This window comes from Peromyscus leucopus, chromosome 15 (genome assembly GCF_004664715.2).
Source record: "Peromyscus leucopus breed LL Stock chromosome 15, UCI_PerLeu_2.1, whole genome shotgun sequence".
Taxonomy (NCBI): Eukaryota; Metazoa; Chordata; class Mammalia; order Rodentia; family Cricetidae; genus Peromyscus; species Peromyscus leucopus.
Genome location: NC_051076.1, coordinates 32,618,718 through 32,762,896, shown reverse-complemented (window position 1 = coordinate 32,762,896; position 144,179 = coordinate 32,618,718). Strand labels below are relative to the sequence as shown.

At 43.1% G+C, this 144,179-nt stretch overlaps 2 protein-coding genes across 2 annotated transcripts; one reads left to right on the top strand and one right to left on the bottom strand.

Annotated features, from left to right (window-relative positions):
- Positions 1 to 23,532: 23,532 nt before the first annotated feature.
- On the bottom strand, positions 23,533 to 54,572 carry Mael (maelstrom spermatogenic transposon silencer). Its single transcript, XM_028864495.2, has 12 exons — positions 54,238 to 54,572; positions 53,941 to 54,033; positions 52,479 to 52,578; positions 50,680 to 50,835; positions 49,205 to 49,246; positions 41,817 to 41,941; positions 41,125 to 41,179; positions 40,874 to 41,015; positions 27,580 to 27,642; positions 26,452 to 26,584; positions 24,414 to 24,489; positions 23,533 to 23,890 (listed from the first exon to the last, which is right to left on the bottom strand). The coding sequence occupies exons 1-12, from the start codon at positions 54,367 to 54,369 to the stop codon at positions 23,703 to 23,705; spliced, it is 1,305 nt and encodes a 434-aa protein (XP_028720328.1). The 5' UTR covers positions 54,370 to 54,572; the 3' UTR covers positions 23,533 to 23,702.
- Positions 54,573 to 71,295: 16,723 nt separating this feature from the next.
- On the top strand, positions 71,296 to 130,910 carry Ildr2 (immunoglobulin like domain containing receptor 2). The gene is made up of 12 exons (XM_028864481.2): positions 71,296 to 71,444; positions 72,595 to 72,696; positions 72,755 to 73,158; positions 89,192 to 89,524; positions 90,304 to 90,423; positions 107,954 to 108,010; positions 110,930 to 111,076; positions 112,087 to 112,263; positions 120,666 to 120,779; positions 124,943 to 125,156; positions 126,050 to 126,731; positions 128,054 to 130,910. Exons 1-12 carry the CDS (start codon positions 71,296 to 71,298, stop codon positions 128,087 to 128,089), a joined length of 2,535 nt encoding a protein of 844 aa, XP_028720314.1. The 3' UTR covers positions 128,090 to 130,910.
- The last annotated feature ends 13,269 nt before the right edge of the window (positions 130,911 to 144,179 follow it).

Sequence of the window (144,179 nt, the reverse complement as noted above, 5' to 3'; positions counted from 1 at the left end):
TAGATAAACTGAGGCTCAGAATATTGAAGTGACTTCTCAGGAGCCACGAAGGGGTTATGACAGGTCTAACTAAGTTCTGGGGTTCACTACTGAACCCTTCTTTCTGGGGGTGGTGGTGGGGGAGCAGAAGCCTTAAATGTCTGTTGCTTACATATACTTTTCATATCACAAGCCTTAGCTTTCCCTTAGTACGGAACAATTGACATCATTTATCAGCTCATAGCAGCCTTCCTGCCCCTCCCCAGCACGCGACTTTCATCTCCGTTCTCCCACTTTTCTCTGAGTGGCTTTCATTGTCTCGTTTTCACGGTCACACTGAAAACATCCTGTAGTCCCTTTGAACCCATTCCATGACCCTGCAGAGTTCTGTGACTTGGCCCAGGAACAGTCAAACGGAAACAATGCCACCAAACACGGCTTGTGCAGCGTTGGTCAGGCTGGACTGGGGGTCCAGCTGAGGGCCAGGGTCGCAGCTACAAGACTTCACTCTCAAAGGCTGACCCTGTAGAAACAGCTCAGGAACACCCGAAAACTAGATGCCATGAGCCATGGAGTGGCAAGATCTCTGGAATTTTCCCCCTTTATTGATAAGGAGAAAAAATGAGGCTGAATGAAACCAGGACTATTACGGCATCTTTTGACTCTCTCATGCCGATTGTCCAGTAATGGATAACTAACCCTACTAAAGAAAACAGAAACAGAGGGGATGGAATGTGAGTATATTCTTTTAGGATTTATGTTTCAGCTCATATTAGAAGTATTGCTCCTTGAGAAAAGACAGTACATTTATTGTTGTATTTCTAGTGTCCCCAACAGTGCTTGGACATCATAGGCGCACAGTAATTATGACATGAATGAATTAATGAATGAAATGAACCTGAATACCCAAGATATCTAACCTCTGCTGTTACTGTCTTGAGATAGGATCTCACTATGTAGCTCAGCCTGGCCTTGAACTTTTGATTCTCTTGTAAATTTGTCTGCCAGTGTTGAGAGGACATGCATACACCATCATGCCTCAGTTCCAGTATTTCTTGTCTTATAATTTAAAACTATAATAAATGAAAACTACTTTAGCTCTTGTGTGTGCTTTAGAGTCCTGTGATACTCCATGATTCCCTATAACTCTCTCAACCCAATTTTAATAGGTCCTGAGGTCTTTTTGACATATCCTATACTTGCTATAATTTGAGCCTGTCTTAATTTATACAAAAATAATTTGAAGCATAAAGAAAAGCCTCATATGAGATGTGAACTGACAATTCACAAGGAAAATGTGAAAATTAGCCTTACTCCTGGGAAATAACACTAACATTCATTTATCTTACTGCAAAAGGAATTTAAATTGAACCATTTCTCACCAATGAGGCTAGAAAAACTACAAAATCTGACCACATACTTACTGGTGCTGCTATGATACAAGAAGAACTTGCCCCCGATTATTGGCAGAAATAAAAAATACACAATTTAGAGAAGTTTTTGCAAAATTTAGAGATATTCTATAAGCATTTACCATCTGATCCAGAAATCACACCAGATGTTTGTCGTTAAGGGATCTAGATTCAGAGACATATCTGAGAAAATAAGGTCAAGACAAATGCACAAAGTACTATTGTGGCATTATGTGTAGCAGCAAAGGACTAACAAAGCCTGAGTCAACAGAATCCGACTTCCAAAAGCAGTAGCCTAAAAGAGTCAGCCAGTTACCCAAATGACAAGTTATTTTAACAATGAAATGAAGTCTAGAGTACAGTGACAGAATTCAAAAACTGGCTGCTCTCCCAGTTACAGTTCACGCAACAAAGTCAAGTCAGCAGTAGAAAATGACAAACAGAAGGGAACCCAAGAGCCAGATCCACATTTCCAGATATCCTCTCCGAGCACGGTCACTGGATTTTCCAGACAATGATGGGTGGCAACATGCATGAAGAATTGTTACCACAGAAGGTTTGGTGTCAGCTTTTTCTTTTGTTTCTTATTGGTCACATAGGCATGACCTTGGCTCTATAGGTCAACCAACACCGTGTACTCTAGACTCCTACCATAGATCCTATTGTTAGCATAGACTACCAGAATGGTCCAAGATTCCACATAAAGGACTTTCTTCCTGGTAAGGACATTCTAAGACTTAGAGGTATCTCCAAAGAGTTGGTCAAGGGTCAGAATTTTCTTTGAAATGTGCAGGGTTTGGAAACCCAGGCCATTTGGATTATCCCTTTACTACAAACTGACCTAGAAGCAATGTGGTTCACTAGTATGCATTCATATACTTTTTAAAAAATGTATATTTATGATCATACAAAAAATAACCATAGCAATTCATTGGAGTCTTTTGAAAGGATGCTACAACAACCCACATGATTAACTTAAAAACTGGTAAATTAAGTGTTCATCCTCTTTTTCCTAAATGACTAAAGAAATGAGATGATGATGTAGGGTGGAGGCAGAGGGACTTCTCTTTGTAAAAGTACCTTAGCTTGGAAAAAGAAAGAAAATGGAAAATACAGGCTATTAGTTTTTTTGAAGTACTACTACAGTAATGCCTGTGGCCAAGGATCACCATTCTTTAGGAAGAGAAGCAACAGAACATTCACCTCATTACATACACAAATGCCACATGATGAAACAAGGTTGAAAAAAAAATATGATCCAGCATTTGGGTATAACTCTCAGTTTATGGGCACCACAGTGAATAATTATGTTAAATGATCCATGAAGGCAGTCAGCAAAATCAATATTATGCTGAACTACAAGACCTTGTTTTTCAACTAAAACCTTAAATTTAGATAGTAAATTGGCAACCTACAGACTAAAAAAGACATCAACGAATTAGTGTCTGACATTTAGTTATGTCCCAATTTGGACTACCAAGTTATAAAACAAAAAGCAAGACAACTAAGTATAAAGTACATTATACGATAACTTGTCATGTGCTGCTTAAGCTTATTACAAGTGGGCTGTGGGTGGAGGAGGCCCTCCCTTGTTTCCTCCAAAACCCTCTGTCTTGGGACAGCCTGTCCCCTAACTCTAACAAACAACAGAAAATAGCAAGTAGTTAAGGACATTAAAACATTATGTGAGCTGGGCTGATGTATTGTGTCCTCCAATATACTGTGTCCCCTAATAAAATTTATCTGAGGATCAGAGGAAAAGGCCAGCCACTATAGTAAACACAGAAGTCAGCCAATGGTAGCACACCTTTAATCTCAGTACTGGGAAGCACTTACGCCTTTAATCCAAGGAAGAGATGTCTGGGCAGAGAAAGGTATATAAGACATAAGGAAACAGGAAATCACTCTTGAGGCTGAGAATTTCGTAGAGGTAAGAACGTGACTGGCTTGTTATGCTTCTCTGATCTTTCAGCTTTCACTCCAATATCTGGCTCTGTTTTTTTTTTTTTTTTTTTTTTTAATAAGACCATTTAGCAATTCATGTTACAAAACTCTTTGAGTTTAAGGCCAACCTGGTCTACATAGTGGGCTATAGATCAGCCAAGGCTACACAGTGAGACCCCGTCTCAAAAATACAAAACAAAAAATAAAATAAAAAACCCAAGGTGCTTAGCAGAGTGTATCCTGCTTGCAATGGAGTGCACGGAGAGATGTGCTATGGATAATGAAGATGAGTATATGAATAAGACTGTGGACAGGGGAAGTGGGGTGATGACAGGTTCGCTGAGAGGAGTCACCAGGATTGGAGAAGATCGTCTCCATGGAGACTGAGGCCACCACAGTAGAGGTAGCATTAAAGAGAGCAACTGTGAGCTGAGTCACAGTCTGAATGAGTGGGAAAGATGGGCGGCAACAGGGACAGCTTGTTTTAAGGGCAAAAGTTAATGGAGGGGAGGATTATTCATGAGTTAAGGAGAGGAGCCGTTGGAATGAACTGAGACCTTCTTTGGAACAGAGTTTACACTCCTTTTCTATTTTTATGTGAGGTTTTCAAATGTGGCAAAAATATCAGATGCCTGAGAGAAACAAGGCTAATAGGATAGAGGTGATATTTTAATGAAGCAAAAGGCAGTTAGTAGTAGCCTGGGTTGGCCATGTTGATCCCTGTCAGCTTCACATAGTCGTACTGTGATACAGCCCTGTGATGGCATTGGTCTCTAGCCACCATGCAACATCCCCATGCCTATCTAGTCTACCCTTCATGTAGGCATTAAAAAGAACGAGAGTATGAATGTCATGGAGCGAGGTCCCAGGTCCATCATGCAAAACCAGCCGAACTGGCTCAAAGCAGTATAACATGGTATGGGCAGAGATGGGGCTGAGCACACACTCCTTCAGATATGGCACTTCCACACACTGGCTATTCTCAGCTGAGGGAGATGTGGAAAGCAGCAGAAATTGGAAGGCTTCTCTGATCTTCCCCAAAAGAGGTCATGACACTATCCTGTGAGAACTGAGTTCTTGTTTCCTGGAGGAAAGGAACATCCTCATCTCCAAAGCCTGAAAGACCGGAGGACTCTGAGTAACAGTTCTTGCTAAGTTCCCCAGGTCACCACCACTTGATCGTACCCAGTTCGTCATGTCACAGTCCCTGGAACTGTTCATTCCTCGCCAAGCTAAAACAACACAGCACATGCCATTGTTCCTTTGGAAGTTTCCCAAACTATGCAGAATTTACCATTTGTAAACTTCTCACCTGTTAATCTGTTTATTGTCCCAGGACCTTAGCCCTGAATTCCAAGGGCATTAGGAAATGCTCTTCTGTGTTTGAAAGGGGAAATCAAATGTATGACTGTGCATAATGGCAGATACACAAGAAGCTGAGCACCCTGACTGCCTGGGGTAAAGAACCACATATATAGGACAATGGTGACAATGGCCTAGGGATCGGGTAGCTTTTGAATCCCAACTACACTACGTGCAGTGTGTACTCCAAACAGCAGCGACGGGGATGCTACAGGGAGAGAGAGGGAAAGAAGAGTCCTCTGCAGCCTTTGCTTCTCAGACAGGCAACGTGTGAGGCACGTGACTATGTCAGTTTCTCCTGAGACAAGTGACAGGTGGATCAGTGGTCAGGAACATTCTGCCAATTCACCCGGAGAGCCGAGGTAGGATCACAAGCTCATATGAGTCACTGAGCGAGACCTACTAAAAAAATCAAACCAGGCCTGTTGGGAATGAACAAAATTAAAGAAGAGGTGTATTTCAAATGTATATCTAAAGCTATAAGCTGCTTGAGACTCACTTTTCAAGTGCTGGCCTTCTGCAGGTCAATAAACAGCCAGCACTGATCTTTCCGTAGTGAAGACCCAGAAAGTGCTTATAACTAACTGCAAGGCTCAAGATGAACCCATGGTAGGGTTTTACATTAATCACAATGCTAAAGGGTAAACCGAGAACAGCAAATACAACTAGCTATTCCTTCCTTGCCTCCAGCTAAAAAACTAAAAGGTAAATTGATGGCAATAAATACAGTTGTTATTCCTAACTTAAACACTTCTTGAATTTTAGACCACACAAAGTAACACTTGGCTGACCACAAGCTTAAACCAAGGAATATCAAGATTAAATGTCTGCTCTGTTTTGGTCTAAGGGGTGGAGTACTGCTTTCATGCTCAGGGCACACACCACCCAGGGGTGTGTGACCTCATCCATAGACTAAAAAGAGCAAAGGTCTAGGTGCCCGGGGCTTTCCTTCCCATCATGGCCCATTCGTTCTCCCGGGTGTCATCGTTTTATTTCAACTCTCTTAAGACTGTGTAGATGTAACCAACCGTCTTATTAAATAAGAAACACAGAACCAATGCAAAGAAGAAAGCCAAGAGGTCAGAGCTAAGAGCTAAAACCTTACCCTTCCTCCTGCGGTGGTCCTACCTCTCTGAACCAGAGCTAATTCCTGTGTGTCTGTCTTTTTATAGTGTTTCTGTTCTGCCTTCTCATTGGTTGTAAACCCAACCACATGACTGCCTCATCACGACCTGTCTGTATAGACCTCCAGGTTCTCTATTGATTGGTATTGAGATTAAAGGCAGGTGTCTCCAATACTGGCTGTATCCCTGAACACACAGAGACTTACCTAGCTCTGCCTACCAAGTGCTGGGATTACAAGTGTAAGCCACCACTGGCCTGCTTTCCTATGGCTTGCTAATAGCTCTGACCCCCAGGCAACTCTATTTATTAACATACAAATAACATTTGAATATAAATAAAGTATCACCATAACTGTGCCTTTCTACATCTTCCTCTTCTGTTTCCTTCCCCTGACACTCGGGGCCCTGTCCCCACCTCCCTAACCCTAATGGACCCTTCAGTCCCTTTCTGAGCCTGTTATTTTGTTGTTGTTGTTTTCCAGAGCTGAGGACCAGACCCAGGGCCCAGCGTTTGCTAGGCAAGCACTCTACCACTGAGCTAAATCCCCAGCCCCTGAGCCTGTATTTGAACTCTATCAATGAGAGCAGGAATCAGCAAAGGGGACTCTACTCCTCCCCCCCCCCGCCCCCACCCCCGTGACCGTTGTTGTGATACTAAATTTAGAGACAAAATAAACTACTTTACTACAGGGCGAGACGTGTTCCATGACACTGGCCAGGCAGAGATGAACTGTGTTCTGGCTAGGCTTGAGGGTGAATGTGTAGGTGCCATCTCAGTGGAACCAGACCGAGCACTCTCATCTCCAAGTTAGGTATGTACAGCAGTGCTTTGGTTTCTGACAAGGCTTTTGGTTAAAAGCAGTACTCAGAAAATTTGAAGAATTCAAAAATGGCATTGATTGCACCTGGTAGAAGTCAAGGGTCTAATGTTACTAGTTAAAGGCTTTTAAAGTGCTCATCGGTCTCCTTTATGACCAGCTCCATCATTAAAGCAGTTGTGACTAACAGCATGGGTGCTGGCAGGAGAGAGAAAATGCGTATTATTTTTAGCAACTTCTAGTACAAATGGTAGATGCTCCTTGGACTCTGCTGGCAGATTTGCCTTCCAGCTCCCCGGAAGCCCAATTTATTTAAATTGTCACCCCTGTCAATTTAAATGGTGAAATGGACATTTTAGTATCGTCTAGCAGTGATGTGGTGGGTGAATAAAATCCCAAGGTGGCATACAACTTGGGCCAAACTCAAAGTTTCAGGGTATTTTTTTTCCAAAAATTATTAAGTAAGGACAAAGTTCCAGCTCAGCAACCGAGGACACCTCATTTCCTGAGAAAGCACACGAAGTGCTCCCCTACATCTGCTTCTTAAGGCTCCGGTAACTCATTAACTGTAGCCTTTAGCATGTCAAGTAGGAGAAACTGTGTTTAGGAAAGCATAATTTCCACCGGTTGTGGTGAGCATGCCTATAATTGTAATTCTCATATTCTCTCCAGTTAGAAAACTTTAACTGAATGCAATTTCTTAACTCTATATAGCTATATATAGATAGCAGTAGTTTCTTTGGTAGGGAACTCTTGAGATATTATGTATTTTAAAAATCCTCATAGCCTGAGAATTAGAAGGTGTCATTTTCTTTTAAAGGTTGTAATTTTTTTTTTTTTTTTGCATACAAAGTCCCTAAACAAAGTGGGACTGTTCTCGAATAGCATGGAGAAGTGATATCAGGCTTTTCCTGCCTGCACTCATCCTGCAGGCATCCTGCATGCACTCATCCTGCAGACACTCATCCTGCAGGCACTCACCCTGCCTGCACTATTCCTGCCTGCACTCATCCTGCCTGCACTCATCCTGCAGGCACTCATCCTGCAGGCAATCATCCTGCCTGCACTAATCCTGCAGGCACTCATCCTGCAGACACTCATCCTGCAGGCACTCACCCTGCCTGCACTCATCCTGCCTGCACTCATCCTGCCTGTACTCATCCTGCAGACACTCATCCTGCCTGCACTCATCCTGCATGCACTCATCCTGCAGACACTCATCCTGCAGGCACTCATCCTACCTGCACTCATCCTGCCTGCACTCATCCTGCATGCACTCATCCTCCTGCACTCATCCTGCCTGCACTCATCCTGCATGCACTCATCCTCCTGCACTCATCCTGCATGCACTCATCCTGCATGCACTCATCCTGCATGCACTCATCCTGCAGGCACTCATCCTGCCTGCACTCATCCTGCCTGTACTCATCCTGCAGGCACTCATCCTGCAGACACTCATCCTGCATGCACTCATCCTGCCTGCACTCATCCTGCATGCACTCATCCTGCAGGCACTCATCCTGCAGGCACTCAACCTGCCTGCACTCATACTGCATGCACTCATCCTGCATGCACTCATCCTGCAGGCACTCATCCTGCATGCACTCATCCTGCAGGCACTCATCCTGCAGGCACTCAACCTGCCTGCACTCATACTGCATGCACTCATCCTGCATGCACTCATCCTGCCTGCACTCATCCTGCATGCACTCATCCTCCTGCACTCATCCTGCATGCACTCATCCTGCATGCACTCATCCTGCAGGCACTCATCCTGCAGACACTCATTCTGCATGTACTCATCCTGCATGCACTCATCCTACATGCACTCATTGATTGCTCCTGACAATCACCTGAATAGTCACATTGTTCTGTTCCATAAGTGGGTGGGGACTTTTGATTCTCTTTCGGTTGTTAATTTGTCTCTCTTCAGTAATTCAGAATCTTTTTTTTTTGTGTGTGGTCTGATTGTTCTTTATTTTATATCTAGAATCCACTTATGAGTGAGTACATACCATGACTGTCTTTCTGGGTTTGGGTTACCTCACTCAGGATGATTTTTTCTAGTTCCATCCATTTGCCTGCAAATTTCATGCTTTCATTGTTTTTCTCTGCTGAGTAGTACTCCATTGTGTATATGTACCACATTTTTTCCATCCATTCTTCCGTTGATGGGCATCTAGGTTGTTTCCAGGTTCTGGCTATTACAAATAGTGCTGCTATGAACATAGCTGAGCATGTATCTTTATGGTATGAATCAGCATTCCTTGGGTATATGCCCAAGAGTGGGATGGCTGGGTCTTGAGGTAGTTCGACTCCTAATTTTCTGAGAAACCACCATACTGATTTCCACAGTGGTTGTACAAGTTTGCATTCCCACCAACAGTGGAGGAGTGTTCCCTTTGCTCCACATCCTCTCCAGCATTGGCTGTCATTGGTGTTTTTGATCATAGCCATTCTGACAGGTGTAAGGTGGTATCTCAGAGTCGTTTTGATTTGCATTTCTCTGATGATTAAGGATGTTGAGCATTTCTTTAAATGTCTTTCAGCCATTTGTAGTTCTTGTTTTGTGAATTCTTTGTTTAGCTCTTTAGTCCATTTTTTAATTGGACTGTCCAGTATTTTGATGTCCAGTTTCTTGAGTTCTTTATATACTGTGGAGATCAATCCTCTGTCAGATGTGGGGTTGGTGAAGATCTTTTCCCATTCTGTTGGCTGTCTTTTTGTCTTATTGACTGTGTCTTTTGCCCTGCAAAAGCTTCTCAATTTCGAGAGGTCCCATTTATTAATTGTTGTGCTCAGGGTCTGTGCTGTTGGTGTTTTATTTAGGAAATGTCTCCGGTGCCAATGCGTTCAAGAGTGCTTCCTACTTTCTTTTCTATTAAGTTTAGTGTAACTGGATTTATGTTCAGGTCTTTGATCCACTTGGACTTGAGTTTTGTGCATGGTGACAGATATGGATCTATTTGTAATCTTTTACATATTGACATCCAGTTATGCCAGCACCATTTGTTGAAGATACTTTCTTTTTTCCATTGTATAGTTTTGGCTCCTTTGTCAAAAACCAGGTGTTCATATATGCATGGATTAATGTCAGGGTCTTCAATTCGATTCTATTGGTCCGTATGTCGGTTTTTATACCAGTACCAAGCTGTTTTTATTACTATAGCTCTATAGTAGAGCTTGAGGTCAGGGATGGTGATGCCTCCAAAGGTTGCTTTATCATATAGGATTCTTTTAGCTATCTTGGGTCTTTTGTTTTTCCATATGAAGTTGAGTATTTTTCTTTCCAAGTCTGTGAAGAATTGCGTTGGGATTTTGATGGGGATTGCATTGAATCTGTAGATTGCTTTTGGTAAGATTGCCATTTTTACTATGTTAATCCTACCTATCCATGAGCAAGGGAGATCCTTCCATTTTCTGATATCTTCTTCAATTTCTTTCTTTAGAAATTTAAAGTTCTTATCAAAAAGGTCCTTCACTTGTTTAGTTACTGTTATCCCAAGGTATTTTATATTATTTGTGGCTATTGTAATGGGTGATGTTTCTCTGACTTCTTTCTTAGCGCTTTTATCATTTCTGTATAGGAGGGCTATTGATTTTTTTGAGTTGATCTTGTATCCTGCCACTTTACTGAAGGAGTTTATCAGCTGTAGGAGTTCCCTGGTAGAGTTTTTGGGATCACTTATGTATACTATCATATCATCTGCAAATAGTGAAAGTTTGACTTCTTCCTTGCCAATTTGTATCCCTTTGATCTCCTTTTGTTGTCTTATTGCCCTAGCTAGAACTTCTAGTACTATATTGAATAAATATGGGGAGAGTGGACAGCCTTGTCTTGTTCCTGCAGTAATTCAAAATCTTAATATCATCATACATTTTCTAACACATCAATGAAGATCTGGTGAGCTGAGCCCCTCCATTCACTGTATTTCTTCCCTATGGGGGCTCTTCTAGCTTTTCTTCACCTTTAGTCTTCGTGGAATTGATGTATGTCTCATGAGAATAAAACTGGCATTTCGATTGGCATTGCACTAAATTAATCAGCTAAGGGAAAACTAAAACCTTTATAATAGTATGTCTATTATAAATATGAGAATTTCCAATTATGTCCTTATATTTTTCCATTAAAATTTTACTATTTTCTGCATGACCAGATTTAGTATTAGGTAGCTCACAGATTTTCTATTACAAATGCTGCAGGGTTTTTGTAATGTTTCCTAAATGTTTAGAAGGAAATATATTTGAATTTTGGTGCTGATCTTACAGTTGATTGCATCTTGTTTTACAGACACATAAATTCTTTTGACTATTTATGTAGACAATTGTATGCGTACAATATAATCTTACTCGATATTTTCTAAATGCGGTGGGATTGTTTTTTATTCATTTTATGTCTGTGTGTGTTCTTGAGTGTCTATATGTGTGTCACGTGCATGAGGTGCCCACGGAGGTCAAAAGAGGGTGTTGGATCCTCTGGAGCTAGAGTTACAGGTTGTTGTGAGCTATTGATGTAGGGAATTGCACGCAAGTCTTCTGGAAGAGAAGCAAGTTCTTTTAATTGCTGAGTCATCTCTCCAACTAAACACTCTTTTCATTTTCTTTCTTGTCATATTTTACTCAGTGCAAACTTCAGTACAATGTTGAGAAGCAGCACTAAAAGGTTTACTAATCTCGTTCTTGATTTTAAAGGAAATGCTTTTAATGTTTCCCTGTCATGAATAATACTTGCCAGGGCTGAGGAATGACTCAGTAGATAAAGCATATGCTATGTAAGCATGAAGACCCATGTTTGGAACCCTAGCACCCACACAGAAGTTGGGTGTGGTGTCTCACCTGTAACCCCACCCCTGGGAGCAGGGGATGGTGTACCAGGCTTACTACCTTTCTTACTTCTATATATCTTACTTAAACTGCTTCCCTATGGCTGACTGGTGGCTGCCCGTCTTCTGGCCCTGGGCACCTCCGCTGTTCCCCTCTCTTCTCTCATTCCTTCTTCAAGCCCAGATTTCTCCTCCTATTTATTTTCTCTGCCTGCCAGCCATGCCTATCTTTTCTCTGCCTAGCTATTGACCATTCAGTTCTTTATTAGACCAATCAGGTGCCTTAGGTAGGCAAGGTGAAATAGTAACACATCTTTATATAATTCAAAAAAAATTATGTAAAGCAAAACAAATGTAATATACCTCTATGCAGTTAAAGTAATATTCATGGTATAAACAAATGTAACACATCTTTACATAGTTAAAATAATATTCCACAACAGGATGGAGGCTGGATTATCCTGGGTTCTTGCTGGCCAGGTGACCAGCCAGTCTAGCTGAAATTTCACTGGAATCTGTTTTAACATCCTTTACATCTCCCATTTTACTAATCTGTGTTTTCTCTTTTTTTCCTTTCATTAGTTTGGATAGGAGTTCATCAGTATGTTTTAAAATAACCTTTTGTTTGATTCCATTTATGACTTATTCTCTATTTCTTAAATTTCTGCTCTGATCTTTCTCACCAGCTTCTGCTTTTGGGTTTGGATTGTCCTTATTTTTCTAAGATCTTCAGGTGCATCATTAGGTTATTGGAGATTTGAATTTTTTTTAAAGTCAGTAGCAATAAACTTTCCATTTAGAACTGCTTAGCTACATCCCAAAGGTTCTGATAAATTGTACTATCATTTTCATTTGATTATATGACCCTTTAAATTTCCTCTGGTGTCACCAATGACTGCCAGTTCAACAGTGTACTGTCCAGTCTCCCAGATATTTGTAGCCTCTGTGGTCTATACTGAGAATTTTTCATTTATTTTTAGTTTATTCCATCAAGGTATGGTAAGATACAAAGAATGAGTTTCTTTTGTGCTTATTATGGCTTTGTTGACCAACAATGTGATTCACTAGAGAAAGTTCATGGGTTGCTGAGAAGAATATGTGTTCTGTATCCTGTGAACAGAATATTCCACAGGTATCTATGAAGTCTACTGATCCCTGGTGTAGTTTTTCTCTGAATTGTCTTTGCTGACTTAGTTTGGATGACCTATATGTCAAGATGAGATATACTGGCCACTATTACCAGAACAGAACCATCTGCCTGCCCATGTCATTTGGTGTTTTATGAAATTAGGACCCCTAACATTTAGTGCATATACATTTACAATTGTCCAATCTTTATGATGAATTTCACTGTTATTAATATGAAGCGTCCTTGTTTCTGTTTAAAAATCGACTTATTTTGGGATATCTATGTCAGACTGTTTCCAGCTTCCATTTGATAGGCTGACTTTTGTCCTTTGACTCCATGGGCATCTTTGACCATGAGGTACATTTCTTGTAGACAACAGATAGTTGAATTCTTAAAATCCAGACATCCAGTTAGCATCTTTTAAATAGTGGATTGAAGCAATTTACATTTCTGGATATTATTGAGCGTTTTCTAATTTGTATGTTCTGCATTTCTTTTGTTGGGTAGATTTATTGGTTTACTCTGTAGGACATGTTGTATTCCTCTCATGTAATATATCTTTTACTGTGCCCTCATGGTTGAGACTGCCATTGTTCCTCCTTTGTGTAGAGTATTACTTTGAACATCTTCTGTGGCACTGGCTTGGTTGTTATGAATTGTCTTAGTTTGCGCTTGTGTTAAAATGTTAATTTTTTTTTCAATTTTAGAAGACAGTTTTTCTGGATAAAAATTGTGATTAGGCAGTTTACTTTTAGAGACTGATACACATCATGCCATGATTTCATGGCTGCAGATGAAAGACCCAACATTCTCAAGTCTTTGTCTTTGTGAGTTGACATCTTCCTCTTACACTTTTTATAAGGTTTCTCTCTGTGTTTTTCACATCTTTGATATATCACGGAAATGTTCTTTTCTGGTCTATTTAGGGTTTTAAATGCCTCTTTCATTTTGTTCATGTTGTTTTTTAGATTTGGGGAATTTCCTGCTATAATTTCAGTGAACAGACTGTCTGTCCAAATGCTTAGATTTTATCTTCTTCTATCTCATGGATCCTTATGTTTGGTCCTTTGGCTTCATCTTGGTGTTCTTGAAGTTTGCGTTACACTCTTTTTTCTTTATATATTCCAGTGTACATTCCCTTGTCTTTGTCCTCTATTCCTAATAGACTTTCTTCTGCTTGTTCTTGTCTTCTTCGTGATTTCTGCTGTGTTTATAGTTGAATGATTAATTTCTACTCTATTTGTTCCCCCCCCAACCTCATTTTCCTCACTAGTTTGTTCTCCACACTGCTGACCTCCCCCCCACCCCCGACGTTGTTAACTTTTTATCTAGGTGCCAAATTAATTGTCTTACTCCACTCACACACTTGAGTCCAGCAGGTAGTCCTTGATCCTTTAAACAGCAGGAACCTAATATAATTTTTCTGGTATCTTCTTATTAATGATCTTTGCCTTCCCAGTGCTGAAGAATGTCACAGTGGCTTGCTTTTCATTTTTTGTTTCCATTTTATGCCTCTGTTCAGAGGAATGGTGTACTAGATTACTTTCTGTTGCTGTGGGAAACACCAGGAGCACCTTGAGAGTGAAGGCTCATTACAGCTTACAGTACATTATGAAAGGAAGCCAGGGCAAGAACTCCTGGCAGGAACCTAGTGAAGGAGAAATCACAGAGGATTACTGCTTACTGGCTTTCTCAGCCTGCTTTCTCATGCAGCTCCGGACAGCCTGCACAGTGGTGGCACCACCCACAGTGGGCTGGCCTCTCCCACATCAATCATAGATCAAGAAAAGGACCCACAGACTAGCCTACAGGCCAAGCTGATGAAGGCATTTTCTCTTGAGTGGCCTTTTTCAAGATGACTAGTTTCGTCAAGTTGATGGACCGCCACAAATGTGGAGTTCCCCCCCACTTTGCAGCTCTTTTTTTTTTTTTTTTTTTTTGTGAGTCTTCCTGGTGGGTTGTCTTTTCTTGAGGTCCTGTGTACTATTGTTATTTAAAAGACCCTGACTTTGCAGCTGTTTTTCTTTTCCTACCCAGATCCTGAACTTTTCATCAAGCCACAGTTCTTGAGAATGTTTGTGTCTACAGGTGAGACTGTGACAAGTTCAGCACTTTTCATGCTCCTGTGTTGTTGATCACCTAAGCAGTGCCAGGGTGGTGCCTCCCATACAATCTTTAGGTTCCTGTGCCATACGTCTACGATAGTCTTTATAGCTAGCATTGTATCTCTTCTCATGGAGTGTCTAGCATCTAGTTATGTCTCTCTAGCCTTCTCAATACTTTTAATTATAGTTTTCTAGAATCTTCATCTTTAGTAAAATAAAACCAGAGAGTACATTTCTTTGGTATAGTTTCCTCTATGACATTTGTCCTTCAGGGTTTTTCTATCAGCACTTCCTTGATTTCCAATTTTTAAAAATAGGATGGACCATATTGTTTTTATTCCCTGTTATTTTAAGGGAGGGAAGGGGAGGTAGACAGTGCTCTAACATGTGTCAGGGACAAGGACAGAATCTCTAGTTAGTGGAAAAATACAGACCCCCAATAAGACAGGGAACTAGATCAGCTTACAGTCAGGTTACCTAGCAACAGGACATTGAGTCAGAGCCCTTGACCCTCTCACCCTGTAAACATCCTATACAAACATCCTGTTAACTTGCCCCACCTTATGCAGATGACAGCTTCCTGCTCCCCCCACCCCACCCTGCGGAACTATATAAACCTTTCTGGAAGAAAAATAAAGTGGCACCTTGATCAGAATCTAGACTTGGTGTGTTTTCCTTTGTATCTCCTGTCCCTACATTCCCTCCTTAGGGTGGTCGAGAACCCGTTGAAACCCTGCAGTCGGGGTGGTCGAGAACCCGTTGAAGCCCTGCAGTAGGGGCAAACATGAATCATAGTTCCTAACTTTTCATGACCAAAGCAAATTACTTAGCATGGCATACCACATTCTTTTTTACCTTTCTTCAAAATGATCCCTACATCCTATACCAGCTTAGACCTCCATCCACCGGACTCTATCCACTGGAAACCAATGCCATATCTATTCCCCCAGCCTAGAACAGCCCACACTATGCTCTGGACCAATCTGGTGAGTCCTCACCTCACTCTTAACCCCAACACATACTCAGATGGAGCTTGGATACCATACCTAGTGATCCAGTGCAATGCGAGGAGGCCCATGTACACCAATCCAACCTCCAAACTTAGGCCAGGATATACAGCCCAGCCGTCTGTATCCATATCAGCCACATAACCAGCAAGTAAGTCCATATGCCCAGATCTCACAGCAAAAACAAACAATATGAAAGGCCAGAGAGTGTATCTCTCCCCACTCCAAATCTGCCAGACCTATGTTTTCTAATGAGAATTACCTATTGAACCCCAGGACACAAATCTTTTTTCTTTTTTTTTTTTTTTTTTGGTTTTTCGAGACAGGGTTTCTCTGTGTAGCTTTGTGCCTTTCCTGGGACTCACTTGGTAGCCCAGGCTGGCCTCGAACTCACAGAGATCCGCCTGGCTCTGCCTCCCGAGTGCTGGGATTAAAGGCGTGTGCTTCCACCGCCCGGCTACAGGACACAAATCTTAAAAGAACAATCATAAACTTCATCAAAGAATTCAAGGAATTTTTAAGAAAGCACAAAGAAACAGCTCAATGAGAATAAACATATGGGTGATGGCTAAGAAAACACAACCATAAGGTTGATTGAAATGATTAAGGCAATCCAGAATTTGAAAATAAAATTCAATAAAGGGATAGAAATACTGACAAGAACTCAAGCCAAAATGAAGTTGGAATTGAAAACTTAATAACCCAATTAGAATATTCAGGGAAAGCCTCACAGGTAGAATGGATTAAAGAAAAGATAGAGTATCAGGTCTCAGAAATAAAATAGAGGAATTAGACCATTCAGCAAAGAATATTAAAATATTCTAAAAATTCTAAAGGAAATGGGCAATTTTCTAAATTCATCCAAACCACTAAAATTAAACCAAGATCAACAACTTAAACAGTCTCATAACAAACAAGCATATCAAAACAGTAACATAAAATCTTTTAGCCAAAGAAAGGCTCAGGCCCAAATGGAGTCAGCAGAATTCTGCCAGACTTTCAAAGATTCTCTCCAATTGATACTTAAATTACTCCAAAAAAAGAAAGAAAGAAAGAAAAAAGAAACAGAAGGAACTCTTCCAAACCTCTTCCATGAAGCCAGTACCACTCTAATACCAAAACCCAGTAAGTAACAACAATAAAACCCCAAAACTACAGTCCAACTGGCCTGCTGAATATAGATACAAAAATCCCAATACAGGAATATATAAAAAGATCTGCCATGATCAAGTTGTCTTTATCTCAGAGATGCAATGATGGTTCAACATAAGTTAATAAATGTAGTGTGTCATATAAATGGGCTTTAGGGCAAAAATCACATGATCATCAATAGCTGCAGGGAAAGCCTTTGACAAAATCCAATATGATTTTATAATAAAAAATCCTAGAGAGAATAAGACTAGAGAGAACATACCTCAGCACAATAAAGGTCAGATGTGACAAAACCACAGCTAACATTATCCTAAATGGAGGGAAACTCAAAGCAATCCTATTAAAATCACAAATGAGACAATGGTGTCCACTATCCCCACCCTTTTTCAATATAGTGCTTGAAGCACTAACTAGAGCAATAAGGTAAGAAAAGAAAACTAAAGGGCTACAAGTAAGAAAATGAGAAGTAAAATAATCCCTCTTTTCAGATGTATGATATTATACACAAGAGATCTCAAAAATTCCACCAGACTTCTGAAAACAACAATTTCAGCAGAGTGGCAGGACACAAAATCAATTTACAAAGCTAGCAGACTTTCTATATACTAACAACCAACACTCCAAGAAAAAGATCATGGACACATGTCCATTTACAACAGCTTCTAAGAAATAAAACATCTAAAAATAAACCTAACTCGGGAGGTGAAAAACCTCTATAATCTGAAGAAAGAGAAACACACTAGAAAATCTAAAGACTGGATTGGTAGAATTAATATGAAAATGATCATTCTACCAAAAGCAATTACAGATTCACTGCAATACAAATCAAATCCCCACAGCAAAAATAAGCTGAAAACTCCTATGAAACCACAAAAAACCTGATAGCCAAAGCAACTCTGAGCAAAAATAAAACACTGGAGAGATTACTATTCCAGACCTCAAGATGTAGTACAGTGCCAGACAAATATAAACAGTATCGAATCCATACAAAATTACATGTAGACCAATGGAACAAAATAGAAGACCCAAACATGAAGAACCACAGTCATTTAAGATTTGGAAAACATGCCAAAAACATACAGAGGAAAGACAACATCTTCAACATATGGTACTGGGAAAACTGGATGCTCACATGCAGAAGAATGAAAATAGATCAGTATCTATAACCCTGAACAAAAATTAACTTCCACTGTATCAAAGACCTAAATATGAAACCTGAAACTGCTAGAAGAAAACCTAGGCAGTACCCTATAGGATATAGGTGTAAGAAGGGATTTTCTGAATAGAACTCCATTTGCTCAGGAATCAAAACCACTAATTTAAAAATTGGCTGTGGATTTGAACAGAGGGTTTTCAAAAGAAATAAATATGTCTAAGAAGTATCTTTAAACATGGTCATTATTCTCAGTATTGGAAAAATGCAAATTAAGACAACTTCAAAACTTCATCTCACCCCAGTCAGAATGACTTAGATCAAGAAAGCCAACAACAAATGCTGATGGGAATGAGGGCAAGCAGAGCCTTCATTCATCATCAGGATATTGCAAACTGCTGCAGCCACTCTGGAAATCACTATGGAGACTTCTCAAAAAGCTAAAACTATCATATGATACAGTCATACCACTCCTTAGCATGTGCCCAAAGGACTCTATAGCCTACTCCAAAATACTTGCTTTGCTATGTTCATGGCCAGCATGGCACACTATCCCTAAAGGTGCAAAAGTAGCACATACATCTTTGCAGTAACAAAGAGCTATCTAATTGGATTTAAGACCCCCTTAGGAGGGAAATCATGTCTGTAGTGCAAAAAAGCATGTCTGTACTTGTCTGTGGGAGTCTGCCAGAGTTCAGCTCTGACCTGTCCCCACCTATCAAAGGGTTCTTAGGTGGAGGAGAAAGGAATGAGAAAATAAATATTAGGTAGAAAGATAGAGACGATAAAGACAGAACACAAGATAGCTTTGGGAGGGCCTTGGTGTAGCAGGGTCCTGTGCTGTTGTTCCCTTTGGGGGAGGGGACCAAGTAGGAATAGAGTCAATGACACAGACTCTGGGAGAATGTTGAAACAACAAGCTCAGTTTATTCAGGAAGAGGCAAGCCTTATATACCCTCCATACCACCCTGGGGGAAGGTCTTATGAATATGCATCTGCTAGTGTGACATGGCTGCCTCTCATTGGTCCAGGTCATCTCCAGATCACGTCTCAGCTGCTGTTGCTAAGGCCCTTAGGCAGACCCAGGTTGGCTCTCGGAAAGTATCTTTTTGGGCCTCCTGGCACTCAAGCCTGTTAGGGATGAGTCATCCCATACCCTGGGTCAATACCCAGTCACCCAGAGCTTTATTCAAAAGGACTTTTTATAATATGCCAAGGGGAGAGGCAAAAGACCTCCCCCTTGCAAGATCAAAGCACACCACACAGACAAGTGCAGACCCTTCCAAACACTTGGTAAACACACCCCTGGCCAAATCATCCCATTATGCAGCCTTTCTGGGTAAGGCAAGCTCAGATTCTGACCTTGAGTAAGGTCTCACTAGAAAGCTCTGTGGACCACCACACTTGTCTAAACTACCTGTGGCTAGTGAGGTCATGAATATTAGAGGAAAATGTATTACTGCCACTTTACTAGACTAGTATAACTTCTCAGTGTATTCTAAATACTTATCCTTATATTCACAAAGAAATGTAGACATCATTCCTTATCAAAGAAGCTTCCTTTTGAAGTAGGAGACCATTATGAAGGTCATGACTAGTCAATGCATGCAGAGGACAAATGAACAAAAGGTGCCCATCCTAATGAATATATCTACAATACAATCCCTGTGACCAAGGTTTGGGAACATCATGGAAGAGGGTTCAGAAAGATTTTAAGAACCAGAGGAGCAGGAAGTTTGCTGGGAGATTATTCCTTATGGCTATGACAAGAAAGCTACACCCATTAAATTCCACCAACATGTCTGCCTAAACAAGGCCTGAATAATTCCAACACCAGTTGATAGCCTAACATAGATGGGATAAATCTCACAGGGCTCTATCTCTAGATGGGGAGCTAAAAGCAATTAACACCTGCTAAGAGAGGGAGAACTAGTCTTGGTGACGAGTTCCAATTGGTTAGCCAATACTGAGTGGTTAGCCCTAGAAACATACACGCAGGCATCACTGAAAGTACCCAGCAGGTTGTATTTGTTTATTCATTTATATGTAGTACATATGACAACAATGGTAAAGAGGAGGCCCTGAATTTAGGGGAGGGAGTATGGACATGAGAAGAATAAAAGGAAGGAAGAATGATATATTTTGTATGCTTTTTTTTTTTTTGGTTTTTTCGAGACAGGGTTTCTCTGTGTAGCTTTGCGCCTTTCCTGGAACTCACTTGGTAGCCCAGGCTGGCCTCGAACTCACAGAGATCCGCCTGGCTCTGCCTCCCAAGTGCTGGGATTAAAGGCGTGCGCCACCACCGCCCGGCCAAGAATGATATATTTTGATTAAATAAAAAAGACGAAGTAATCCTGGTTTCAATCACACACACACACACACACACACACACACACACACACACACACACACAAAGTAATTGTTTCAAATATACCAGTTCATTTCAAACACCTATACTTTAACAAATACTATTTACATTTCTTTCCCTACTTTGTCTTAGTTTTTTTTTCCCACACTCTTTATGCCTGCAATCTCTTTTTAAGTTTCAGACTTCCCTTTATGTTGTTATTTTCCTCAAAAGATGAATCATCCCTTTGCCTACAGCACCTTTTTTTGGGGAAAAAGTTCACGCACTATAAAATATGCCTTTTAGTAGTATGTACCACTAAGTGCACAATTTAGTGTTTTGTTTTGTTTTGTTTTTTAATACAAGGCCTTAAAAACCATCACTATTAATGAAGAATGTTTCTATCATAATCAAAAGAAATCTGTATCTAGTGACCCATTACATTTAGAACCCAGGTAACCACTAATCTACTATCTTTACAAAAGTCTTTTCTGGGGGGCTGGAGAGATGTCTCAGTGGTTAAGAGCACTGACTGCTCTTCCAAAAGTCCTGAGTTCAATTCCCAGCAACCACAAGGTGGCTCACAATCACCTGTAATGAGATCTGGTGCCCTCTTCTGGCCAGCAGGGACACATGCAGGCAGAATACTGTATACATAATAAATAAATCTATTTAAAAAAAAAGTCTTTTCTGGAATTCTCTGTGTAAGTTGAATCATACAACACATGGCTTTTATGTTGCAGTGTACATCAGCATTATATTCAATATATATATACATATATACAGATTGCATTGTATGAATACGCATTTTATCTGAGTTGATGGACATCTGCTTTCTATTTTGCTGAGTAATATAGACACATATTCAAGTGTCTATGGGGAATTGATGGTTGATCCTCTTAATTAGCCACAAGAATGGACTTGTTGAATTATATGGTAGTTGTGTAAGCTTTTAAGAAACTGTCAAATAGGTTTCCACGGCAGCTGCATTACCAACAATGTATATGAGTCATGATTTTTCCTACACTGTTTCCCCTTTTTTGGGTAACAACCATCTTCTAAGTGTTTTTGTTTATCTTTGTAGTTTTCACTTGCATTTGCTAATAGCTAATGGTGCTGAATGTCTTTTCATGTGCTTTGGCCATTTGCAATTTTTTTCTGAAGAAAAGTCTAACCCTGGCTTCCTTTTAATTTCTTTTTATTGCTGAGTTTTGAGAGTTCTGCACATATTCTGAATGTTACTCTTATCAGATAAATGATTTGTGAGTATTTTCTCATATTCTATGGGTTTTCAGTCTTTTAATGCACAAATGAGGATTTTCTTTGGATTTAACTGGGATGAATTGCCATTCACCAGTATTTTCCTTTGTCGTGTTTTTGGTGTCCATTAAGGCTGTTGCCTCATCTCAGGGCATGAATACTTACAATTACATTTCTTTTAAGTATTGCATAGCTTTAGCATTTACATTTATGTCTTTGATCCATTTTGTATTGTTTGTATAAGATGTGAGGAGGGGTCTTGACTTAGTGCATTTATGATGTTAACACAATACCCAGGACCCAGTGGTTTAAAAACAGAAATGTATTTCTCATGGCTCTGGAGGCTGTGAAGCACAGTTTAGGATGCCAGAAGGACGGATACTTCTTTGTAAGGGATGCTGTCTTCTGGAATGGCTGTAGTGATTTCAAATGATGAAACGGACAGAAGGGTACAGAGACCTGCCGGTTCAAACTGTCAGAGAAGAGTGCTAGTCAGTCCCCCATTGAGGAAGGCAGAGAGCCCTGTTGACTGGATTGCCTTCCCTTACCCATAACTCTCTGTAACTACTAGGATTAAGTTTTAGAATGAATTTGAAGGAGACATCAAGAGTTTTCCTTTTTATGTCCATGTCCGGCTGTCCTAGAACTGTTTGTTGAAGAGACAATTTTTTTTTTTCCTACTCGGTGATTTGGACGTTCTTGTGAAAAACCACTCCAAAGATGCATTTCTAGATTCCCTCTGGTGTGTGTCCATCTCCTTTCATGCTGAAGAGCATTTTTACTAATTCATACAACTGTTTATTACCTCCACAGTGAACTCTTCAACATCAGGAGCTGTCTTCCTTCATTTTAGTATTCTAAATCCAACATTAGGCAGACTCTTAAGACCATGATCACCACACAAATGAAATTACCCAGGATAAGAATGGAATCTACAAGAATGGTGATTGGTCCTTTTATCTACAGAGTACTTTACCTTCTGAGGTGACTCTGAAATTCTGCCTGCCTTCTCTACTGGCAAGAGTAGCGATTGATTCTGACACATACTGATCATAGGAAGTGGTAGGTAAGTCATGAACCCAAACAGTCACAACCAAAAGCATTAAGTATACCTAGATGTACATGCTTCAAAGTTCAGTGCTCAGGAGACAAAGCAGGAATGTGAGCTTGAGGCTGGCATGGGTCATGTAAGTTCCAGAACACTTGTCACACAACAACAACAGTAACTGTTGTGTGACCTTACAGCAGTTACTGTCCTTGGCCATGGCCATTATGAGTCAGAGGAGATCCCTGGCAACCAGATGCCCAATGGAACTATCAGCTGATACTTAGTTTTCTAAAAGAATATTAATATTTTTCAGTTCAGTGCCCAAAGATTCTTTTTGAAGAGGAAAAAGGGCTTGAATTATATTAATAATATAGTTTGGGTTTTTTATTATTTGCTCTGAAAGACCAACTATTCTATGAAATAAATCTACAGGACCTACGATTATTTATGTGTACATGTGACTGGGAGTAAATGATAGCTCTCTCTCATCTTTCATTTTGTCTTTTCATTCTGTAACTGGTTTCTTTTGACAGAGACAAATTACTTCAAAGACTATTTAAAATAACATCATTATTTTTGTTAAAGGCTAATTTTCTTAGTTATGTTTAATTCAAATAGCCTTTGGTCTCTAAGGTTTACATTTCATAATGGGAAGAACTAAGTTAATATCATAAAGCGTCTTTTGTAACAGATACTTAATACCTTTACTTCAAGGGAAAGAACTGTTTAACTTTCAAATGCTCTGAAATTGCCAGTTTTGTTTTAGAACTCCAAACTTTAAGGACATACCCATCATACCCCCAGAAGTATAAGTCTTAAAAGAAAATAAAGAAAAACCACACACAAACAAACAAGCAAGAATGCCAAAATCTTTTCCAACCACAATTATTTTTAATCTATGAAATAGTTTCCTTACAAATTATGTAGTTTTTAGAGGAATGACATTTACTGTTGATGTGATCTGTTTGTTTAATATTGACTGTAGTCAGAAAGGAAGTTGGGCTTGTTATTTTTCCAGACATTGCAAAAAGTACCATCGTTAAGAAAAGGAAGAGAAAGATTTGTACCCATCTTTTGGGGGCATGTAAGGTGAGAGTGATGTCTCACAGTTAGAGAATCTGTGGATGTTGTTGGAGGAGCCGGAGATGCTCTCTAGTAAGCGGGTAATCCCTCTTCCTCGAACACTGCTGTTGGGGCCAGAAATTTTCACCCCAGATGGGTAATAACCTAGGGTGTTGGAAAGATAATTAAACAGGCAGAAACTTTACATCTGATTTATAAAGAGGCGTGTCAGTTAACTTCATCTTACTGTAGGACTCTTACTAAGTCATAATTAAAAAATCATGAGCAGAAGACAAGTGGGTGAAGAAAAATGTTTCCTTTTGTTTTTAAGGCAAGAAACCCCAACTGAAGTTCTTTAGGTATCACTTGAAATTCCATCTAACTAGCTTTTGAAATTTCTCATCTCCCAAAAACACATCATGTATCTATCACATCAAAACTATGAAACTATAGTTGAATAAGAAAAAGTGTTTCTTAGAAATGTCCTGGACAGAAGTTTGAGGAATGTTACATTCCACTAGTGACAAAAATACATAAATTCAAATTGTTTTAACTGCTAATTCCAAACAAAATGCTCAATTAAATTACAAGCTCCTCACATCCTTATGGTCAACCAGAAACACCACAAGATCTTTCTAAGGTTTAACCTTAGGTGTAACCCCAATCTTATAAAACTGAAGGTGCTCACCAGTGGATGTGTTTGATCTTTGTTCCTGATTGTAAGAGTTGAAATGACAGAATCCTGGACTCTCAACTCTTAGCTTCTGTAAAGGAACAGGAAAATGCCAGGAAAAATGTTTACTCCTTATCAATTATTAAATGGCCTACTTTAATTCCCGATTAAAAATGCAAACGAATGTGTATTTTCCCAATGTTTAGTCATGTTTTCTGTAAAGGACAAGACAGGGTGACTCTGGAGAGACTCAGGGTCACAGGCTTAGAAGTTGGTTTGTTGTTTTTAAAAAGATTAGATTATGACATATTTATTTTGGTGAGAGTGACTACAGAACAGGGCTAGCCAAATGGGCAAATGTGCTTGTGCCAAGCTTGATGGCCTGAGTTTGATCCCTGGAGCCCACATGGTAGGAGAGAACCAACTGCTCTAAGTTCTCTGACATCCAAATGCACACTATGGCATATGTGGGCAGGAATGCCTACATACAGACTTACACACAGACACAGAAAGAGACAGAGATAGAGACAAAGAGGGAGGAGGGAGGGAGGGAGGAGGGGGGGCAAAAAAGAATGACCCAGAATAGAGGGAGCCCTAAAGATTCATAAAAGTAAAATCACTGCAGCCATGTCTTTGGTTAGTGAAAGAACAAGATCTAATACATCAATTTTAGATGGGAACAGAGAATACTTATAGATAATAGAGCAAAAGCAGAGAATAAAGAAGCAGATAGGTGAGGTGGCAGGACTATGTAGAGAACCTGTGATTACTTCTGCTTTCCTGGAGAAGCAGCATCATCAGTACTGGCTACAGCAAAGGTAGGGGAAAAGGTGATAGAAGTTGAAAGATAATACATGAGAAATAATTAAGACTAGAGAAACGATAACTACAGGCAATGCCAATGAGTTGCTGAAACTGATCATAAAAGACATCTAGTTAAGATTAGTCATTATGGTGGGTGGTATGGAAGTTTCTTCTGTGTGTGTGTGTGTGTGTGTGTGTGTGTGTGTGTGTGTGTGTGTGTGTGTGTGTACTCAGGGACTTGTACATATCAGGCAATTACACCCCTCCATTATTTAAGTTTGAGAGCAAATAGTCTCACTCAGCTGTCTAGGCTGTCCTCAAACGTGCTATGCAGCCCAGGCTGACCCTGAACTTGTGAACTTCTTTCCCTAGCCTCTAGAGTGGCTGGGACTATAGTTATTTGCTGCCAGAAACTTTCATTCTAGATTGATTTCAGTTTACAAACATAAGGAGTGGAGGTGAAGAGTTAGATTTAATCAGGATTAGTCTGTCAACCAAGCATGAAGACAGGAGGACCAATGGAGTTTAGATAAGGTAGTAGAAAAGACAGACTAAAAGTTGGGATGGAAGGCAGTAAAGGGGGGCAAGGAGGTGGGAAAAAGAAAATACAAACAAGAGGACACAACTTTATACACACAAATAGTGTCCTTTGGTTGTTCAATGCAGTAGCTCTGTAAAGGAACATGAGAAAGTGGAGCTATAAGTGAACTACAGGTCATAGCAGAAGTCAAGGAATTGCTGGTACTGGCTTGCTAGGGAAGATGGAGGGAATCAGAGAAGAGGTTATTTGAAGTTGAGATCAGAAGCAACAGCACTGGGTGAGGACTTACGCAGTACGAGAGAAGGGAGGAGAGAGGGTGAAGAAACAGAGACCTGGGAACTGGAAGGATTACTCAGTGAAAAAATGAGAATAAAATATTGAAAACTGTTTGCTCCCTTGGGTCAGTGTCACTCGAATGAGGAGTCCCAACTAAAGTGCCTATTGATTCCCCAGTCAGGATAGGTTCTGCAGCACAAATAGCATGAGTTTCAAAATTTAGGAATTTTAGGAAGACGGTCTGAAGGAAGTCTAGAAGCTAAAAAATCAAAGACACTACTTTCAAATGAGTGAGGAAATATATATCTTCATTTGAAAATGCCAACAGAGAAACTGTGCTTAGAATCAAACTAGAGACAAGAAAGGAAACAGATTTTCCCTCAAAGAGGTTACATATATCCAAGATTCTGCTGACAACAGAGGTTTCCTTACCTGGTAGCGCCCTGCATCCAATACAACCATTTTGGGTGTCACACTATTGCTGGCCTCATAGTCTTGTAGTGGTACATGAGCTCCAGTGAGCTGGATTCCAAAGAGAGTGGCTAGAGAATTACTGATGCAGTACCTTTAAAAGAGAAGACAGATCTCACTAGAGCAACTTCATCCAGTTCATTCTGAAAGTATCCAGGTTAAGTTTACCAACAAAGAAAGAATCTCAGAGGTAATATTCTAATTTGGAGAAAAAAATCTAAAGATTCAGAGAGAAGAGATGGTAACAGGCAGCATGCAAACCATGAACATTTATCACTGGCAAGCCATCTCACAGTCAGTAGATAAAATTTCAGGTTTGTTACAGGGATGAGTGCAAGGATCAGCAGGATTCTCCAATGTTGAAGGAAAGAAGGCAGAAGCAGAAATAAAACTACAACCATGAACAGTCAATCCTCAGAGCTAAGAAGCATTTCCATGGAAAGGTATTACCAGAGCACCCAGAGACTTGGGGCTTGTCTTAGTTGGTTTCAACTGTCAACTTGACATAGCCTGGAGTCACCTGAGAAGAAAGCCTCGACTGAGGAATTGCCTGGTTCAGACAGGTCTGTGGGCATTGTCTTTGTTGTTAATCAACCAGAGGGCCAGCCTATCATTGGCAGCACCAACCCTAGGCTGCATAAGAAACCTAGTTAAACATGAGCCTAGGGTGAGCTAGCAAGGAGCATTCCTCCACAGTTCCTGTTTCCTGCTTGAGTTCCTACCCTGACATCCCTCAATGATGGGCTTTCCTCCCTTAAGTTGCTTTTGGTCATGGTGCTTGTTGCACCACCAGAAAGCAAACTAGAACAAAACTATAGGTGCCTCACTACAAAATGAGAGGAACAAGTTTACAATTTTAGGGCACCATTACAAGAAAGTGATGTCCTTAATGCTAGCAGGAAATGGTCTCTCTCCTAAGGGGCCTAGGAAGGAAAAACCTCAATAAATGCTTCTGAAGATTCACATAAACTGTTCAGTAAGAAAGTTGAGCAGACAGCCATTCCATCAGCTGACAAACAAGAGCAAGCACAACGGGCACAAGGGACTCCCCGCAGAGCACAGCACTGGGGGGCTCCTCCCCACACTTACGCGATTTTCTTGCAAACAGCTAATGCACAGAAGAGAATATCATTTTCTTCATGCCACTTGCACCTGTACAAGAAAAAGGAGTTTAATGTACAAACAAATGGTTGAGGGTGGAGCTTATGGTTAAGTCTCTGGTGCCATGCCCACTATGAGGAGAAACACAGCACTAACTGAAGCAGCTGAACTAACTAAACCATGTAGGGATTTTTATAAGCCAGATTTCCAATTCACCTAGCTGATACCATTATTCAAAATTTCTTACACTTCTTACACTTACTGCTTGTGTGTGCGCTTATGTGGCAGCCATAGGGAAACTTGAAGAGTTGGTTCTTTCCCTCTGCCATGTGGGTTTTCGGGATCAAACTCTGATAGGCAAGCACCTATACTCACTCAGCTATCTCACTGGCCCTCAAAGATGAATTTAATACAGATTTTAAAAGAGTTTATATTAAATTCTTAATATGCAAACTACACATAACCACAAAGTTAAATTTTACCTTAACATGAGGGTTCTGGAGGTGCAGCAGTAACTAATGTTAACATATACTCAGCCACTAAACATGAATTGCATACACTCTGCCAGGCATTGATGTAGGTATGAAGGACACATTACTGAATGAAATCATCTTACACTTACTTTCTAGTGGGAAGGCAGATCAAAAGGACAGACATGCATGCTTAATGAAAAATTCTAAAAAAAGATGACAACACTGTGAAGCAGAAGCCAAGAGTTTAGATGGGGTGACCAGCAAGGCACCACTGAGAAAGTGATGTTTGAAGAGACAAGAGGAAAAGTTGGAAAGGAAATGACCAAAGTCAAGTGATTCAACCCAGAGTTACAAACACAGAAACACCACACTTTTATGAGAGCCTTTCCAGTAAGTGCATCTACTAAGACTTAGAACAGTATTGTGAACAATAAAGCTTAGCTAAACTTAACAAGAATCATTTAAAACCACAAAAATGCTATACAGTAACTAAAAAGTTATTTGTGCCAAGTGATAGTTAACTGATCTAACATAAATCTAAAAACTCCCTCTGTATTCCAAAGACTAGTGATCCAATAAATGTGATTCATAAAGCTCTAAATTGAGGACTGAAGAACCAAACTTAACTTTGTAGACAATCATATAGAATTAGTAAGTTTTAGTTTTGGTTATTAGTTTTGTTCTTTGTCTAGAGGACCTACCCAGATACATGCTTTCCATTATAGGTCAGTTTTAAGATGCACTCAAGGAGTGTGAGAAATGCCTCAGTGGATAAGAGTGCAAACTGCACTTCCAGAGAACACACTTTCAGTTTCTAGCTCCTATCAGTTTACAACTGCCTGCAACTCCATCTCCAGGGGGTTTCAATGCCCTTTTCTGGACTCTCAATTCATGAGCACTCGTGTGCACAAACTCACACGCAGACACTTAATTAAAAAAATAACACAAATCAATCAAATAATATACTCAAGTGTTAGAACAAAAACTTAACAAAATTCTGAACCCCCCCAAACAAAAATGCTTCTAAATCTAGGGTTACCCTATTTAAAGTGGAACTATTTTGCTGTGGGATCTCTTTCTGCTTACTTGGGACTGAGCAGTGGCAGGAGGGACACATGAATCCTTCCAGCTACATCTGGCACCCAATGTGAGGCGTTGATCCACATAGACCTGAAAAACCTTACAAAAAGATTCTGAATGCACAGAAATGTAGCCAAGGGCAGCTTCCTAGTTCATGTTTCTCATGCAGGCCATGGTACAGAGATGATGTGGCATTTGAGCTAAGCTTGAGCACAGTATGGAGGATTCCTGCTGCAGTATAGAGGCATCCCTAAGCTGCACAGAGCAATGCATGGTGGATTTAGCTTTTGCTAGTACAGACAAGGGGGAAAAAAAAGGTTTCTGGACTACATGCTGCTTGATGGAAGCATAGACCCATTGCTTCCCAGAATTGGCAGTAAGCATGGCTCCCAGAGCTGGCCGTAAATGTATCTCCACCATGTTGAAAAGCTGAGTGGGGCAAAGCCAGCAGTCAGGGCTGCCACTTCTGTCCTAGCCACACTACAGTTTAAAGCAATGCTCAGAAAATGATTACAGATACACAATAAAACCAGATTCAAATGGGAAAATAACTCCATTTAAATGGATTACAGTGTGTTTAAATTATACATAAGCTTGGGAGAGTAAAGAGACGGTATAGACAGTTTTTAAAAAATATAGTTTTAAAATACTAAAAGTCCTTAGAAAGGGGAGTAAAGTGAGCCACATTGAGGATGGAAAATGCACAGACAGTCTGGATTATGGATACTATTGAGTTGTCTTTAACATTTTTGACTTCTATGAGACATTTGATTATAAAAGCTGCTGGATTCAACAGATTGGGAAAAGATCTTCACCAACCCCACATCTGACAGAGGATTGATCTCCACAATATATAAAGAACTCAAGAAACTAGACATCAAAACACTGAACAGTCCAATTAAAAAATGGGCTAAAGAGCTAAACAGAGAATTCACAAAACAAGAACTACAAATGGCTGAAAGACATTTAAAGAAATGCTCAACATCCTTAATCATCAGAGAAATGCAAATCAAAACGACTCTGAGATACCACCTTACACCTGTTAGAATGGCTACGATCAAAAACACCAATGACAACCAATGTTGGAGAGGATGTGGAGCAAAGGGAACACTCCTCCACTGTTGGTGGGAATGTAAACTTGTACAACCACTGTGGAAATCAGTATGGCGGTTTCTCAGAAAATTAGGAATCGAACTACCTCAAGACCCAGCCATCCCACTCTTGGGCATCTACCCAAGGAATGCTGATTTATACCATAAAGATACATGCTCAGCTATGTTCATAGCAGCACTATTTGTAATAGCCAGAACCTGGAAACAACCTAGATGCCCATCAACGGAAGAATGGATGGAAAAAATGTGGTACATATACACAATGGAGTACTACTCAGCAGAGAAAAACAATGAAAGCATGAAATTTGCAGGCAAATGGATGGAACTAGAAAAAATCATCCTGAGTGAGGTAACCCAAACCCAGAAAGACAGTTATGGTATGTACTCACTCATTGGTGGATTCTAGATATAAAATAAAGAACAATCAGACCACAACCCATAGAACCATAGAGGCTATATATATAGCATGAAGGTCCCTAGGACGACTGTGGCATATAATAAATTTCAGTTTTACTCAATTATTGAAAAAAAATAGCCAAATGAATGGAAACACATGAACTATGAACCAAAGGCTGAGGGCTCCCAGCTGGATCAGGCCCTCTGAATAGGTGAGACAGTTGATTGGCTTGATCAGTTTGGGAGGCACCTAGGCAGTGGGACCAAGTCCTGTGCTCATTGCATGAGTTGGCTGTCTGAAACCTAGAACTTATGCAGGGACACTTGGCTTAGTCTGGGAGGAAGGGACTGGACCTCCCTGGACTGAGTCTACCAAGTTGATCACAGTCCTCGGGGGAGGACTTGTCCTGGAGGAGGTGGGAATGGAGGGTGGGCTGGGGGTAAGGGGAGGGCGTGGGAGGGGGAGAATAGGGGAACCCATGGCTGATATGTAGAACTGAATGATATTGTAAAATAAAAAAATATATATCAAAAATAAAAAATAAAAAAAAAATAAAATAAAAAAAGCTGCTGGATTAAACCAACCTATATATTTTAAAAATATCTTGACTCCAAAATTTAAGTCAAAAAGGTATGCCACTTTGGGGGAGAGGTTATGTTTTTTTTTTTCCACAGGAAATGAGAGACTATGGATTCATTCAAAATTAAAGATGATCGATTTAATTGAGGAAGACCTCTGGAAATCCTGACTACAGATATAGAAACATAAACCTGAGAGAACTGCAAGACATGTGGTGTGTATTTCACCTGCTGAAACACATAACAAGAAATCTTTAGCTGACTTGTGTACAATGCACAGTTTGTACTTGTATTAATGCAGATATGTATGTTACCTTTAAAAGTTTATGCATTTTCAGGACAAGGGGACCAGATACCAATGAAAATGAATGGCCCAGATGATCCATCAAAATGCCTCTGTTGCAGTTCCCTCTGAGTTCTGCATCCAGAACAGGGTCAAGGCTGCTGGCTGCAATGATCCAGCCTCACAGACTACTCCAGTCATGACTTGACCTTAACTCTAAATTTTCTCAGGGTCCCCCAAAGATTACCAGCACCCAATCAGCAGGAAGTAGCCTAAAAAACTATACCCACATTTCCAAAAAATAGATTATGGATGTTTGTTTTTCTTTAGGATTAGGAGTTTGATTACAAAGTATTACTGGTTATAGTCAATCTCGTTCTAAAAGAAAAAAGGGAGATATGATAAGAAATGATAGAATAAAAGGGTAGATTATTGAATCTACTTTAATAAAAACTATTAAATCTTACATACTTTACATTGGTATGGATTTTGGTTTATTGATACAAATTTAAAGTTAATTTCGTTATACTGTATATGTATTTCTATTCTTGTTTAAGGTATGTTTATGCAACTCATTTAAAATTGTAATATATAATTAAGAAATGCATATTAATAGTCATCTATGATAATCAAACTTATAGTCATATTAGTTAAGTTTTCTAGATATACAAAGATATATTTCAGTTGGGTAGGTAATTGTCAAACACTTCAAACACCTACAATATGGCATTTAAAATGTTTTAAGGACTTAGACTTTTCTAGACATTGAGACATGTCTATTCCTGGCAGCACCAATTACTTCAAAGATGATGATGGGCATCAAAGAAACTCATTATGGAGTTTGCTCTTTGTGGCAAAAGCCACCGGGCAAAAAAGTGCCTTAGCCTTGACTGATTGACAGGGTGCTGTATAAACTGTACACACAGGACCCATAGGAAGGCCACCACTGAACTTTGCCAAAACAAGGTGAGATGGTCCTTCAGATTCCTGCTTCACAGAGAAGACTGCCAGACATTCTGTAGGACACAGGGAAAAGCAACTGATTAACTTTGCCATTAGGCGAGACAAATTTCCTGCTTCACAAAAAAAGTCTGCCAGAGAATCCAGGCCTGTTGGCTGAAGATGGATGTCCCAATGTTGCAGAGAAACTCTGGGTGACTGCCCAAGCAGCCAGATATCTTTGTCATTTCTAGAATTTTGGAAGTTGCTTACAATGCACTTCCTGTTCACTTAAGTAATACGAAGATTAGATAGTTTTCCTTGGTTATGATAAAAGGTAAATTAGGAAACTTTTGACTCAAATATAAATGATAGAGTATTTCCTTTAATTTTGCTAAATACAAATAGAATAGATATTGTAACTATAATTCTTGCTTGATAACTGTTTTGTTATATGTAATTTTACTATATTAAAATGAAAACCTTTTTAATTAGACAAAAAAAGGGGAAGTGCTGTGGAATGTCTTTCTGTCCGCTGTGAATATGTGTTGTTCTCACCGGTTGATAACTAAAGCTGTTTGGCCAATGGTGAATTAGAATAAAGTTAGGCGGTACATTCAAACTGAAGACGGAGATGAAGGAGTGGGGTCAGAGGAGATGCTGCTAGCCATCACCAGGAGAAGCAAGATGTGAGAGAACAGGTCATGCCACAAAACCACATGGCAAAACATAGATGAGTAGAAATGAATTAAGTTATAAGAGCTAGTTAATAATGAGCCTGAGCCATAGACCACACAGGTTTTAATTAATATAAGTCTCTGTGTGTTTACTTGGTACCGAGCCACTATGCGACCAGGTGGGACACAGGAAAACTTCCTGATACATTGTTTAATCTGTTTTTACTCACTTATTGATCTTGTTCCTCTAAAGCACACCAATACTCCTAAAAATATGAGTCTTTTTCTAGTTAAAGTACCTGTCTAAACCTGTCAAAAAATCAGATCTGGTTTGTGCATTTTAAAAAAATGTTTAAGTAAGTAAGTAAGTGTGTGTGTGTGTGTGTGTGTGTGTGTGTGTGTGTGTGTGTGTGTGTGTGTGAGAAAGAAGGTGCCTATGGAGCCCAGAAGGGTCATATTCTCTTGAGTAATAGTTACTGGCAGGCATAAGTCACCCAATATGGGTTCTTGGAACTGAACTCTGGTGTAGTGGACAGCTGTTTTCAGGTAACTGCTCTACCTGCCTATGATCTTGAAGTACATGCCCCTGGGGTGTGGCCTTTTGGTGACTCTTAAGACCTGAGATGCATGTGCCTTGTAGTTTTAGATACGGGCCTGACTCAGGTGGCTGGAACAGCATTCCAGAACCCACTACCATTCTGTTCTGTACAGTGAGTTTTTCCCCTTAGTAAATTCCTTTGCCCTTTAAACAGACTCTGGATTTCTCACTATATCCTGGTCCTATGGAAGAGTAGTATGTACCATCTCTCTAACTCCTCTGTATATTGAAGTCAATTTACCTACCATCTAGTCCCCAAGGCCCTGATGTTGCTTCATTCACATATATGCAGCATAAAGGCTATTTACCTTCTTTTTATTAAAAAAAAAAAAGTCCTGGTGATTGCTTCTGCCCCTATTTCAGGTTAGGATTCCTTCTTCCAAGGAAAACTCTACCCTTAGAATGCCCATCATCCTACAGCTGTATTTCTAGTCAGACTCACTCACTGGCTTTTGTTATAGTCTGTGTATTCCCTCCTCATTCCTGAACCACTACTGAGGCTGTTTTCTATTGGCAATGTCCACTCTTCAGTCCACATCTCTGCCCACAGAAATTCCATCTTTCCAAAAGAACAGATAAAATATTCACCCCATAAAGTATATCCTAGTTTTAAAACCCTTACACTGAGGTAATATGAAGTGACTTGTCTCTAATCTGACTAGACATTACTCTCAGAAACTTTTTGTTTGTTTGTTTGTTTTTGAGACAGGGTTTCTCTGTGTACAGTCCTGTCACTCCCTTTGTAGACCAGGTTGGCCTCCAACTCACTGAGATCCACCTGCCTCTGCCTCCCAAGTGTTGGGATTAAAGGTGAGTGCAACCACCACCTTGGCTCTCTGAAACTTTTTAAATGCTTCTTAGAAGTCATCTTAGTATGTTCACATGTTTTACTGCTATTATTGGACAGGAGACTAAGGGTAAGGACCATCATGTCAGTCTTTCCCACGTTTCTTACAGAACCTATTCTAGTGCCTCATGTATTATACAAGATTTTCTCAATTTTTTGTTAAACATAAAAAGCTCATTTAATTGAACAAAGGAATTCTAAAGAGATATCACAACATAAAACCTCACTTCTTAATACTACTATTGCCAAGATTTCAGTTCAGATGGTGAATTAAATACATGAATATATTTATTTCTTGTCCCCAAGTCTTTTTTGAAAAAAAAAATCACAGTCAACTAGATGCACACAATAAAGGAGAAAATACAAACAGGCTTCTCTATAAAAGACAATAAAATTGTAGAACTAAATGAAAGAACAGTGACTTAAGTCACTGTCTTTGTGGTTCACAGAATAGGCATGAAAGAAAAGATCTCCCAGCAGATCTGCCTATCAGAACTTTAGCAAGGTGCTGGACTCAAGGACATGTCCATACCAAAAGCAGACATGAGATGAAACATTTACCATGTACACTTGACGACCTGAGCTCAATCCCTGGATCCCATGGTGGAAGGAAGGAAGTTATTCCCACTGTCCTCTCATCTCCATACACAGGCACATCCACACCCACACCAAATATGTACACATACAAATAGTAAACTAAAGAAGGGCCAATGCAGGTTATGAAGCTGGATTTCTCTTCAAAGAGTTGTCAATTCACATAAGGGAATACACTGACTGCTCTTGAATTTAGGATTCGGATTTCAACTCACTAAGCTCTTTTGTCAGTTTCCTCTGCAGGAAACCCAATTAGCTGATAGTTCCCACTACACAAGATAGACCAGTTATTTGGTTTTGAAGCCTCATTTCTAAATATAAACATAACCAAGGAGAATCAAACATTCAAAGAAAATCTGCAATGTGAAAAAGGCCATAGAAAGACAATTTACATTCCCAAAGAATGAGATAAACTAAGAAACAAAAGTGAATAACAGCCCTAACCCAGGAAGTAAGTAGCTCAAGGTGGTCTGTGAAGTTACTGCACCCAGCATGGCTTCACATTTCACCTTACAGTCTTCATCATGAACACTGACAATGACTATATTTTGTGTCATACAGCAACTGTAGGCTGGGAGTGCTGACAGCCTCTGCCCAAGCTTTATGATAATGGCAAAGTCTTCTACTAAGGGTTCTGGTTCTGTGTTGAGTCCTTCTTGCTTAGCCTCTGTAATGATCTCATCTACACATGGTGTGTTCATCAGACACTTCACCAGTCTCTTGGAATATGCTAAACCCCGTGTAGCCAATCCTGAGTTGTTATTCTGTTTCCATTCTCTCCCCCTAGTTCTAATCTTTAAGCAAGGCCTACTGCTTTTTACCAATCTAAAACCCATTCCTCTCTGTCACCACCCTAGTCCCAGCTCATTTATTACCAGCTCATTTAATAATCATAGGATCCATACCTCCTTTCCTATCTCCTTTCAATACATCTGTAATAGAAACCTCAGAGACCTTTAAGAAATTCAATCTATTTTCTTTCCTACTTAGTAAAATCCTGTTTCTAACAAGGCTCTCTTCATTTTTTATCCTTTTTCTGCTTCAATTCTTAGCTTTCATATTACAATTTAAATAGTCTCCTTGACCATTCATTTTGTGTGTCACTATGCCTGGGTCAGTATTTGTTGATTAAAGGCTGTATTGCTTTAGTCAGCATGTCACAGACTGTAAGTCAACCTAAAGACAACTTGATACTAAACATTAGAAGAACAGGAAGTTATTAAAATTCAAATGTTTTAGCCTCCACAATAGTATGATAGCTACTACCTTATTACTTAAGTACTAAACTGCATCAATATAAAACTTAACCATTTCTCTTAGACCTTAAGATAATGTGTTAGTCAAGCAGTGGTGGCGCATGCCTTTAATCCCAGCACTTGGCGGATCTCTGTGAGTTCGGGGTCAGCCAGGGGTCAGCCTGGTCTACAGAGCTATCCTAGTCTTGCTGAGCCTGTATCTACTGAACTTAACACTGTAACAAACAAAAATGGAAAGTCAGCCACCTTCCATCCAAGTCACTGCAAATGTTAGTGTGAACCTGTATGCTGGTTGCTACACTGACAGAAGAGGGAGCTCTTGAACTGAACTCACAAATCTGTCAAAAACTGCCATCCAAGAGACAAAGGAAACAGAAGGCCTCATCCACAGAAAGCTATTGGAACATGGAAACTAAGAAAGCACCTGTAACTTCCAAAAACACATGGGGCATTCTAATATAACATTCAACATGGAATTAAATGTTCTCACACAAGTGTGTAAGAATATGGAAACATACTCTGAATAAGAAAAATTCAGAACCAAATGATTTCTTGAATGAGAGTTGACTAGACCCAGAAATCAAAAACAGAAAAAAAATCTAAATAGATTATGAAGTGCCCAAAGAAATATAGTCATCTTGAAAAAGAAACTAAAAAAAAAAACAACCCAGAAAACTGTCAAATAATTAAAGAGTAAAAAGAGAATATAAAGTGAAAGATAATATGGTAGCATATATTATAGATTTCCTTAACAGAAATTAAAGAGTGGAAGAAAAATTACAATCCGTGAAAAGGCTCTAGAAACAGAAGGCAATTTCTGCATACTGAAATGGTTTATCAGACACCTCAGAAGGTGGACTTTAAATAACAAACTGAGAGGAGCTACCAACATAAAGGATGGCAAAGTAGGGAAGTCTCTAGGCTAAAAAAACCCTATCGTTAGAGCTAAGGAAATGATAAGCTTTGCAAAAGGAATACACAACTCAATGGAGTTGTATTTTCCAGAAATTCATGGACACAAGTTGATTGGAAATCTTAACCATGCAAAAAACCAGGAAATACTTTTTAAGTCTCCCTTCAACCTATTATACACCAAGAATCACCAAACTTTTTAATGTACAGACACCAAATAAAAGAGCAACCATCTTAAAATTACACTATGTATAAGGAGGTATGGAAACAGTAAAACTCTACTCTCAATAGATGAGATGATATATCAAGAGGACAAAGAGTGTACTGAAGAATAAGAAAATCTGCAGACATGGTAACGTCTACTCTCAGCACTCAGGAGTGTGAGGCAGAATGATCATGCTTAGTTATTGGGAGGTGACAGAAATTTATGTAATACACAGGGTGTAGGGTGTGGTGGTGCAATCCTTTGATTCCAGCACTCAGGAGGCAGAGGCAGGCAGATCTCTTAAGTTTGAGTCCAGCCTGATGGACATAGTGAGTTCCAGGACAGCCTGGTTTACTCAGTGAGACCTTATCTTAAAAAGGAGTGGGGTGTGAGTGGGAGGCTCTAGGTAGATGAGGTTAGTGTGTGTGTGTCCATGAAGGCAACTGTAGAATACCAGTCCCCTCCCTCCTTTTTCCCCTCCCTGTAATGAGGTGAGGCAGTTTGCTTTACCACGAACACTCCCCACTGCAAGGCACTGTCTGAACACAGTCACAAAAGCAAAGGGGCCAACTGATCAGGGACCTGAGCCTCTAAAATCAAAATCAGCCCTTTTATAGCTGATTATCTCGTGTGTTTACTATAGTAACAGAAGAACGACTAGTCGATAATCAATGTAGATCCTGTGGACAGAGTCAAATCCTACAACTGAAAACAAAGGGTACACAATATTCTCATATGCTCACAGGACAATTCATAAAATTGATATGAGTTATCAAAAATACCCTAAACATAAATAACTTCTATAGTTTTTGATACAGTAATCAACATTGTTTGGTCTTAATGCAAACACCCATAATTTACTAAAAGAAACAAAATCCAGGAAGGCCTTTCCATCTGCTCATTTAAAAGCATTTTAATATGTTAGAGAATGAATTAAACAGTACTTATTCAAAATGACATTTTAGAATCTATAGGATGTAACAAAACAATGAAACTCTAGAAACAAAATTTTTTGAGGCCACCTTCCTTGCAGACATCTAAAAACATTTAAAAATCAATTTTACCATATGTAGTTTTCCAGAAAAATACCAATCACTAAATTTACTCCATTAGAATTATGAAGCTTCATTAAACCAGTTTCTTTCCTAAGGAACTGCCCCTCAACAATACACCAATAATAGACCTATAAACCTGTGCGGAAAGCAAAGATATCACAAAGACAGTGTTCATCTAAACAACAGAAAAACAACTTTTGTCCTTGGACACAACTCAACATTATTAAGATTCAGTTCTTCCCAAGTTAATTTTTAAGCTTTTATAGGGTTTCAATGAAGTGAATATACACTGTTGAACAATGCTAGTACTTTTTACATCTAAAGGCGAATTAAACCAACAAAGTGGAAGCGGGGGACCAACATGGAATAGAAGCAGCAATTTAACTATTGTGAAGGGGTGAAAAAGAAATAATCCAAGTAACTTTTGAGAAAATTACTGTGACTCTGTCCTCAGATTACAGTCAACTAGAAATGAGTCCTGAACTGTCATGGTTCCACAAACACTGAAATTTCATTCAGTGCATCCAAAAACTCAAACAGTAAGACACATTCTGACCAGGTTCTTACTCAGCACCACTCGCCTTGGAAAAGAACAAGGGTCTATTGGAGAAACTGCTAACCCAAGGGTGGAATGGAGAAATACAAGATGAAACTAGAATGTACCAGAAAGCAAAAAGCACTCAAGCCTGGTGCTAATAGAGTATATATAATTCATTAGATAAAACAAGAACTCCTAAGTCTATATTCACATAGAAATTATGAAGAAAAGCACTTTATTACAGAATTATAACTAGTAAATACTGAAGGAATAATTAAGAAAAATCACTACCTTCACAAGCTTGGCAGGAACCATTCCAACAAAATCATCACTGAATAACAGAACTAGTATTTGGTAATTTAAGGAATTCTATTTCTCTGCAAAAATACTCTACTCTTTTGGAGATTGAACCCAGGGCCTTCTATCTGCTGAGCACATATCAGCCCATTATGAGGTAGGTGCGCAGTAGTAACTGCTCAAAGGTGACTCTAACCAATCTCAGACAAATGACCAAGTTCTCAATATCAGGAATGGGACACAGTGACAAAATATACTCCAAGTATGACACACTGAGAAGACGTATCACTTTTTATTTTTGGTATTCCTCCTAAAAAGTGTAACCTTAACCTAGTCATAGGAAATATAAACCAACTCAAACTGAGAAACATTTTATAAACTAATTGGACTTCACGCTTCAAAAAAAATTAAGATTGGAGGAGACTAAGGCCTCCAGGAGCGGGGAATGCCTGGAATACCAGCATTGGGAGTCATGAATTCCAGGTAAGCCCAAGTAACACACATGCACACATGACCAGCAACATGTGATCCAGGACTGGACTCTGGATACTGTTTGATATAAAAGACACCACAAAAGAACTGGCAGCCTATGAACTTCAGCTTAGATAATAGCACTGTGTCAATGGCAATATTCTGACTTTGGTATCTGTACTCTGTAAGAGAGTATTATTCCAAGGAAATATTGGTGTACCTAGACACAAAGAAGCAGGGCAGCTTCTTTTACTCTCAAGTGGCTTAGAAAAAGTGTGTATGTATTTAGAGACAAATTATAGTGAAAATGTGTAAGGAAGCCAAGAGAGTATTATGCTTATTTTTATTAACCTTTTAATTTTTCAGTAAATCTAGGATTATTTCAAGAAAACATTTTGCCAATTTAATTCACTTATGTATCACTTTGTATAAATTATATACATATGATAAAAACAATTTAATAAAAATTAAAAATAAAGTCTAAATAAATTGAAAAGCATTCTTTCATCAGTAGAGAAATTCTAACTGGTAAAGAATTATCAGTTTATTTGGCAAGTTTTTTGCTGTTGTTCTTAGTATAAAGGTGCAATGTATCTTTCCATCAATTATTGTATGCTAAAAACCATAATATTAAAAACAATATCTAAAAATAAGTTTCCCTAGGCCAGAGAGCTAGCTTAGTGGTAAAGAGCATCTGCAGAGGCCCTGGGTTTGGTTCCCAGCAACAGAGGATCTGACACCCTCATCTGGTCTCCAGATCACCAGGAACTCATGTGGTGAATATAAAGGTAAACACTCATACATGTAAAAACCATTTTTACATGTTTACAAGGTTTAACTGAAAAGTGATTCACAAAAGGCAAAACAAAACAATTCAAAAGTCACAAACCTAAAACCTAGTCCTAGTATATTTTCTCAGGATATAGTTCAGAAAGAAACCAACATCAGTGAATTACAAAATTATCAATACCTTGTGTTGCTAGAATAGTCCCACATGGCCACATCTAGGAGACTTCTAACCCAGGTCTTAGAGGGCTCCTTGAGGAATTTTTGCTGGTAGATTCCCACTACAAGGTCCTCTACAGTAAGAAGTTCTAGATCTTGCCTGATTTCTTCCATTAGTAAATAGAAAAATACAATTAGTGAATTTGGGCACACAGAACACACATGTCAAAATGAAAGCATAGACTACACTTTCTGCATGACCTAGATTCTGCTCACCTGATGCCCGCTCCATACGCTTCAAACACCAGTTGACTCTGGCTCTATCATCAGACTGCAGAGGGAAAAATCATTACTTGCATTTTCTCCTTTTTTGAATTATTTTAATTAACACTGTCCTTTCAAATTTGGGTGTGTGTAGGAAAGACACACACTAATTGAAAATTATATAAAAATAGCACACATTAAAAAAATTACTGCTATGACTAACTGGATATATATATTTTAATAGTTTATGAAAAGCAAGTGAGATTTGGGGTAGACCAATGATAAAGTCAATGTTCAGAGCATGTGATCTGGTCACGGTAGTATTTATAATATGCAACAAGTTTAGGACCGAATTCTTCACTACTATTCTGGAGAATTTAGATAAAGCAAAAAGTCTTTTCAAAACACCAAAAAAAAAAAAAGAAAAGAAAAGAAAAGAAAAAGAAAAAAGAGGGTTAAGTGAATGAACATCCATTCGTTGGGCTAAAAAGATACTGCAGGTATTTTGGGAGGAATTTGAAGAAAATACTATTGTTCAGCTTTTTTTGCCTCCAAAATTAGTAATTTAAAGGTCATACTACTTGCACAGAAATCAATTCAGAATGAACATGTTTTAAAACATATAACTAACACAAAACTGAAATTCTTTTTAACTCTTCTGGTGTCTAATTGGCTACCTTAAAAAACTTCTTACTAGATATTACCTTGCAGTAAATAGGTGGCCAGTTCCCTGGGTTTGGATGGATAAATTTGTAAAGGCTTTGTAACACAGTTGCTTGGTCATGCCCAAATTCAAAGTTTGAAATAGGAATCTTGTGACTAGAATCACCTGAGGGAAATAAAGAGGTAGAAGTTCAACCACTGAGCAAGGCAAGTATTATCAGCTTGGGAACAGGAATAAAAAGGAGAGCAGTGAGTAATTTACAATATGTGCTTGTACCAAGCCTGGTTCTCATTCGGTACTTTACATACTTAAACCCAGAACCTTACGGAGGTGAGAAATACATATATAAATTAAGAAGAGACTACAGAGACTCCCCAGAAATTAACAGTTAATGAACAATGAAGTCATTATTGAACCCATGTTTCTTTTTTTTTTTTTTTTTTTTTTTTGGTTTTTCGAGACAGGGTTTCTCTCTTGTGTAGCTTTGCGCCTTTCCTGGAACTCACTTGGTAGCCCAGGCTGGCCTCGAACTCACAGAGATCCGTCTGCCTCTGCCTCCCGAGTGCTGGGATTAAAGGCATGAGCCACCACCGTCCAGCCTTGAACCCATGTTTCTTAATGACCAAGTCTACAGTGTTTGCATTGTTCCTGTGATGCCTTTCAAAAATGTTTTGTTAAATAAGGCTGGAGGGCCTCATAGTAGCAATGATTTTTTTTTTGTGTGTGTGTGTGTGTGTGTGTGTGTGTGTGTGTGTGTGTGTGTGTGCGTGTGCATGTGCGCGCGCATGCATGTTTGCCTGAATGGGGGGTGCAAAAGCACGTGTATATATGTGCATGTGGAGTCCTGAGTGCTATCAGGAATCTTCCTTGATCTCTTTCATCTTATTCATTGTGGCAGGGTCTTCAATCAAACTCAGAGCTTGCTGGTATGACTAGCCTCTGGGGATCTGTTGTCTCTGCCTGAGGCTGGAACCACAGGCACTAGGCATTTCGGTAGGTTCTGGATATCTGAACTCTGGCCTCATACTTGTTCAGCAAGCACTTTAACCAGTGAGTAAATTGCTCTGGCCTCCATTTTTATTAAAAGAAATATTACATGCACATGTGCATGTAGAGTTCAGAGGACAACCTCCAGGAGTTGATTCCTCACTATGTGGGTTCCAGGATTAAACTCAAGTATTCTGGCTTAGCAGCAAGTACCACTATCCCCCCTACCCCCAAACCATAGTGCGGGCCCACGACTGATTTCTAAAAATGAGAATGGGGCTAGAGAGATGATTCAGTAGTTAGAAGCACTGGCTGCTTTTCCAGAGGACCCAGGCTCTAATCTCATCATCCATACAGTGCCTAGTAACCATTTGTAACTCCAGTTCCAGGGGACCCAGCCCCTACTTCGGGCCTCAATGGATACCCATATACATTAAAAATAATAATCCTTTTTTTTTAAAAGACAATATGAAGAACTCCATACTTCCAGGAAATAAAAAGGACCAAGCAATTCAGATGAACCCTCCCACAACAAAATAAGTGACCTTGAAGATATTGGCAGCACAAATATGTCCAGCAGCTAAGACTTACTGATACAAGAGCAGGAAGTTAGGAAAATTTAAAGGCTAGTTTTAAATCACTTGTCAATTCTAGAAACAGCTAAATGGTTGAGCAAAGTGCTTTTAGAACCTATGATGACAATTTCTAAGTCTACTAAGTGCCTCAAAAAAGCAAATATACCTCTGTGACTAAGTTACTCTGAAATTCCTTCTTTTCAAATACTCTGAAAAAGCAGGTACAGAGACAGAAGGAGAACCAAAATGAAATTCACAGAAAGGTATCCAAAAGTTTCTTTGGTGTGGAAGTTACTAGGCACAGATTTAAAAAGAAAAAAAAAAACTATGTTCACATTTGAACAAAATTCACATCAAATTATGAATTTTGGCATAAAATTGCAAACTATAAAAAAGATGAAGAAGTTCAGCTTTGCATAATGATAGAGGAAAGCTCACTAAGTAGAATGTCTACTTCAAAGTGCTACAGAGAACAATGCAGTGAGGACTTAGGAGTCTGGAATCTTGGAAAAAAATAAATACCGGAAAGCTGAGGAAGGAAAGATTTAAAGGCTCAGACACTAGACAGAATTCTTAGCAGACTCATTAAAAATTTTAAATATTTTCTGTTACTACTACATAAATAAAATGTTAAGCATAGTGGTGCATACTGTTAGTCTCAGCACTTGGGAAGTTGAGGCAGAAGAACAGAAACTCAAGGGCATCTCTACACAGAGAGTCTGAGGTCAGACTGGGTTACAAGAGACCCTATATAAAAATATTAATCAAATCTATTTTCTGACTTCCACCACTTAATGCTACAAATTCTATGTATAATCATTTGGCGGTAATCTGTCTATCTCTCTTTTCATTAAAGTAAAGTTCAAAGCATAATTTAAATTACCTCAACCCCTGACCATGTGTTAAGGTAATCTTAGATGCCTCATGACTCCAGTTTCCACCAGACACAACCATGAACATTCTCTGGATAAGAATAATATGATAACTCACACACACACAATGCATGGGATGTGTGTATCTAATAAACATGATAACCAAGAAACTATGAAAACAGAGCAACAAAGATAATTGTAATAGGATTCCTGACACAAGACTGTAAAATAACTAGGCCTCTTCTGTTCAAAGAAATACTTATTTATACTTTCTGCACATCCAGAAACCAAATTTAAAAGTAATGAAAACATATCACCCAACCTATTTTCCCTCATCTTTCATTATAGCAAATAACCTTGACAACCAAATCAGACAATGTCAACAGCAACATAAATGCACAGACCCTAAGACAATCATGAGCAAGCCAAACTCAACAATTAGGAGACTTATGGTTACCATGCTGAGTTTGTTCTAGAGTGCAAAAATAGTTTAACATTGATAAATCACCATACAAATAAAATATTGGAGATTTCAAAAGAGCATCTTTATTAAAACATTCAACTGTCATCCATAATCAAGTTGGAAACAGAAGAAATTTCTTCACTCTGATAAAGTGTGCAGGGCAAAAATAAGGGCAGTCAGGGAAGAGGAAATTACAGCAAATAACCTGTTGGTGAAAAACCGGAAACTAGAGATCCAAGTCTGTAAGACGAATTGCTAAACGGTCTTATTAATAAAAAACCCGAAGCCAGATATTGGGGTGAAAACTGAGAGATCAGAGGAACAGGACAAACCACAGCCAACCTCGCCTTACCAATTCCTCAGCCTCCAGAGAAAGCTACTTCCTGTATACTCATGCCTATATCCTTTCTGTGCCCTGCCATCTCACTTCCTCTCTCCACCTAGCTACATCACTTCCTCTTTCTGTCCAGCTCTGTCACTTCCTGTCTGTCTGTACAGACCTCCAGACCTCTATGATTAACTAATGCTGGGATTAGAGGCCTGTGCCACCACACCTGGCTCTGTTCCCAGTGTGGCCTTGAATTCGCAGAGATCTGGATGAATCTCTGCCTCCTGAATGCCAGAATTAAAAGCATGTGGTACCATTGCCTAACTTCTTTGTTTAATATAGTAGCTGACTTTTTCCTCTGATCTCCATGCAAGCTTTATTTAGTAGAGCACAAATATCACCACACAAGCCTTCATACAACACAAACCAAGTAAACAACCAGGAGACACAATTCAAAACATAGCACTTACAAGACAACAAAAAGGTAGCATGGTGATGTAGGCACTCAGGAGGCAGAGGCACGAGGACTGCCCCAAATATGATGAAAGCCTGTTCTAAATGAGAAATTCCAGGCCAGCCAAGGTGATACCCCCATCTCAAAAAATAAAATGAACAAAAGCTATTAAGATCAACGATAACTTTATTAAAGAAAGTATAGACCTGAAGAAACAAGTTGTTCCATGTTCACAGATGGAAAGGCAGCATTATGAAGGTTATCTATTTTCTCCAAAACAACCTAAATATTTACAGGTGGTCCCAAATCTATCAACAAGGATTTTTGGTAAAGTATGAAAAACTGATTCCAAATTGTGGATGAAACCTGGGGTCAAAAATAGCCATGATATTAAAGAACAGGGGAGCTTTCTAAAGATTTTCAAACTATTATGCTTAATTAAGAATATGAGCCGGGCGTGGTGGCGCACGCCTTTAATCCCAGCACTCGGGAGGCAGAGCCAGGCGGATCTCTGTGAGTTCGAGGCCAGCCTGGGCTACCAAGTGAGTCCCAGGAAAGGCGCAAAGCTACACAGAGAAACCCTGTCTCGAAAAACCAAAAAAAAAAAAAAAAAAAAAAAAAAAAAAAAAAAAAAGAATATGATAGTCAAGCTACCCCTCTCCCCCTCAAAAAAAAAAAAAACAACAAAACAAAAACAAAAACAAAAAAAACAAAACCAAAATCCTGGTAGACTAATAAAGAAACCAAGTAAAAGTATGAACTGACCTAACAGATACTACATATCAGGGAAAACAGGTTATTAAATGAATGATGCCAAGACAACTGGCTGTCTTCAGGAGAAAACAATGAAATGAAATTGTCATCTCATAGCGTACACAAGTCAATTCCAGCTGGAATAAGCATCGGATACAAAAAAATAAACTGCAAATTTTAGAAGAAAACAGGAGACTTCCCTTCAGGTAGCCAAGAGCTCTTAAGACACAAAGATTCAATTAAAAAAAATTGTCTGACTTGCTAAATGAAAGCCCAACACTTGTGCTTATTAAAAGGCCCCACACAGGGCTAGAGATGTAGCTCAGTATATTACAGAACTGGTAGAGTACTTGCTTGGCATGCACAAGACCTAGGGTTCAGTACCCAGTACTCAAACTTAAGAGACCTCATATAGAGTGAACAACCCAAGGCTCAAGCTGAGAGAAGCCATTTTCACATAATGTAAGAATTAACAGTTAAGTTCTATAATAAACACATATAATGTAAGAAAAATAAGTAGAAAATGAGTAAAAGATAATGTACTTAAAATATAAATACATGTGTATAAAATAAAAAAAACTTATACATAGTAAAATTATTCAGAAAAGATAATGACTAACACAAAATTCAGAACCCTTCTCTGGTACAGAACCAGGGAGGGGAGGGGAGGGGAAGGGAGGAGAGAAGAGGAGAAGGGGAGAAGGGGAGGGAGAGGAGAGAGGGAGGGAGGGAAGGGGGAGGGAGAGACTGCCAGTGGTGCTGGCAGTGTGCTGTTTTCAGCTGACTGGTGGGTATACTGCTGTTCATTAATATTCCACAGAGTAAGTCAGTGCTACAGTCTTTGTATTTAATACATTTGAAAAGCCAATGGACCTTTCATATAGAAAGCTGCAATCAGGATTCAAAGCTTTGCTTCTTTTAAAGCAGAACTTCTCTAAAGAAAAACCATTAACCAGTGAAATGAACAGAAGTCGAGCTCTTCTGGCTCAAGTGAGGAAGGAGAGTCAAGACCTCTTAGTCCCAAAGCTTACACAGAAGCTTGAAGCACCTCTTTGTGAGGAACCTAAGTGGGAAAGGAGTCGCCACCGGATTCCATAATAAATGTCTTTCAATCCTGAAATTCTTCACTACTCTAACATGATAAACGATAATGTCCACCCATGAAGCAGTCACTTGATTTCACAGTACCTGAAACATAATGCAGCACAATGTCTTTGAGAGGTATTTGCTTACTTAGGGAGGAGGTACATGGGGTCCTGGGGACCGAACTCAGGCCATCAGGTTTGGTGGCAAGCACTTGTACCCACTGAGCCATCTCACCAGCTCTGAGAAATCTCTGTGCATGCCCGCTGGCTACTGCTTCAACAGAGCACATCAATTTGTCAGTTTGGCTTGGCATACTAGTCTACGAACCCTGGTCTTCTCCAAATCAGTGCAATTACATCAGCACGGGCATTTTTAGGTACTATGTCAACACAGCTGTCACTCTAACCATCATTTATCTTATTTAATTGGCAGATTTCCCAGGGTTATTTAATTGGCAACTTAAGACATGCTTAAATTGGCAAGCTCCAAACATTTAAAGTTGTCTGAATGAGAAACACTATCCTGTTTCAATTAGCTGGAATAATAAATTAAGAAGTCATTCCCAGCTGTGGATGCAGCTCAACAGGAGGGCCTTTGCCTAGCTGAACAAGGACTTGCCTAGGTTTGATCCTCAGCATGAGACAAAAGAAATATTTCTGGCCTATAGTAAGTTATAGATAGGATAAGACAGCTTTTAAGGAAGGAAGGATACTTTGTGTTCAGTTGCTTAATGAGAAAATACTGCAAAAACATGCAATAAAATATTTAAAGGTTTTATCAGCATCAAGCTAGCAAAGAAATGGTAAGCCAGTGATATTCAACACGTGAGTGACACACAGCAGGAAGACAATGCATTCACTCAAATGATCAACCAACCAAAATCATCTTTTCAAGTGCAAACATGAAACTAGGTTTCATAAAATTTGTGTTTGGGAATTTTTGTTTGTTGAGTTTTGAGAAAGTCTTGCCCTGTGGCACAGCCTGGCAATGAACTCTATAGCCCATGCTACAAACTGTGGCTGATTCTCCTGCCTTAAGTCTTCCAAACTCTAGAATTAGAAGCACAAGCTAACTGTACCTGGCTCCATTTCTGGTTCTTAAAAGATTTACCTCTAATCTGCACACGTGCATAGTACATCATAAAAGTTACAATATGCCTGATACAGTAGGCCTGACAAACATTTCTAATACTTCTAATAGGCTAGTTGGCCATATTTTTAAGTTAAACTCTACATGCAGGAATTAAATGGTCCCTTAAGAAATATATTGAATTAATCTCAATTTAATATAAAACTATCACGATTTTCATTTTAATCAAATAGGAAACGTCTGAAAATTCTTTCTGTAAGAGTTTAGTTCCAGGCTTAGGTAAATTTAGTCATAGTCAAGTTTTTTGGTTACAAAATACTTAAATCCTGATTTCCTCACCCCAAACTCAAAACTGTTCCACTCTGAACTCTTTATTTTTGAAGCATGAATTCTAAAATTTTTTTTAAAATAGACATTGTTCATAAACGGGTCTAAGTTTAGAGAATCTGAAACTTCCCATGATTTTCCATAGTGCCTGGCCACTATACCAATAGCTGACCTTAGAACTCCATGGATATGTAGCAATAGGAAAATAAAATCTTACTTCCTTAGAATGAAAAGAGTTCATCCATACACAAAAGTCAGTCAAGTTGTAAAAGTTTGGGGCTGGGGGTCCACTCTGTGGCAGGCAGAGTAGCTAGCTCGCATGTGGGAGGCCCCAGTTTACCCCCAGTAGCAGGAGAGTGCAGGTGTAGGTCTGAGTCTGTTTAAAGATCATTCCACTTGCATCCCTTGCAGCTTACATCTTCTAAGTTAAAAGAGTCAGTCTTCATGGGGCTACACACACTCAGTCGCTCTTATCCCAGTTCCTTTATACTTACTTGCAGCCTGGCAATGGAATCGAAATCCTCGTGGAATTTCACCTACAACACAAAGTGTTTTATTGAGAAGCAGAAATCTGGAAGTTCTCTTATAATATGTGCTAGAGTAATACTTCATATGACAACCAAGTTTCAATGTGGGTAATCTGTATTATTTTAAAATACAAGATTAAAACTTCATAGTGTCTTTCTTTGCTGTCGTTTCATTTTGTCTTGGTGGTTGTTTAAACCAAAGGCATGATGACTAAAATAATTTTTACGTATTTACCAAAACACTTTCCACAGCAAGTTGCTGCTCGCAGGGAAATTATACTAGAGAAAGAATATTCATGCAGAAGGACCTCTAGCTAGGGGTCCATGAAGGGCTTTGGGGGTGGTAAAGCCCGTTATACTGCAAGAACATACTGATTTTTCAGAATGAAGGAAAAAAAATCTTAAAATTTTATCTTTTCAGTGTTTCATAATACACACACACCACAAAAATGTAAAAAAGGTATGACTTGTCCTAAGCATCAATGTCCACAAGCATAAGATAATTAGCTTTGCTGTCCTCTGAGAATGAAGATGTCCAAATTAATTTTAGAGTTCTCTCCTATCTTGATACACTTCCCTGTTTGACTTCAAGGATATGGTGGTTTCCTTAACTGTTCTCTGTCCTCTAGGGAACTGAACTGATCAGACATTTTTATAATTATCTGCTTTTTATTTTTTATTTATTTTTTTGAGACAGGGCATCAATGTAGCCTAATCTTCTTGCCTCAGCCTTCTTCCTGTATGAGTGCTGGGATCACAGGCTTGAGTCTCCCCTGGGCCACTTTGCTTTTCAGTGGGGGTAGAACAGCAGGAAGGAGATGGCTAAGGATGTTTAGAGAGCTGGGATACCTCCATACTGTTTCAATAGTTTCTATAGACACTTTACAAATGATCTAACTGGTTCAGAAAAAGGTTTTCTCAAGGTTACAAAGCTGTATTAGCTTCAAACTAAAAATTAATAAGGTGAAGGATGGGAAATGGAAAGAAAAGAACAAGGCATAAAACAGAAAAATTCCAGAATGTAAGGCCATGAGGAAACAAACAGGTTGTGCATTTTTGAGGTGCTCTATCCCCTGAATTCCAATGTTTACTGAAGAAGAAAAGCTTCAATCAACCAGCCACAACACCTAGTTCCTAATAGTTTGACACTTGGGTAGTATGTCTATGTACATTTTAAGAACACAGCTGTACTTCAGCTTTTAAGAAAATGACTACTAATAAATGAAGTCAGTTTAAAAAAATCATACACTTCCTTTAATCCCAGCACTCGGGAGGCAGAGGCAGGCAGATCTCTGTGAGTTCGAGGCTAGCCTGGTCTCCAAAGCGAGTTCCAGGAAAGGTACAAAGCTACACAGAGAAACCCTGTCTCGAAAAAACAAAACAAAACAAAAACAAAAAAAAAATCATACACTTTTAGGATCTATCACATACTGGCTGCTTACCTGGATGGATAAAGCTGTGGAAATCTGCTATAATACCTTCCTGGAGGGAGTATTTAACACAGCCAATTTCACAAGGGAGGAAGCGCTGTTCACAATGAGGAGGTAGCTCACCATGGCTAAAAATGTTCAGAAAATAAAAAATGCCTCCAAGAAGAGCTGAAAAACAAAGCAAAACAAAAACTCAAGACTGTTAGAACTACTTTTGTACAGGTATATGTTCCTGTATTTCTTAGTGAATTATAAAAGAGAAAACTCAATTATACCAAGTAAAAATTTTACAATCACATTTATCAAGAATTTAAGAAGTAACCATTCTTTATATAAAGCAACAAAATTATTCAGTCTTGCCTCTACATAATTCAGCTGTAGAGTAGCACTGAATTTCAGCAATGACATAATAAAAGTTGTGACATACATGATACAAATAGAAAGGCTTGGGAAATAAAGTTAAGCAGAACAAGTGAAGTAAAACTAGCTATGGAAAATTTAGTTCTCTGCTTTTATACTTTTGCCAATATACACAGGACCACCTATAATAGCAGAGAACTATGTGGGAGTAGTACTGTCTACTAAAGACTAAAAAGTTTAGGTTAAAAGTTTGTGTTAAAGGCAGAAGACAACAAAAGCAGCCAGGAGCCGGGCGGTGGTGGCACATGCCTTTAATCCCAGCACTCGAGTGGCAGAGGCAGGTGGATCTCTGTGAGTTCAAGGCCAGCCTGGTCTCCAAAGCGAGTTCCAGGAAAGGCGCAAAGCTACACAGAGAAACCCTGTCTCGAAACATCCCCCCACCTCAAAAAAAAAGCAGCCAGGAGCAGCAGCAAAGGCCTTTATTAGCTATGTTCTCTTCTAGAGTAGTGCAATAATTCATCCTTGCTTCATGCCTGCCCACCCCAGGATATTGTAAAATTCTTTATTCCTTTTCTTTTTCTTTTCTTTTTTTTCTTTTTTTTTTTGAGACAGAGTTTCTCTGTGTATCCCTGGCTGTCCTGAAACTCACTCTGTAGACAGGCCGGCCTCCAACTCACAGTTATCCTCCTGCCTCTGTCTCCTGGGATTAAAGGCATGTGCCACCATGCCTGGCCAAAATTTTTTATTTTTAATTGGCAGATAATAACAGCACATATTTATGGGTTATCATGGGGATTCAATAAATTTATAAACTGTGAGATGATTAAATCAAGCTGGTTAGCATATCTATCAATCCTCACTCTCTTATTCTTGTTCAAAATTTAAAATCTACTCTCTGACCAGGCTGTATAATAGGTCAAAAGCCTAATTCTTCCTACCTACCTCTATAACCTAAGTGTGGGAGCTACAAAGAAGAACTATATTTAATAATGTACGAAGTGGCAGAAACCGAGAGACTGTTACAAAAAACTTTCCAATATTATTTCAACAAATGCAAATTAGTTCACCCTGCATAACACTAGTGCTATAATATTTAAATCCTTATAGTCAATTATTTTGAAATATTAGATCAAAATGAATAAAACATATTTTGGCAGTGGGATGCACAGGTATGTCCTTGAGTGAGGTGGTCAAAGGTCAATCTCTAGTGTCATTCCATGTTTGTTTGAGGTAGGACTTGAGGCTTGCCCAGTTAGGCTAGGCTGGCTAGTCATCCTACCATTCCCCCTCCCCAGCACCATCATGCCTCACTTTTTATCTGGGTGCTGTTCCTCACACCTGCACAGCAAATACTTTACTGACCAAGCCATCTTCCCCCACCACAAGAAGACACATTTTTATTGCCCAATATGCCATCCAAATTCAAGCATAACGTTTTAGGAATACTCTACCTTGATCACTTTTTATAGATAAATTTGACATATCAGGGGGAGAAACACTTGGTTTTGGTACAAGCATGCCTGGTCTCCTCAGTGGCGTAGATATGAATTTCTGAAAGAGAATTGCCAGTCAGATACTTTTAAACAGAGCTACGTCTGGATACTTGACTGCACACATTTAATAAAGTAACTGTGAAACAGCCTGTGGACCACTTCTGCATTCTCTCACCATCAGTGAAAACAAATGTATGTATCAGTAAAAGGAGCAGTCCACGGCAGACAAGAGCCAGTCTGTAAATCCTATGACTAAGAAGGCGAGTGGTAAACAAACAACTAGAGTGCAGAGTCGTTTGTGCACCGCTGATCATCTCATTTCCCCGAGGCTCTTACAACCAAACGCCGGGCTAGCGGCCAAAGGATTATTTCTGAAAGAAAATCAACCTAAACCTCCAATCCTGTAATATTGTTTGGTTTTCACTTCAAAGTAAAAACCAGAGCACAATGTGCCTCCAACTGTCACAACACACACACACACACACACACACACACACACACACACACACACACACGCAATACTTCAGTTCTGAGGAGAAATTTTTTAAAGTTATTTTTATTTTATTTTTTATGTATATGGGTGTTTGCCTGTATATGTGTGTGTGTGTGTGTGTGTGTGCGCGCAGCTCCAGTGGAGGCCAGAGGAGGGCATCAGAATCGCCTGGAACTGGAGTTACAGATGATGGTGAGCCACCATGTGGGTGCTGGGACTCGAACCTGGGTCCTTTGTAAGAGTTAGCCAATGCTCCTAATTACTAAGTCACTTCTAGCCCCTTGAGGAGAAATGTCTTATAAGAAATTATAAGAACAAGAAAAATCAAAGTTCACAAGCACAGAACATCACATATCCACCTGACTTAAGGCACCAACTTAAAACAAAAATCTACCATATTAAAAAAATAATAATTCACCAAACTTTTGAGTTTCAACCCAATGCCAACAGCCGAAGAATGAAACTTCAGTGTGTACAGACAGAAGAGAACACCACGAGGGAGAAGAAAAAGAACTCCATTAATTACCTTGTACTTTCTGAACAGCAATGAGCAGGAAAACAAGTTCTGTTTAGTACTTCACTACCCCACTGCACAGGAATTTGCTTAACTTTCCTGTCCACAGGATCTACAGATGTTAACTTAGGTCCTCCAAGTCTTGTTATTCAAATTATTTAAAGGTCTAGGAATCGTTTAAAAATGAAGCTCAACTATTTCTAAGTACGCCAAAGTGTTTTAAAAGCCGTCTAACCGTTAAGAACGGAAAGGGACTCCGGGAGGCTATTTAGTGTAAGCCCTAAACACCATGTGACCTGGGGTTTCTGCACGGTCTGGAAGCTTCCCGACGGTTCTCGGGCTCCACGGTGGCTGGGAGCCCAGGGGCGGGCGAGCGGGCGGGAGGGCGAGCAGGATGGGGGCTCCCCCCTTACCTGCTTCTCTGAAGGCCCCGAATCCTTTCCCTGGGCTGCTCTCCATTCTCGAGCCATTTCTGAGTATTTCTCCTTCTCATCCTCCCTGAGGAGCTTGGGGAGAAGAGAGGGGAGACAAGAGAGGGAGGCGGTGAGGCGTCCGTTCCACGCCCCGGTTCTGGAAGGTTCTGTCGGTTGGTCCGGCGCAGGGGAAGAGCCCCCCCCTGGCCCGTCCCCTCCCTCCCTCCACGGACGGCCCGCAGCCCGGGTCCCCCCTCCGCGCCCTCCCCGCTGCCCAACTGCCCGCGGCCGCCTCACCGCCCAGTCGGCCGAGCAGTAGGGGATGGCGTCCGCCACTCGGGCCACCGGCAGGCCTCGCCGGCGCAGTTCGGGAATCTTCTCCTGCACGAAGAAATAGTAGGCATTGCGGCTGGCCCTGCGGTTGGGCATGGCGTCGTCGGGCCTCGACGCCCTCCAGAGACACAGCAAGCAGCCGGCGCCCTCGCCGGGCTCCCGCCCTTAGTAACCGAGCTGGGCGCCTGCGCGCGCGCTCCTGCCCGGCGCTTGGCCAATCAGGGCGCAGCGCGCAGCCGCGTTGGGCTCCCCCCGTTGGTGGGGGAGCAGAAAAACAGCCTGAAACGGGAAGGTTCCACCGCGTGCGCGGAGGCCGAGGGGGCGGGGAGGAGGGAGGAGTCGGGCGCAGGTGGGGAGCGTTGCGATTGGCTGGCTGGCGTGCCTGGCAGGCGGGGATTGTCACGTGGAAGGCCCGGCGCCTTTTCTGTATATTGTTGCGTAGTGTGTCCAGTTGGTAGGCGGAGGACTCGTGGGTGCTGTCGGTTCCCAAGTGTTTGACGGCAGGAAATAGCGAGTGTGTGCAAAGCACAGAGGGGAAAGGTGGGCTCACTAGGGTGTTTTCAAGACGGCAACAACAAACACAACATATTCGAAAACCTTCTGTTATTTGTTAGCATTTGGGGAGCTGAGGATGGAACCAGAGCCTCCCAACAAGCTAGGAGACCACTGAGCTATGTTCTCAAACCTTCCCTCAATTTTTAAAGTGCAGTATACATTTAGGCATAAGAAAGAAACACAAGGCCGGGCAGTGGTGGCGCACGCCTTTAATCCCAGCACTCGAGAGGCAGAGCCAGGCGGATCTCTGTGAGTTCGAGGCCAGCCTGGGCTACCAAGTGAGCTCCAGGAAAGGCGCAAAGCTACGCAGAGAAACCCTGTCTTGAAAAAACCAAAAAAAAAAAAAAAAAAAAAAGAGAAACACAAGCTGGGCATGGTGGTGCACACCTTTAATCCCAGCACTCGGGAGGCAGAGGCAGAGGCAGGTGGATCTCTGTGAGTTTGAGGCCAGCCTGGTCTATAGAGCTAGTCCAGGACAGAGAAACCCTGTTTTGAAAAAACAAAACAAAAAAGCCAACAAAACAACAACAACAAATAAAACCACAAGAGCTGAGATTTCAAATAATGTCCGTAAATAAAGTTTTATAGGCTTTCTCATAAGGGCTGAGTAATTTCTTTTTCATCAATTTTATTATGAGGTGGCATTTTGGGAGTTATTATGAAGTGTTTTTTCTCATCTTGTGTACCTAGTTACTGCTGACTCAAGGTTGAGCCTGTGTATTTAGTAATACTGAGTTCTCATACTGGTTCAAATTAGTGCTTGCTAATTCACTTGGGTTTTCTCCTATTTCTCAACGAAATTCCTTTGTCTATTCAGTTTACTAAGTCTGTGTATAAGTAGAGTATGATTTTTTAGAAAAGGCAGTTCAAACTTCATTTAAAAAATTGCACCTTTTCAGATAACCACATTTTATTATTGGTTTGTTTGTTTACTTTTACATCCTGTCGGCAGGCAATTTCCCCTCTCTCCTCTCCTCCCAGTCTCTCCTTACCCCCCCTTTCTGTTTCTATTCAGAAAGGGAAGGCCTCCCATGGATATCAACAAAACATGGTATATCAAGTCGCAGTTATGACTAAACACCTCCCTTCATATTAAGGCTGGACAAGGCAATCCAGTAGGAGGAAAAGGGCCCCCAAAGCTGGCAAAAGAGTCAGAGACAGCCCCTGCTCCCATTGTTAGGAGTCCCACAAGAAGACCAAGCTACACAACTGTAACACATATGCAGAGGGACTAGTTTGGTCCCATGCAGGCTCCCTGGTTGTCGGTTCAGTCTCTGTGAGCCCCTGTGAACCCAGGTTAATTGATTCTGTGGGTTTTCTTGTGTTGTTGACCCCTCTGGGCTCCTACAATTCTTCCCTCTCTTCAACAGGGTTCCCTGAGCTCCTAATGTTTGGCTGCAGGTCTCTGTGTCTGTTTTCATCCGTCAGTAGCTGGATGAAGCCTCTCTGATGACAACTGGGCTAGGCACCAATCTGTGAGTATAGCAGAATATCACTAAGCACCATTACATTGACTTTTTTCCCCCAGTTGTGTTTGGTTCTATCCTAGGTCTCTGAGTTGTCCAGCCTCTGGGTCCTGGCACTCCAGGCAGTGTCAGGGGTGGGCTCACTCTTGTAGCATGGGTCTCAGGCTGGACCATTTGTTGATTGGCTGGTCACTCCCACAATTTCTGCCCCACCTTTACCCCAGCACATCTTGTAGGTAGGACAGATTGTAGGTGGAGGTTATATGGCTGGGTTGGTGTTCTAATCCCTCCACTGGAAGTCTTGTCTGGTTATAGTAGATGGTCAGTTCAGGCTACATATCCCCTATTGCTGGGAATCTTAGCTGAGGTGACCCTTGTAGATTCCTGGGAATTTCCCTTGTACTAGGTTTCTACCTGATCTGGAAATGTGCCCCCTTTTCCAGTCGTCTCTTTCAGTAACCCCCAATTCTCCCCACCTGATCCCTCATGTTCCCATTCCCACTTGCCCCAGTCCATCCATGAGATCTCTTCTATTTCCCCTTCCCAGGAAGATCCAAGCGTTCCCCCTTGAGCCCTCTTTGTTACCCAGCTTCTCTGGGTTTGTGGATTATAGCATGGTTATCCTTTACTTTACAGCTAATATCTACTTATAAGTGAGTATATACCATGATTGTCTTTCTGGGTCTGGGTTATCTCACCCAGGATGATTTTCCTAGTTCTATCCATTTGCCCTCGAATTTCATGATGTCATTGTTTTTTAACAGCTTTTTTTATGTAAAAATTATGTAAAATTACTGTTTTTAACAGTATTTTTACATAATACTCTATTATGTAAATGTACCATATTTTCTTTATCCATTCATCAGTTGAGGGACATCTAGATTGTTTCTAGGTTCTGACTATTATGAATAAAGCTGCTATGAACATAGATAAGCAAGTGTTCTTGTGATACGTTTGAGTATGCTTTGGGTATATGCCTAAGAGTGGTATAGCTGGGTCTTGAGGTAGATCGAATCCCAATTTTCTGAGAAACTGCATGTTGATTTCCAAAGTACTTGTACAAGTTTGTACTCCCACCAGCAGTGGAAGAGTGTTCCCCCTGCTCTACATCCTTTCTGGCATGAGCTGTTGTTGGAGCCCACTAGGTTTCCTAGTGCCTGTACCCATCAGGACTATTTAAGAGGTTGATTGGACCACAGGCCTGGGTACCGGGTAACTGTAACTAGCAAGGGGGAGGCCTTTTGCTTCATCCCTTGGCATTGTTATAAATAGACCTTAGGAATTAAGTTCTGGGCTGGTGGATAAGGATCCAGACCCACCCGAGTCTATCCTGTGCTTTCTCTCTGTTTCTTTACTTTCTATTTCCAACTAAGTCTCTTATCCCTCAATCCTCAAGAGTTCCTGGGGTAAATAAGTGTGAGGGCTATCACTTGTGTTTTTGATCTTAGCCATTCTGACAGGTGTAAGATGGAATCTCAGAGTTGTTTTGATTTGCATTTCCCTGATGGCTAAGGATCAATGTTGAACATTTCTTTAAGTGTTCCTCACCATTTAAGATTCTTCTGTTGAGAATTCTCTGTTTAGATCTGCACTCCAGTTTTTAATTACATCATTTGGTTTTTGATCTAGATTCTTGAGTTCTTTATATATTTTTTGGAAATCAGCCCTTTGTCAGATGTAGAGTTGGTGAAGATCTTTTCCCATTCTGTGGGCTGCCATTTTGTCCTATTGATGGTGTCCTTTGCCTTACAGAAGGTTTTCAGTTTCATGAGGTCTCATTTATTAATTGCCAATTTTAGTGTCTGCACTATCAGTCCTCGGTTCAGGAAGTTGTTTCCTGTGCCAATACGGATAACCATATTCTTTATTGTTGCTAATAATGTTGCTAGATTCCTCTGGTATTGAACCAGCCTAACATTTATACAGACACATTCTTCTTGATCATGAGGCATTGCTGATACTTAAAAAAAAATGTTTTGCTTTCTTAGTAGATATGGAATTATTATTTTGTGGTGCTTGCTGTAGGGATCTGAGGAAGATCTGAGTGAGTGGTGTCCTGAAAGAATGTGCTTTGTTGACACGGACAGGGTCACAGTCCCAAGATCTCCAACTGGTGAGAAACCAGCAAAGCTGTTAGGCAGTCTCAAGAGAAATGTGACACAGCTCTCCTGGAGAGTACCAGAATGAGTGTTTATGAATGGCTGATCAGTGTGTGCAGAGATGAGCAACGACTGTGCCTTCCTCCTCCAGGATGTGTTCAGTGGAGATTGCTCATCTACTGAGACCTCCCATGGAGACTCCCTAACTCCTCCCTGTCTTCTGTATCTACACATTGCTAAGATTCCAGGTTTCTGCAGGGAAGAAAACTCTCACCTGATCCCAGCTTCACTGTACGTGCGTCCGTCCTTTCTTCATTCCCTCTTTGCCCCTAGTTAGGAAGGGTTCCAGGACCCAAGCCATGCAGGATGGGGCAGCTTTCTTTACTAAAGATTGGTATCAAGGTTATTATTGTTTCATAAAATGAACTCCCTTTTCCTCTTTTTAGAATTGAATAAGAGATGAGAACTACCGATTCTTTGGAAGTTTGGTAGATTGTCTTGTTTAAGCTCTGATACTGACAAGCCTCAGAGGGCAGCAGGGGGCTGAACCTCGTCAGTATCTGGCATGGGGTGTCTTCAGTCAGTTCTCCTAGAAACCTATGTCACATTTGGGATTACAAGTATATTGGTATAAAATCTGGTGAGGAGATGAGGCCACTGAAACTTTTCTAAATATTGATAAGACAACAGCTTGACTGGATCATCTCATACTTAGCTGAGTGACTCAGCAAATTCACCCTTTCAAGAGGAGCGGACTTACACAAAGGCTTGTAGAGGAAATTTTATAACAGCTCTGTTCTTCAAAAGCCCCATGCTGAATAACTCAAAGTCATCAACAGTTGAATTGGTAAATTGTGATGTATAATATGGTAGACTACTGGGAACTAAAAGGAAATGAGCTTGTCTTGATACTCAACATGAATTCTGTAATGTTACTGAGTGGAAAAAAGCATACATAAAAATGTGCATTTTCTGTGACATGATGGATACAACCCTTGAGAAAGGTAAGACCATACATAGTTAGAGAAATCAGATCAGCAGCAGCCTGAGGCCCAGAGGTAGGGGAAATAATGGAGCTAACATAAAATACCTTGGAGGTGGCAAACTATTTTGTGCCTTGTAGTGTTAGTGGTGACAAGCAGGACATGTCAAAATTCATCAAATTGTATTTTGAGATGTATGCATTTTCAAAAGTTATTATTTTATGTGTATGGGTGTATTTCCTGCATCTCTGTCCATGCACCATGTGCTTGCCTGGTACCCTTAGAGGGCATTGGATTCTCTGGAACTGGAGTTACAGATGGTTTGTGAACTGCCATGTGGGTGCTGGGAATTGAACTTACCTCCCCTGGAAGAGCAGTAAGAACTCCTAACCCTGAGTCAAGTTGAGTACAAGTTTTATTGTGTAAACTACAGTTTAAGAAAATGAATTTTTAAGACAAGATTGGCATAATTAATGAATGTCACACTTGTTTATAGTTTTAAAAATTACATTCTGTCTCCTTTGTTTTCTTCCTAATATTATTTAAGCCTTCCAAGCCTTTTAAAAATATTTGTTAAAGTGTTTTATTGATCATAAAATAATCTGAATTTTTATTCTATTGAGAAACTTTAATGTTTTTCTTTTCACCCTTCTGTTTTAAATGTAGCCATCAGCCTTCGACCTGTTTTGCATTTCTTCTTCCAGTTTATGAAATAAAATATTTTATTTTTTCCAGGGTCTATTTTTGTAGGTTTGCTTCTCTCATTTCTGCTTTAGTTGGATTGATCAGTATTTCTACTCTACTTACTTTTCTGCTGACTTCAAAGTTACCCATTTTGTTTTTCTTCATTCCATAGATAGGGTGTGGGGGCCAGAGGACAACTTTCAAGAGTCCGTTCACCATGTGGGATCTGGAGCTTGATCTCGGGTCATCAGGCCTGTGCAAACATCTCTACCGGCTGCTGAGCCATCTCTCCAGCCCCCGTTCCTGAAAGACAGCTTACAGTCCCTTTTCTTTTGGCCAGTTTTTGGAGGGAACTGTTAACGAAGCCGCCTCACGTTTGGTGACCGGATGGACTGCCGCCATGGTACTCCCACTGCAGAACACGTCACAGATGTCTTGAGGGGACTACCCTCCAGCTGCAGTTATGGCTGCTGCTGAAGCCACAGTTTCTCCTTCAGGAGGTCTTGCTCTGGTACAGTTGTACCAGCTTACATCAGTCACAGGAACATCAATCAGCCACGACAGGGCTGCTCTTCCTGCAGCTGTTCTCACTCAGGATGGGAAAATTATGGTGACTCAGAAAAAAGAAAAAGAAAAAGTTGTGATTTGGTGCTTATGTAAGGCTTGTGATTGGTACTTAGGTAAAGCTTAGGTGGGACTAGAATCTGCACATAGTCATGGTACACCTATCATTAGTGATAGAAGCAGGATGATTGCCATGCCTTTGAAGTTCGCTTAGGAGGATTTTCCCCATGTGCTGCCCCAGGGCCGCATCATTGAGCCCAATAAGGGCTTCTCTGAATGGCCTTTGGCTGAGATGTTGTCTTGATCATTGGTATAATGGGTTGAACAGGCTTCATGAAGAGCAGCCTCAACAATAGCACCAGCAGAAAAGAGGCAGTTAAAGGTCCAGTCAAGCCACGGTGAGCTGAGAGCCCTGCCTGGCATCCAAGCTCTGAGATATGTTATCGAGAGGCAGCTGAGTGTTCCAGACAATCCCCAAGGGCTGAAGCTGGAGTAAGCTCATACTAGGAAGAGTGATAGAAATCGTGTGGTAAAGTGTCTGGATGATGAGATTGCTGTAAGTCAAGGCTATTGGGACAGCAAGGCTTGGTCACTAGAAGAGTCTGAAACATCCACTAAAGGTTAAAGAGTCAAACTGTAACTCTAGCTTCTGAGTATTGGTCCTCTAGCCCAGAAGAGTGCTCATTTTGAGCACATCCAGCAATAAGCTTTTGTCTTTAAAAGCTTGGAGCCCTAACCCTCTGGCTCAAGGCATAGAGCTCTCAGTCTCTACCTTAGATCTGCATTAGGAGCCTCGTCTGTAAGCTTCCAGAACTCATCTCAACATTAAAGGAGCAGCTCCCTGCTACCTGTACTTGTATCTGGATAAAGCAAAAAGAGCCTTAGCCAACCACTTGTGACAGTTTCAGGGTTTTGTGGTTTTTCGTGGTTTTGTTGTTGTTTGTTTGTTTGTTGTTTTTTAACCAATGTTGATAAATAATCAGCATGCAACAAACAACATATCTGAAATAGGAAGCTTGATGAGTTTTGACATTTGTACGCCTGTAAAACTAAGCCTGCACACAAGCCAAAGAACACCCCCATCCCCATTTCCTCATGACCAGGGCACGGAGTCCCACTGCTCTCCACTCCTCTTCCCTCCAGTCTCCTGTGTCTCTCTGTGCGCTCTTCTCCCATCGCCGTGTCCTCATGTTCACTCATATCCTCTTCTATATCTGATCTTAATCCCACCAGTATATTTTCATACCAGATTATTCCATTTCTATCAGCAGGAGTTAATTGAATCTCTTAAAAATATCTCCTGTTTCTCCCCACTCAACATAGCTCTTTTCTTTCCTCCACACGGAGTTGGGTTATAACATATAAAAGTTATAGTAACAGCTAATTATTGTCACCGTCCACTCGTTCTGTCATCTGAGCCACTTCTGGGTCTGTCTCAACGGGTTGATATTTTTCCTTATTGTGAGTGAACGTCCTATGTCTTTTCTCGGTAATATTTGATTGGATGCCGGTTCTTTGACTTTGTTAAATGCCGTATATTTCTGTATTCTTGTGCTTTGCTTTAGGATGTGGTTTATTACTTGGAAACAGCTCAATGCTCGCTGTGGCTCCTTCCTCTCAGGCTTTGTTATTTGAGAGCAGAGCAACCGCTAAGACGAATTTTCTCCTCTACCAATGTGACACCCTTCCGAGCACTCCACCTGATCGCCCATGAATTTGGAGGCTTTTCCATTTGGGCTGACAAGCACACAAACTATTTCTAGCCCTGTGTGAATTCCAAGGATTGTTCCTTCTTTCAGTCCTTTCAAGTTGTTCTTTCCCTGGCACCGTGTAGTCTCCTCCCACGCAGGCACTCATCAGTATTCAGCTAGAGCTTCAAGGGAGATCCTCACCAGAGCACCAGGGTGCTTTTGGCTTTCTGTTCCTCATGCGGCTTCCTCTTTCCGGGCACTCTGCCTGCGAGCTCTTCTCACTCTGGCCAACCTGGACACTCGGCTCCACATGCTCAACCCAAGGAGACTCTAGGGCTCTAGGGCTTGCCCTTCTGGAGGCTGCATTCTGGATCCTTCCTGCAGCACTTGGTGTAGTTGCAGAGCTTGCCCTGTGTCTCTTCTTTCTGGGACCATTAGTTACCTTGGCTCCCTGATGATGTCCAGTGTCTGAAGTCATTGTCCCGCATATTTGGCCAGGTTTTTAGTTGCTTCGGGCTGTCGGAAGAATCCATGTTCCCTGTTCCTCCACCTTGATCCACATGACTTGCTCTTATTTTAACACTTAAAAAGAACATCATTATACTCAACTACTAAATTTTTAGATAGGTGGTCAGGATAGATCACCCTGAAGAGTAGGTGACTTTTAAAATTCAAAGAGAGAGAGAGAGAGAGAGAGAGAGAGAGAGAGAGAGAGAGAGAGAAACAGAGAGAAAAGAATTCCAGACAAAGGGAATGGGATACACGAAGGCTCGGAAGACAAAGATCTAGGCATGTCCTCAGTACAGACGAAAGCCTGCTTGGTATTGGCATCATGATACTGTTCAGATAGAGAATGGTATATGTTGAGGTTGGGATAATGAACAGGGACCTGGGTGTGGCCATTATGAAGAATTCAAATTGTAATCTCAATAAAATGGTCATTTAACTATGAACCAAAGGCTGAGGGGCCCCCAGCTGGATCAGGCCCTCTGAGTAGGTGAGACAGTTGATTGGCTTGATCTGTTTGGGAGGCAACTAGGCAGTGGGACCAAGTCCTGTGCTCATTGCATGAGTTGGCTGTTTGAAACCTGGAGCTTATGCAGGGACACTTGGCTCAGTCTGGGAGGAAGGGACTGGACCTGCCTGGGCTGAGTCTATCAGGTTGATCGCAGTCCTCGGGGGAGGATTTGCCCTGGAGGAGGTGGGAATGGGGGGTAGACTGGGGGTAAGGGGAGGGGGTGGGAGGGGGGAGAATAGGGGAACCCGTGGCTGATATGTAGAACTGAATGGTATTGTAAAATAAAATAAAATAAAAAAATAAATAAAATAAATAAAAGTGACTCACTCAAAAAAAGATAAAAAAATAAAATTAAATGGTCATTTAAGGGTTTTATGTTGTATTACTTTAAGTGACAGAACACATACATTTATTGTATATACATGATGTTTTTGTATATGCACAGACCATGAAATGGCTAAATTGAGCTAATTAATATATGTGTTACCTTTTGTACTTTTCTTTGTGTTGAGAACACCTTAAATCTCTTTTTTAAATTGCATGTATTTGTTTGGGGAGCTATTCATGTGCCGTGGTACGTAAGGGAAGTCAGAGGACAACTTGCGGGAGGGAATCCACTCTCTCCTTTGACCATGTGGGTTCTGAGGGTCAAATGCAGGTCTCGGGCTGGGTGGTCAACACCTTTACCTGCTGAGCCATCTCTCTGGAACAGAAATCTGTTTTTAAATGACTCGAGGCAGTAAGAATGGGGGCTGGTGAGATGGCTCCTTGGTTAAAGATGCTGAGAAGCTGGACAACCTGACTTCAACTCTCAGAACCCACATGATGGGTTAAAAAAAAAAAAAAAGAATTGGCTTGTGGTGATATATTGTGTACCCTAGTAAACTTGCCTGAGGATCAGAGGATAAGCCAACTACTAGATTAGACATAGAGATCAGGCAGTGGTGGCACACACCTTTAATCCTAGGAAGTACTATGGCAGGGTAGAGGAAGGTATATAAGGCATGAGGAAACAGGGACTCACTCTCTTTAGGCTGAAGATTTTGTAGAGGGAAGAACTAGTGGCTGGCTGTACTGCTTCTCTGATCTTTCAGCTTTCACCCTGATATCTGGCTCTGGGTTTTTTTATTAAAAGATCGTCTAAAATTCAAACAACATTGACTCTTACAAGCTGTCCGCTCACCTCCACATGTGCACCATGCTACCTTCCCCACTAAATAAATGTTTTTAAAAAGCAGCAAGAATTGGCAGGGTAAGCTCTGTTAAAAGGTTCCTTCAAGAGTCAAGGTGGTAAAAGCTATGGGTGTGTCTGAGTGGTAGCGTGCTTGTTAGCATTCCTGGGGTCCCTAGTATCACCAGGTGAGGAAAGAGAGCCCAGGCGAATGCTAGATGAGGCAAGAGCGTCACCCGCTCAAGGCCAACCTAAATAACTTACTGAGACCTAGACTCAAAATACAAAAAGTGAAAATGACTGGGGGTGTAGCTTAATGGCAAAGTTCTTGCCTAGCATGCACAAGGCCTTAGGACCCTTAGGATTCAGTTCCCAGGACCTGGGGGTCTTAAGAAGGTCTAAGTGCAAGTGAACCTAGATATCAGCCTAGACAAAAATGCACTGGCAGACAAGGAAAGCAAGGAGAGACTAGAACTGTACAAAATAAAACTTATAGATTGCATTAAAAACAAGAGAAATGGAGTAACCTAAAAGTATGTGCCTGAGTAACAAAGTGGCAAGTAGTGCTTTTACTATGTTGGGGAGGATCTAGGGTACTGGGAGACAGTGTTGGTCCCAAGGAGGGTCCAAAGCACGGAGGAACTTCCAGTATCTGTTCATCTTATTCTTTGAGACTTTTTTTCATTCTTAAGTCCTAAATAAACACAACAACTTTACCTATTTTTCAGCCAGATCAGTTATGCTCTTCAGAAAATTTAGAGGTTGGCAGACTTTGTTTGGTTGCGGTAGTCTTGGGATTAAGGGATCCATTATGGACATGTTAATTTCTAGATGCCCATTATATATTCGAGTGAGGACAAAAGTGGGCAAGAGGCCATGTAAGTTTGGAGTTCCGGCCTGGAGACAGAATTGGGAAGCAAGCCACATAAAGATGGAATTTAAATTCATGGAAATGGATGAGACAACCCAAGGAGAGAGTGGAGAGGAGAAAAGAGAGGAAAAGGGACCCAAGATGGAGTGCTGGGGAACACAAGCATTTGGAAGTCATAGGAAGAAGACCAAGTAAAGGTGGCTGAGAAGGAATGTAGGGAGAATTAGAAAGAAAGGGAGGAAAACCAAGGGATGAGAAACCCCACCAGGCAGCAGTTCACTTACTCAATACAGGTTTAAAAGAGCCTTCTGGTACCAGTCCTGTTATAGTCAAGGAATGAGTTAGATAAAACAAAGGTTGTAATGAGGAAAATGAGCAATAAAGAAATAATCAATTATGTGTCTAATCAGATTCAGAACATTATATTGCACAAGTCCAGTGAAGAAAAAGAGAACAGGGGAAGAGTAATGGACAAAGCCTGAAAATTAGGGTAGTCAGAAAAGCCCCTGGGTAAGACAACAAAGTGTGAACAGACTAGAAGCAATTGAAAAGCCAAACCACGACAGTCCTAGATCTCATTCCAGGCAGGAAGGACAGCAAGCATGCGCAGGTGACATGGGGTGTGTTAGGTGTGTTCGAACAACAGCAAAGCCACTCCTAGAATAAGGTGGAAGGGTTGGAAATAGGATGTCAGATGGTGAGTGAGGGCCAAGCCACATAGGACTTACAAGGCCACCATGAAGACAGATTTTAGTCTAAATGGGGGAAAGCCACTGGAGATTTGGTGGATTCTCTCTCTCTCTCTCTCTCTCTCTCTCTCTCTCTCTCTCTCTCTCTCTCTCTCTCTCTCTCTCACACACACACACACACACACACACACAGAAGGTGTAATCTTCAGCAAAGTGTGCTGAAAAGCACCCAAGAACACCATAGTGGCTTCTTGAAAATGGGGCTGAGTTTTTCCCAGTGCTGGTTTGTGTTAATTACCTGACGCTGTTTGTGTATCTCTTCCACCCTGTTCTGATAAAGTAATGGCAGTTTACATTCTTTGAAAGGTACTCTATTGGCCTCTGCTAAAAACTCCACTTCATATCCCCCTCACAACTGTAAGAAACAGATTCTTTGGTTAGATCTGTTCATAGACCAGGAGATTGGAGCCAACAGTAGAAAACTGACTTCCCCAACAGACACTGCCCGTGACTCTGGGATCCATGACACTTTAACACTCTCATATCAACATGTTTATCATAGATGCGCTAAGATTTTTTTTAACTGAAAATTTACCAAAGCCAAACCAGGAATTTCTGAGTTCCTTCTAGACTTTGCCTGAATGTGTCTCCACATTTTGAGTAAATCAACTCCAACTGTTTGTTTCCTCCTGCCTGCGGAGTCTGTGTACCTCCAAACTTTTGTTGGGTCATATGGAATTTGCTTCTTGTGTTGTCCTGTACTATTTCTCTCAATTCCTGCTCATGGTGTGCCATGGCCTACTTTGGGTGGTTTGTCCCTTCCTGGCCTCTTGAAATAACACCCCTCCCCCATGGAAAAGGCTTCTATCTGCCTTTGCTGTCCTCAACTCATCCTATGTTCCGTGGCCAGAAGCACAGTTTGCTGAAACACAAGCCTGATGTTCTTCTGCTTCGAAGTTCTCATGAGTTCCTTTGAAATCCAGACCCGGTAACCCAGTTTCCTGGGTGTGAGGGCAGCGTTACTGCTCCTCTGCCCATGTGAGCCCACGCTCTGGGAAGCAAGCCCCGTTCTCACCTCCGTGTGCTGCTTCTGTCTCTGTATCTCTAGCTTCTTTTCTGCCCTCAGAGATTATGTCCCAGTGATGCTGAAGATTTAGATCAGGGCTTACCTTCTAATGGAAACATTCCTGAGCAGCGCAAATGACCCATTCCCTCTGTTTTCATTCCCACAACATACCTGACCCATTTCCTAACATAGTCCCTCCCTGTCACACCTTCGCAGTTGCCTCCCTCCCCACACACATGGCTGTCACGCAACTGCACGTTCTTTGGAGGGCTATGACTCATTCATCTTTGAATTCCTATTCATCTTGAATTTCTAGATATTGTAGGCACTCAATAAGTGAATGATTTCACAGAGAGAGAAGAAGAAGGGAAGTAAAGGGAAGGAGACTATCCCGGAGTGGGTGGTAATCCATATTGCTTCTCTCTGTGTGTAAGGCATCTGTGATTGGGGAAGAGGAATACAGTGCATTAACACTTGTATGAGACACCTTTCCCCCACAATTCCAATGTGAAGGTCAAGGTGGATGCTCTCTAATACTGCCTTTGACAGTTCACCTGCCCTTTGCTCATTTGAGCGGCTTCCTTTCAGGATGCTCAGTGTTCTGCCTTTGTGTTCCATCTCACCATCTCTATGTGTGCGCAACAACAGAGGGATCCCTGAGTGAATGAAGTGCTGAGTGAATATGTGCTGTTGACATTGGCCTGGCCATGTCAAGGACCATGGCCTCAGACCCATGGGAAAATGGCAAAGCCTACCCCCAACACCCTAAGCTGAGGCTTAGAGGGATGTTGGACATTTATGGCCTAAAGACTGCTCCCCTACAGAGACTACTTCTACCAAGTCCGGACTGTGTAGCTCAATTTCCCTGGTCTGATTTCGGCTTACCTGTGGCGCTATTGCTCCTGTGCCCATGTGAGCACATGCTCTTGGAAGTAAGCCACACTCTCACTTGTTTGAGCTAAGCCTGTCTTCTTGATCCAGCAGTGAGCCATAAACCCTGCCTTCTGTGTGTCTATATTTAAGAACCCACCCTCTGTGTTCAACTGTATATAATAAACACGTTGGGCTTCCAGTATGCTGAGGTTTCTCCATCAGAGAGCCCAATCCAGCCCATCTACGATGTCTGTCCATGTGTCTCTGTGTGTCCATCTTTTTTTCCATTCCCTCACTCCCCCAGTCAGTCTGACCTTGGAACTGTGCTGAATGAGGCACCTATCCATACGATTGGAGTGAGGTCATCAGATGATTTTTTTTGTTGTTGTTGTTATTTTTGTTATTTTTTTTAGTTCACTTCTATCCCTTGGGTTCTTTCTGTCTGTGACTGGGTCCAGGGAAAGCCTCTGAAGAAAATGCTTAGACCTCTGAGCAAGAATCTTTTAGCTTAATTGTCAAGATCCAGTGCTGGAGGCATTTCGGGCTTGGGAAACCCAACAGGCCAGGCCCCCTTTCTTCTTTCTCTTTTGGTGTCAGACACTGCTTCATCACTGGGCTCAGAATTGCTCTCTTCCCCATTTCAGGAGCTGCCAGTGTCAGCCGGGTTTCCAAAAGATGCTAATATTGGAGCAGAAACTAAAACACAAGCCGAAATCAGAATCGGGGCTCCTCACAGAGAAACAGCCTTACTTCATCTCTAGCCCTGTAAATTACAAACAATTTAGGGGTTGAAGTATCAGTCGGTAAGGGTTCCCAGGACTGCAAATCCTCATAATTAACTTGATTAGTGGATCACAATTGAGACATAATGAGAGCAGGTGTACATTTGGGAGCTTTGTATCTGGCTAAAAATATAGGCCTGACAAAACACCTGCCACTCCCCTCTGCCTTTCCCCTTCCTCCAGGGAAGTACTAGACGCTGAATAAATTTGGGGAGGAGCATGTCTTTAGCCAGAAACTTTTCCACATTGTAGAAATAACAGTGTATAGATAATCATAAAGAAGGTATAAATGAATGAAAATCTTATCTTTTTGTTGTTTCCTCTGTCTTTTTAAAAGTCCCTCCCCCCCCCCCCCCCCCCCGCATATTTGAGGTCATGCTGCTCTGTTCTTTTGTTCTGCACATTACCCTTGGATGGACCCTTTTGGGAAAGGTATTCAGGAAGCTAATTCAGGCAGAGGAGATTCTGACCTCAGGTAGGGCACAAAAGCACCACTTAATTCAGGGTCCTGCATCCCCCAAATCGGGAGTCTGAGGTAGCAGGCTCTAAGATGAAACACGACTAACACATGAACTACAGCACATCCTCCCAGTCTTCTGCCTAGCATATAATTACCACTGTTCGAGGCAGTTGACATGGAGGGCATCATGAGCTTTACATTTACATTGCTAGTTTTTAAAGCTTTTAAAAAATGAAACAATGTATCCCTTGTTTACAAGAGAGCTTCCAGATTGAAAATGCTTCCATTTCCAGTAGAGTTCTTGGTTTATTTATTTAAACTCAGAATCACTGAGGGTGATTTTCACTGTGTGAGGTTGGGGATGATAACAGACCCAATAGGTAGCACAAAAAAAGAAGGATAAAGCAAACTTAGGTTTTTAAAAATATGTGGCCCTTGCTTTAAAGTCCTACCTCATCTATTCCTCCTGGAACAAAGAGCAGAAAGAGGCAGAAATATGGTTTTTATCTGTGTGCTTTAAAAAGACCCACGTTAAGCAGGATTCATGTGCATGCATGCCTGTGTGCCTGCAATGAAATCGTGTTTTAAAGAGGATTCAGCTGCATTATATTTATAACTATGTGTTGCTCCCAGCTCCCAGCTCCCAGCATGTCTCCTTGTGGTGGCTCATGTCTCTATTCTGTGTCCTGATTTCTGTTCTACAGTATGCAGCTTTGAAGAAAGTAGACTGTCCATTCCCTCTCCTCTCCAAACCCAATCCTAGTCGTGACTTTCTGAGACTCCTACTCTTGTTCTGACATGTTGGGCTCATTGCAAGAGAAAGTGTGACATTTTGGGGATCAAGCCCCACCCTTCGTTGTGATCAACCAGTCTCTACCTAGAGTCCTGCTTTGCTTGGCTAATATAAATGGACAACAGAAAATGAGTCATATCATGGGCTCCTTTGAAGATACTAACAGAACAGCTTCCTGGGAAGAGAAAAAGTATTACTTCTTAAAAACTAAAGTGCTTGAGGAAGGGAGTTAAAATGCAGACCCCCAGGCTGCATGTTGATTTTGATGTAATTATTTTTAATTGAGATTCTGGGTGTCCCATATTTTACCATCCACCACCAATATGACAAAAATAGTGCCACTGTCGCAGCATCCTTCCGGCTCTATCCTTTAGGTTGCGTGGTTTGGATCACTAGGGGTGGCCTTAGTGTTTTCATTTTGACCTTTATCACCTTGATGACGATGAGCATTTGGGAGGAGCACATAGTTCAATTTAGAATGTAGCTTGGGGCCCCACACACTCAGGAATATTTGGGATAGACCACTCTATCTCTCTAGTTGTAAAGTAAACATACAGTATAATATACTGAAAATCGTTCCTAGGATGAAAGACAGTGCACCTGCATTCTATGATTCACTATGACATAGCTCTGCAAGACTCCTGATTCCTTGACATACACATAGGGACATACTCTGAGCACACATTCAAAGTTCTCTTCTGTCAGCAATCACTTTTCAGTTCAACCCATATCCCATATTTCCCCTCTGAATAAACTTGTTCATATGTCTATGTTGTTCACAAAATGCTCAACCAGACATTGTATGTACATACATAGACATGCAGTAAATAACAGAGCATAATACAGATACATTGATACTTCAACCCTTTGATGTAGACATACTTTTTGTAGTGCAAAGCATACATTTTGGAGTCAGAAGATGAGGTCAAATTCTAGCTCTACCATTTACTGGCTACTTGATCATGGAGGCATTAGCTACAATCTTTATGTCCAACTTTCCTCATTTAGGATTAAGTGAGGAATCTTTTAAAACATCCAGAACCATGCTTAGACTCTACTAAGAAACCTACAGATGTTAAATGCTGCCTTTATTTTTAATTTCTTGGGTGCTAAAGGGAATCATTCTTGATTTTCTCCAATGGAGCTGCTTATTCGGGGTTCTTAATGGCACACATTAGAAATAACCCAGGCTGAATTAAGTAAAAAAGGCCGTTTATGAAAATGGAGTGAGTGACTCCAAGTCTCACGAAGATCCAGATGCAGAAGACAAGTTGGAACATAGGCCACTCTGAGACTGCCGCTCAGATCACACTCCCGAGCCGTGTGCCCACGCGACCTCCACCATCTCTGGACCTGACCCCGGCCCCCCAGATGCCTCTGCTGCCTCATGGCAAAACCGAAGAGCGGTGTGACCACCTGACCTCCGTTGCTCCGCCCCCCAGATGCCTCTGATGCCTCAAGGCAAAACCGACTCTTTTCTCCACTGGCCCCTGCGTACACCACTTGATCCATTTTCAGAAAACTGAGTTAGAGGTCACCCTGGCCCTGCTGAGGACAGGGACTACACTCCAGCTTTGGTGGTCAGGAGGTGACTAGACTTTCTGGCTTCGGTATTTGGAACTGTTCAGATAAACGGGAAGAACTCAGAAGGCACGTTGTGGCGGAAGGCCACCATCCAGGACCTCCTTCTTCTTCTACACGTATCTTGCCCTATATCACCTCTGCTTTCACATACATCCGTTCTTAGGGTGAGGGTTTTTAATTCAGGAGTTCGGGGCTGTGTTAGGTCCTTCAGCGCGCTTTCTCCCTATCTCTAGCCAGAATGTGGGTGCCTGCTTCTTTACCACCAACAACCCTGAACATCCTAAGTCTTGCCCCATTTTTCAAATGCTAACACAGACATCTCTTTTATTGTGGTCTGCAGCCCTACCCCAGGGCTAACTTGCTCCTTCCTTTGTTCACCAGGCCCTTTCCCTTTATGTCTCCCAAGATGACACTGGCCCAATTTTTACAATGAATATGCATTATTGCCTCTGATAGTCTGGCCTTCTTCATCTCCTGGACCCACGACAAGGCTCCTCAAGGACAGGAAGGCTATACTATTACTCAAATCCTGTAGCCTTAGTTCCTAGCACCTAGTAGAACCTTAATATATATTTGTTAACCCAAGCACGCATTTCTCAACATATTGTGCGACTCCTTTCCAATAGACAGGAGATAACACCATTTAAAAAGTAGGCATACATGTAAATGTGCTCTGCAAACGGCGAAGGTATAGGTATAGGCCATTTCAATCTCGTTTTTATTTATTTTTCTATTAAAAAGGCCTTAAACCACACCATGTTTTAGAAAAGTGTTGTATAGTGGGTTTGTCCCACTGTGGATTCCAATTTGACTGAGGCCTCTTGGTTCTTTGAACCAGATACACCGGCCACAGCACAGCAAAAACAAACAAACAAACAACACATTGTTCTGCCTACAGGCGTTGCTAGTCTAAGTCCCATGAGAAGTTATCCCAAGTCCTTGCTGAGTCTCTGTCCCTGCCACCCACTTCAGGTGCAAACTGCCTCTAGCATCCGGAGACGTAGAGCCCCAGCCTGCGGAGTGGCGTGGGCAGAGCGCGGAGGGCAGCCCCTGCCGCATGGTCCGCCCTCCGGGGTGGACTTCGCCGCTGGGCTCTGACCTCCCGGCCCCCTAGAGGCGGCACGTGACCGAGAAACTTTGGCGGGCGGTGGCGCGGGCGGCGGCGCGGCGGCCGAGCTCCCCCGCGCGGCGAGCTCTGCTGCGGGGAGGCGCTCGCCCCGCGCCGCGCTGCCTGTGCGTGCGGGAACGGCCCCCGCAGCCCGAGCGGACTCTGGAGCCGGCGGCAGCGCGCGTCTCGCAGGCGGCGGCGTCCAGCGCCCGGGCCCGGGCTGCGCGGCCAGCCCGAGGGCTGCGGCGCCAGGGACGCGCGGGGCCCGCGCTCCGCCGCCGCCGCCGCCGCCGCCTGCTGCCGCCGCGAGGTCATCCGGATCCTCGGGTGCCAGCCGGTGCCCACTTTTCCCACTCCGGATCTGCATGGGAAGTTGGGGAAGATGGACAGGGTCGTGTTGGGGTGGACCGCTGTCTTCTGGTTAACAGGTAAGAGTCGCTTGGAATACTTTAATATGTATTCCCACAGTGGTGGTGTTCCACCTTCATTTTCCTCCTTTCTGACCGTGTTAAAGCTGCTGGTGGTGCTGGTGTGTGTGTGTGTGTGTGTGTGTGTGTGTGTGTGTGTGTGTGTGTGTGTGTGTGTGTGTGGTTGGTTGGGGAGGCAGGGAAAAAGCCCGATTGCAAAGCGGCTGGATGGAGATGCAGGTGTTAGACTCACCAGCGCTATGAGGGTGTTCTTAAGATGTACATTTCCGCTTCAGACAATGGTTTTTCCTCTCTCTTCCCCCGAGTTTGTTAGGCTGTGAGTCCTGGGCAATGCCTGGGGGAAGCTTTGAAGGGGTTGATTCACGAAGGGGACTCGTTTTCTAGAGGCTCTAGAGGCGGGGGCAGGGGAGTGTTCACCAGCTACTTCTCTAGAGAAGGAGGGAGACCCCCGGGGCGTTCTCTGTGGCTACGGGGGCTTGGGAACGTGAAAACAGGCTTGATTAGTCCTGGAATTTAAGGCCTGACAAGTCTCACTGGAACCATTTGGAGAAGATAATAGATCAACTCCCCTCCCCCCAGTAAGGTTAATTTGAATGGCGGGTCAGAGGCACTGAACTTCGGTGGTGCCTCTGGTGCATCCCTTCCCCCTCTTGTGAACTTTCTTCCCATCTTCTGGTGCTAGGAGAGGCCCTTGTTTGTAACACTTTGTCCGATGTGGCGATTCTGGGTTAAGGAACAAGGTGGCCACCTCAGAGAGATTCACAGAGCAGCCCTGCTGAAGGATAGATGGGACAGAGCCTGGAGGATTTCCACGGCTTGGGGTGGGTCAGAGGCAACCAAAGAGATGGAGTCAAGGAAACACAGTAAGGTGTCAAAAGGTCTTTCGGACAGGATGGGGGCAGTGGTGGGCAGAAGAGAAGAGAGCAAATAGCAGCAAGAAGGAAAAAGTTTGTATCCTGCAGGGCACTCACTAGATCGTGGGCATGGGGGTGGGGGCACAGGACTCAAGACGCTAGGGAAATGGGAACCAGCTTAAAACACCCAAAGCAAATCACTGAACCGGGAGAAAATACATTGAAGGAGGAAGAAAGGCAAATGTCCCTATCTTCTCTAGCTTCAGAATGAAATTATCAATGGCCAGGGTTCTTTCCCTGTTGCAAATGATAGGCCTTAACACTGTCCTTGCCCCCAGCTGGGGTGAGGTGGTGGTTGGTGTGTGTGGGGGGGCGCCCTCAGCAGTTAGCCTCTTATCTTGGCTGCTCTGAGTTCATCCTTCCCACATTATTCAGATATGAATCATCTAATTCCAGGGTTTGGCTGATCCATGCTTCTCCCTCCTCTGGCCTCCCAGCGCGTTCCACCGCCACCCTCACAAATTCTAACTCTTCTTTGGAGCGTCTCTGTTGCTCAGCTGCCATCTTCAAGGGGCACTTAGGTCTGCAGCCCGTGGCATCAGGCTTTTCTGAAGTCGGCCAGGCCTCTTAGGAGGGGGTCCATGAGTCAGAGGTGCTTTTCTGGACCCTACCCCCCGACTGGGTCTGCCCAAGAGAAGTACTCTGGGGACTCACAGAGAGTGGGAGAAGAACATATGGTCTCTCTAGATGGCTAAGAGTTTCTTATGAAATGGAATCCTATTAGTGGAGGGACCACAGGAACTCTAGTTCAGCACCCCCGGTTTACAGAAATAGATGGACAGAGAGACAATATGTGCATTTGTGGCTGGGGCTAGAGGTCGGTCCTCCCTGACCCTAGCCAATCTTATTTGCACCAGCTCCTCCTGCTTCATGGGTTTCTTGTGGGAGGCTCCGTTGCTTTATGTTTGTTTGGAGGGGGGTGCCACATTGTCTGTGCCTCCTGCCACCCGCACCTGGAGAGCTGTCTGTGCCTGGAAACAGGCAACAGGTTACTTACCAGGGTGTCTCGGCTGTCAGATGGCAGGGGTGATCTGTACATGAGGCTGGTTCCTGTGATGCCACAGACGACCCCCTGACATCCCCTGACCACCCCCATCCCAACCCCCGTTCCCTGTTGTCAGAGGTGCTGATGGACAAGGCGCCTCTCAGCCCCCCCTCTCCCCCTCCCCGCAAAGTATGAGAGGCTAACAATGGCTGCCAGAGAGGGGACCTGAGGAGAGAGGAGCAGTGAAGGATGAGAGAGATTTAGACTCATTCCTCACACAGGAACCATACGAGGAAAGGTAAGAAATTCCGGTCCAGCCCAATCAATGAATTCTCTCTTGAGACATGGTTAAAAAGGGAGAGAGAAGAGTGTGTGTGTGTGGGGGGAAGCAGATTAAAAATGAGACAGAGAGCCAAGAACAAACCACATTCATCCTCTCCCGCCCTCCCCTCCCCCCTGCTCCCCGCACCGGTCTACTCTCCTGCCTCGCTGTGAGGCAGGCTGAGCAATTTCCAATCAACACTTGGGTTCTTTTCCTCAGGCTGTAACGGCTTCTTCCTTGTCTTTCATTGCTAAGATTCCGTACTTCTTCCTGCTACATATTTAGCCTCATGATTTCTCATTGTACTGCGTGCTGCTTTCTGCAGTAGACTGGCTTTGTTGTTGTTGTTGTTTTGAACAAAACAAAATGCTTACCAGCTGCTATTTTAGCAACAGGTGCCATCTAGCAAGGAGACATGAAGGAGGGCCCGTTCAGTCTTTGCCCCCCCCCCCATAACCGGTGACTTTTTTTTTTTTCTTCCCTGGCAGCAGAGGCTGTGAGAAATGCCATGGTGATTCAACTCTGAGAGTCCACTCCATGAACTAGCTGTAGGTTTTCCCGGGGACTCTTGAGTGTCTCTGTGAGGGAACTATACGCTCCGTCAGCATGTCTGTTGGCCCTCTTTCATTCACTTAACCCATTCTGAAGGCACGTCCTTGATCCCTGTGGTGTCTAAGTGTGATGATAAGTGCTGAGAATAAAGCCCCCAAAGGGACAGTTCTTACCCTCAGAGAAGGGTCAACCTAGTTGGTGATTCCAACAAGCACTCAGGTAATGTGTTAGGATGCTTGGCAGTTCTCTAAGAGCTACCTGGATGCTATGGCACAGGGAATAGGCATACTCAATCCAAACCAGGGGATTCCAACCCAAACTGACTTGGAACTGAAGTTCCTGAAGAGGTGATTGCCGAATCAAGACCCCCCCCCTCCCCCCACCATGCAGTCAGTGAGTTCCTGGCTTGTCCTGGGCGTTGTGCTGGGATTAATAATACGATGAGTAAGATACAGCCTCTGCCTTCAACGAGTCCAGTCTGGAGGCAGAGACACCGACTGTACAGCTGTGGACAACAGTACTAGCACTGTGTAGAAGCAGGAAGAGAAACCTTCCCTGCGTATTGTGAGGTACCTCAGAAAACCTCCTGGCCCAGCCTGGAGGAGACAGGGAGGTCCTGGCATGGCTATTCCCCGGGCCACATTGCTATTCGACGACCATGGAAGGATAGTGGGCATGGAGACTTAAGAGTGTCATCAATCCTGGGAAAGGAAGACCTTCTTTCAGAGATTGCTGGTACCTCAACTTCCATCATCCCTTTCACGTCCTATGTAGCTCCTACACTCTTTCCCTTCCTTCTGTGTTCTTCCACAGAAGCAACATTGTTTATATCAAACTTTGTTCACTACTTTATCATAGCTGTTCCCACACTCGCCATCCCCCAGCCTGGATGCCTGTCGCTGGATTAGAAGAAGGTGGCTGTGTTTGTACTCTTATCACTGCCTACAGTTCAGATACATGAATCTGCTGAGTGGCTGATTTGCAAAGATTCAAGTCTTAGTACTACTTGCGTTATTGGAAGCTCTGTGCTACTGTGAGCGCACGAGGAGCTTTACTCCAAGTACTTAATGCTTGATCCGATGTTAGCTGTCTTAGTACTGGAACTTGGTGGGTAGAAAGCTCCCTGACCTGGGAGTTGCAGGTTGAGTTCAAGGACTAGCTCCTCCACAAATAGCTGTATAGCCCTGGGCAGGTTTATATCTTGATCTTACAGTCTGTTAGACGAGGTGATTCCTAGGGTTTCTTTTGGCTGTGTGATTCTGAGTCTGAACTCCTTCTCCATTTAATTTTGATGAGCTGGATATCAAAACTCAAGAGTGACCTGTCTATTCATCCTTTTATAATTCACCCAGTGAAGGAAACCGAGGCAATCTCCTCTCTCTTCAGTGATTAGAATGAAAACCACCAGCTAGGAAGGGAGATCTGTTGTTTAGATTCTCAGAACAAATGGATTAGCATTAAGTTTTTGGAAGACAGGTTTGGGTGGTCACCGTGGGGACTGGTAGAGCAAGGCAAATACTTTGGACTAGGTGGGCTGAATCCTGCTACAGCCAGCATGGCCCTGGACTATCCCTTCATTTTCCAGGACCCGTCTGTCTTTCACTCCTTTGGGCATTTATCCTTCTTCTGCTTTCGTCAGAAATATACAGACAAGTAATGGCTTGTGGTGGTTGTTCTTATTTCATGCTGTGATGTGTTTGTCTGTGTTGAGTGACTTTCATATGCATTATCTCAGTGATCCTTGTGCTCAAGAAGACCAAGTCTCAGAGGAAATAAGGGACGTATCTGTCCGTGGAGTTTTATTTATTGAAAAATGCATGAGCTACAGTGTGTCACCACTTTAGCATAAGTTGGCTGATTCAAGTGCCAGAGTCCAAGGGAACCATTCTATTTTGGCTAAGGTGGATCAAACTATAACTCCCGACTTAAGTGAATATACATGACTATTGTGGCACCTTGGGTATTGAGGCTTAGAGTTTATGGAATTCAGGAAAATAGTGGAGGGGAAAGTGAGAAAGATTGGTTGTTGGTTTTCCCTAAATCAAGTCTTGAGATGTGGGGGTGGGGATGGGGAATTCGCTGGAAAGGCAGAGGCTGTGTCCCCGGGGACAGAAGACACTGCTGAGCATTTGGGACTGGGCGTTGGTGCTGTACACCCAGGAGCCATGCAAGATGGGGCTGTGCTATGTGTGGGCCTCAAATCCTGGTGCCTGGGATAGGTTTTTGGCTCTCTGAAAATGAAAGAAAGCGTTTTGGATGACTGGAGTTCTTTATGGGCCAAGAAACAAGAGAGAACTCAGAAGAGCACGCTACTTCCTCTGTTCTCCTTCCGTGTCTGAAGCTTCCAGGATGCTGTGTTCCGGCTTAGGAGCAGGGCCTTCACATTATTACTCCTTCTGTACTGGGGCTTCCAAGGGTCTGATACCGAGGCAGAAGCAGGTCAGAGGCAGCTCGCTCTCTCTGTCTCTCTGTCCCTCTCTGTCTCTTTCTCTGTCTCTCTCTCTGTCTCTCTCTCTGTCTCTCTGTCTCTGTCTCTGTCTCTGTCTCTCTCTCTCTCTCTCTGTGTGTGTGTGTGTGTGTGTGTGTGTGTGTGTGTGTGTGTTTAGGGGTGGGGTTAGCACTAACTGACTTGGATTCGAATGCCAGATTAGCATTTTATCTTATTTCCATTGGCTTTGACGTAGAAAGCTAACTCATCTCACAATGCTAGTCAGATAACTAAAAAAATTAAACCATGTAAAAACTCTCAGAGCAGTGTTTGACACACAGTCATAACTTAGTCCTTCTCCCGAACCCACCTAGGTATATTCATTAGCATTTTGACCCAACGTCGAGAAATAAATCTCAGTAGCTCACTGTAGTTGATATTTATTTCTTAATCATGTCACAGGGAAGCTGCAGTCAGCTGTGAGTCGCTGGCTGCTGGCTAGACTTGGCGGACTTGACTCAGTACTAGTTGTCTTCCAATCCCCAGTATGAAGGGACAGACACTGACTGATTATTTTGTTCTCACAGTGGAGGGCAAATGCTTGGGGCATTGGGTGGGAGTATAAAGGCAGTGTGTAGAGCCCGCCAAACCACACAAGTGCCTTCAAAACCTTGACTTAGGCATGTCTTCCGACTTAACTGCTCATATTTCACTGGGCAAAGGAAATTCTGTGGCCCAGTGCGTAGTCTGGGGAATTTGAACTGTACCCTTGCCTGCAGAGCACAAACGCAAGGTTGGCTAGGGAGCACGCAGTGCAGTCTATCCGAGGAACTAAGTCATCTACCAACCGTAATGTTGTTACTGTGTAGCAGACTCTTTCGAAACCTGCAGAATGGAACTGTTGTTAGCAAAAAGCCCCAGATGACTAAAACGGGAATTCTCAGGCAATGAGATGTGATTCTGCGGGGTATGGTGATTGCAGTAAGAGCAGGGAGCAGCTTCCAGAGACAGTGATACTTGAGGAAGTCCTGGAGAACAAGTAGGAGTTTAGAAGGGAAGGGGTGCTGTGGGGGAGAAATAAATGTGCAGAGGGAACAGGCTATGGAAAGGCTGAGAATCAAGGGAGCACATGATATTTGTGAAAACTAAAAATATTTATCTGTGGTTGAAGCATTTAGTGCTGCAGGAACAAACAGAAGAGAAGCCCCTTTGTCCTCCAGAAGGCTAGAGGGACTCTTGAAAAAGGACTCAGAGACGGGAGAGTGCCATGATCAAATGTGCATTTTAGAAAGAACATTTGGGCTCAAGGTGGGGAATAGATTAGATGTGGGTAAAAAACCTTGTAGGAGAAGGTGTGATGGGACCTGAACCGACATGGTACAGTGAGCTGAGAGACAGACATGGACAGACTGACAGGATGGTGGAAATAGGATTAGCTGAATGTGGAGGTTGACGGGGGTGGGGGGTGGGGGGGTAGGATGGGGGTTGGGGGGATGTTAGATTTCTATCTGGGAATTTCTAGGGATACCATCTATGGACATGAATTAATATGAAAGGGGAAACACATAAAGGAGGGGCATGGAAATCTCTCCATCTCTTTCCCCTAATTATATTATAGCCTAGGCTGCTATGATTAAGGTACCCTAAAACATTAGCTACTTTATGCAATGCTGGGACAAAATACCTGATAAAAGCAACTTCAGGTCAAGAGTTTGTTCGGCTCACAGTTCAAGGCTACAGTCTACCATAGCAGGGGAGTCACGTGGCAGGAGCAGGAGACACTGATTACATTGTATTTGTAGTCTGAAGCAGAGGGAAAGAAATGCCTGGGCTGGCCATTTCTGCTTTTTTTTTTTTTTTTTTTTTTTTTTTTATTTTTCAAGACAGGGTTTCTCTGTGTAGCTTTGCGCCTTTCCTGGAACTCACTTGGTAGCCCAGGCTGGCCTTGAACTCATAGAGATCCGCCTGCCTCTGCCTCCCGAGTGCTGGGATTAAAGGCGTGCACCACCACCGCCCGGCTCATTTCTGCTTTTGATGTAGTCTTGGACTCCAGCCCATGGCATGATACAGTCTACATTTAGGTCTGGTCTTCCCACCTCACTTAACCTCATCTCAATAATTCCCTCCAGACATGCCCAGAGTCTTGCCTCCTCAGTTACTTTATGTCCTATAAAGTTGATGATCTTAACTATCACGCATAGTGACTAATACAAAATGCTTTATTTCTCTCTCATTACAATTTGAATCTGTGGGGCTAGGGCTACCATTTCCAACATGTAGCTCCTAGCTATAGGCCTTTCTCAGTATGAGGAACAAGGAAAGGAGAGTTGAAGGCAAAGAGCTTGCTGGCAGAGAGATGACCTAGAAGCTGTACACCTTACTTCTCACTTCTTAAACCTAGTTACATGGTCACAGCTAGCTGCAAGAGAGTCCAGGAAATGTGTAGTTCTTGGTGGTTTGTCTGGCCAAATGAAAACCTGCAATGTTCTGTTACTAAAAAGGAGGAAGTGGATGTGTCTCCCTCTTTAACAGAGTGAGTGTGAATGTGCTTATGTAACACTAAAATAGTGTGTATTTGGGTCTGGAGTTCAGGGGAGATCTAGACAGGAAATACAAATAACATGTTGACAAAGATTGATAGGAACTTTCTTTTTTTTCTTTTTTTCTTTTTTTGGTTTTTTGGAGGCAGGGTTTCTCTGTGTAGCTTTGCGCCTTTCCTGGAACTCACTCTGTAGCCCAGGCTGGCCTCAAACTCACAAAGATCCACCTGCCTCTGCCTCCCGAGTGCTGGGATTAAAGGCGTGCGTCACCACCGCCCGGCTGGAACTTTCTTATATGTTCCCTGCCCTTTCTAAATGCCTGACGTCTGACCCATTTTGAAAGAACCAGAATGGTTTCTAAGGTTCCTCTGCACTGCAGGATAAAGACTGATCCCTTTCAGTACTGCTTTGGTCCTGTTGGAACAGCACTTAAGCCAGCTAGACGTCACCCATAGTTCATGTCAGATCTGTGGATGATGAAACAAATCAGATAGAAAGGAGATAGGTATCTGTTTTTTTATCTACACGGCGGTGGCACAGTGAGAAAGCATGGCCCAGCTGGAGATATAGGAAGTATGCTTAATGAGTGGCGGGCTCTGTGTGCACAGGCATCAGAGCTATTGGCAGCAATGATAACTAGGCCATGAGCAACCCCCCCCCCCTCCCGTGGCATTGAGCACAATCCATTGAGCACAATCCTGTCTGAAATGGGGACATGGTGTTGACCTTTGAGATTCTTAGAAGGAAAACATACTAGAATGTTAGTATAAAAGAAAAAAAAAGCTTCAAATGGTCTATCTGTTTACCCCATAACTAATATAGCTGAAGGATTCAGGTACTGAGGTAGCAAAGAAGAGACACGGATTCTAGCCAGTTTAAGCAGGGAAGAACTTTTTTGGAAAGAATCTGATTGACTTGGGGAGTGAATTGGGAAACTAAGAGAACAAAGCTCAGAAAACAGACAGGTACGAAGGTAATGCCTACTACTCTTAGTAAAGACTTTATTTTATTTTTTTATCCTTAGTTGATCAAGAAGATGGTTTCTACTTCTAGAAGAAAACTATCAAGCTGCATTTTCTTTGTCTTTAAACTTTTAGCCTGCAGTTGGACACTGGGCAAATGCTTTCATCCTGGATACTCAGGGATGTACAGTCATTCTTTATTTGGCTGGATTATGGGGCTAACCCCACTGGAGATATGTGCATGCATACCTTCTATTCATTGCCTACATTTAGAAAGCCTGCCCATCAATTGTCTCTTAAAAAATGTCTTGGGAGATTGAGACAACGTGTTTAAAATGTGAAACAAATGATAAATTTCTTAGGACAACCTGAGGGCAGGAGAAGGAAGATTTGAAATGCCATACTGAATAGAGACACACCTTAGCAGTCTGTGGGATACTCTAGGGAATGAGAAATTTGTCATGTCTGCTTTGGAGACTTGAAGTTAAGTGATGGGTAAGCTTTGTACAAAGCTTCTAAAGATGCCTGTCTCCAAGGGTACTTCTCTGTGACTGTTAGCAGCAATTTTGCTTCTCTAAAATGGGGGTGTGCTTATGGAGCTGCCTCTCAAAGATGCTGGAGGAATAGCTAACAACAAGTGGGGAAAAGGAACTTGAAAAAAAATGAGGGTGCTAAAATAAGAACAGCTTTGCTTTAGAATCTGCTTTTGTTATTTCCATAAGAACACAGTTTGTCACATATAGACTCCTTTTTTTCACACGAAAATCGGGGTAGGACCCTATTTTGCAGGCACTGTCTGTACTTGGAGCTGACTTTCCCTAGTCTGGAAATAAGCCAAGAGGGTAGCTGCTGTTCTGAGCTCTCACTACTTCCAGGCAGCTTCCTAGGTGTTGGCCGGAATCCATGCTCTGCGCTGAGGCCCACCTGCTAAGAAAGCTATTCATACTCACAGGTTCATGTGTGCACTCATCTGCGCATTCACGCCACATGTTTTTAGGCTTCATCTATATTCTATGGCTTTGCTATATGCTGGGGATATAGACTCAACTAAATTCTAGCCACTAACCTTGGGGACCATAGAGTAATAATAGAAGCAAGGTTAGATGAAATGTACCAAGATCTGGGATTTTTTTCTTTTCTTGGTGTTGCTAGAGCTTAATGAAGTATTTTAAATACGTCTGACAGGATTAAAATACTCATGGTCAACTCTTTTCTGGAGACCAGGAGACAAAGTACACGCAAGATTAGATAGTCTGAGAATGACGACTCTTTCCTCTGCAGATGTACTACCTGTGAGCGTTGATAGCCATGTGGTGCCTCCTTCAGCCTGTGTTCAACTTTTTAAGGGATTTTTGAACTTTGCAGGTGTGCTCTGTACCACACACACCATCCCCTGCTCCTCCTCCTTTGCTTTTCCTTACTTTCCTCTGCCTCTCTTCAGTTTTCTGGAATATCTGCCTTAGTTTGGAGGGTGGAACTGATTCTTTCTGTGCTGCTAAAATGATTAAGAAAACTTCAAAACTCAAGCTCCTTAAGTTGACACAAGTGCCTGATCTTTCCTACTGCTAGTGCCCAAGCTCAGAACATCAGGCTTCCCACTGTGTGCCAGAACCTGAGCTCAAAATGCCTGCCTTCCCACTGTGTGCCAGTGCCTAAGCTCAGAACGCCTGTCTTCCCACTGTGTGCCAGTGCTTTTTCCCATGTTTGCCACACCTCCCTCAGTGCTTCTCTCTGGCTCCAGGAACACCTTTCAGCTATGTGTCCTTTCATTATAGACAAAGGATGAAAAATGTATAGCTGGAGTGTACATGGGACCAATCATGGATAAGATCTGTCTTTAAGTTTTATTGTGTGTGGTGGGGGGGATGGGGGGGTGGGCGCGCGTGCCTGTGTGCGTGCGTGCGTGCGTGCGTGCGCATGTGCACATACCACAGGTGTATGCGAGTGCCCCTAGAAGCCAGAAAACGGCATTGTATCTTTTGCAGTTGGAGTTATGGGTGGTTGTGAGCTGCTCACAACTGTGCTCAGGTCCTTTGGAAGAGCAGCATGTGCTATTAATGGTTGAGCCATCTCTTGAGACCTGTGAATGAGATCTTATATCATACCAAGGCACTGAAATTTGGGGATTGTCTCCTGGAGAGAATGAGGAATGAGTAGTTTTCAAAGCAAGAAACTGGAATGTTTGATAATGAAACTGATAGGGATGATATAATGTGTTAAAAAAAAAAAAAAAGACCGCTCTAGAAAAAATGTGGAGCGTAGGTTGTGTTCCAAGTAGGGAGGCTGCTCGGACACTGTTCTCATACACAGGCGGTCATGCTGCCTATGTGAAAGGATGGTTAAGAGCTGTGGAGCCAGTCAGCCCGGGCCTCGGCCTCACTGTCACCTGCTACCCTGATGTCGTAGACAGGGTACGCATATTCTTGGAGCGTCAGTTTTTCATATGTAATAATTTCATATGTGATAATAACCCCTGTTTTATAGGCTTTTGGAAGAATTCATTAAAATGCTAGTGCCGCACAGCCATTACCTGGTAGGAGGAACTAGGGGCCTGGTTATAGTAGGAATAGGGAAAATTCAAGTTTGAGAGGTGTTTAGACTGAGTGACTAGCTGCATGAGGTCAAAGGCAGAGAACAAATCATCAAAGCTAAAGTTTTCACCTGGGGTGTATTAGTTACTTTTGCCTCACTGTGACCACACTTCCCAATGACTCACAGTTTTGTAGGGTTTCAGTTCATCATGGAAGAGAAGGCATGGTGGATAGTGCCATCATGGTTTCAGATGGGACTCAACTATGCATGATGGGACACAGGAAGAATACCCAAGCCTTTGGAGAAGGGGCTGCCATCGGGGTCTGGGAAAAGCAAAGGGAAGTTTTGGGCAGGGCAGTTAGGGTGCAAACGAGCACACCAAAGTGGGAACAGTTTCTGTATGAGGCAAACATAGGATGAGAAGAAGAGATGCTGTTCAGTGGGCACAAGGAATCCTGTCTCTCACCCTAGACGTTAGGGTTGGGGCCAGAAAAGCAGTTCTAGACCTTCATCTTCTTGTGAGGATGGATTCCTGATGAATGGGGCCAGAGCAGCCTTGGGAGTTGAATGGTACTCACCTTACCATTGGAAACCTACAAAGTGGAGACAGGAATTGTCATTTTTAACTTTAAATTTTAACACTTACAGTCCTCAAAAGTCTAGTAAACTGACACTCAGAACTCCTGGTCCTGTCCTCTCAAATGACCCAGTTCTGTCTTCAGTACAGGGTCCCATTGCACCTGTATGTGCATCTATACCCATACAGTGTGTGCACACATACACACACATACACACACATACACACACACACACACACACACACACACACACACACACACACACCTCTCTATTCTGACTTCAAGGACATAAACTAGTGAAGTGATGAGCACAGCCAGACACTATCCCCGTGGAACTCCTAATGATATATTCCAGCATGCTTGTATATAATCCAGCTTCTGCCCATTCTGCTTTTTTCACACTCAGCATCTCATACCTGGCTATCTGCACTTGCCTAGCTTGGGGACCACAGCTCCACAGAAGCCAATAGATACTTCTTGATAGTCACGGTAACAAAAGCTGTGTGGGAGGCCACAGAGACTTCCTAGTGAGAACTTACTCAGGGTCAGAGAATCTGAACTTGCTTTACCCAGCAGGACTGTATAAGGAGATGATTTGGCCACGGACATGTTTACCAGGTGTTTGGAAGGGTCTACACTTGGCTGTACGGTGTGCTTTGATCTGGCAAGGGGGAGGTCTTTTGCCTTTCCCATTGGCACATTATTAAAAGCCCTTTTCAATAAAGGATGAGGCTGTTGGGTATTGACCCAGGCCCTCCCAAAGCTATCCTGAGTTTCTGACTTTCTTCTCGTCGGCTAGGTCTCTCTTTCTATCATTTCTTAATTCCTCTCTCCTCCACCTAAGAACCCTTCAAAAGGTAGAAACAGGTCGGAGCTGGACTCCCACAGTCTCCCACAAAGCAGCACTTGCTTCTTTTCAGTGCTTAATATATATCATCCGCTACCATCAGTATTTAGAAAAAAATGTCATTTAACCTTTAAACAACCCATAAGACTGTTACTATTATTATGGTTTTACTCATGAGAAATCTGAAGCTCATGAGTTGAGTAACTTGCCGAAGGCTACATAGCTGGATTCTAATTTAGGACTGATTCCCAAATCCAGGCCTTTAACCTCCATGCTGTAAAAAGGCAAATGTGTCCGAGAATGTAGTTCTTACTCTTTGGAGCATGAGTTTGTGTGTCTATCACGGAAGAAGCTGAGAACTGACTAACTTCTATTAATAATTGATCAAGAGGGTTCCATGGCTTGGCTCGCTCAAATGGCTGATCTCATTAACAGAGAGCAGAGCTGCTGAGGAGGTCATTCTCAGCAATCATCTAATGAACAAAACCCCAAACTTGACTCTTAAAAAAAAATATAAGAGTACCTAACATTTAAAACCTCAACAATGCTTTTATGGTGCACTCTTCCCCCTTGCTGATTTAATTACCCTAGAGAGGCTAGGGACTGTGATTTCCTCAAGCAGAGTCTCAGCAGGGTACAGAGCAGAGAACTGGCATGGTCAAGTGCGTGGTGTATCCTGGCAATAGTGCCTGTGTGTCATCCAGACGCAGAGATTATTAATTGAATCCATGTCACCTCTCTGCTCCATTTATATCTCCTGGAGAACTGGAATATGAATAAAGATTCGAAGTATTTCAGGGCCAAAACTTGGTGCTGTGTAATTTAAGGAGTAACTGTAAAGTAATATATGTTCCTATTGTAGCAATGTGAGTCAGGGAGAGTGAAATTAGCTACAGCAGCATTTGGGGTGGGAGGTTGCAACTGAGCTTCCAGATGGAATTGTTATTTACCCCTTGCTGGGGCTGGTCCACGTAATGTGGGTATGCATGCGCAGACCTGATGATAGGAGATGGTCGTTGAGATGTGGTGGCATCGGAACAGGAAGCAAGGACAAAGGTGAAAATGGCGAGGGGGGTTGTCACGTGAGATCTACTTCTCAGGGAACCTCTGTTAAGTCTGTTCCTTGAAGGAGCCCCGTGAGATATCATGTTCATGTTGTGTCCCTGGGAGAAAGCATTATGATACTTACTGGGTAGGTGAGGAAAATGAATCTCAGATTGCTACCCAGATTTTAAGGCCTTGCTACTAGTATGTTGCCAGATGATATTCCAAGCCCTTCCTGTTTGGTGCCAACACTATTTTAATATACTATGCGATCTATGACTCACTTACTACTTCCCTCTGCAAAGTCCTCAAAATTCTCATACTAATAGTCATATATTTGCTCATCCATTCCTTTATTTATTCATGGGTAGCCTCCAAGCGCATGGCTGGTCCAAAACACTCTCTTGTGTTCACTACCAAATTCCATGGAATGAAGAAATCATTTTCTCATAATGAGAATTAGGGCCTGTGTTTCTCACTGTGCCTCTCATGGAGGAGGGATACGGGTCTGGAAATCAGGAGACATGAGTACATTTTTTTTTGTTTGTTTGTTTTTTGTTTTTCGAGATAGGGTTTCTCTGTGTACCTTTGTGCCTTTCCTGGATCTCACTCTGTAGACCAGGCTGGCCTCGAACTCACAAAGATCTGCCTGCCTCTGCTGGGATTAAAGGCGTGCGCCACCACCACCCGGCTACATGAGTACATCTTACTCTTGTCAAGGCTGCTTTGGTAAGGAGGCCTGTGCCTAAGAAGTGTGTTTGAGCTATGAGGGTGAGTGCTGTGTACTGTAGACACAGAGGAAAAGGTTATCACCAAAAAGCACCTTTCTCACCTGTCTCACTGCAGCAGTTCTAAGGCAAAACCTTCTGCCTCATGTTGGGTGCGGTGGTGCATGCTTTTAATCATAACACTCGGGAGGCAGAGGCAGGTGGATCTCTGAGTTTGAGGCTGGCTTAGTCTACAGAGTGAGTTCCAAGGCAGCCAGAGCTACACAGAGAAATCCTGTCTCAAAAAGCCAAACAAACAAACAAACAAACAAAAACAAAAACAAAAAAGAAAGAAAGAAAGAAAAGAAAAGAAAAGCCTTCTGCTCCAAGCTACCTGAAGTCAACTTGGCGATTCTTGTATTCAGCCCGGAACATTTTCCATATACCTTTATACTCCTTTTCTCTGCCTCTCATCGCAATTCTTCCCCCTCCCCCTCCCCGCTTTTTTTTTTTGCTTCTAACACGTTTCTAGGCTCAAAATTCTAGACTCTCCTATCACTTAGGGGGTTGTGTTCTCATTGCTTAGAATTTCTAGATTTTATTAGTGAGTTTGCACAGGCTCTTTGTCTCTCCAATTTCCTTGGTCTCTCATTCACTGTAATTATCCCTTCTCATCTTGTTTTCGTGTCTTTTCTGCTTTTGATTACTCTTAAAAGCCGTTCAAGTTAGTCTACTGCTTTGGATCTGAGATCTCCTTTTCTTGGAGAGACTGCCTTTCTCCTTTATTTCTTCCCCTTCGCTTGGGTCACCATCTGGAAGGGATGTCAATGGCTCTTGAAGTCATACTTCCTGATTTCATTGTTATTTATCAGGTATTTTCTCAGCACCCCTGGGCTTCCTAATCCAGGATGGCAAGACAATCTACTATGCTTTCCTGAAAGGGCATGGAAAGAAATCCTTGCAGAATCGCTAACAATAACTGTGTACACAAAATATGTTGCTGACGTGAGGGAGGAAGGGACAAGCCAGTCAAAGGATGCCTTTTGAGAGGCCTTTGGATTCCGTTTTGAATGATGGAGAACAAATTTCCGAGGGAAGTGAAGCAAAGCCTTCCCGAAGCAAGGATTATCATGTGCCCAAGACCTGGAGATGTGGACTAACATGGCTCACATTAAGTTGTTGGTATTTGTGAGACTCGGTGCTCACACAGAGTTATGTCAAAGGGGTGAGGCTGGAGGCAAGAAGCTAGCTGATTGATATTAGAATGTCTTACCAAGTGTGGTGGTTAGATGAGACCTAGAATAAATAACCTGGGATACAGCCTCTGGGCATGCCTGTGAGGGTTATCCGGTTTAGGTTGTGGGTGGCATCATTCCCAGGGCTCGGAACCCGGACTGTGTAAAAAGAAGAACACAAGCTAAGCGCACACAGTCATCACTCGGTTTCGTGACTGTGGGTGCGGTGTGACTGGCTGCCTCGCGATCACCGTGGCCGGGAACCTGAACCTGTGAGCCCAAATGAGGGCAGACCAAGGGTGTGTGCGGAGCGATGATGTGATCACGTGGTAAGAGGTGAGGCCCGTGATACGGATACGGCTTGGACGTGTTCTTTCTGTTTTGCAGCCATGGTCGAAGGCCTGCAGGTCACAGTGCCCGACAAGAAGAAGGTGGCCATGCTCTTCCAGCCCACCGTACTCCGCTGCCACTTCTCCACATCCTCCCATCAGCCTGCAGTGGTGCAGTGGAAGTTCAAATCCTACTGCCAGGACCGCATGGGGGAATCCTTGGGCATGTCCTCTCCCAGGGCCCAAGCTCTCAGCAAGAGGAACCTGGAATGGGACCCCTACCTCGACTGTCTAGACAGCAGGAGGACCGTTCGAGTGGTAGCTTCTAAGCAGGGCTCCACCGTTACCCTGGGAGATTTCTACAGGGGCAGAGAGATCACCATAGTTCATGGTACTGGTGCCCTTGGTCTCGACCCAGGGAGTGGGAGGGAGGTCAGCCTTTCAGCTCCTCAAGGGTCTGATCTTGTGGGAGATGGGATGCGTCAGGAGTCCCGGCGTGTTGCTCTGGATGACAGGGAGGGGAGTGTAGACGATGGAGTAGGTCCGGAACACAGAAATAAGTCCCGGGGTTGCCTTTCAGAGCCTGACCTCCAGTCTTAGAGATGGTTTTCAGGACTATTTGAAATGAGTTTTAGTGGAAGAACCTGAGGCAGACATTCTGTACCTGGACATTGTCCTTCCTGCCCTTTACTGGCCCTGAAAAGTGGACTTTCCTAAAGATGCCTTTCCTGGGGAAGGGGTGTGTGCATCCAAGTACAGAGCCAGGTAGAGGAATCAATTCCACCCTCTCTCCAGTTCCCTAAAGCTTTAGATAAGAAAATGTCACAAATCTCATGACCTATTCAATCATTAAATTATTTGAAGAAATCAATTTATTTCTAGGAACCCAGCCAGAATTATTTGGGAAATTACCCGATTCTTAGGCGCCATTGTAGGCCTAATTCAAAGCTATCAACTACTCCTGAAAGTGGAATGGAACTAGATCTATTTGTGGCTGTGCTCTGCTTCTCTTGCCTTAAGGATGCTAGTTTGTATTATTTTGTTTGAAATAAAGCGAGCATTTTTCCAACCACTCTCCAGGCAAAGGAACAGAATTGTGTAGATGTCCCAGAAGGGCGCTCTTGTCCCAGGCCCCATTGTTCAGTGCCTTTCTTCCTTTTGTGATAACAGATGCAGATCTTCAGATTGGAAAGCTCATGTGGGGAGACAGCGGACTCTATTACTGCATCATCACCACCCCGGATGACCTGGAAGGCAAAAATGAGGATTCCGTGGAACTGCTGGTGTTGGGTAAGTGGAAACCAGGGGCAACGTTTTCATCTTTAGCCTGCTTGCATTGTGTCCTCTTCCTCCCTGCATGTATTTGCAGATGGCACGCATGGTCTTCATCTTGTGTGCACAGACAGGCCTGCTGTAGGGGGTTCTCTTTCTGAGTGGTAGCTGTTTTATCGAGTCTTGCTTCTGGAAGGCTATGACTCTTTCTGGAGCATTGTCAGAAATGTTTCTCATTTCCTCAACGCCCCTTTCTTTCCTACTTTCATCTTTAACCCTCTTTCCCCTTATCCTTTTCTCGTCTTTCTTATGTGGCAATTAATTGTTCAAGAAAATGCCAGAGGCCTTTGAAGTATGGTACAGCCTAAAGAGAGATCAGAACCCACTGGTGTGCAAGCACGTCTGAAGACCCGGGAGTCTTTTCACACTCAGTTGTCTCTGCTTAAGATAATCAGGAGGCAAGATGGCTGTAAACTGGAGAGTCTAGTAATAAAATGCATCCCATAAGAAGAGCTATTTAGACCTGCGCTAGTTTAACTGGAGGGGGAAGCATCTGAGTTATTTTCAAGCAAATACACCTTATTAATATTAACTGCTTCATAACTGGAAACTCCTTACTCTGGCTACTTTTCCTCTTGTGGATTGGAGGAATATGTTAGCGGGAAATGGTCTCCTTGAAAACTGAGTACATATTTTGTGTTTTATAAATGTTGGTTAGATCAAACAAACAAACAAACAAACAAACATAAAAGTTTAGATTAAACCAACATAGAAAACAAGAAAAAAACCTATATCAAGGGGGATATAGGTTTTTTAGGGGGAAAAAAATCATTGATGATGTACCCTTTAAGCCATGATTCAGAAGACATTGCGTTTTTGTTTGTTTGTTTGTTTTTCTTGTAGCCTCTAAAAGTTAGCTGACACTAATTTGTGGGAACATGCAAGGATTCCTTGTTTGAGAGGAAAATAAAGCTTAAAACTGATTTTTTACCCACTCACTGTGAGAAACTCAATACCCAAGGATAAAGGAGCATTTTCTATTTAGAATTGTTAGTTGTTTGTCATGACTTTGACAAAGCAATTGCTCTCATGTCTCAGTCTTACATTTTACAAACTGAACTGAGGTAATACTGGTCTTCCTTGTTAGAAGGTTGATTTAAACATAATCCTTAGGGCCAACTTATAAACTATAACTGCTGTGGCTTGTAGGAAAATGGAAATTAGAAGAGTAAAAGACTTATTATGTCAAGAACACGGCGAGGCAAGACTTGAGACCTGCAGTGGCTTTTTACATCAGACAGAGTCTAAGAGATACATTGTTGACTAATCTCAGGACTCTAACAGCCGAGTTTATAGGAACAAGAAGTTAGTTTGAGCCCGCAGTTAGATAATTGTGAGCACAGCGATTTGACTGAGGCAGCCATCTGTAGAGAAGCAATTGTGTGTGTAGGAAAAGGAGGCCAGGTAAAAAAACCACTCGAGATAATTTGGTTCCACTTCAGCAGATGTTGGGGGAAATGGATGGAGGGAAAGTTGTACCATCTGAGGATGAGCTCAAATACACAGTGGACATCCCTCTGGATTAAGTCCAAGCTAACTGTGGGGTGAGGATGCCGATCTTGGGGCCAAAAGGGGTCAGCAGATGGTGAGAGAAAGCAAGGCTTGGACGACAGTGGTCACCAGTGATGGGAGGAGAGATGAGGAGCAGAAATTAGGACTGCCCTGAGGAGAACCCTGAATGAAAACGAGGAACAATGTCATCAGAGCTCTGCCTACAATCAGGGCTTCTACTCCGATGCGCCCGAGGGACACATGCCGCTCTGTTCCGCTCCACACTAATTAGAAATGTCCAAACTGCGATAGTTTTGCCATGGACAATTTTGGGCAGTAATACTTATGTTAATTATTTAAAGGAATTGGTTTCAATCTATGAAATTTTTTGAGTGCTTTAAAGTACTAAATGCAAAATTCTGAGTCTTTATCTTTGACAGCCCTTCATAAAAATTTTTCAAAATACTGTCACATTTAAAGAAAAAAATTAGTTGTTTGGTTGTTATATTCTGCAAGCCACTTTGTTTGACGGTCTTTTTTTTCTGTGAGAGCAGGAAAGCAACCTGATTTCTCGGTTCTCTGTTAAAGAATAGAGTCGCCTGGAAAGATTTCTGGGGTTCACAGTTTGCTAATTACAACAACATGAACTAGTGGTTATTGAATTTTCTGTGAGGAATGGCTAGTGGGTTCCTTCTAGTAAAAAAGCACTTGAAGACCCAAGGACTTGTTTTCAAACATTTGGAATGAAGTTTTGTACATGAGGCATTGGAACCTACTCTGTATGCCTGGCAGGTGGTTCATTAGTGGCAGGAGAGCAGAGCAGGGGTAGGAAATGGAATCCGCCAAAGCACAGATGAAAGGTATGAGATTCTGAACCAGAACAGGAAATGGAGACACCCTAACAACAGTTCTGAGATCAAAGCAATCGATCTTGGGGCTGTATAGAAGGCCGTGAGAGAGATAAGCCAAACAGGATACAAGGATTTCTAACTAGGTGGGTAACTAGCCATCCCTTTAACTAAGAGAACATGGTGAGCACGCAGGTATAGAAGCAGAGGGATGAGTTTAGTTTTGGACATATAGAATTTAAGGAAGGCTCGAATGACAATGATCACCAGTGACCATTGTCACCACAGGTCACTGATGCCTGTGGGACACCAACAGAGCTCTAGGGTCTATGTTTCATTAGGATATTTTTCATAGATTGAATCCAGTTTCTTTGAGTAAGTAACGTAAGCAGTGTTACCCAAAATTGTCCATGGTAAATTGCTCACTGACAATTGCAAATGTAAGTCTGGAAATCAGAGGAAAGCAAAGACAGGGGACAGTGGGTTTAAGAATCATGACCAACAGACAGGCAGAGCCATGTGAGAGTAGATGAATCACCCTAGATACTTCTGTAAAATGAACAAGGCCAAGAATAGAGCCCTTGGTGGTGTGTGCTGGTTTTACCTAGTGAGAGCGGTAACACCGATACTGGATGTGTACTTGTCTTCGATTCCTCACAAATCTCAGAGTTCCTTGGTAGCACTGAATGAGGGGCTCTGCAGAGCCAAGGACCAGTATCTCTCCATGTTTATATCTAAAGACACTTTAAAACGACAAAGGGCAGGAGCTATAGATGGTTCTTACTTTGTGCCTCTTAAATGTTACTGAATACTGCATGTGTCTTTGTTGACTTGACTGACACAATAGACATCTACAAGTGAGATGAGATGCTTTGACTTCATGGGTCACAGTCTTCATCTAGGTATTTAAGTAATTATTAGTGATGGATCCATCAGAAACTAGGGTTCAAAGTACTGGTTCTGGTGAACTGAAGCAAAAAAAAAATGCATTGGAAGATATCAAAATTGAAAAGAGAGCTAAAGAATATACCCTTTTGGGAAAGAATTTATTAGCTTTTACACAAACATCAGTGACTTTTCTGCCCAAAAGTTTATTTCCACATTTGCTGTAGTCAGATGAACAGTTCCTGTCCAAGTGGTGGCACGTGGTTCTAGGCTTCTCTTTTGTTTAGCTCTGCTGTGTTGGAGACTTTTGTCCCCAGCTAACGGAGGAGTGGGGATAGGGGATGAAAGTGAGAATGGATGAATGGTCATCTAGGGCTTTTTAGGATCTAGATCTGGTAGTGACATGGAGCACTTCTTTACTCATTTTGTAAACACCCCAGAGAAAAGTAACAGTTGTTAACATAGCACTTATTCTCAGCACTGTCAGAGATGCTCCAGGGCTCCTGGGTTTATGCTGCAGGAATTGTTGAAAAATATCTTTAGGGCTCCCTTGGTAGAAAAAAGGAAAACCAAGCAAACAACTTAAATGTTATTTTCCATTCTTGTATTTTCCCAACAAAAAACATTAGCCTTAAGAGAGAAAGCACAAACGGTCCATTAGGTCAGTTGTCCACTGCATGGGAGATCAGAGCCTCCTGGGGGTAGTGTGCCCCAATATAAAGAGAAGGAATACAGGAATACCTCCTCCTGCCTCACCTCCCCCTGGCCAAGTAGGTATCAGCCAAAGTGATGGCAGCATTGTGACCACCACTAATGTTACTATACTCTGAAATTAACTCACAATGCTTTCCTGTAATACTTGTATGGGGTAGGAGAGTAGAAATTATTCCCTTCATTTTCCAAATTAAAGAAAATCAATGCCCTGCTTTTATGATTGCACACTAGTTTTTAGAAAGTGTTGATGATTAGACCCATTGTCTTGATCTCTGACTTTATCTGCTTTCACAGTACCACAAAATCCTATGTGTACTGAGACACTATGGATTAAGCTATGTATTAAAAACTGTGGTTGCTGCTAGGGGGTGTAGGTCATGATTTCTACTTGCCCTGGGCTTGTTTCCTTGATTCTCTACATTTCTTCCTTAAACTCTGTATAACCATTGACCTAGGCCTTCACTTCAAAGGCACAGTTGCTCTGGTCTCCATCGAATACCTCCCTGCAGAGCATGACTCACCACCTTCTCACCCCATACACCTGAACCTCCCTCCCTCAGTGGCTGTGGATGCTTCATTTAGAGGTTTCAGAAATACCCGAAGATGTGTGATTCATGGAAACCGGAGGACAACCACTGCTTCGACATTAAACAGGAAAACCATCCCAAATACCCTTTGCTGTCTTTTTGATGATTCAGAGGGTAAAGTCTTTCTGAAGTTGGAAAAGCACACAGTGTTTTGGTGCTTTGAGATGACAGAGACAGATACCTGAGAAATATTTAGACAGGGTGGATGATGGTAGGGCTGTCCCAGCAGACAGTCACTGAAGTTGGGGGTGTCCAGAAATAATCCACCTGAGGTTAGACATTGGTCTGGGATCGGTGGCAAGGATTGGCTGTTTATAACCTGGAACCGTGCCACTGTTTGGTTAGGAATGAAGTTCCCTGGGGCAGCTCCAGCTGGCAGGAAAAAGACTTCACCATTTCAGGAAGGCTCATGCAGGGAAGTTATTATTTTAAAATCTAAAAGCAGCTCCCCTTGTTCTTACTTCTTTCTATGGACAGTCTAAGGGCCTGACCTTTTCTCTCTGATGTCCCTGGGGGAGGCTTGTTGTTTAAAGCCTTTAATTTTAAAAGGGGGGACAGAGCCTCTGTGGAAATGAGGCTGAGCGAACACTCCTTCCTCTAGCCTGGCATTAGAATAAGAGGTCATGAGCCAAAGGGTGCTTAGGTTCAAGCTAAGGGAGACATTCCTAATGGTAAATAACAGGCTTTTCAAATTATTATAATGAAATTATGGATGGTTTGGAGAAATCACAGAAACTCCTTCTCTGATGAGCTTTAACACATAGAACAAGTTTAATCCAGGTTGCCTAGATACAAGGATAAACAAAATGGCATTCCAGAGACCTTTCAATGATTTTTTTTTTCTACTCCATTTCAAAGACCCCAGATTTCAAAATTAATTCTCCATAGAAGACAATTCCTCCAATACCATTCAATGCTTTGTTTTTAATACTGTTTCTGTCTCAGGGAAAAAAAAATGATCATGCTTATTGATCATACTTTAAGCCAAACAGTAAAGAACAGAAAGAGAAATTATCCCTGAAAAGCCCACTCTTTTGAGCTGTCATGTTTTCCACAAGTATTTTGATTGCAAAGGATGGAGGCTCCAATGAACTTAGGTGCGTCTTTTTGTCTTAGGTACCAAGCAAACCCCAGGGGTATTCCCAGCTTCGATCAATGAGTCCTGGTGGTGGATCAGTGGGCCAAAGAGCTGGTCTTTCCTTGCCTCCACCTCCTGCTCTGCTCCGTCCTCAGCATCATTTTCAGGCAGGCTCTCTTCACATGAAGCAAAGAGGACCCGGACAGGCCCCTGCCTCCGTCTACCCCGGGAGGATAGAGCTCGTCTCTCTGCAGACTTCCTGCAAAAGCCCTGTTGTTGAAGGGATACAGTCAACCCCCATTTGGGGCTGCAGAGGGAAAGAGAAGCAGTTTCCTAAAGGAAACCAGGCAGTTGTTTCCAAATGAAGACGAGAGGAATGCCAGGCAGGCAAAAACACACACTGTTAACATTTTGTGGAATTCATCATCAGTTTCTGCTTCTTTATGGGCCAAATGTAGTGCTAACTGAGGAGGCCAGAAATAGGTGTGCTCTCAGCAGGTCCTTGTGAGTAAGCACTAATTTGGGATTGATTTTTTCCCCCGATAAATACAATGCTGCAGAATTACCTTTGTTTTCTTGTCATGTTCCTATTATTTCTTCCATCTCCTCCTGTGGCCTACCCAAGAGTACAGCATCTATTACCTAGACAAGTGGAGGAATGGGCGGGCATGGATTTTTTTTTTTAATTCAAGCTATTCACAGTCCTATGTCTGATATAAATAAACGTCTCTGTTCTGTTCACTGGTATTTTAAAAAGCCATTACGAACTGAATAAGTAATCAATGAAATTTTGCGGGGCAGGGGACATCTCCCACGAGGTGACTCTAGGGATATTTAATGGAAGTATTTCCTAAGATTGTGAAGGAATGTCCTAGCACCCACCCCTGCATTCCTGCAGTTCCAGTTTGGACCCTGTCCCACATCCCGGTGATTTTAGTTCAGGCTGTTCAGAAAGGCTACTTGTTGCCAAGACTCCCCCTCCCCCTCCTCTCCCTCTTTGCCAGCCACAGCCTGGTGCTGCTAACCAAGGAGATTTGCCTATTAGAAGGGCCTCAGCTCCCAGAGTTCCCATGGCAACAGCCTCCTTGGAGGTCTTTGTTGCTTGCTAAAACTTTGATCTCAGAGAGTGGCTGCGGCTGTTTCTCTCTGGAAGATTTACAAACAGAGGAAGAAGGGCAAAAGAATTGGAGAAGAAGAAAGTTTACTCCTGGCAGAGGGAAGAGAAAAAAAAAATGAATTACAGAGAGAGCCATACTCTGGCCATAAGTCTGGAGAGAACCTTTGGAACATCTTAGGGTCTGGGCTGTGCCCACATTTCATTTGTAGATTTGACCACGTTTCGGTGTTTTGGACTCACCCCTAGCAAATATGGGAACATCCTACTTCAGCACACACCTGCACCTTCAGGATTCCAGGGGGGCTGAGACAACCCCACAGACTCCCATGAACAGAGGGACAGAAAATGAGGACTGGTTTTTTCTAGGCAATGCCTTGATCTCTCTCCTCCAACCTCTTTGGCCTAGCTCTGGCTGGCTCTGCCCTAAACTTACTTAGACAGCTCGGTTATTCTGGTTTTTATAAGAAATGAGAAAATGTGTTGAAAGGATAGAGGAGAGAGAAGGGCCAGAGGAGTTACTCAGGCATCAGGAGGAGTCCTGCCTCCCCTTAGTGACTGTAGCTGGGAGGAGAAGAGATATGATTCCTTCAGAGATGTGGGGCCAAGCCTTCCATGCTCTGAAAGGACTTCTCTTGGCTTCAAGAATTCATTGCACAACTCCAGTCTTGCTCGTTGATAGACACCACAGAGCGGATCAGTATTGCTTCAATTATGACTTCTGTTTAAATGAGGCTAAAAATGTAATGAGTATTTTTAGTTGTATTGGGACCCCACACCAGGAAGATACAAAATACATAAATAGCCGTCTTGTCCCTATTAAAATTCTGTGTCTTTTGTGAAGGTAAAAGTTACAGTTTGGCTGTGATGGAAGAACCGCATAAGAAAACCTTAAAGCTGCGCTTGGATAGTAAGCATCTAGGCCGCTGACTCACAGCAGAGGGGTGATTTGCCCTCTGGGGACCTTTGGCTGTCTGGTTTTACTCGCCACACTCACCGGGAGTTATGAACCCGGTGAGTCCAGCCTGGGGAAGCTTTGGAACCTCCCTAATACAGGCCGAGTCACTCACACTGAAAAGCGCCAGTGGTGGTGGGTAAATTCCTCTCTGGATACGGGACATGGTCCAATGTGAAGAGCAGAGGCTTGGGGGCCAGACAGCCCTGGTGTGCTGATATGAACTCAGTTTCCCCATCTGTGGAAGTAGGAGAGGGGTCATAAACGTTACCCCTAAGACCTATTGTTGTGACTAAAAACTCAGCAGATCTTAGTTTCTCCTCCCACCCTGCCATCCTCTACATGTCCCACCATCCCTAATCCAAGGGAGCCCTCTTTAGGGGCATCTATGTCGGGGGCTCCTGCTGAACACAGTCCATGGGCACTTAGGGATTTAACGGGCCCCTTGTAAACTGACCCATTAGGAGCAGACTCATATTTTCTCAATAACACCTGAGCCCCATTGGCCCAACACCCATTTTGTCTTTGGGTTGCCTCATTTTGGATGCTATTTGGAAGCTTCCCCCCCCCGCCCCCCATTTTCTGAGAGGCTGGCTTTTAGCTAACTACAAGGACTCGATTGTAGAGCTTATTCAGTGATGTCTAGTGGCATTTGGAGGAGACCCATGACTTGGATTAGGAGCTAACTGACTGGGCCTGGGAAGGCAGTGACAAAATTTATAATCTACACGAGGATACACTTAAGAGTGTAAGGTGAGGGGGAACGCCAGGAGTCATTTATGGCAAATCCAGGCTCAAACACGGGCATTTTCCAGAACTGGTTAATGGTGGTCGTCCATCTCAAGAGCCTCCTGTGATCTGAACAAAACAGAATCCTGTCCGCTCCCTTTGGCCAGCCCAGCCCTTACAGCTTGCTGGCATTTCATTTATGAGGACTTAGGGATGTTACGTCTCCCTTCATTTCCATAAATCAAGCATTGCGGCCCAGCGAAAGCATGGTGCCTTCACGGTGTGGTAGTTGGTTGGAAAATATATCCTAAGATTTCTGACCTGTCACAGCTTTTCACTGCCCTGCGTCATTTAAGAAAACAAATGAGGCCTGGCAGGCACTCTTCATGGTCCCCGGTCCCTCATCCACCAGGGCCAAGGCTGGAGCTGAGCCCCGCCTCCCCTCCCTCCTCACACGCAGCCCAGCTCACTATTTTTTGCCTCACTTGTTGCTCATCCCTGTGGGAGGAACGGGGACTTCAATTAGCGTGCATTCCTGACCACCGCGGTTGCCGTGGTTACCCCGGGTGGCGCTGGAGCAGCTGGGTCAACCCGCGCGCTCAGCTCGCTTTGTGGTCTGCAGAGCCAGCGCCCGCCAGCGCGGGGGCGGAGATGCGGGGCCCCGCGCTGGAGTGGGTGGTACTGGGAAATCGGCTCAGCCCCGGGAGGAAAGAATGGTAGCCCCTCAAAGCCGGTCAGGAGACAGTTCCATTTTCTTCAAAGCCAGCTGCCGCTATTCAAGCGTGCAGGTTTGGTTCAGCGGAGAACTGTGCCTCGGATTTTGTTGAATTGGCTTCCCAGAGAGGGCTCTGGGAAAGGGTCCATGATGGAAGCCCCTTACACTGAGAGAGGGCTGGCCACCAAGGAAAGAGCAGGAACTCTGGCCTTGCATGACCTCTCTGTGTACCCTTTTGGCTTGCTGTGACCTCGGGGCCTCTCCCGCCCTCCCCCCAACTCCGCCCCCCCCCCCCCCCCGCCTCCCGCTAAAGAAAGTGGTCCCTGAATATTGGATGTAGTCTTGGGGGTGGGGGTGGGGGTGGAGGTGATGTCTTTGTGCTAGTCTGTTTCCAGCACAAATAAGTGCAAGAAATCACACTGGTCCTCTAAAACTCAATTTCCCCCTTCAGTGGCATCGCCCCTTCCTCATCAATTTTAAGTCAGTCTGGTTCTCTTTCGCATTTCACCTCAGACCAAGTCAAGCATGCTGTATTACTAATGGTATTTTCCATCCATTCACTCTCACAGGGTGGGAAGTGGGATCACTGCAGCACTTTGCACAGCCTAAGTACCTTTGCAATCATTTTTATTGTTGTTTATTAGTTTGCAGCAGCGGTGAATGCCTTTTAATTAGATCACACTGTGTTATGATGTATCCAGTAATCATTTTCTAGTTGCCGCTGTAAGAGGTGCCCAGAGTTTCAACCATCTCCAACATTTTCTACATCCAAAAATTATACTTTCGTTATATAAGTAGAGGAATTCCAGATGCAGTAACTGACTGCAGCCATTCAGTCCAAATGCCAGGAGACGAAGAAGAGCTTCCTTTATATCCCTACAACAAGGATAAGCCAAGACTGGTACTCAGTGACATCATGAGAGCAAAAGGTACAGGTGGAGTAAGTAGTCCTATTCCTGGCTTGAGTTTTAGGCAGCTATACGACTTTCTTTAGGATTCTTAACCTCTCTGGTTTTTTTGGAAACACCAGGTGGGAGCTGTGGTATGGACTAACCTCTGTGGTCCATTTTTAGCAATAAAATATGACTTAAAATGTGTAAATAGAAGAAGTCAATGCCTTTGACCAAGCTTACAATCCACTGCCAAAAATCTGGAAGCATTTATTACCACTTAATTGCAAATGATCCAATAGTAATCATTTTACAGAGAGAATTCACCGTCAGAATTATTCTCCTCTAAGTCTGTAATTTAAAGTGAACTAAAATATAAAAGACACAAAAAGAAAAGATAAACACACGAAATGCTTAAATACACAGTTTATAAATATATGTAAAGGAAAGGGAGGCTCTATCCACACTTGTGACAGATAGTCATAAACTATATTTATTGGAAGCATGGTTGCCATGGGAATATAGAATAAAAGCAGGCATGTGTGTGCCCCTGGGAAATTTCCAATATATTTGGCATTTTAAATAGCCATAGAAACAACCCTTAAAGCATAGCCATAGAAACATCTTTACACATACATACAAGGTCCAGAGGAAAGCATCTGCTGTCCTCAGAGATGGAGGAAGGGAACGTTTTGGAGGATTTGGAGCAGAGCGCGCAGAGGGTGGGTACAGTACAGCCCTGAAGACGGATCCAGGGCATCTAAGGAAAGCTTGGAGCAGATGACGCCGAGATGTGCACTAAACACAAGGGGGAGCAGGGAATTGCATGGAACTGGAAAGGCATTTGCTGTCATCCTAACGAGAAAGTTCACTCACAGAGTATGTTGGCACACCTGAGAGCATCTCTAGTGATTTTACTCAAAGAAATGGATAGAGGTCACTGTGTTCTGGGCATCATAAGGATGGAAGAAGTGCTGTTTTCCCACCCTTCCACGAGTTTCCCAACACCCTGTCTTTGCCCATTGTGTGCCAAGGAGCCGGATTTAGTTTCTGAAAACAAGTTTGTAGGAAATCTAGAACTTTGCCTTCCTTTACACTTGGAAGGCTTGAACTATCAGAACTTGAATGGAAGTATGAAGGGTATGGACATAAGCGATCTTTTGGGGTAAAATTTATATTCAGATTACATCTCTATAATGAACTCTTCGAAAATACACGAGCTTGCTTTATTTTCACTGGTGTGGAGTGGGATGGTGCTTCCCGACTCTTAGATGGCAAGACGTTCTGCTGGTTGGAGTACATTCTTGGTTTGCTGTACATTGAAAAGTGCTGCGTGGATGCTTTGGCAACTGAACGCTTCCTTCATACTTCCTATTAAGAGCCTCCTGGATTGGGTAGAAGCCACTATATTGAGCAACGTATCAGAAGCCTAGCTAGAAACCCAGCCTACCAAACTGTGGGGACTTGCTATTGCAAAGCCTCAAAGGATCCAATGGATGGATGGTGGAGGGGGTCCTGGTACTGGGTTGCTGAGATGCTAATCTTAGGGCGTAGTCCTTGTTCTTAAGGGGCTTCCAGCCTGCTAATGGAGGCACACGTTAAGGAATCAGGGCCGAGAGATCAATGTTCTGCTGAAAGTGTGTGCAGTGTTCCTGGGGAGCTTGGCAGAGGAAGCATCTTATTGTAGCAGCCATCCAGGGCTCTGTCCGAACATATTTTGGAGTCCTGTAGACTGAGCAATAAGTGCTTGACCAAGGCAGTTCAAACACTTGTTTTGCTAAGGAAAGCAATGAACTTCTAGCTCGAGGGCCCTGGCTACCAAGAAAAGAAATTAGCACCCTGGGAGAAATGCCACTAGGAAGTGAACTATGAAATGTACAAAGACAAAGCTATGAAATAGAGACGTAGAAAGTGTGGCAAGGACTGTCTCTGGCTAAAGCCCCCTGACCGGATGGATCCTGATGTCCAAAACACAAAGGAGATGGCCACCAGGTCAAAACACTTGCTGAGCAAGCATGAGGACAAAGAATCTCGGTAAATGCCAGCTGAACAGACTTCTTATAGTCCCAGCACATAGAAGGCAGAGATAGAGGACACCAGAGGAACCTCTCTGGCTAGGTGAGCCAAATCAGTGAGCTCTAGGCTCAAGGGAGAAACCCTGCCTCAAAAAATAAGGTAGAGAGCAATTCAATAAGATGCCCGGTGTCAACCTCTGGCCTGCATGTGTGTGTGCACACATGCACAGATACCTGCACACACACATGTGCCCAGGCACATCTGAACATATACACACACACACACACACACACACACACACACACACAGGCATACACAGTCCAAGGAGGCTGGAAAAAACAGACATAGCAGGAAGAAGGTCCTTTGAGGTTAGTAAGTCTTACAACGACGAAGAAGCAAGTGACTAAATTGGAGTTCTTATGTTGGTGTTCGAGCTTCACAGGTGTGGCTAAAAATGAGCCTCACAAGCGACTCTGCTCTGTTGCCGCTTCCGTCTCCACCTGACAAAATATACACATCTTTGTTTGAGTGAATGAATGAATGAGTGAGCTGGGGACATTTGGAAGAGAGCTGATTTTCCAGGAATATGTGCAAAAAGCTCAACTGGGGATACTTGAAAGTGGCGATGTGAGGGAACAGCTGGATTTGACAATTAGGAGGTAAGATATGCAAATCGTGCATTCACAGTGCGTGTTTCTACTCTGAGCGTTCAACCCAAGGACCACGTGTGACTGTGGGGTGTAGACCAGCATGCTACGAAACTGGTGCTTGTGTGTGTACATGCACAAGCTTTTGGTGTGCTTGATGCATTTGGCTTATTCATGTGGAAATTTCCTTGAAGGAGTGGATTTTGCAAGCCTTGCAGAAAACTGAGTGCTTACATGAAAACCATATTTTCTACTGATCGCTTGAGCTTTGATTTGAAAAGAGTAAATATGGCCTTCTATCCACAGGGTCTGCTTCCCATCTTTCCCTCAGACATTAAAGTGACTTGTAATTACCTCTCTTAAGCTGAATCCTGGGAGAATAACAGTGATTCGCAGGCATGGTGAAGCGCTGCTGAGACCCAGGGTGTATTTATCGATATTGTTTCCACACTCTCAAGAGCAGACCTTCACTGGATGCGATAGAATAGAAGAAATGATAGCGCATTTCTAACTGACAGGAGTAACATGTCTTAGGAATTGTTAGGGAAGGAATTGGAAGCAAAATGGTTTTCAGAAATATAAAGATTCCAGCATAAATTCAATTTTTAAAATGCTTTTCGCTCCAATAAAATCAGAGTCGCGGTGCAAAAGCCAGAGAGCTCTGTACCCCCGTGCTGTTGATATAGTGGTATTGTCTGCTGTCTCCAAACTCTCGCTATGTCTTGAATTCTAAAGACATTTAATTTCGCTCACTTCACTGCAAGACTCTCTCACCCATGCCTCCCTGGGGCTAACTCTACTCAAGTGCATTATGGGAAGCCTTTACCTCTGGAAGCTTCAGCTATTGACTGTTGCTTCAGGGAAAATGAGAAACTTGATGTAGACCTCCCTGTTGGAGTGTCAAAGTTTGTGAATTTTCTATGCGCATTTCTGATACATTCCCTCTTTAGCTCATAGTTTTCAGTTACAAAAATGAGACAGGTTGGAGTGCAGAGTAAAGGTCTCTTCGATGTTCTCATATGGTGCCCATTCTGGTTCCCCAGAAGGAAGAAAGGCAAGGAAGCAGTGTGTAGTACTGTTGTTTTGAAATCTTAATTTGAACGCTGGTAACCAGAACTGTCATTCTGCATGTGAAAGCAATGTTAGGACACTGTCAGGGTAACCCAAACAGCCTATGGGGAAATCCAGCTCTCTCTCTCTCTCTCTCTCTCTCTCTCTCTCTCTCTCTCTCTCTCTCTCTCTCTCTCTCCCTCCCTCCCTCCCTCCCTCCCTCCCTCCCTCCCCCCCCCAGTGTGTGTGTGTGTGTGTGTGTGTGTGTGTGTGTGTGTGTGTGTGTGTGTGTGTGTGTAGCTTTGGAGGTTGAAAACTCATGATCCCAGGGTTCTGTACAGGCCACAGACATATTTTGTTTGGCTTATCCACTATTTTAAAAATATACGAATTAATTTGCTTAATGTTTTAAAATCAGAATATTTCACCATCAAATCTGGGGTGAACGTGAGTAGAGGATCACCTAATACATTCCACTGGGCAACTGTTGGCTAGAGTCGAACAGTAGTGGCCCCCTAAAGACACTGCAGTTTGTCACCCCCTCCATGTTCTCAGTTGTCTCACTCATAGCCAGCTGTGCTCACTTGCATCACCAGCCTGTTCCTATGCACATCTGGGTTTGAATCCCATTCACTGAGATTCAGATTTGAGAACTAAATATGGTGACCATATCATTAATTGTCCAAATGATGATATTTGCAAACAAAAATCAGTGCCTGTTAATAATTACATCAAGGCCATGGGCATAAATCAGGACTCTCTCAGAACAAAAAAAATCAAGATATACATACACCCTTCCATCCCAGTCCTTCCATCTACTATGAGAAAGCTGAGACCAGGAAAGGGAGGGATTTGCCTGAAGGAGTTACCAAGTAAATCAATGGCAAAGCATCCCGGGCCGCTTTGACTCATATCCCAGTGTTTTTCTGATATAACAAGTGGAATAAGTATGAAAACCAAATCCTCTTTGGCTATATGGATGTCTTATAGTTAATAGCTATCATAGCCAGATATGGTGACACACAGTTGTAATCTAATCACTCAAAAGGCAGAGGCAGGAGGATTGTGAATTGCATGCTAGGCTGGACTATATAGCAGGACTCTGTCTCAAGGAACACAAAATGAATGTATGAATAAATAAATAATTAAAATGTATATGCACATATATATGTAGACACACCTATCCATCATCTATAAATCATAGAATTAAAATCACGAGACAGCCTACAAATTGGTAGCTTATGTAAAGAGTAAATTTATGTTATGATTCTAACTAGTCATGTGGCCCACAGCACACCTGGAGATGCTTTAAACACTGGTAGACAGGAGGTCTGCAGAATGAACATAAGCACAGTTTCTCATTTAACTAGATACAAAATCATACACACACACACACACACACCAATTGTCTGCAGGAGGGAAACACAACAAAATCTACCATTAAGCATCTGACAACAGTTTTGTTAACAAACCTTGTCTATTTCTCCCTTGATAATTGCCTATTATATGGTAATGAATACTAAGTATGTGTGAAAGAGATGTCTAAGATCCAAATTTCTTAAATCCTTGACCATCTGTTTATTCCCTTGTTGAGTTTCCAAGGCATATTTTTAGAGAACATTCCGGATGAGATCAGTGTGTGCTTTGAATCACGTGCTCAGATTTTGGTCCCAGACTCCATCTCATCTCTTACCTGGGGAGTTGTGTAAGCGTTGAAGAGCGCTTCTTAGTGTTTTGTGAAGGCAAGGGCCAAAGTCTAGCATGAGAAGTCTCTTTCGGGACACCTTTCTTAATGCCCGCTTGGCTCTCCTTCTAAGGGACCTTGCAAGCCTCAGGGCCATCTTCCCACACCAGTTGTGCAAAGATGGGGGTACAAGGGGAGAGCCCTTCTTGTCAAGGCTTGCCGCAGCTGAGCTGGCCTAAAGCATCAGCCAATGAGAGTAGTCTTTTGGAGTACACATGTAGCTTTCCAAATGTGGACCCGTCTCCCTTCCAGGAGGCTTGACCAGGGTGCGTGTGACCATGGTACCCTCCTGCTATTGTGGACAGTCAGAGGAACAGGGCAAGCAAAGATGCTTTTCCCCTACTCTCTACTGTCTTCCCCAGTTGCTGGATCCTCCCCCAGTGACCCAGAGGTGCCTTTCCCGCTTTGACCATTGTCAGAACTGCTTTTTCATAGACCTCCTTGTAGAACAAGGAGCCAATGACTTCTAGACTCAAAATGTAAACCACACATTTTTGATTCCTACACTGGATCTTAGCCAAAAGGCCAGGAAGCAATACAGTTGTTTCTCAATGAGCAAAATCCATGGGTGCAAGTTTCTTTTTTATATGGAAATAGTTCTGTGGATGGATGGATGGATGGATGGATGGATGGATGGATGGATGGATGGATCAAAGGTATAGTGTGCATTGTGTGTGTGTGTGTGTGTGTGTGTGTGTGTGTGTGTGTGTTCAATCTGGATTAATGGTACTTGTAAATATACTTATTGTTGCATCTAGTTAAATGAGAAGATTCATTTGTATTTACCACTCAGAATTCAAGGCTGCCAATGTTTTAAACATCTCTAGGTATGTTGTGGTCCAAGACATTAATTAGATTCATAATGGAAAGTCATCTCGGGTATAAACTACAACCCTGCAGACCTGTAGAAGTATGATGTTCAGCAGCTATATGTGGTGACCGAGCCCTTGAAATGACAATGTGTTGTGGATACTGGTGTAAGTGAGGAAAAAAAAGATATTAGGTTAATTGTTTCTGTTTGTTTGTATGTTCTTAATGTAATTGCTAGAAAAGCTAAAATCACCCATGTTGTTGGCGTTGTACTGTCATTGAACAGTGCTATTCTGGAGATGTTTGCCATGCACCAAAATGAAGGAGGATTCAGTTGTATGCCTTAGATGTATCACAGTAACCTTTTATCATCACAAGTCAGAGACAAAGGAAGTTTGCTAATGTGAAAACATGCAGAGTAGCTTCTATAAGGCAGGATAATCTCCTCCTTCACATCTTCTAGCATCTTATTTCCTGTGCAGCTCTTTGCTTCCCAGAGCCCCCAAGAAGCACCTGCTTTGACACCAGCTTTGAAGCTTCTAGGCAATATCACACAGAAGGCTCTTGAGTACATACACCGCCAGCTGTGGGTGCCATATGGAAAACCCATACCATATACATATGTACAGAGTATTTCTGAAGCCAGAAGGAGTGTAGAGGAGTGTGTAACCAGTCTAGCGTTATCTCTTCATTGCTTTTGAACATTTTAATCATTGAAATATCTTTAAGCCATAAATAGAACCGTGTAGCTAGTTAATTCTAAGTTAAAACCAAATATGTACTTTTGTTTTCATGTGGACATGGGACTGTGTATGGATTGTATGAAAATGTAGATGGAATGTTTAGATACAGATGGGTTTGACTTTCCACTGAAGTGTGTGGAGAAGGCTGTGTGAATGCACGGAGATGAAGATGGTGTATGTCAGTCTGCTCAAGCAGGGTTTCTCACATGGAGGCAGAGATGTCCTCTTCCTATAAACAGTCAGAGATAAGGTTCCTTTTCTGCTTCCACCTAGCCTTCCTTTGGATGGCTGCCAGAAATGCTTGCTTATAGTTATTGCCTTTGACTGAGCCCGGCCCCGATGCATCTCTCCTACCACCGAGCATACAGAGCAACAGCCATACAAGGTCCTGGCACTGGTGGGTGCCAGAAATTGGGCTGCATTTTCTTTGGAGTAACCTCTTTCCTTCTTCTTTTCCTTCTACGTCTTCTAGGCAGGACAGGGCTGCTTGCTGATCTCTTGCCCAGTTTTGCTGTGGAGATCATGCCAGGTATTCAATCATTTAACTCTTATTTGCTGTCATTTCATCTGCCTGCTTCTGCATTAGTCACTAATTACTTGTTTGATTGGGGGGAGGTACATTTATCTGTATAATGTTTGTTGTCTTTTTCTAGGATGAACTAAACCCCTTGGATAAGCCTTTTGTATGCCTTCTGTTCCTAGGCCCTCAATGAATAATGGGAATTAAGAATAAGTGGAGACAGGGACCTAGTCCCTCGGTGTCAGGCATGAAGCATCATTGCTTATCTTGAGGCCCATCTCAGTATTTCACCTGTACCCAGATAGTTATGTGTCCTTAAGTATTATTTATTTGTATTCTTTATTTCCTAAATTATATGCTTTACTCACTCACGATTGTGCAATCATATTACACGGAAGTACCTTTTGTAACATTACAAAAATCTTTTTTTTTAACTTAGAAAAGACATGTTCTCCTTCTTCCTGCCAAACCTTGTGTTCACAGACCTGTATACTTGTATATTTAGACACTGGAAATCCCTAGGCATCCATAAACCATATGTCAAGTTAACTTGCCCCAAATACATATCTACATCCTTTCATGCAGCTTCGGGTGAAGGTACCAGCCATACAGACTAATCCGGTGCTGCACCGTAGCTTGTAGTTGAAGGAGACTCAAGGAGAATGAAAAAAATGACCTATAGAAAGGTTTGTCTCCATAGAAGGAATAGCAAAGTATAATTAGCCTTGATTTTTGTCAGACTTTTAAAGTCTTTCTAATAGCAACAGAGAGATATAAAATATCCCTGGCCATTGGTTTTGGCTTGATTGAAATCTTAAGAAATGTCCAGAGTCTTCAAAACCCAGCCTTACTAATTGTTTTCTATGAATTCATCCAGACCTTTATCTTTAGCTGGCTGACCTACCTCAGACTTTTTCTTTATTGATGTTGCTCTCAAGAACACAGAGAGACATTTTCATTGTACCACCTTTAGCAAAAGTTCCCTCAATGTGTAAGCATTTATTTACACAGGTAAAAATGTCACATATAATGTTTCAAAGTAAAAATGTGTCTCTCAAGTCCAAGAAAGAGTTTCTGTATTTTATATCCAGTCCTGTTCACCTCAATTTCCTTCCCTTTGACTCCAAGAACCCTTTCACAGATTTATTTATTTATTTACCTGTTCATTTACTGAGATGGGGTCTTGCTACTGTAGGCTTTGGCTCATCTGGTATTTGGTGTGCATCTCAGGCCAGCCTTCAATTCATAGCAATCCTTTCTTCTGTCTTCCAAGTGCTGGGATTAGAGTCATGCTCTGCCAAACCAGGCTCAGATAGAATTCCTTTGTTTCTCAAATATAACCTGCTGGTCTTTTATCTTTAACTGCTTCTATTTCCCTATAGTTGACCTAAACCACCTCAGCGACAAAACTCCACCGTCTTAAGTTATGTTACTTATAAGGCCCCGTCTAAAGCCTCGTGCTATCTATTACCCTCAGCAGGAGTGTCCCCCACAGAGTTCAAGCCAGACACAAAGGCTTCTCAGTCCCTAGTTGAAGAGAGGTTGGCCTGGACTTGAATGTAGTGCAGATGGATAAGTGGGGGACATTCAGAAAACATGAGCTGTTTGTTTTCTCTCTGAGGAGCTGATGTTCCAACCAAAGGTCAAATGATTCAACCACTGTCATAAAACTCTTTCCATGTAAAAGTCACGTTCTCAGGTTTCCAAGTGAATAATTTGTTTAATGGAAGGGGTAGTTAATAACCAAACTTAAAGAAAAACATTGTGTACTGAACTCATTATAGAGGGATTTTGAGTGGATGCCTTTCAATCATTTTGGTCTTTTAGCTTTTAAAGAAAAGCATGGGTCATACCAGTCTGTCCAGGTCTCCAGGGACAAGGTGGACTCTTCCCAAGCCCAATAGCATGACATTGAGACAAGTCACCTGAGAGTCACAAGTCACTTTTATGTAAACCAGATAGAATTTGCTGCCTTTTAAATCTTTTGGATGAGCGAATTAAGGGAAATTCATGTTCAGTCTCAGACAGAGCTATGAAAATTATAGAAGCTGACAAACACATTAGCCATGCTCATTTCAGCTTGCCATTCATCAGCACCCCGAGCCACTAAATTCTTGGCTCTGCTGGCTGGCATGGTCATCTTGAGTGTGATCAAACCAAGCCCCTACCTTGGAGGTGGGGCTGTGTCTTCTCTATTTGAAACTATGCCTCTTTTTTTTTCTCACTAACTGTGGATAGATATTGAAGTTTAAGTAAGAGTTTTGGATCTCTGCCCTGGTGCTAATCACAGGGAAGGTGTCTCGGGAAAGTAGATGAATACACACTGAGCCTGGACGACATAAAGACCATCTACGCACACCATGGAGGCACATAGCCTCCCTGCCCCTCAAGATTTAGATTTGCAGATGTTGTTTATTTGTTTGAGGTCTCACGTTGTAGTGCAGGTTGCTTTGATCTTTCTGTCTCAGCCTTCTGAGTGCTGGAACTTTAGGCATGGATCACCATGTAAGGCAAGAACTTTTAGCTTATAAACAATATACTTCATTATAAAAGATAAGCATTTACAGAATCCTCATTAGAAGCCCAGCACACAAGACACTCCCCTCCCCCAGATTTTGTCCCACCACTTTATTCTGATACAGTCAGTAGATGAACCTTTTCCTCCAGTCAGGAACCCCAAAGTCTCCAGTCACAGGGCTGGCTATTCAGTGTACTTCAAGAGATACAGGTCGCCTGGCTCTTTTCTCTAGGCCCTAGCATATCTCCCCCTGAGTTCTTCATGAGTCTGGGGCCCCTCCATCCTGGTTAGACACCCTTTCTTCCCCAGGTCCTTCCCACTCACCTCTTTTACAGGGAGACACCCATCCGTGTATGCCGTGCCCTGGAGGGAGGGCTACGTCGAGTAGATTTCTTTGTGCATCCTTCCAGAGTGGGTGTTTGTCGGCCTGGTGATCCTGGGGATCTTCCTCTTCTTCGTGCTGGTGGGGATCTGCTGGTGCCAATGCTGCCCTCACAGCTGCTGCTGCTATGTCCGCTGCCCATGCTGCCCGGATACCTGCTGCTGCCCTCAGGCCTGTGAGTAGGGGTCCGTGGGGGAGATGGAGAGTGATCAGAAGGAATGTCACCTCTCCATCTGACAGCCACGTGCCCTGAGTTCCTCCTCTACTCCTTACCTCTGGGTTCGGGGAAGACCATTCCTGTTTCCCTCCTCGGCTCCATGCACATCTGCATGCTGTTTATCCACACCTGCCATGCATTCCTAATGCTCATGGACACTGTAGATTAAAGGAAGGGCAGGATCGGAATGGTGAAGTTGTGGGGTAAAGCTGCACCCTTTCCTCAGAGCATTCAAACAGAGAGAACCTGCACTGGTCATTCTCCTTTGATGCAGAGAACGTCCTCCTTTTATAAGTGGAGTGTAAAAACTGTGACTTTGGGGCAGCATCCGGCAGACACCCATCCGTTTTCTTTACTCATATGATGAACATGGCCACAACAGGAACCAGTTCTCATTGGGGGGATTCACAGGTTTAGCTTACTAGTCAAGTCCAGGAAGGCATTGAGTTTGACATCCCAACCATAAACTAAATACATTATTGAAAGAGAGAGGAGCATTCTATCTTTAAGATCTTTAGGAATAAAAGTGTTAGAAGGAACTGGGTTACTGACTTTGCTTTTGAAAACACAGACAGGGGCCTTGTTCATACACAGCATTTGCTTTTCTTCTCCTGGAAGCATCCCTGAATGACCCTTTGCTAGCCCCCTCTGGAGGGACCATGGTAGCTTGTAGACAGGGTGGTTCCAAGTGGGGATGCTGCCATGGCAGCTATTAGATCCACTCTAGGGTTGCTCAGCTGCCGGATTCTAAACGCCGTAGTTCCTCATATTGCTGCCCTTTCCATGGAGCCGGAGGAATCCAAGGTAGAGTGGTTCTGATGGTCCTAGTGAACTAGTTCAGTTTTGGAAGAATGAATTCATGTTTGTCTAGGTGCTCCCTTCAAAGAATGGAACCTCAGGGATTGGGGTGTGAGGGTTGTGGAGGGTGGGACTACATAATCTCTCTTGCTCTTCATCTCCCTCCACAGTGTATGAAGCAGGGAAAGCAGCCAAGGCCGGGTACCCTCCCTCTGTCTCCGGTGTCCCAGGCCCCTACTCCATCCCCTCTGTCCCTTTGGGAGGAGCCCCCTCTTCTGGCATGCTGATGGACAAGCCGCATCCACCTCCCTTGGCACCAAGTGACTCCACTGGAGGAAGCCACAGTGGTAAATGTAGTCCCAGACTGCCCACCCCATGCTTGGCTTGGGTCCCTCCCTCACTCCTTGTGGATAGGCACAGTCAGTTCTTCAGTGATGTAGCTTTGGGCAACAGTGATCTCCATCCCCAAAATGGGACCCTTCCAGCTAAGGCAGGTATCTTTTGGAGTGCATATTAGTCTTTCCTAGGACTACAGGATACTCTGAGCCCTGTTTTCTTTTTCTTTTTTTTAATGTTCTTAGTAACTATAAAGGGAAGGAGATTGTAACTTAAACTATGATCATGTGGTTAAATAGTGATCTCATCCCCTCCTAGTGTTCGAGGTTCGCGACTGTACCAGGCACTGTGAGGGACGGCAGACTGTAGAATACAGCTTCTCAAAGGAGGGAATGGATCTTTACTAAGACAATTAGATGCTGAAGAATATGGTACTTAGAGTCCAAAGACGAAAGAGCTGGAGTTATTACAGTCTTCATGGAGGAGATGAGATCAGAACTGGGCCAGGAGAGATGAGGAAGAGTTAGGAAAACCGTGGGGCTGCTGACTGTCCCAAAGAAGGGAGGTCGGTCATTTAGTCAAATCCCAGCGCACAGATGTGAACAGGTCAGTGTCTAGCTTGTCCAGCTGCCTGGAAGAAGATAGAAGGGCTTGATGGGGATTACAGAGGGTCTTGACACCTCTCCAGAAGAGCTGGGGCTAGTGGTGCACACAAGTGGGGGAGCCGCCATGGGCAGAAGGCTGAGTGCAGAGATGGCAGGTGGTGAGGTGGGAGAGGAGCTCAGAGACCGAGAACAAAGCCCTGACTACAGCGTGCAGGTGCGCTTCACGAGCATCTGGCTTATGGTGGAGACAGTGGGAGTTGAGAATGCCATGATAAATCTGAGAAACACTTTGAAAGAAAGGAGATGTCAAGACATGAAGCAAAGGGGAGACTTCAGGATGAGCCCGAGTTGTCCAGCACTACAGGTCAGAAATGAGATGATTGGTGAAGGGGGCTGGTGAGGGGGACAATCAGCTTTATTCAGGGAAAGATGAATTCGTGCAGAGCAGAGACCGAGGGGCAAAGGTGGGTGGAGAGGTGGAGAGATGTTGAAATACAGCTTTCCTGGAGGCATTGGAACAGGACTGCAAGCTGTGAAGGTTAAGACTGTAGGCATCGTGGATTTCAGTGACTTCAATCTGTGTACGTGGGAGGTGAGGCAGGGTTCCCAGCCCACGTACTGAACCCCCAATACCTGGCTGTGGCAGGAGTGGACATCCTCAGTGAGTAATTGGTATTTGTGTTTGTCTCTTCCCTGGAACTATTAGTAGAATTCTGACGTAGGAGACTGGGAATGAGTCACAAGCTGAGAAGGAAAAGCTAATGATCAAGGATGCGCAGGGCAAGCGAGAGATAAAGACAGCACAGTCCATTTCCCTGGAGGAAGGCGCAGGCAAAAGAAAACGGAGGGGAACTTCACACATGCTTTCAGTTGCTAATTTCTCTTTACACCCCATTTCCTTTTCCTGTCTGACCAGAACTCCTTCACCTTACTCTTTATTTAATGCACTGAGATGATAAAATAAGTCTTATTAATTAACTAACAAGTATTTAAGTATCCCTCCCCTTTTAAGATAGGGTCTCGGGGGCTCACTATGTAGCTCTGGCTAGCCTGGAACTTGCTATGTAGACCAGGCTGGCCTTAATCTTTTCTCCATTCCTGCTTGTTGCAGTTTTAATCATCTGTCCCCATCATATTAACCAACTGCAATTCGTAGCAGAAAAATGAATTATGACAAGAATCCCAAGGCGCAGTAGTTGCCGACTTGACTGCTCACAGTTGGACGGCTCCCATGCAGGACAGAGGTCTGTCTTTTGCGCTGTCCTTTTTAGCACACGCTTTGTCCCCCTTGGGTGGCTCCCTTGATGACAGCGGTAGTTCTGGGGATTAGATACCTTTGGAGAGACAGAAAGCTGTGTCTCATCTTTGTGCCACTTTCCCCAGAGTGAGAAAATGCTCCCCAGAAGCTCTTCCCTCTTCCAAAAAGCCCTTTTCCAGCAGTTTCATCTGAAGAAAAATCGTGTCCCACACTTCTTCCTAAACCAGATGGGCTTGAGCTCACGAAGACCCACCTCTCAGGCCTAAACAACTATTTGCCTTGGAAGTGAGCAAAATCAGAGTCCGTTCTGTTAGCCAGGACATAGAGGAAAGATGGCAGCCAGTGCTGACCGTAGCTAGTCAGAAGCCCTGTCATCATGATATGTGTGTCTTGTGGCATCAGGACAGGGCTCTTTATAGTTCTCAAGAGCACATTCCTAGACTCATGGGCAGCGTTAGTGATGGTGTTCGGCCAATTTTCATTTAATGAAGATAGACTGGGCCAATGTAGATTATTCTTTAAGGAACACTAAAAATGTTAATAAATGCTGGTCTATAAAAATATGAATTACTTTTTACATCTGTATGCTGCTCCATCCATAGTAGGGTAGTCATCTAGCCATAGTAATTTTCGGGTTATATTTGTACACAACACTTTTTTGAACGTTGGTTAGGAAAGGCATCTGTGATGAGTTATGTAGAAAAGAGCCCTTTAGTTACCCAATGGAAGAGGATAAGGGGTACCCAGATTCCTTTTTCCCATCATTTACAGCTGCTACTCAAGCCCTTCTCTGTTACTACGACAAAAGATGGGCTTCTCCTGGGCTGCTCTGGATCCATCTTCTTTGCGTTCTCTGTCGAATATCCACACTTCATCCGCTTTCCACCTCACAGCTCTAACCTTCCGTCTCAGTGGCTCTTTCCTGTCGGCATTCGGAATGTGGTCAGATCTCTCCCGCTGAAATGCAGTCGTTGATAGAAGACCCTGATGTCCCTTCTCTGCTCTTCTCAGCCAAACCCCTTGAAAGCACTTTTAATACTCAGTGTCTCTGCTTCCTTCCCCTCTTACCAACTCAACTAACTTCCATCTTGCTGCAGGCAAGCTGCCTGATGGCTAAATCTGATGCTGCGTCACAGTGCCTCCCTTGACTTCTCGAAAATGCTGCCCCCCCCCCCCCCCCCCCGCCTTTCTCGCTCGACATTCTGCCTGTTCTGACCCATGCTCCTTTCTTCCCGTGTGCATCTTCTCAGTGTTGGTGTCCCTGCTTTGTCTGTGGTCCACTCTCCAGCTAATCCTGTCTACTGCCATCATCCATATGCTAATGGTTCCCAGTCATGATTTGTTCTGACCTCTCTTCTGCTGCTACGTCCCGTATATCCAACTGTTTCTGAATGTCTCCGGCTGGATGTCTTACAGGCATTTAAACCTTAGCGTCTAGGAATTCAGTCTACCCTTTCAAAAAAATTTTTTTTTTGCTTTTCTATTTCAAACCAGAATCTATATAACCTATCTTAGAGGATAGCATCATTGCTTACCTAGTGACTCAAATCAGAAGCAGGAATTCCTCTCTTATTCCTTATTCTTTACTCTCTTACCGAATGGTCACCAAGGCCTTCAGCCTATACTTTAACCGTGAATTGTTCTATTTCCCTCCATCTCTACTGTAGCTGTCCTGGTCCTCACTGCATGACCCCTTCCCTACCTTGCTGAGTGGAACTGGCTCCGCCCCCTACTGCTCCCTTGCTCTAGTCCATTTGATCTCAGTATACCTGGACTCCATTCATCCTTCTGACAAAAGAAGTGAGCAGGCAAGCAGGCTCTTGAAATGTCATTTTAAAATGAATAGAGGTGTGTGCCTACATATATATATACACACACACACACACATATATATATGCCTACTGTATGTACACAGAATATGCAAATTTTAAGACTCACTTCTCCCACAGTTGAGCTGCCGTCACCCTGGGGGTGGAATCTGGCATCTGTTCCACCATCCATAAACAGCCTTGCTGAGCTCATTAGGATGGGGCAGGAAGAACAAGCCGATATCCATGGAAGTGCACCTTAGAGATTGCCTGTGCTGTCCATAGGAGTCGGGCTATAAATGCGGAAATTGATCAAAACATAATCCAACCTTAATTAGGTCAAAATAGCAGCTTAAATTTTTTTAACAGCAACACGTTTTCTAGATTATAGTTGGACATCCCTGGGAATTGTCTAATGTTCTGTCTCTAGTACAAAGTTAGAATTAGAAGGCTGGTGGGAGAGGGACTGAACTGTGAAGAGCCTGCAAACCAAAGGACTTGGACCAGGCTGAACTGGAAAACAGAATAAATCACCTTTGACCCTGAGCTGAAACATCACCAAGAAAAGGCATTTTCTAAATATGCTGGACTTTGGCCAACAGTCTAGGCCATTTTTTGCTAAAATACCACCACACTTCAAAGAGTTCTCTTGCTTTTAAATTATAGGTAAAACCAACCTGCACCATTCCATGTGGTTTTTTTTTTTTTTTTTTTTTGGTTGGTTGGTTGGTTGGTTTAGTTTGGGGCATGTTAAATATACATATAGAATATAAGAAGTATAGAATATATTATTAAGTAAGTATATTATATTCTTACTTTGTAAGATCTTGGATGACTTTAACTGTCTTATGTAGTTCAGGTTAGCTCCAACTCAGGGCCATCCTCTGGTCTCAGTTTCATGTATGCTGAGATCATAGACATGAGCCAAAACACATGGCTCTACATGTTCTCAAATCAAGAGATAATCTGTAACTGGGGCTGGTAGCACACACTTATAAACCCAGCACTCAGGAGACCCAGGCAAGAGGAGCTACAAATTTGAGACCAGTCTAGACTGCATAGCAAGTTCAAAGACCACCATCTCAAAAAATTTTACAAATTTCCCCTGCCCTCAAAGAAATTAGAAAATTATAGTCTAATGGCATGGTTGCTGGAGTCTTGTTGATGGAAATAAAATAGATAAGAAATACAGAACAGTATATAGAAAAACTGTAATGCAGTCAGGAAGGAAATCATGTTGCTGGAGAGGATCAGAAAAAGGTTTCCTGGTGATTCAAATGCTGTTGAGCACATATGTGACACAGAGCCAGATTCTATGGAAATGAGAGAAGAATTTAGTGTGCTGTACAATCAAACTTGCAGCTTCTAATTTTATATAAAAATAGCCACACCCTTTAAAGGGAGAATTGTCTTGATTTTTAGCAACTAAAACCAAACAGATGATGCTCCTAAAGTCGGAAGAGCAATCATTTGCCTGTGTCTTTTGACAAATTAGAAGAATTTAAGTCTCTGACATCTCCAGGCTGCTGTGATGGAGAAGGCAAAGCTGAAGGATTCTGCCGCAGTGGAGTCTCTTATGATGCTAGTATTGAAAGCTAAAAGTCTCATCTTCCCCTGAGGCTGTAGTTACTGCGACTTCTCAGAGATTGATAACCCATGCACACAATCTGATCTGTATCATAATGAGGAGTGTAATTTTTCCTAATGACACTGAAGACAACCTAAACTCTAGTCCAAGCACCTCCAGCTGTTGCTCAGCTCTCTCTCTCTCTCTCCTCTCTCTCTGTTAGGGAACAGCTGGTACCTAGTTACAGATAGCAACAACCCTCCCTAATCAGTAATCTTTATTTTGGTGACACTGAAGATTGGCTGTAAAAGTGCTTCCCATATGAAGAACACCTGGGCAGAGGAGACAGAGCTGCAGGCAGAGGGGGCCCCTCCCGGACGCCATGCTGGTGTTCTTTCCTTAGAAAATGATATTGGTAATGACAGCCACAAAACCTTCTTGCTTCCTCAGGCTACCATTCAGGGCCTTCCCTTCCTGGTTAAAATTCTCCAGTAAATCACCCACATAACTTCCTATGCCATACTTGGTAATCCACACAAAACCACTTGCTAATTCCAGTTCATTCATGCCTTCATCCATTCGTTTGAATGTGCATGGTTTGAGTGTCTAAATGTGCCAGACTCTGTGCTCGATGCTGGAGATACGTAGGTGAACAGAGAACTCTAGTCATTGTCTTCTTGGAGGTTTTGGCCTATGGATTATTGCTTACAAAGAATACTTTCCAAAGAGCCATGAATCCTTTCCATTCCTAGGCTAGGAACAAGTCAACAAACATTTAATACTCGTTGTATGTAAAACACAGTCTTAGGCACATGGAAATCTTAAATTATAATAGCTTCAGAAAATTTTAAGATTATACTCATCTATATAAAGAACTTGGAATGAACTAGAATATATTAAGGCCTATAATACAAATTCAAATCAAATGATTTTTAAGTTGGGAAAAAGACTGGAACAGAAAGAGACAGAATTATAAGAGCCAAAGGAAGCTCCTTGGATGAGGTGGCATTTAAGATAACCCAGTTCAGTTCATTACAGAGCACTCAAGTGCTCCACTCATTAGCTTTTAGTTGTCTTCTCTTGAAGTGATTACATGGAAACTGAGCCCTGATGGGTCTCCATTCTCTGGAGGTCCCCCAGTAAGCCAGCATCAGCATACCTGTAAGAGGTTGGGACCCCTGTTTTTCAGCCCTGCACCTTATCCATCAGACATACCTGCCTCTGTGCAGACATAGTACTTCTGTGGGATAATTGCATTTTAATTGAACAGTCTGCACTACTCTGTAAACGCCTCTGCAGAAGTGGAAGAATGTGTAGCTTGATAAATAAAATCATTTCTGCTAAAAATGTCTTCTGCCTAGGGTTTATGGATAGACCTGACCTCTGGGTGAATGTGCCACTGAAACGTGTGTGCTGAGGACTTACTAATTTTTTTCTAAGCCATTTCACAATTTGAGATGGACATGCCCTGCCCAGTGTTTTCTCACACAGAAAATCTGTGCACCTGCAAATGGATGTGTGGGCGGCTTTCTTCAGCGCTTGGGTTGTGATTGGAGCCCTGTAGAATTTTTTATTTTAATCTTCCATGTAAATAGCTGGGGGGTGGGGGGCTTTTTCAGTAAAGTAATACATCCAGAGACAGAAAAACGTCACTTTTATTGGATATATATACATTTATGTGGTTTCCTTTTTGTTTTTTGAGACAAGGTTTCTCTGTGTGGCTTTGGAGCCTGTCCTAGAACTCGCTCTGTAGACCAGGCTGGCCTCGAACTCACAGAGATCTGCCTGCCTCTACCTCCTGTGCACCGCTTTGGGAACAGGGAATGTTGGAGTGGGATTATCCGCTACCGTTTTACATTCCTGCTGGCTAGAGGATAGACCTGTGCTTCAGATCGTACACTCTCTGGAATACCCAAGACCACTGCTCACTTCAGGCTTTGCTGTCTTGTGTTCTTCATCTGTCTCTTTAAAAACAAACAAGTAAACAAAAGCAACCCCTTCTAAAGAATCTCCTTCTATACTTTAGAGAGGTAGGACGCCCTAATCCAGTTAAGCTCCGGTCAATGAGACCACATGATTCCATGCCTGGTGCTGCCAAGCCAAATATTTCTGGTCTAAAATCCTCCTTAGTTTTTCAGCCACAAAATACGACCGATGGCCGTCCTCACTTGCATGGTGGTGAGGAACAAACTTCCCCGTAGACATTCAGCATAGTGGCTGGCACATTGTCAGTGTCCAGTGAGTATGGTCCAGTTACCCCAGTGTCCCTCCCTCAGCTCCATTCCCACCCCCGACCCATCTGTCTGTTATGCCTGTTGATGTCTTATCACCCTGTGGGCTGATGTTGGGCTAGACTTAGGGGATGTGGGGAGTGAGCAGCCTTGGTCTCTGACAGCGTGAGTGATGGAGATGGAGGAGATGGTATTATTTCCCCTGTTTTAGTCTTGTTTTATTAAGCCCCGAAAATAACACCTGTCTCTAACCACAAAGCAGCAGGTTTAATTAAATTAGTCACATCTAAAATATGGCATTTCTTTTCCTAAAAGGAAAATGCTAAGGAAATAAAATGGAAGTGTGATTAGAAATCCATGTGTTGTGCAGCTTGTTTTGTGCTACTGTGTATGCAGTCTAGAATCTAATATTAGCTCTTAGGCACGCACCATCCAGCTTAAGGGTTTTTTTTCCCCATCTCCCAGGCAACTGGAGGCTTTCAGTCTGCCTTTGTAAAGGTCTGTGATGCTTGGGGATCTGTCTGTGCACTTCTACCAAGTGCCAGTGTGACCTCATGCTGGAGAGTGATGTGGGCCCTAAACCAAAAGGGGTCTTCTTTTTCTGTTTCGGGTGAGCTTGTTCCTCCAGGGGAACTCAAAAGCTGCACAGAGGTGAGCTTCAGTACAGCTGTAGAAGGCCAGACAACAGGAAGGAAAGATCCCAAGTGACGGACCGGACCCTGCAGTGGGGTTTGGTTGTCGACCTCCAGGCTCTGCTCCAATGGCACCCTCTGGTAGAGGACCTCAAGTCTGCCTCCTGTGTATAAACCATAGTTTATTATTTCTGGGGGATTCCAAAAGAGCTGTTCTAACAGAACCACGTTTTCTGCTTGGTAAAATGAATGGAGGCCTCCTTTGCTTGCTCTTCTGTTTTCTAGCTCCCTCTCGTGTGCTTTCCTCAACAGTTCGCAAAGGTTACCGGATCCAAGCCGACAAAGAGAGAGACTCCATGAAGGTCCTGTACTATGTCGAGAAGGAGCTGGCTCAGTTCGATCCAGCCAGAAGGATGAGAGGCAGATGTGAGCATCTGTTAATTTCGTGTGACCTGTGCTTCATTCAGGATTTGGTAGCTGAAGAGGACATGGGGGTCATCAGATTTGAAGCTCTGAGCCAACAGTTTTTGTGACACCAATCCCCAAAAGGACCTCTGGGGACAAGGAAGGGCATAGAAGGGCCTCTATGGGAAGGATGGGACAGTGACATGTGGTTCATGTTGTGTCTGCCTGTGGGGCAGTTGGTCTTGATCGCTGTGGTTTTGTGATCCTGGGTTTAAAATATTTCATTAGAACAGTCCCCTTACAACCCTCTTTAAGTAATACTCAAAATAGTCACTTAAGATATGGGATGGCTCAGTCAGTAAAGTCATTGCTTGAGCAAGTGTGAGGACCCATGCTCAGGATCCCCAGCACCCATGGAAACGCTGGGCCAAGAGATCACATCTGTAACCCCAGCCCTGAGCTGGCAGAGATAAGCCAATCCCTGGAGCTCATTGGACACCCATTCTAGCCTGTCAGTGAACTCCAGGTTCAGTAAAAGACACTTTCTCAAAAAATAAGGTGGAGAGGATCAAGGAAGGTACTATGTCAACCTCTTGCATTTACATAGAGGAGCGCGCGCGCACACACACACACACCTGCACAGACACACCCGCACACCCGAGATGCGACTATTCACTATCAGCTGTCTCCAGCCTGAAGGGCCCCAGTGTGGAACAACCACATGCTGACTTACCACCTGGAGGCTGAAATGAAAATGGAAGAAACTCTGATAAATGAATCTAGGAAAAAGAGGCTGGACTCCCTCTGAGGTGCCCAACCACGGAGACGGTGGGGTGAGCAAGGAGGCTGTGCCTTTTGTCAAAGAACGTGTTAATTACTAAGTCTGTGGGTGGCAGGGCCCCAACCCTTCACTTAGCCACAGCCCTTGGAGACCGCAGCTGACACTGCTGAGTCCTTAGAGTGGGTTCCAAATTACTGTCTATCACGGGAGGCCGAGCAGGGCAGGTCTGACTTGGATGGGCTAATTATCAAGAGGATGCTGGCAAGCCTGGCTGTGAGGTCACTAGGCACTTTCTTTGAACCCTCTTCTTCTTGGAACCAACAACAGACTTGATGGAGCTGTTGGGAAAACAGTCCCAGACTAGAGGAATTTTATTCAGATTAAGGACAACATATTCCACCCAGTTTACAATTCTAAATTCATCCTGTCTGCTGCAGCCATTGCTGTGTCCTCCCACCAACCCGGCTATAAAAAGACCATCTCCAGATTGGAATGTCAGGAATGCAGATGTCACAGCACTTGACAAGCTCCTTGTAACGGTGTTGTCATGAATCTCTGTAAGGGGACAGAGATCCTAGATCCAGGAGAAGCTGGGGCAAGAAATCTATGAGTGTCATGGCTTAGAGGAAAAGTTAATAACTAAGATCAGAAGTAAAGAATGGACTTGAGTGTATGTGATGTCTCTGCGCTTGACTACCTGGATCCAAATGGTGTTCAAAAACTGGCTGCTCTCAATGTAGTGGAATCTTAGAGTTGAAAGGGATCTTAGAGATGGTCCGTGTCAACCTGTGCAGTGTTCAGATGAGGTAGCCCAGCACTCAGAGTATAGTAATGGAATTAGAAGAACTTAGATGGTCCCCATCTTGTGACTTATATACAAAAAATTTTGTGCTAAGCCGATTGGCCTCCTATCTCGGATACATACTGAGACTATGGTGGTTGAATGTTGAGACCTTGAAGTGATTGCTGACTCCACCTCCTTCACAGAGGAGGAAATGACCCAGGAAGAGAAAATCACCAGTGTCAAGACTAGAACCCAGATCACTAGTGCCTCCAGATTGGCAGTGGAACAACTGTGTGGAATGACTCAGAATATAGTTCTCTCTAGAGGTTGGTTCTATCCTGGAGAACAGAGAAAATCCTAGAGCGGATCATGGAGTGGTCAGTCTAGAACATCTCATTACAAAATAGATATCTTGGTTACACAGATTCTGTAAGAATTGGAGGTTTGAGGTCCAGGTTCATGAATTTGTTGGCCACTGTGATTCTCCTCTGTGTTACTCTTCTAAGTGGTGGTTACTCCTGGATATTTACATTCTTGGAATGTCTAGAGCAGGAATCTGCAAACAGTATCTTCTGGGCACAGACATATCAATTTCTGTTTTTTAAAAGTTTTATTGGAACACAGCCAGGCTAATTCACTTACGTATTTTCTATAACTTCTTGTTGAATGGCAGAACTGAATGGTGTGGCTCATAAAGCCTAACTTTCCCTGCTTAGTCCTTTACAGAAAATGTTGGTGTATCCCCGTCCTAAACTGCCATTATTAGATGTCTGTCAAAGGGTATGTTGATGTTAGTGTTCACCTTGGCAGAAGTTTTAGTGTGACATATAACCTGGACAGCTTGTTACTGTGAGTGGTCAAGTAGTGATTGTACTTACCATCTGGAGAAATGAAAATGTCAAGTATTCCCCGAAATTTAGAGAAAGTTCTGAACCGACAATATTGATTTGCATTGGTTTCATCAAGTGCATTTTAAAGCGTGTGTGTGTGTGTGTGTGTGTGTGTGTGTGTGTGTGTGTGTGTGCTGGAGATGGCTCAGAGGATAAGAGTGCTTGCTGTTGCTGTACAGGTATAAGGGCCTCAGTTTGGATCCAGACATCCATGAAAAAAGCTGGACATGGTTGCCGTTTCCAGTAACCCCAGCTCTGTAGGGCAGAGACAAGAGGATGACTGGGGCTAGCTGACCACCAGCCTAGCTCCAGATTTAGTGTGAGAATAAGGAGAACACACCAAGTCCTCTGGCTTCCAGATGCATACACATAGGCATGCACCAGATACACACACACACACACACACACACACACACACACACACACACACACACAAATAGACACAGTCAATTTCTTTAAGAGGAATATAAGTTTAAATTTTTATTATAATTGAAAACCCAATGACCCCTTGTGTAAATTGCCATTCCTGTGTGTTCTTGGTAAAACAAGATGAGGAGGTCCTGCTGTTGTACAGAATCCCCCTGCTCCTCCCAGGATCACTGGGGATGGAGGGAAAGCAGAGGGAACCTGAGATACACACTTCTGCATTCCAGCATCTAATCTTAGCTCACCTTTCACTCGGCAACAAGGACTTAAACTAGTAAATGTTGTTTTTAATAATATTTTTGAAGTCTCAATGAAAAGATTTAGAAAACAAGTGGATCCTGTTACATTGCAAACAGGTTCACTAGATTTGTTTTTTAAGTAAAATGAAATCCAGTACATTTCTAAGTTCTATAAATAATCAAATTTTCTGGGTTGTTTTTTTTTTCCAGCCCAGATCATAATTCTGGTCCTAGTCCATATCCATAAACACTTCTGCACAAAGCTACTTAGGAAATAAGAAAGCTGTGACTAGGCATCTTTCTTACATTTTTAGACTGGGACCAGAGTTCAAGCCACAGCTCAGTGGACATAAAGGCAAAGTCCATTCTCCTTATCTCCAAACTTCTAGCCTGGCCACTCGCCACTGCATAAACCTGGAATACTTTGGTAGGGAGGGGAACAGACCCTAGAAGTGGGCAGGATAGTTTAGACCATGAGCATGGTCTAAAAGGTGAGTGTACTGAAACCAGATGTTAACATACTCTTGACCTTGACTTTGTGCTCTTTGGGAAACGGAATGGTGGAAATTGAACGGAATGGTATGTATGGTGGTGGTACTAAAGCCCCTTTCTTGGGACTGGGCCAGGAGTTGGAAAGATGCTATGATTGATGGCTTTTTCCCCCTCTTTGTCTCTTTTGGCCCAGCATGGCTGGGATCGTCGAAGTTCATCACAGAAATTATATAGGACAGAGAAAAACATTTGAACAAGGGTGATGTACCAGGAGGCCAGCTGCAGACAGCCTGAGTTCTGGGAAGCCTGCCTTAGGTGGAACAAAGACAATTGTCTCCCTGTTCCAAGAACAGCACGTAGGAAGCCTCCCTCTCTGTAAGCAAGTTGGGGTTGAGCTGGAGCCAATTCCTGCTGAGCTAGGAACACAGATACCACCGCTGCAATCTGCAGCCCACACTGGTCAGGACCAAGGCCCTCAGGCAGGAGTTTCTGGAGTATCCAATCTCAGCCCTTAGCAGCATTCCCTTCCTACCGTGTAGAAAACTCTGTGACGGCGGCTTTTGTCCCTGCAGATAACAACACCATCTCAGAACTCAGCTCCCTGCACGATGATGACAACAATTTCCGCCAGTCCTTCCACCAGATGCGGAGCAAGCAGTTCCCTTTGTCAGGGGACTTGGAGAGCAACCCGGACTACTGGTCAGGTGTCATGGGAGGCAACAGTGGGAACAGCCGGGGGCCAGCCCTGGAGTATAACAAAGAGGACCGCGAGAGCTTCAGACACAGGTGACGGCTGTCAGAGGGCAGGGGCCACCATGTGTCTGTTCTAGTCTATTCTCCCACATTTCTTTCTAAGGGCTATGGAATCTCTCTCTCTCCTGCGTACGTTACACCCTTGTGACATCATGTGTGAGAAGTAATCACTTAAGGCTTGTTGAAGTGTGTCTTCGGCCCCTTAATGAACTAGGACATTGCTTTCTCCCTAGGTTTTATCCTATAACCTTTAAAGATTCCCACCCACCATCTCCATTGTCCTCATCATTTGTCATGCATCGTATTAACATCCTTGTAATTAATCCTTATCCTTCTAAAAAGCAGCTACTGTTAATGTCCCTATTTTAAGGCAAGGCAACATCAAGTTCCAGATGCTAAGGAATTTTCCCTGGGGTGATAAGCCAAGCCCAGTCAACATTTAACAATGTGTTCCCCAGCTACCTCCCTGACTGGCACCATCACCCATCATCTGCCCTCCAAAGATAGTGACCCCACCTTCCTCTCTGTGGCCTCCTGACTTAATAGGTCACTTGGTCCTTGGCTCTGAGGGAGGGACAGCCCTCTCTTTGTCACCAAATATTCCAGTCTCCTGGGACCAGAGCTGTGTGTTGCTATTTGCTATGGCTGTGAGGATGGGTGGACTGTCAACCAAGGGTCTCATCATGATCAGAAGGTGATCTGTCAGTACTGCACCGATCACAGGCTATTTCTAGGTACACAGCTCCATTCTGATCTTTCACACAAACTCGTGAAAGAGTTTAGTTTGCTCTTGGTGGACAGGCGGCATGAAAAACGCCGAGGTGACTCATCCGAGTGGAGGGCAGAGGCTGGGCCTCTGGAACGCTGGGGGGTGTCTTGCAAGGTTTCCCCTGCAAACGCAGTAACCAGTGACCATCTGCCCGCAGCCAGCCGCGCTCCAAATCCGAGATGCTGTCGCGGAAGAACTTTGCCACGGGCGTGCCGGCCGTGTCGATGGACGAGCTGGCGGCCTTCGCAGACTCCTACGGCCAGCGGTCGCGCCGCGCCAACGGCAACAGCCACGAGGCGCGGGCCGGGAGCCGCTTCGAGCGCTCGGAGTCGCGGGCGCACGGCGGCACCTTCTACCAGGACGGCTCGCTGGATGAGTACTACGGGCGCGGCCGCAGCCGCGAGCCGCCGCCGGGAGACGGGGACCGCGGCTGGGCTTACAGTCCCCCGCGTCGCCGGCCGCCCGAGGAGGCTCCGCTGCCGCGCCTGGTGAGCCGGACCCCGGGCACCGCGCCCAAGTACGACCACTCGTACCTGAGCAGCGTGCTGGAGCGCCAGGGGCGAGCCGAGAGCACCAGCCGGGGTGGCAGCCTGGAGACGCCGTCCAAGCTGGGTGCGCAGCTCGGCCCGCGCAGCGCCTCCTACTACGCCTGGTCGCCGCCCGCCACTTACAAGGCTGCGGCCAGCGAGGGCGAAGATGAGGACGAGGCGGCGGACGAGGACGCGCTGCCACCCTACAGCGAGCTGGAGCTGAGCCGGGCCCCGTCCTACCGCGGCCGCGACCTGCCCTTCCACAGCAACTCGGAGAAGAGGAGGAAAAAGGAGCCCGCCAAGAAAACTGTGAGGGTGCACCCCGAGTCCTCCGGAGCGGGGTGGGGTGCAGGGCCCCTGGCGGGAAATACGGGGTTGGAGGCCCAGGAGAGGCACCAAGTCATCAACCTCACTCTATCCAGGGTCAGATGGAGGAAGTAAGGGTGGGACCCCTCAAGAGACAACGACAGCAACAAAACTTATTTTTTAGAGTAGATAATGGGTAGACTATTGTAGGAAAGACCCTCAAAATCGTCCCCGCTGGCCTTGACCTGGGTTTTTGTGGTCTTCGTGCAAAATATTTTATGCATGCTTATGTGGCCATTCAAAGAGCACCCGTCTTAGAGACACCAACAAAGGACAACTTACCTGCTTCCTCCTGACTCTGGGTGTATGCTGGACACAGTACCTTGCATACGTGAAGGAAGCCTTTGCCTTCACTCAGATTTCTTGTTAATGGACTTACATAGACTTGACTGCTTTTTCTGTAAATGCAAGAGCAGTCTGCTCTTCCTTCAGCCCCTGAAAGTGGGCTATGGACTTCAGAAACATTGGGGAACAGTCACATGTCCAACAGCGGGGTGCCAAAGTACTTCTGACCCCCCCCATCCCTTCTCTCTCTCTCTCTCTCTCTCTCTCTCTCTCTCTCTCTCTCTCTCACACACACACACACACACACACACACACACACACACACACACACACAATGTGCTTTGGCTATCATTTTCCATGTCCAAGAATTTCTGTTCATCAGGTAACCTGCCTGCTGGGCATTTTGTTTCCTCCATTCCAAGCTGGGCTGCCTGCCTACCTTCCTGCCTTTTCTTTTCAGTGGAGCTCAAACCCAGGGCCTTGCCCATTCTAGACAAGCACTCTACCACTAAGCTACATCCTCAGCTCTGGGTATTTTTTGAATACGCAATATGGAGAGAAGGACAATGAACAGGAAAAAGGTGTTTGGCATTATTTTAATTTCTTCCAAGCTACTAAGTGTCTTTTGTTGTTTGTGAACTATAGAAATGCCATGGCCAAGGTACCATGAGGGAGGAAGAAGCTTCCAGGTGACTTCAGGTTAACGCTACACCACTTACACTTAGTATTGTAGAGTTCTGACCATCATTATCTTTCAGACAATAGAAAGTTATTCTTTGGCCATGGAACCCACTTCCATCTGATGTATATTGGCTTTAGCATTTCCTGGGCTTTGGAATAATCGTCACATGTCTAACAAAGTCCTGAGTCAAGGTGTGCCTGGTTTTGAGCAGGTTCTCAACTCTCCCAGTTACCATCAGTTGTGTGTGGTGCTCTATCAGTCTGTGGTTTAATGTGGGGCTCTTTGTGCTTTTCCCTAGAGTGACTTTCCAACCAGAATGTCCCTTGTGGTCTGACCGTTTCAACTCCGGATCACTAGAAATCAGATGCAGACTACGAGATGAGACACAAATCTGAGAGCCAGCAAACCTAGGACCTTCTCTGGCCAGCAGCCACCTTGGAAGATTTGTTGATCTCTGCTTTGGCTATGGACAGGAGGCATCCTTTAAGGAGGCTGATTTCAAACCCTGGTGCCCAATCTATCTTGAGAAACTTACCAAGAAGACAACGATGTGTGAGAACGTACCACATAATAACCCACAGGGTCTATCTTGCCCCACCCACATTTCCTTAGCGGAATCTGTGTCCAGTTCTGAAACAGATAGCTTTGGACCCCTGACCTCTAGAAATTACCTATGCTTGCAGTATGTTTTTCTACAAGTGCTGTTCTGTGCTTAGAGACAGAAGAATTTATTACTACCATTAGAAGACCTTCCGCTCACAAGAGAGATAACTTCGAGGTAAAATGTACCTTTTATCCCCATCACTTGCAGTGACTGAGTCTTGTTATGCTAAAATCAGAAGGCCCTTGTTGAGCTTAATGGCAGTGACCTCCTGGGCAATCACACAGAAATGGCTTCAATTTGCTGCTGTGACTCACAGTTCTTAAGTGGCTGGGCAAACAGGATAGCATTTTGAAAAGCTGCCCAAGTGGTCTTTCTCTGTCCATTCGGGGGACGTAAGTTGCGTCTCATCTTTCTGTTGTGCAGAGTGACATCCGAGCCTTGAACTCCTACGTCTCTCTCCTCTCCGCTCCTCTTCTGAACTTTTCAGGGAGGGGCTGGCACGTCTGAGGGTGTCCCACTCCATTCTGCAGTGTGACTAACTTGTCATCAGGTGCCTTTGACAGATGTTCAAAACACTCACGTGAAAGAGGACGAGAAAAGGAGAAAGCAGTGGTACAAGAGGAGGAAAGGGGAAGAATTTAGGAGGAAAATAATATGCCGTCTCATTGCATCTTGAATGTGGGTTATTTTCCCACAAACACACTCAGATTTTTTTTTTATTGGATCTCTACTTCATTTAAGGATTATTTCTACCATCCCGATTCTGCCACTGCAGGGCACCAGGGATGTGGTGTCCACCCCTCTTGGTCTCCCTGACCTGCCACTGTAGATGCTTTGGAGAGAAGAAAGGCACCACTTTCTCAGCAAGAAACACTTCCTCTTCCTACCCTTGCAAAAATAATTGGTTTTGCCTAAATCCCAAATTGAGAAGGCTCTGGACTTTGTAATGTTCGTAAACTGCCAAAGTGGCCATGAACTCTTCCCCTTCTCACTGTTCCTGTGCATGGAGTTTGTCCTCTCTTGCTGCTCTCGGACCCCATCAAATGTACCTGAACTATCTATCCTCCATGGTGAAAGAAGAGCCTGGTCACTATTGCCATTGTGTGTGTGACAGTTTTATCAACTCAGCAGACTCAGAAGAGCATCTAGCCACGACCAACAAAAGAACTGCCTAGCTGAGCCAGTCCCAACTGGGGATTCCCACTGGAGAGGAGAAGTTTGGTACTCCTATATGTTCATTTACCATCAAGGATAAACCTCTCGCATGTCAGGATGTTTGGCCCTGAATCAGTTACTCATCCTTCACCTTCCTTGACAGACTTTTCAGTCTGCGTTATTGTGGGGAGACATGTGATTGGGTGAAGTGACTAAAGAAGATGATGCTTGCTATCCCATAATCCAGCCGTAGTCTATTCTCTTACTGATTGATGTATACCCTCTGAAGAAGGTTGGGCAGAATTTCCTCAAGACTTTTCCAGGGCCGCCTGCCTGGAATTCCAAAGTCTATTCTGCTACCATCCATTGTTCTTCATGACATTTCCCAAAAAGGTCCCATGTGTGTGATGTAAGAAGCTGCTGGGTGAGGGTTTGAGGGATAAGCTGATGTCATTGCTTGGAGGGGAACTGGCCTGCCAAAGGATGTCACAGTTACTTTGGCCTGCCCTAGATAGAACAGGAAGATACTTCAGCCCAGCGCTGGCACTTCCAAGGGCTGGAAGACAAAAGCCATAACCCTGGTGCTGAGTTTTAGACTTGCTAGTGTCCCTGGCCTCAGAAAGCCTAGTCTGTCTGTTTGGGCTCTAAATCAGTATGGCAAAAACATCACTTCTCAATCACCAGCTTTTGATTTCAACTTGCTCAGGCACCTCTGAAGAATACTGGATAGCTGCGGTAGCTATTGTTACACTGAGCACTGTGTCAGGCTTCTTTCCACCAAAGAGCCCCATAGCACAGGCTACAGAGACCAAATAGATTGCTTTGTAAAGCCAGGGGGCATGTGTGAGCTTGGTGAAAGCTGAGGGGGGCAATAGGAAAAACCTGTTAAAACTGGAAACATAAAGTTCCAAGGCAAAAAGACAATAGGCAGACAATTTTTAAAAAAATCAACGTAAAGATGATAACAGGCTTTTGAAATAACTGGGAAAGGGGGGGGGGGCTCAGATTGCTCTTTGTAGGGCTGCATGAATCATTTTGAGTTTCCAGACCTTCAGCAGAGAGAGAAAGCAGTCGTTTCTGGGTGTGTGGATAGGAGATAATGCTCCATGGACAAGGCGAAGGTGGCTGTCCTCGGTGCCCTTGACTTTTCTTTACACATCCCAATAATCTGTCCTGCATAGGAAGTGCCTATACATATTAGTTCCTTTCCTGTTTTCCTAGGGCATAAAGTAAGTCTGGTATAAGAGGTGATCTTCATCCACTTGAGTCCCTACAATTTAATAAGGAAGCTGAGACATGCCCAAGAAAGGATAAGAATATTTTATGCATATGAAAGGAAATAGTGCTATGGATAAATTATAATAAACCCAGAGATTTAAATTTTTTAAAACTTAAAGGGGAATATTTTGATATTTAAGTGTTGTTGTTTGTCCATCCATCCCGTTTTTTTAGGACAGGCGCAGTGATCTGCAAAGCCAGGCTGTGAAAATCTGAACTGAAAGAGGTGAAGGAGAACAATGGAGAGGGATGAGTGACAGGGGCCCTGGGGGGCTGGAGCTCCTGCCTTTGCCTGTGAGTCACAGATGAGTCAGGGACAGACCGGAGGAGGGAGCTGGGAAGCAGGTGGCTGGAGGTGTCCCGCGGTGCAGTGTCCCACACTGCTCAGAGTTCTCCTCTAGGGCAGGTGTAGACTCATTAGGAGACTGAGGACAGTATTCAGGTCTCCCACCCAAGCCAGCCTTGGGGAGCTCAGCATCTGCTCCTCCAGACACGGAGGACAGCTTGGTGTGCAGGACTTGCACTAATGTAAGAAGTTTCACACGGCATTTCACCTCCTTTCTTATGCGCTTGGCGTAGGGCTGGGCACACCAGGGTGAGAGGGGCTGGCGCTACATATATAAATCTGGTTAGATCTGAAGCAGTCTTTGAGAGGAAAGAAGTAACGGACGCTGCTTTAGTTCATCCACTCCCCGCCCCTTTTTAAATAGACAGATAAACCATCACTCCCATAAATGAAGTCACAAACCTGTCCGATCTTTAGATTCCCAATCTTTAGCCCTTTCCTGTTGGATCTCCGTTTTCCAAAATTGCCTGGCCATAAGAATTACTTGAATTAGCAGAGGACCTGAGTTTGGTTCCCAGCACCTTCATGATGGCTCACAACTGTCTGTAACTCCAATTCCAGGGGACCCAATGATCTCTTAGGGCATCTGGGAGCACTATACTCACATGATGCACTCACATGTAGGCAAAATACTTACAACATAAAAATAAATACATTTTTAAAAATTAAGAAAGGGGGCTGGAGAGATGGCTCTGTGGCTAAGAGTACTGGCTGCTCTTCCAGAGGACCCACATTCATCTCAGCACATGGTGCCTCCTAGCTCCAGTTCTAGGGGAACCGGTACCCTCTTCTGGCCTCTGCAGGTACTGCACACATGTGGTGCACAGACACACATACAGGCAAAATACACATATAAAAAAGAAGTAATGCATTTAAAAATACTTGGTCAAATAAATTACTTGCCTGGAGGGCTGGCAATGTGACCCGGGTTGGTAGTGCTTACATAATATGCACAAAGCCCTGGGTTCAATCCCTAATGCTGTACAAACTAGGGGTAGTGGCACATGCCTACTGTAATCCCAACATTTGGGAAGTAGAGGCAGGAGGTTAGAAGTTCAAGGTCATCCTTGACTACATAGTGAGTTCAAGGTCAGCTTGGGCTACATGATACTCTGTCTTCAAGAACCAAACAATAATAAATCAAAACCACAAGGATTACTTGACTGCCACTGTCAAGAAGTGTTGTTGGGCTGTGCCTTGGAGAATAGATGGGTCGATCTGGGGTAAAGATTTGGACTCTGGACATGTAATTTCGGAGAGCCCTGTGGTAGATACCTTTGGGTAGTGCTACACTGAATCATATCTCCGGTGCACCCCAAACTGCTGGCCATAAGTATTGTTGGGGCTGTGGATTATTTTATTCAAATATCAAGGTGAGATGCCTCTGACTCCTTTGAGACTGGCACTGATGAGACAGCCAGCAGTCTGGCTGTGGCACTGGAGACTGGCTCACCACCGTCCAGCTGAAAGGAAGCATTTAAAGGGAGAGTGTTGGAAACCCTCCCCGGGAGCCTGCTTGATATGTTCCAACTCCCAGAATAGTGATGTGTTGTGACAGGCTCAGCTCAGACAACAGGAATTACAGGTAATTTTCTTATTCCCTTGATGCCATCCTGAATAAAACTTAGATCGTGAATAGAAAGAAAGGAGCCATCAGGCAAAATGGCAAATGTAAATCATTTTTAAAGGGTACAAATTAACAGCCTTGCTAATAACATAACTTTCATTTTAGGACCGAAAGCAGGTGGAGAAAAAAAAATAATAAAATGTACAACATTACCCCTTCCAAAATCAGGTTTAATTGCTGCCAGGATCTTATGGGAGTTTAGAAGTGATGTGCGGAGTTTAGAAATCATCCATAGAAGGTCTAAGGTCCTAGAAGCAAAATAGTGCCTGGTTTCCCCTGCCAGTACCCTGCCTCCTAGCTGCGTGGGATGATCACTGCAGCTCAGAGGCTCCAGTTAGCATCAAAGCTGAGCAGAGAGAAGCCGAGCTGCGTTCTTAAGCAGCTGCCTGCGGTTAGCATTGCTGAGGTGGTAAAGGCAGGTTTTAGTGCTACGTGCATTACATTTGTGGTACATTCTGTTTACAGACCAGTCCCACAAGCATTCTCTCCTTTGTTCTTCACAGCAAACCCTGTGGTAGAGGCAGGTTAGGTGTCCTCCCATTGGGCAGAGTGTGGAGCTGAGGCTGGGTATGCCAAGTGACTCGCCTGTTGCCCGAAAGGCGTTTAGAGTCTTTCGATGGCCTTCCGAACTGTCGAGGGTTCTTTCAGATCCCTGCAGTACTCATAGGCCCAGACTCCAGTTTATTCTCTTCACAGCTGGGTGTGTAGTAAGGAGAGTCCCAGTGGTGCGGAGAAGCCACGGAGACAGGCATTTGCTACTTCATCTAGCCCCATGATGTTTAGGAGTCTGCCCTGAGAGAGAGAAGTGTCTTGGCTGGGGAAGAGTTTCATTCTCAGCACCATGCTGTGAGGGGGGCGGGGGGGGGGGGGAAGGCTTTGACAGATGTGTTGCGACTTTCTGGATTCTTCTCAAAGAGGAATTTCTAAGCCAAGCTACAGGTTCACCCAGGCTCAGAATTCCAGAGTTGTGAGCAGGAGCCGACACCTTCACTATATTTTGAGATTTTTTTTTTTTATAGAGGTAGAACTGAGGATCCAGATCTAGAGGGAGACAAAAGGTGTAGCAGTTGCGCTGAAAGTCTGGTTAGAGTTTGAGGTGGGGCTAACTGGACAAGGTCAATGTGGTCTGACTCCTTTGATCTAAAAGGCTGAGAAAGATGCCCAGAGCTGCTCTCCTGCACGTTCATGAACAGAGGTGGTACACTACTCCGGGAGGAATTTCCTTGTGGGAATAAAGAACGTGACATTTGGACAGTGGGGGGACGAGAAGACGCCTGCCTCCCGGGAGTCACCCTGCCCAGTTGTTTCGTGCCTTGTCCGTGACATGGAAACTGAAATGTTTGTGTCACTGTTGTTACCCATGATGTTTTTTCCTATGTCACACATACAAAGTGCATTCAGTTGTAACGTTTTAAAGTAAATAAAGCATTTTCATCTACTTTTGTTATACTCAATTAACATGGTTATGGTGTGTTATGGTCTTACAGTAAGTGTTTTCTCCAAGATAAGGGATCATACAAAGTGACAAGGTGTGGAAATGGAATTGTGGAGCCCAGTACTGCGAGCCTAATAATAATAATAATAATAATAATAATAATAATAATAATAATAATGCAGTACGCACTCTCCAGAGAATGGCCTAAGTACTATATCGTAGAGGCAGACACAGCCAGCTACTGTGTGTGCTAGCACGTTTTAATGAGCTACAGGCCAGGTAAATTCTGTTGACACTCACTGCTGTAGTATTTCAGGACACAGAAGTGGTAGTTGGATAAGGATGGTATCTGGCTCATTTTCAAGAAGAGAGTCAGCATTTGCCTGATAGAACTTACGTTTGGGGAAGGGAGGAGGGGAGCCATTCATGGGAGGACACTTTAGTTTCTGAAGAGATTTGAGACGCTTCCACGGCACTGTAATTAAGGGAAGACAATTAAAAACCTTTGTGAGCATAAACGGTGGTAAGTACCTGGGGGAGCTATTAATCCCTGTGACGTCTGGGTGCTGTCAAGGGATTCCAGACAGTCTGTCCTTGCTGAAAACGTTTGGGCTTAATCCTCTTCTTTTAGTAATTCTGTTAACATATTTCCATGTAGATCTAGTTTAAATTAGACTCTAAAGCAGTTAGACTTTTATACTTCTTCTGGACTTCCTGTTATTTGGTTAACGTTTTAACTCCATCTTGGTTTTCCCAGCCCTTAGGAAAAAAAAAATTTTTTTTTTTAATTTCTCAAGTATGTTTAGAATCACCGCTCCCCGCTTCCGCCTATAAATCTTTTCTGGCTGCATTTTAGATTTCTCTGTGAACTCTTTTTCTTCCTGAAGGAAGTTTTCTTTTATGCTGGTCCCCTTGGTAGGATATGCTGTTGGTCTTCGCTGATCTCAATCCAAGTGTCTTGTTGTCCCTGACAGAGAATCTCACTCCTAAGTCACTTTCCTTCACCCACCTGAAGCTGTTAGCTCACTCCCTTCCGACTCCCGCTGTCGATCTTGAGAGGTCAGTCACCACCCCAGCTCTTCTTCCTTGCCACTCCCTCACCTACCTTGGTCTTCTGGCTACTTTCTAAAGAAAGCTTTCTTTTTATTTATTCATTGTATCTTTCAGATCATGCCTCCCAATCCCACCCATCTCCCTCCCCCTACCCCAAATAAAGCAAAGTAAAATTTAAGAGGAAAAAAGGGGGGAATGGGAAGAAAGGGAAAATCTCATCATGGAAGCTGCAGTGTGACACAGTGAATCACACAGTAAACCCCTGTATCCATACCTCTTTCCTTGCAGGCGCTCATCACAAAGAGTCACTGGTCTGGTTCAGGGCACCGTTCTCTGCTGCGCCATCAATGCTGGGCCCTCACCGGGACTCTTCCTGCACATCCTGCTTCTGGCCACTTTAAAATTTTCCCCTTTGTCTCTAGTGTCCTTGGGTTTTCATGAACGTGTCACTGTGGGTTTCCTCTTATTTATTTCAGCTGGGACTTGTGCTTCCGCAGTCCGTGGGTTGGCTTTTCATCAACTATGGAAAACTTGAAGCTATTAACACATCAAATATTTCATCTTCAAACTGTCTTTTGACAAATCCAATTAAATGTTAACATCTTTTTGTTCTACTCTCTGTGTTTCTTAATATAGTTCTTGTGTTTTCTCTTTCTTTGTCTTCTGCTCTCTATTCTGGGCAATTTCTTCATGTTTATCTTACAGTCACTAATTTTTCTCATCAGTGGATTCCAGTCCCGATTCTAATATATTTTTCAGTTCTGGGTGTTCAACTTAGCTCCTTTTACAAATATATGTGGTCATTTTGATACGGTCACATCTTATCCTATGTACAGTTTCATTTTATTCCTTGGCAACTATCCATCTCAACTTTACAGCCCATATTTCAATACCGACAATGTTTGTAGTTTTAATTTTGGAGCTTGCAAATTTGCTGTTACTCATGATTTCCTGCATTTTTGTGTGGTTTTTACTTTTTAATTGTGAACACGTGTGGTGGGATATTATGATATGTTAGTGTCGGTCACGGAAGACCTTTCCTACTTTTTAATGTATCCTGCTGCCCAAATCTGTATGTATCCAGCATCCAGAAAGCCTAAGACTCCGAGGGGGTACTGAGTAAAGACATGCTAGACAGAAAAAAAGTAAAGTGTGCATATTTCTAATAAGACAAAACGGGATAGTAGGGAGACTTGACTTTACATGTAGTTCAGAATTGGATCTTTATAAGAGAATGGCTATTTAAATAGCAGACATAAGACTATTTTAGGGGCTAAATGTGAATGGATCATCTATTGTGAGGAATGACTAAAGGAATTATGGATCTAGATTTCATTCAAGAAGCAAGGAAAGACTAGGCCTATAGTATGAGATAGAAATAAAGTTACCTATTTTCCTTCAGCTAAATCCAATCTAAGTTTTTATATACTTTTAATTCAAAGAAGTAAGAAGGCTGATTTCAGAATCTCCTGGCAGAGACATTCTCTTGGCAGAGACATCCTAATTCTTATCATACCATGTAGGTGAAAGTTCCATTCTCTGCTGAATTGGTTTTAAGCATTTCCTGAATGCCTTTCGGGTGGCCTGAGATGACTCACCCAATATGGCAGGAGTAGAGGAGCTGGCCAGCCCCGGAAAGGGATGTTGAGTTATCTCGACACGCCATCTAGTGGCATACATTCACCGGAACGCCTGACTCTCAACTTTCCAGGAGTCACCCTGCTGGACAGAGGCAGGAGTGGACGGGTCTTAAAAAGCTGTAGCTATACGATCCTTAGATGAAGATGAAGTGGAGACTCCCAGAAAGGGAGAATTAGTTTCCTCCAGGGACAGGCTCCCACATAGGATGTCTAATCACAAGTGCTAGTCACAACAGTCTACCTTAAAAACATAATATGTAAAAAAAAAAAAAAAAAAAAAAAAAAAAAAAAAAAAAAAACCCATAATATGGAAAATTCTAAATTTGAAAACCACACAGACAAGCTTACCAACTCCACATGAATAGCTCTTGGTACACATAAAATGACTTGCTAAAAGTTAATTCACCTATGTTCCTTAAAATTTTATTTAAAAAAAAAATTGAGAACTGTATATATGAGAACTGTACACACATCACTGCTACTCCTCCCTGTCCCTTCATGTCCCCCCTCCCAAATTTATGATCTCTAATCACTATTGTTATACACTCAGTGCATACACATGCACACATGCATATAAACCTACTGAGTCCATTTAGCGTTGCTCAGAGGTGCATGTGTCCAGGTGCCCTTATTACATTGGCACATCGTGCAGACGTATCATGTATAGATTGCAGGGTTGGTGGCTGGGTTTGTTTTTATCTTTCTCCTCTAGTAGCATGAAGAGCGTCTTCTAGTACCATGAATACTAGCCTGTAGGAGTCAAGGTTCTAGGTAGACACCAGCTCGATTTCTCCATGTTCAATAACCATGTTATATAGGAACATATAGGGCCTTACCATCAGTTTGTAAAGAGCAACCAATACCCTTGGCAATAGCCTGGGTTGCTTGGGGTGTCCATGGGGCCCCTTTGGTCAACAACTTGATTAGATGTTACCCATTCCCAGCACTGGAAGCTTCCTTTGGTGACGAGCTAGCTGGGGCTCCAACTCCCCTATTTGGTGTTGCCAGTAGATTTGTTACATGTACTATGTAATTTAAGAAGCTTCTACTGTGTTGGGTTTCCATAGAAGTCTTTGGCTAGCCCTTAGTTTTAGCTGTCTCACCCCGAATTCCCTCCTTACTCCCTTCTTTCCTCCCCTCCCCCACTTGATCCTCCCATTCCAGTCTCGTGTGTGTGTGTGTGTGTGTGTGTGTGTGTGTGTGTGTGTGTGTGTGTGTGTGTGTTGATTTGAATAAGAATGGCCCCCATAGGTTCACATGTTTGAATGCTTAGTGATTAGGGAGTGGCACTCCTTGGAAGGGATTAGGAGGTGTGGTCTGGTTGGGGGAAGTGTGTAACCGGGGGTGGGCTTTGAGGTTTCAAGGACCTAAGCCTGGCCCAGTGTCTCTCTCTCTTTCTGCTGCCTGCGGACCCTGATGTGGAATTCTCAGCTACCTCTCCTGCATCATTCCTGCCAAGCTGTGCTGAAACTGAAAGCAATCCCCAATTAAATGTTTTCCTTTGTAAGTGTTGCTATATTCATGGTATCTTTTCACAGCAATAGACCTTTGACTAAGGCAATACCATATTTATCTTTTGGGGTCTGGGTTACCTCACTCAGGATGATTTTTTTCCCTAGCTCCATCCATTTACCTGAGAATTAATTTCTTTCTTTCTTTCTTTCTTTCTTTCTTTCTTTCTTTCTTTCTTTCTTTCTTTCTTTCTTTCTTTCTTTCTTCCTTCCTTCCTTCCTTCCTTCCTTCCTTCCTTCCTTCCTTCCTTCCTTTCTTTCTCTATCTGTTTATTTATCCCTTCCTTCTAATGGCCGAGTAATATTCTTTTCCATGTAAATATTCTGTATAAATGTACGACTTTTGTTTTTGCTTTCTTTTTTTTTTTAAGGCAGGGTTTCTCTGTGTAGTTTTGGTGCCTGTCTTGGATCTCGCTCTATAGACCAGGCTGGCCTTGAACTCACAGAGATCTGCCTGGCTCTGCCTCCCAAGTGATGGGATTAAAGGCGTGTGCCAACGCCATGCAGTGTACCACATTTTTTAAAGTACAGTCATCCATTGACAGGCATCTAGGCTATTTCAAATTTCTGGCTATTATGAATAAAGCAGCAATGAACATGGTTGAGCAAGTGTCTATGTAGTAGGACATAGAATCTTTTGGGTTTATGCCCAAGAGTGGTATAGCTGAATCTTGAGGTAGATCTATTTCCAGCTTCCTGAGGAACTGCCACACTGATTCCCATAGTGGCTGTACAAGTTTTCACTCCCACCAGCAATGGATGAGTCTACCCCTTACTCACCAGCATCAGATATCATATTGATCTTGGCCATTCTGACTGGTGTAAGGTGAAATCTCAAAGTAGTTTTGATTTGCATTTCCCTAATGACTAAGGATGTTGAACATTAAATGTTTCTCAGCCATTTATGTTTCATCTTTTTAGAACTCTCTGTTTAGATCTGTACCCCATTTTTAATTGGGCTATTTTTTTATATCTTTATATATTTTAGTTATTAGCCCTCTATCCTATGTGTAGTTGGTAGAAATCTTTTCCTATTCTGTAGGCTGCCACTTTATCCAAATGATGGTGTCTTTTGCCATGCAGAAGCTTCTGCTTCTCAGTTTCATGAGATCCCATTTATTAATTGTTGATCTTAGTGCCTGTGCTATTGGTGTTCTGTTTAGAAAATCTTTGCCTTTTCTGGCACTGCTCTGGTGACCAAGAACCTGAAGCTAGAAAGGCAGGGGACCTAGAGAAAAACCAAATACTACTTTTCTGCTAAAGAAATAGCAATAAAACAACTCCTAAGGGCATTTTGCTGTGTTCGTAGATCAGTGCCTTGCTCAGCCATCATCAGAGCAGCTTCCTCCTGCAGGAGATGGAAACAAGTACAGACCCACAACTGGACAGTGTGTGGAGAGTGAGAAACCTTGGAACACTCAGTCCTAAATGGGATGTCAGCATCAAATCCCTCCCCTCAGGACTCAGGCAACTAAATATTGTAAGAGCCAGTGGTGATGGAAGACACCAAGGAAACAAGGCCTTCGAGACACAACAGAGCAGGTGATGCACAGTACCCACACAGGTCTGAGCCAGATGGGGTCTCAGTGCTGAGAGGGGAAGTAGACAGAAGCTGTCTCCAACTGACAACCACTCTCGAGGGAAAAATTAATTTTATCCAGTGGAATCTCACTGGGTATACAACCCACACTGAAGGGCGGGCCCTTCATTGGGATTTTTGGGAGACTTTTTTGTTTTGTTTTGGTCTCATAATGCTTTGGGCATTTTATTTTTAAACTTTACAGGTCTTTGCTTATATATTATGATTTCTGGCTTTGTGTGTTTATGGGATTTCTCTATGTATGAATGTGTGTGGCTGTGCATCTCTGTGTATTTCTTGGACTTTTTCTTTGGCTCTTTTTTTTCTGTTTCTTTGTTTGTCTTGTCCTCTTCTGGTTTGTTTGGTTTTTAACTTATCTTATTTTATTATTTTTCTAGATGCCTGTTTGTTTTCCAATGAGAAAGGAAGAATGGGTTTTGATTTGGGTGGATGGGTAGTGGAGAGGATCTGGGAATAATTGGGGAAGGGGAAATCATAGCCAGAATATATTGTATGAAAAAAAATCTATTTTCAATTAAAAGAGAATAACATTTTTAAAAAATCTTTTGGATGCCCGGCAGTGGTGGCGCATGCCTTTAATCCCAATACTCGGGAGGCAGAGCCAGGCGGATCTCTGTGAGTTCGAGGCCAGCCTGGGCTACCAAGTGAGCTCCAGGAAAGGCGCAAAGCTATGCAGAGAAACCCTGTCTCAAAAAACCAAAAAAAAAAAAAAATCTTTTGGTTACACAATTCAGGCTAACTTTTTTTTAACAGAAGGGTTGGAAGTGGCTTATTAGAAATATCCTGGAGTGACCTGAGGAGTGGAAGCTGATCACTAGCAGTCCAAGAGGAACATTTTGCCAATGTATTTAACCAGACAGAAGAAGAACTTTACTTAAGAGAACAATCCTAGGCTGTGATCTACCCACATTGAGTCACATGTTCATATTTTAGATAATCATGGTGATCATAAACAGGCAAATCCACTTATGACCGGGATTGTCACCCAAAGGCCCCGGTAGCGAATGCTTTTGGAACTACTGTATGGCACTGGAACTTTGGGAGACAGTGTCTTCTGGGAATTGTCCTTTGATCGTTAGGGCTTTCCTTTAAGGGAATTGTGGGTGCTTAGCATTTCTTTACTTCCTGGCTCATGATGTAGGCAGCTTTTGCACAACCATGGGTTCCTATCATGATGTTCTGGTCATCAAAGCAAGGGGGCCAATTGACTGTGGGCTGGAACTTCAAAAAGTATGAGCCCAATAAACCTTTACCTTTATAAATTCATAACTACTAGTATTTCCACTATTGTGATGGTGATCTAACTAACACAGCAGGATATAAACACTTGTCCAAAGGAGGTTAAGGATAGTAATAGAAACGGCAAAGACACAGCACGTGTATAATAACAGTTGTCCACTCTGTATCCATATTCTCCTGTGGTCATAAAAGCACGGAAAAGCAGCCCTCCAGCTCCTCTCTGCTGCCAGGCTTCTCAGACAGAGCATCCACACCCGGGCCTCCATGGAGAGTGTTGTCACTGCAGCTCAGTGACAAATCCCGCCAAAGCCTCCCGCACACACACACACCTTCTCGGTGTCACTCAGCTTAGTCTGAGTTTAGAAACCCAATCCCGTCGCCACCTTAGTTAGAGGAGCCCTTTGATCTCGTCTCTTGATTGTTCCGGCGTCTTCATTTCTCCTCCCCTACCCCGGGCTTCATCTCCTGCATATTTATTGTGTACCTTGTTGTCAGAGTCGCTAGATGGTTTTGGACAAATACTGGATTTCGGGCAAGGTGTCTTCCGCCTTCCCAAGTCCCACAGAACAGGGGTACTCTTTGTTTCTCTCTTTCTATGGACTGTTTGTGCCCCCAACCCTGGTCCTCTGTTCATATGTTGGAACACTAATCCTGGATGTCATGGTTGTGGCCTTTGAATATGTAGACCTTTGAGGGGTGTTCTAGTTCCCTTCTGTTGTGATAAAGCTCTCAGACCAAAATCAACCTAGGGAAGGAACAGATTTATTTTGCTTATACTTCCACATCACAGTCCATCCCTGAGGGAAGTCAGGGCAGGAACTCAAAAGAGGAACTTGAAGACAGAAACTATAGAGGAACACTGCTTTTTGATTCACTGTCAGGATCATGCTAGCTCTCTTATACAGCCCAGGAGCACCCAACCAAGTCATGGTGATATCCGCAGTGGGCTGGCCCTCCTACATCAACTAACGATCAAGATCATTCTCCATAGACATGCTCACAAGCCAATTTTACCCATTGTCTGAGGACTTAGAATCTGTCAAGTTGACCATTAAAGCTAGCCAGGACAGGAGGTAACTAAGTCATGATGATGGAGACAGGAGAAAGCTTATTGTCTCTTTGTCACAGGAGGACACAGCAACAGAGCATCCATCTCCGATTGGAAAAAATCCTTCACCAGAAGCAGATGTACTGACACCTTTGCCCTGGATATTCTAGCTTATAAAACTGTGGGAAGCCGGGCGGTGGTGGCGCACGCCTTTAATCCCAGCACTCGGGAGGCAGAGCCAGGTGGATCTCTGTGAGTTCGAGGCCAGCCTGGGCTACCAAGTGAGTCCCAGGAAAGGCGCAAAGCTACACAGAGAAACCCTGTCTCGAAAAACCAAAAAAAAAAAAAAAAAACAAAACTGTGGGAAATAAACTTACAAAGTTTAGGACATAGAATCTGTGACATTTTTGATCCAGCAACCTAGAACGACAAATGCAGTCACCCACCCATGTAGTCTTTTCTGCACATGTAGGAAAGGCATCCTGAGTCCATGAGAGTGTGAGGTTTGTTGTGCTACACTCCAGTGTCAAAGCGAGTGATCTGAGTCTTGTATTCCCCTCTCTGGCTTGGATCCTTTTATTTTTCTTCTCAGAGATGAATGGCATCTTTGTGTTTTCTTTTCTCATATGGAGGACACACGTGGACAGAATTCTTCCTGTGTGTCTCAGCTTTAGAGCAGAGCTTCATTTTCTCACATGGTTATGAGAAGCCCTGCATTGGGAAGGGATTTATCCATGGGTGAGTTCCCTCCAATGGAACTGCTACAGTTATAACATATGTGACTTAACTAGTAAATTATAATTGAACTTACATATGATTTAACTTGTGAATTATTATACACGTATGTATTTTTCACTTATATGACTTCTAAAATAGACGTGACTTTTTAATAATAAAAAAAAAGACTCATTCATTTCCTCCACGTAAACAAAACCTCAAACTAATCTAACCAAAGCTTTCCATAACACTACATTTTCTTCCCATTCTAGCATTTGCTCTAGAAATTAAAACAACACATTGGGCGATTTTTAACAAATCCATAGCAATAAATTCTCATGGGAAAAGGCCATTTATTAGGAGAAGTGAATTCTGTGCTCAAGGCAGTTTCCATGTGAGAGTCTGAAGAGCGGACGTTTTCCCACAGTGACTCTTCAGATTCAAATAGCTAAGAAGTGAAGTGGGTTTTCATAATGAGTCAAACCCAAGACTCTCAGAGCAGGCCTGGGGAGCGTTCAGCTGGTCCCTCTTCTCCAGATGTTGAGGGCTCTGTGCACACCTTCAGTGCTTCAGAGAGAATGAGCTTCAGGAACTGACAACCAGCTCTCACTGCATCTCTCACTCCAAGGCACTGAATCAATACGTTTCCCCAGCTTCTCGAGGAAGTTCAAAATGAAATTGAATGCTTTAAATGTTTTATTTAAGGAGAATAGCATTTTGATAAAGTTGCCAACTGCACCTCGTGTTTTAAAAAGGAAGACTAGACAGCACTGTTAGAAGCTCAAGGATGGCAGCCCCTTAGAACTAGATTACAGCAGGAGGCCAGCAATGGACGGCATTTACGTAGAAGATTCAGGCCCTGGACACTTCCGCAGTGATGGCCCTAACGTGATGGGTAACTAGGCCCACTGGATCCAGGTGAGAAACTAGAGTACCACACACATCACCTAGGAGGGCATACCTTAACTTCACACACAACCATGTCATACCTTAGTTTCCCTCAGTGATGGTGTTCAGGATGTGAAAATGTGCTGAGTGGTAGTGGCAGTACACACCTTTAATCCCAGCTCTGTGAGTTTGAGACCAGCGTTGTCTACAGAGTGAGTTCCAGGACAGACAGGGACACACACACACACACACACACACACACACACACACACACACACACTAA

What these genes read in the sequence shown, in the direction of transcription:
- Mael (XM_028864495.2), bottom strand. Translation starts at nt 54,369, where the DNA reads ATGCCCAACCGCAGGGCCAGCCGCAATGCCTACTATTTCTTCGTGCAG. An exon ending in GGCCACCTATTTACTGCAAG is followed by an intron (nt 41,180 to 41,816) that starts GTAATATCTAGT and finishes TTCCCTCTGCAG; the next exon opens with TCTGATGATAGAGCCAGAGT. An exon ending in TGGATGCAGGGCGCTACCAG is followed by an intron (nt 24,490 to 26,451) that starts GTAAGGAAACCT and finishes GTTCCTTTACAG; the next exon opens with AAGCTAAGAGTTGAGAGTCC.
- Ildr2 (XM_028864481.2), top strand. Translation starts at nt 71,296, where the DNA reads ATGCAGAAGACAAGTTGGAACATAGGCCACTCTGAGACTGCCGCTCAG. An exon ending in CGCGAGAGCTTCAGACACAG is followed by an intron (nt 125,157 to 126,049) that starts GTGACGGCTGTC and finishes ATCTGCCCGCAG; the next exon opens with CCAGCCGCGCTCCAAATCCG. An exon ending in AGGAGCCCGCCAAGAAAACT is followed by an intron (nt 126,732 to 128,053) that starts GTGAGGGTGCAC and finishes GCTTTTCCCTAG; the next exon opens with AGTGACTTTCCAACCAGAAT.